The 144,179-nt window shown below is 42.2% G+C and overlaps 2 protein-coding genes across 4 annotated transcripts; one reads left to right on the forward strand and one right to left on the reverse strand.

Moving 5' to 3' along the window:
- Nucleotides 1-40,549: 40,549 nt before the first annotated feature.
- LOC147458875 (uncharacterized) lies at nucleotides 40,550-89,081 on the forward strand. Of its 3 annotated transcripts, none has more exons than XM_086510290.1 (7): nucleotides 40,550-40,722; nucleotides 40,891-41,374; nucleotides 41,455-43,660; nucleotides 43,742-43,816; nucleotides 43,936-43,996; nucleotides 44,170-44,285; nucleotides 88,915-89,081. In XM_086510290.1, the coding sequence occupies exons 2-3, from the start codon at nucleotides 41,058-41,060 to the stop codon at nucleotides 43,373-43,375; spliced, it is 2,238 nt and encodes a 745-aa protein (XP_086366416.1). In that variant the 5' UTR covers nucleotides 40,550-40,722; nucleotides 40,891-41,057; the 3' UTR covers nucleotides 43,376-43,660; nucleotides 43,742-43,816; nucleotides 43,936-43,996; nucleotides 44,170-44,285; nucleotides 88,915-89,081. The 3 variants fall into 3 exon arrangements, with proteins under 3 accessions (XP_086366416.1, XP_086366415.1, XP_086366417.1); XM_086510289.1 differs by having other exon boundaries at nucleotides 44,215-44,285; XM_086510291.1 differs by lacking the exon at nucleotides 44,170-44,285.
- A 3,490-nt stretch (nucleotides 89,082-92,571) lies between these two features.
- On the reverse strand, nucleotides 92,572-96,817 carry LOC147458876 (pentatricopeptide repeat-containing protein At4g18520, chloroplastic-like). The gene has a single exon (XM_086510292.1). It carries the CDS (start codon nucleotides 96,601-96,603, stop codon nucleotides 94,399-94,401), a length of 2,205 nt encoding a protein of 734 aa, XP_086366418.1. The 5' UTR covers nucleotides 96,604-96,817; the 3' UTR covers nucleotides 92,572-94,398.
- Nucleotides 96,818-144,179: the final 47,362 nt, after the last annotated feature.

Raw genomic sequence — 144,179 nt, forward strand, 5'->3', positions numbered from 1 at the left:
ACGCTCAAAGGACTCATCAAAAATGAAAGATATTATGGATCTCACATGCCAACTGTTGGTGAAGATTTCCAAGATGCTAATCGCATACATGACCACATTTGAGGATATTGAAGCAACAGAACACCCTTGGAAGGTCTTCCTAGAAGGAACCAGAGGTTTGTGCTAGAATCTAGAGACAAAGATTCCTAGCAGAAATGTGATCATGGGGTTGTATGCTTGTGTCATGTTTTTGCCATCTCACTACATGAAAACCTTCAAAGAGGCATTCATGACCGGGTTCTTTGAAGTTGATTTATCTATATTCAACCCCATGACAAAGAACCTCCTTGCCAGACATATAGCCTTTCAAAGCACGTTGAGCAACAACCCTTTCAGAGAGCTGACTATAAAGGTGGAGATTGAAGCCCGACCTGAAAAGTTTACTCTGCTCACTCGTACACTAGAAAAGCGGGGATTGGACTATTAAGGCAACATACATCAACTCCATCCAACGGTTGCCAAATCAAAGCAAAGCCGTTGACAAGCGAACAAAGATACTTTGCACAAGGGCGTGCAAAGACTAGGAAGGGGGGAATGTTGGCAATCAAGCCAAGACAGGCGCCCTGTGAGTCAAGCCCTTCTTCCATGAGCCCAACATTTTGATATATCTTCATTATTTTTTTGAAAAGCCTTGTAATTATTTGGAGTCTCTGATTATAGATGGACAAGCTCTGAGATGCTAAGTTGTGAAGTGTGCAAAAAGTTTTACTCTTGTAAAGTCGGCCATTGGCCAAGAGAACCCTAAGTATAAAGCCTATTTTTGTAGAGTGGGAAAAGGACACCTTATCATTATCAAGTTTTGAAGTATTGAGTGTACAACTGAGAGTGACAACTCTTTGGAAACTTGTAATCATCATATCTTGAGCTCTGGTAATGACATTTCAATTTTGAAACTTGCATTGTGTTCCTTGTTTAATGCTCTTTCAGTCAAGAACATTCATTGTTAATTTTGTTGTGATTTGTGACTACATGTTATAGCCTAAATCTACTAATTTGAGAGCGTTAATGACTATTTTTTGACATTTCGACCATAGGAGAGTGTTCCCAGACCCTAAAGGTGACCTTTCTAGTATGTTCAATTGTAGTTTTTGAGACCTTGATTATGATGGATTGTGATTTTGATACCTCCTTGGAATACGACCAAACTTGGTAGGTTAGTGCCCCTAAGTGTCTTGGACATCATTCTAAAGTTTTGTAGCATTTGGATTCCTTTTGAGTGCCAAAATAGGTTGATGATGACTGAGTGCGGTGACATAGGACATAGGTAGATTGCTAGATCTAAGAGAGATAGATTTGCATGTGCCAGAGATAGTGTTATTCCGTTGGTTCACTTCTTGAGGTTGACACCCTCAATGAGTCTCTGTGCCCCATCCGAGTCGCTTCCCTAAGTATTGACATTATGTTAGTGCTAGATTGCTATGCTACAGACGTCCGTCATGACGACCCACTAACAAGAAGGCTCACCACTATCTGTCAGAAACACAAAATCCATGCTAGGAACATACAGCTCTTCTAAATGTGAGGCTCTATGAGATCTCGTTGACTAACTAGTACTAGCCTACTTAGTAGCATAGGACCATACATTAAGGAATGGGAGCTTTCTAATTCAACCTCTTTTGTTGGCTATCTATGCATCTTAGTCTCATTAAAGACAACATCATTGCTACAGATAACAGATCGACTCTCTAGATCCCACAAAATGATAACCAAACTGACCATCCACCAATAAAGATGCATTTTCAATATTTTGTATCTAGCTTAGCATGAAGCTGCTTAGGTACATGTGCATAAGTTTCACAGCCAATTGTCGTGACTTTGTCATATGATAACTTATGTCTTGATTTTGTCATATGATAACTTATGTCCTGACCATAACTCCTGAGGCACACAAAACTGCAATGATGCATGTGGTGATCTATTGATCAAATAAGCCATTGTGTAAAGCGCTTCTACCCAAAAACCTTGTGTTATTCTTGTGCATGATAGGATAGACATGATTCTATCTTGAATCGTCATGTTCATTCTCTTGAAGCTTCTTACCAAATTGAGTTTAAACAGTTGACAAGAATCTCTTAGAGCAAGAGAACATCTCATCCTTTGACTTTAATGAGTAAGCCCAACTTTGCATGTTGCAACATCTATGAACATCACAAAATAAGATGCACCACCAAGAGAGTGAGTCGGCATGGGGTTGCATACATCATTATGTACAAACTCTAGGGATGTCTCTCTTTCTCATACGAAACATTATGAGAAGCATTTGTTTGCTTCTATTACTGAATGACAGTGGTCAAAGAATAGAAATTCAAAAAAAAGATAAAGCTCGCAAATAACCCAAATGAGAAAGAGTTTCCATTCCTTTCTTGGACATATATCCCAGTCAGCTATGCCCCAAAGCAACATTTGGTAGCTCAGTTACCGGAAGAACACGGTTAATGAACTTCTTTTGAAAGAAGAGAACTAGTGATATCATTGTAGACTAGCATACCATTTGATGCAGAATTACTAATAGGAGTACAAAATGTATCCCACGATGGTGGCAATGAGCAAAGCAAGTGAATAGCTTTCATCTCATCATCTATTTTCATTTGCTAAGCACAAATCTAGGCAAACAAAAGAGTCAAACTCATTGATATGGCTAGCAACACACTAGCTGACTCTTTCCTACAAAGATTATATAGCTTTTGCATCAAGAAAATCTTGTTGCTAGTAGAGTTTTCTCATATGTGTTACATAACTTCAGCCATACTCGATGTGCCATAGCACACTCCAAAATAGTCACATTTGGCCAGGCAAGATGCAATCTAATCGTAGATTTGCAAAGCACGTCTAACTCTTCCCATTGAAATTGAGGCATGTTCATCTCCTCAATATGTGCAGCATATTAAATGGGAAGTTTCTGTTTCTTTTACACTAAAACATAAACATCCTTATCCTTAGAATTCGCCATAAGAGCAAGATTTATAGCACAAAATATTGAAAAAATTTGGTAGAGTACTGCTTGAATTTATGAGAAAACCTCAACCAAAATGACTGTCAAAGTGCAATATGCATAGACCAAACACTCATAGAAATGCTATTTGAGCAATAGGCATAGACTAGAGAATAGCATATTGTTTGTGCACAATGTCAAAGTGATAAGTGACTACCAACACAGCATCAAAGAACCTAGTCCTCTTTATACATGGCCTATGATGAGGATACAATATGGGGATCTCAAAAAACCTACTCCATCTTGCACTGGGTAACCCGGCCCCCAATGTTCGGCTTCCAAAAAGCCTCATCCATGACCCTCACAAAGGCTAAGCAATGACACGACTATAGTCAAGTCTCAAAAATGCGAACCGAGTCTAGAAATGGTCGGGACTATCGTACTAGCCAAGATGGCTCCACAAATGTGCACAAAATAGTATTTGCAACAAACATACATATGCTCATGTTTGCAATAAGCAAGATATACACTCAAACAGGCACCAATCACAGTGCAAGAAATAGCTACTATTTGCACCAAAAATGCAATCTGAGAGTAGACCATAAGTTGGTCCACACCTGCTACCTACTCTCAATGATAAGTTGACCACAGTGTCAAAAATAAATGCCAAATGCATAGGGCATATCATAAATAAATCTAAAGGAAAAGTCTTTCGACGGAAGAAAATTGCTTCTCTCATAGACAGGGCAAACGAGTGTGCAAACAAGAGAGAGTGAGCATATAAGATTGCATGGCTATAGCTCAAAACAAGAAGACCTTTGTCATTTAGATTTAGTGACCTTATAGAGGTTTTACAACCAATTTACACCATCTTGGTCGCCCAAGTTTGGGTTGACTCTAACAATCACCCCTTCAGCCAAACTTGACACGATTATCATCATCATAATCATACGCCCCCTTGAACATAGTTCTACACTCCCATAACACCACGAGTTTTTGGTATACTCACTAACCATGAGTTTTAGGTTTTCTCACAACCTCCTGCTACTACCGAGCTACCATCATGCGGGGTTTTTGGTTTACACCCAAACCTTGAGTTTAGGTTTACCCATTAACCTTATGAGAGTGGATTTCAAAACAAGTTGGGGCTTTTCATAATTTGTAAGGGAAGGTCTTACCGCTGACATCGTTATACTCGTCGGGGTAGTGTTTACTCCCATTACAACGTAATCTCATTGAGAGACATCTAAATGGAAATTACATCATAATCATGCAGATGGCTGTTGTGAGGAAGCTATGGATCCGTGAGTGCAAGAGGGGAAAGGAGAGAAAGGGGTAGGAGATGCAAACACAATAGAGTTTGGGTTAGTGGAGTAGGAAGTGAAAGTTGGGTCAACTCTCACTTTCTCTCCCTATATTCATTAGAGAGAAAAAGTAAATATGGGGTGGTTCCCATGGCCACCTGGCCTACACCCCAACAACCTCCCACTTGAAGCTCAGGGTGGCCAATAGTGGTGTCAGTATAGTTAGCCTATACAAAGTCGATGAAGCATCACCTAGGCTTCATCCTACACCCATAAGCTCTATGCAGTGTGTAAATCGCTTCGAGGCTAGGCTATTTGTGAGAGCATCTGCGGGGTTGTTGTCAGTGTGAACCTTAACAAGCTCAATGCGCTTGCTAGTCAATACATCTCGCACGACATGGTATTTGACCTCTATGTGTTTCGACTTTGAGTGAAACACCAGATTCCTTACCAAAGCAATGGAACTCTATCACAATGCAGTATTGGAACCTCGTGAATGCCCAAATCTCCCACTAAACGAGCTAACCATATGGCTTCCTTGCTGGCATCAACAGACGTAGTGACGTACTCTACCTCATTGGTAGATGAAGACATGAAATCTTGGAGACACGATCTCCAAGAGATAGCCTCTCTAGCATACATGAACACATAGCCAGATGTGGATCTTCTATATCTACACAACCCGCATAATCTGCATGTGTGTAACCCACAATAGATGCATCATTGTTCTTGAAGCGTAAACACTTGCTAGTTGCATAGCCTGCTCTCACTTAACGCTAGCATCAAGCTTTACAGCTTCTTTGTAGAGGTTGTCTCTCCAACATCAATGACCAAAATGTGGTGTATACCCGACTCAAACCACTCGGGTGCATGTTGTGGTGCCGCTTTGTGGGTAGGTGAAAGACATGAATCTGTATGAATTTTCAAGGTTTTGCCAAACTTATGATTTATGTCAAAAGCTGTTATGACATCAAGATGATGGAATGTATGCTAATTGTGGGTTTTGGGGCCAAGAAATGAAGGTGTTGTTTGCAAGTCGAGTTGCAATGCTGTCAAAATTCCGTGTTATAGATTAGAACTGTAGTGCTTGAAGTGTTGTACAGGTCTATCTTTATGGCTCGTAAATTGGAGCTACGGTAAGGAAGTTATGGCAGTTTGAAATCAAGATGGTTTGCATACCTGTACCAAGTTGGGCAATTGTTGATGAAGGGTAAAAATTGGTATGAGTGCATAGGCCTAAGGTGCTCATCATATAGTGCACATCGGTCCTTTCATATAAAAATCGGAGTTGTGGTTGCCAAGATATTGCCCATTGAAGTTTCATTGGGAACTGATTCCGTACCAATTTGGTTGTCCTGGCCACTGTTCCATCTGGGTTTTTTTTTGCTTCAGCCAAGTTCTAGAATATGGTGCATTTAATAGAGTAATAAGTGCTCGAGGAGCATCTTGTCTAGAATGTCATCTCTTACAGTGCATTGATTGTTGGGTTTGTTGGTGGACTTGTGCTCGACACTACCGTGGTCAAGATATATGCATAATGTAGTGATTTAGAAATGCCCAACATGGCAGTGTGAAGGTGGTTAGGATGTGGTAGGCAATTCTTTGGCTGATATGTCGTGCCTAGTAGTACTTTGGTCAAGTATGCATGCCATTAAAGGTTTTTGGGAGGAAGCTATGTTTTAGTGCATGGTCGACATATACGGAAAATGTGGTGCCTTTACGAAAGCTGGTTAAGTTTTTGATGAGCTTTGTGCCTCAAATGTGGTGCAAAGCGCTTTGGTCGATGTGCATGCCTGATATGGTGTACCTAAAGGGTGGTCGCCCATTGGCAAGCAATGACTGCCCATGTGATAACAACATAAGGGCTTATGTGTGTAAAAGGGGGGGGAGAGAGAGAGAGAGAGAGAGAGAGGGGGGGGGGGGGGCAAACAATGGCACTATCTTTGCCCCTCTATCCTGAAAAGCTTCTTTTTAAGGTATGAGACAATAAAAAAAGAAGAAAGAGAAAGAAAATAAAGGAGGGGAAGGAGCGCCGTCTTGAGAGAGGGGGGAAAAAAAAGGAGGAGGAAGGAAATAAGAAGCAAAAGAAAGGAAGGAGGACAAAGAAAAAGGAGAAGAAGGGGAAAGAAAGGAAGGAAAAGAAAGAAGAAGAAGAAAGGAAAGAAAAAAAATGAAGGAGGGTTTTGGGGGGAAGGCACGAGGAGAAGAAGCATGGCTAGGAGGTGTGAAAGAGGAGATTTGAAGCCAAGGAAGCAAACATTGATTGCGGAAAGGACAAAGCTTGTTTGAGCTTGCAAAGAAAAAGGGTGGAGTGTCTCTCTCACTCACTCGACATCAACGAGCTTTCTCTCTTGCACTTGGAACCCATCGGCAGAGGAAGCAAAGAAAGAGAGGAGATTCTCTCTTGATGAAGCTTTAAGACCTCGAGGTGATCCATAACCGCAAAAATCAAGCAATATTGATATCCCTCGACAAATCAGGTCAAGTAAGAAGGGTTAGGGCTCTCTCATAATCCACATCAGACATTGGTATAAGTCGGAAGATCTTGATATTCCTTGATGGCTTGGTTTATCGTGCAAGGAAAACAATTGTTTTTTTCTACTGCAAAGCAAGATAGGAGAGGGTATTGAGTCCAATCAAGAAGGGTGGGATGTGTTCTGTAAGATAGAGAGATGCAAAAATTTGACCAAGCAAAGGGCGGAAGGGAAAATTTTGGGAACAAAGGAGCAAGGAACTGTACATAGTGAAGTTTGCTTGACGATTACAAATTGCTTCCATCAGGTTGGAGATTTTTTACTAGGGGTTTGCAAATCAATAGGCATACCGACGATGGTGTATGCAACCAATTTGTACGAGGGCTTTCAAAGATAAAAAATTGAAAGCATTTGTTGATTGCCAACGCCAATTAAGTGTTGATATCTTGTCTCAATTTGTTTTTAGCCATTAATTTTGTTTTAATCTATGGTATTCTTGCACATTGCTCTTTAAGTGTCACTATATACTCTTACTAACACTAAAACCACTCCTAGTTGTACGCATTTTGCTTGGTTTGTGCATCGGATGATTATCCATCTACAGTCAGAAGCATAACACTCTCCCAATCAACCCTGGAGAGCCGTGCACTCCGGCGATTTGGTGAACTCGACACGAAACTTGGCCGATGTAGACGAAGCCAACCATGTCGACAAACCAAGAGGAAGAGATGCAGCAGATTATGGGGTCAATGGCTATATTTTGCAGCAAGAATATTTAAATCAAGTATAGAATATGAATCAAAATTTGAAGACAGAGAACCGAGAATTGCAGTAGTCTCCAAAAGGTGAACTAAGTGGATTTTAAAAGCAGATGAACACAAAAAAAATTCAAGTATCAGAGTCAACAATGGGAAAGAGGGAATCCGAAGCACCAGATGATTGGAAACAAGAAATGTTACTGTAGTTGGCCCTTGAAAATGCCAAACGCTCACTTTTTATTTAGCAGAGGATGTTTTATGGTTATGATTCAATAGGATACTTGGATTGCTATGAAGAGGAGCTGAAGCTGCATGGGGTGCTAAAAGAGAATAAGATTCTAGATTTGATAGGTTTGTGATCCCACATTTTATTGAGAGAGTCCAGGAGCTTCAACAACAAAATTTGCATAGCTAGAGCAAGTTTAAAGCTACTGTCATTTGAGAACAATGGGATCCAATCATGTATGAGGATGATGAGTATTGTGTTAATATGCCTACCTATGCGGAGGTTTGCAAGCATATTGGGGATAAGCTAGAAACGGCTAAGGATGATAGGCTATTACAGGATAAAGAAAATGAAGAGGTTGTCCAAGTTGTTTATGCAAAGCTTGGAATTGCAGATTCCATGCTAATGGCTGAAGTTGAAGACTTACAGTGTCGAGAAAAGCATGAGGATTCAGAGGGTCTGTACACACATGAGGGCTCACAGGGTGTGGATGTACATGAGCATTTACAGGACTTGTGTTTATCACATTTACAGGGTTTGGATACACCAAATTTTAAGGGCTTGGATGAGCAAGGGTAGATCTGCATGGTGATGATTTAGAGGGGGTGCAAACTCCTTCTTTATCAAGAATTTGTGATGCAGAGCTCTCAATATGGCAAAGTGATTGTGTGATTGTGAACTTGATGATGCTTATCCAGAGGGGGTGCACAATGATTGCAATCTTTTGGTGCTGCATATGATTGGATTCATTGTGCCGATGATATGGACAGGGACGCAGATGCAATTTTCAATATGCATGATGAGCGTTGTGCTATAGAAGCTCAAAGATATTTGGATGGGGGGGAGAAACTTGATGAGCAGTCTACAACAGATGTGGCTAGTATGCATACCATATATGGAATGCCTAGTTTGCAGCCTGAGATATGCACGGTGGAAGATTCTTTTGAAGTGGCGGACCTAGAGCTTATGTGCTTATTAGATGAAGCTTTGGAAGGCTTTTCAATTACGGATGCAAAGGGTACCGAGAAATTTGGTTTCATGCATAAGCATGTTTATCCAGATGTGGTTGATGATGACCTTATGTAGTTGGGCTATTTGGTTTTGGGCATATACAAACTAGCGGAATGTTTTCTAATGCATCTCGGGAGTCCGATGAGGAGGATTTTTCCAGATATTTGATGTATCCAGATATGCATGATTGGAATTCCAATACTAGAGGGGGTGAAACTGCATTGCAATTGCTCCTACCTGTGATAGATGATCAACAATAAGATGAACCGATGCACCAGGGAGATGGCAATATCGAATGATACATGATGCTATATGGGATTTGATGTTACCCTATGATGTAGGGGATTTTCTCCTAGCTTTTGATCCAGGAGGGGATGGTTTTATGTACGGTCTGGGCATGTGATTGATGTACCATTTGATCTGGGTGGAGATGGAAATGTTCATGGTCTAGGACTATTGACTTATATGCTATTCTAGGTGGGGTTAATGATGGTTTATGGGTTTATTCGTGCTTATGCTCTATTGCTGGAAAATTCTTACGTTTTCCTTACGATCTAAGAGGAGGATATATTCTAATAAGGCCACAAGTTGGAAAATTTTTCAGAGCATGCTCACAATGCGGCGATGCTTATAAGTTTACAAGTTTTTGCTTGCAGTTTGGAATAATGATTGGCACAGACCGGAGGCTATGCAGGTTTAGAGGGAGTGGATGTCGTGCCACTTTGCAGGCACATGGTGAAAGACATGAATCTGTATGAATTTTCAAGGTATTGCCAAACTTATGATTTATGTCAAAAGCTGTTATGACATCAAGATGATGGAATGTATGCTAATTGTTTGTTTTGGGGCCAAGAAATGAAGGTGTTGTCTGCAAGTCGAGATCAGTGATGCTGTCAAGATGCGGTGTTATAGAATTGTAGTGCTCGAAGTGCTTTATAGGTCTGCCTTTATGGCTCGTCAATTGGAGCTACGATAAGGAAGTTATGGCAGTTTGAAGCCGAGATGGTTTGCATACATGTACCGGGTTGGGCAATTGTTGATGAAGGGTAAAAATTGGTATGAGTGCATAGGCCTAAAGTGCTCATCACATGGTGCACATCGGTCCTTTCAGAGCGAAAATCGAAGTTCTGGTTGCCAAGATATTGCCCATTGAAGTTTCATCAGGGACCGATTCCATACCAATTTGGTCATCCTAGCCAGTGTGCCATCTGTTTTTTTTTTTTACTTCATCCAAGTTTTGGAATATGGTGCATTTAATAGAGTAATAAGTGCTCAAGGAGCATCTTGTCTGGAATGTCATCTCTTACAGTGCATTGATTGTTGGGTTTGTTGGTGGACTTGTGCTCGACACTACCGTGGTCAAGATATATGCGTAATGTAGTCATTTAGAAATGCCCAACATGGCAGTGGCAAGGCGGTTAGGATGTGGTAGGCAATGCTTTGGTTGATATGTTGTTCCTAGTAGTGCTTTGGTCAAGTATGCATGCCATTAAAGCTTTTCGGGAGGAAGCTATGTTTGTAGTGCATGGTCGACGTATACAGCAAATGAGGTGCCTTTATGAAAGCAGGTTAAGTTTTTAATGAGCTTTGTGCCTCAAATGTGGTGCAAAGCGCTTTGGTCGATGTGCATGCCCGATATGATGTACCTAAAGGGTGGTCGCCCATTGGCAAGCAATGACCACCCATAACCATGTCAATGGTTGCCCATTTGATAAAAACGTAAGGCCTTATGTGTTTAAAGGGGGGGGGGGGGGGGGGGGGGGGGGAAGAGAAAGAGAGAGAGAGAGAGAGAGAAACAAGGGGGGAATGACGGTGCCGTCATTGCCCCTCTATCCTATAAAGCCTCTTTTTAAGGCATGAGACAAGAAAAGAAAGGAGGGGAAGGAGCGCCTTCCGGAGAGAAAAAGAAAGAAAGAAGAGAAAAAAGGAGAAAGGAGGAGGAAGGAAAGAAGAAACGAAAGAAAGGAAGGAGGAGAAAGAAGAAGGGGAAAAAAAGGAAGGAAAATAAACAAGAAGAAGAAAGGAAAGAAAAAAAGAAGAAGGAGGGTTTTGGGGGCAAGGCACAAGGAGAAGAAACGTGGCTGCGAGGTGTGAACGAGGAGATTGGAAGTCGGAGAAGCAAAGCTCGATCGGGGAAACGGGGAAAGGACCAAAGTTGATGTCGGAACGGCTCTAATATCGAGAGCCAATGTCAAAGTCTAGCCGATGCCAAGTCGGAGACGATGGCAATGCCTCTATGTCTCTCTCTCTCTCTTGATGCTCAAGAACAATGATGGTGTCAAAATTGTGTTCTCTCTCTCTCTCTCTCTCTCTCTCTCTCTCTCTCTCTCTCTCTCTCTCTCACACACACACACACACACGCACACACACTGAGGAAGTATCTCTCTCCCTCTATCTCTCAAGCTCTCTTACCCTCTCTCTCTCTTTCACTCGTGGTTGTCGAGCCGGCTTATTGAGTACTTGAGCGGACAACTCTTGTGAGAGCGGCCGCTTGCACACATTGAAATATGCAAGTCAAAGCTCACCAAAAAAAAAAAAAAATTGCAAGCCTATCGAAATTTTCTTCACTGCAAGGCTCTGTTGACTTGCGGATCGAACGAGCGAGAGAGGAGGAGTACGAGCAAGGTGGGAGTGTTTGTATGAGCGTTGTTGGCTCTTCTGCTCGCCAATTCGAATTCCCCCAACTCTAGTGCTGCCTATGGCTTCTATTCAATTTCAAGCTCGTTGCAACTCATCAATTTTGCCCGAGTTGCCTTCGATTAGACCCACCGTGCCGAACTACACATCGATTTCCTTTTCCAAAAAAAATTGCTCGGTATTGCTCACTTTATTACCGCAAAGTGTGTGTGTGTGTGTGTGTGTGTGTGTGTACACACACACACACACAAGCGCACACAACCTTCGACTCCTGCTCAAATGCCCCTTTGCTGGCCAACTCTGCTGACCTCCTGCTCCACCCTATTTCAAGCTTGCTTTGCCCTCAATTCCAGGCTGACGGCTTGCTTTGCTTGCTCTTCATTTGGCAGCACTCCCCAAATTGGTCGTCATTCAACCTACTGCTTGATTTGCTACTCTCGGTTCTTGTGCATTCACTTGTAGCTTGCGTTTCAGCTCATGATTCAGCTAGCCTCCATGGCCGACTCAATGTCGCTTTCCTTTCCTTGTGCTTTGCACTCGTTCTATCCAAGGCTCACAACATTGATTGCATGATGCTCGGCAATGGATACCGGCTTCAAATTCTTGCCCAATTTCGATGTAGATCCCGGTTTTGTGTGTGTGTGTGTGTGCGCGCACGCACCACACACAATCACAAGCTCTACTCAAAGCTTGAGCTTCCTTCAAAGCTTGAGCAAGCTCTACAGATATTTTGATTGTTTCTCAAAGCTTTCAAAGTTTTCCCCAAGAGGGGCTGCGCGCATCAGGGTAGCCGAGGTGTGTGGAGCTCTATCTCCTTGCTGAGCTCTAGCTCTGATACCATTTGTTGTGAGGAAGCTATGGATCTGTGAGTGCAAGAGGGGGAAGGAGAGAAAGGGGGGTAGTAGATGCAGACACAACAGAGTTTGGGTTAGTGGAGTAGGAAATGAGAGTTGGGTCAACTCTCATTTTCTCTCCCTATATTCATTGGAGAGAAAAAGAAAATATGGCTTGGTATCCATGGCCACCTAGCCTACACCCCAACAATTGCTAGAGTTTTATCCAAATCATTTGACATGTGATGTATACAACATTCTCAAACGTTATTTGTGCATAATAGTGTGAACGCCCTCTAAACATAAAACAAGGCATCAAAATTTTGATAGTAAAAAAGGTTCAATAAACCCAAAAAAAGCCAATTCTAATGTTGCGATGTCAGCCATGTGTGGTGTGGAATAGCTTTGAACCTTGTCCTTATCCACATTTATGCTTTCGGCACAAGCAACACCATCAAAGGATTTTCAACTTGCACTTGCATCACTTACACCTCCTCTCAAACTAGCTAGATTCTTCTCCTCATTCTTGTATCCATGGGCCCTAAGATTTTCCAAATCCTTCTCATCACTATCATAACCATTGATTCTGTCATGATCTCTGGTTGTCGCATGATCATGAACATTGTATGGTAAGTATGTAGGACTATATCGACCTCCTCAATCACCGTCATAGTCATTATGCCCTCTTGTTCTCTCTGTAAGATTGATCTTGAGCATCATTACAATGATGAGCAGACGAGGGACGGTGATAAGAGTGACAACTTATACTTCTACTTCGGCTCTAGCTTCGACTTCAAAACTCGTTGTACTGTAGAAAATTCAAAGACTATTTGAAACTCACCTCAGCTCACTACCTCCAAGACCTTGCCCGAAAGCTCTGATACCACTTTGTTGAGTTTGCAATGGAAGCAAATTGCTTCTCTCACAGACATGTCAAAGGAGTGTGTAGATAAGATTGCACGATTGTAGCTCAAAACAAGAAGACCATTTTCTCATTGAGATTTAGTGACCTTATAGAGGCTTGTTAGCCCTTACAGACACCCTATCACCTTCGATGGATGCCTTATTATTTATTTGAGTCATGGACTGAGCTTGTCGGTCCAATAGGTGTGCTAATTGTGGGTTTTGGGGCCAAGAAAGGAATGTGTTGTCTGCAAGTCGAGTTGCAGTGATGTTGTCAAAATGCGATGTTATAGATTAGAATTGTAGTGCTCAAAGTGCTCTATAGGTCTGCCTTTACAGCTCGTCAATTGGAGCTATGATAAGGAAGTTATGGCAGTTTGAAGCCGAGATGGTTTGCATACATCTACCATGTTCGGCAATTGTTGATAAAGGGTAAAAATTGGTGTGAGTGCATAGGCCTAAAGTGCTCATCATATGGTGTACATCGGTCCTTTCAAATTGAAAATCAAAGTTCTGGTTGCCAAGATATTGCCCATTGAAGTTTCATCGGGGATCGATTCCATACCAATTTGGTCATCCTAGCCAATCTGCCATCTTTTTTTTTTTTTACTTCATCCAAATTTTGGAATATGGTGCATTTAATAGAGTAATAAGTGCGCAAGGAGCATCTTGTCTCGAATGTCATCTCTTATAGTGCATTGATTGTTGGGTTTGTTGGTGGACTTGTGCTCGACACTACCGTGGTCAAGATATATGCGTAATGTAGTGATTTAGAAATGCCCAACATGGCAGTGGCAAGGCGGTTAGGATGTGGTAGGCAATGCTTTGGTTGATATGTCATGCCTAGTAGTGCTTTGGTCAAGTATGCATGCCATTAATGTTTTTCAAGCGGAAGCTATGTTTGTAGTGCATGGTTGACGTATACGGCAAATGTGGTGCCTTTACAAAAGCAGGTTAAGTTTTTTATGAGCTTTGTGCCTCAAATGCGGTGCAAAGTGCTTTGGTCGATGTGCATGCCCGATATAATGTACCTAAAGGGTGGTCGCCCATTGGCAAGCAATGACCACCCATAACCATGTCAACGGTTTCCCATTTGATAAAAACATAAGGGCTTATGTGTTTAAAGAAGGGAGAGAGAGAGAGAGAGAGAGAGAGAGAGAGAGAGAGAGAAAGATAGAGAAGGGGGCAACGACGGCGCCATCATTGCCCCGTTATCCTATAAAGTCTCTTTTTAAGGCATGAGACAAGAAAATAAAGGAGAGGAAGGGAAAACACTTCAAGACTTTCGGAACCATATCCAGTAAAGAAGTTTCACTAGACGAGCCGAGTCCGTGTTGAAAGCTTTTGACTGCTTCTAGAGCAGTGTCATCCCTACAAAAGAGGCCTTTTAAAGCCTTAGCAGGATCAAAAGATTTAGTGGTAGCAAAACAAGAAGCAAGGCCACAAAGTTTCCTGATAAAGTTAGAAAGGTCGGCTCCTTTAGCCGAGAACTGTAGAAGATCTAACTTATGACTCATTTCAGTGGCAGCAAGGTTAGAAGCCAACTTTTGAAGGTGAAGTATTTCTTCTTTCGACTCAGCAACCAGATTGGCGAGGATAAGTACCCAGTCATTAAAGGTTAACAGATTCATGATATAGTCATGGGTTTCTGTAACCTTTGAAAATTGGTTTAGAAGAGAAATTGCCAAAGGGTCCTGGATAAGTTTAATCACGAGCAAGGATGCCGGGGAGAAGGGTAGGGTGGATAGTCAAGAGCAGCAGAGAGAGGGACAATCTGAAGTCAAAAATATCAATATCAGTAAAATCTAAAAGAGGAGCTGGTAGGTATTCCATCCTAAAAACCAACCAAGACAAAGGTCATAACAGTTGTGTGGGATACCCCCTACCCTAGAAAATCCGTTCACAAGTCACATCTCCTAAGGATATAAATCCTGCAAACTAGGTCCTGGTGCCATAGGTAAAATTCAAAGGCACCCATGTGCTTAAGGAGAGAGAGTTTAAACTATTATCAATATACATAACAGATGAGAAAAACTACAAAGACCAAGGTCTACAGTTCAAAGTATCAAATCATGTATTCCTTTCGACTCAAAATCCAAACAAATACATCTCAGTATCATGCCATAATAGGGTAAGAAGGTCCTGATTAGTGTGACAGTATAAGTGAACAACATTCCAACTTCTCAAACAGCAGCCAAGGAAAGGACACCCTTACCTGCATCCACAGTAAGATAACAAACTATTCGTTAATTTTAAACCGCATAACACGTAACTAGGGTGACCTAGTTGTCATCCATGTCACCTTGATACTAACTTAAGAAGAAAACTATGTTGTTTAAATGAAAATGATGTGTAATAGCCTTCTTAATCTTAACACTAGTTCTGTAATTGGACACTTAAGTGTCCTGAGACACTAAAGTGTCTTGTTTTTATGCCATGTTTGGCAATTTATTTGTCCAGCTAGAAAGAAGTTTTTCACACCTTGCTTCTACCATAGATTGGTTATGAGGGTAAGAAAACAGTGGATTTTTCTCCATATCAAAATACAATCTGTATGGAGAGAGTTCTCGTAAGTTCTAAGACATAAATTTTAGCAAGCTAATTTGCCAAAAAAATCATAAGATTACTATATCTTTTTGTAGAGATGGCCTTTTTTATGTTTATAAAAGCCAAGTGTTAGCATTTAGTGTTACAAAACAATGGAATGCACTTCAAAGAGAAGTTTTCAAGTCACATGTAAGCTATAGACCTAATTTCATACTTGAGCACGTGCTGAATAAGAGCATAATTTTGGTCTTCCAAAGGTCCCCTCATGAAATTGGTACTATTCTAGTGCAATTTGACAACTATACATGACTTTATATGTTTAAACCAAGAAGCTACGTATTTTTTGGGCTCCCTAACTCGAGTAAATCTTGTTGCTTGAACTCTATCTTGAATTCTTTATCGTGCAAAAACTCAAAACACTCTTGAGTTCTCCATAATAACATTGAAACCAAGGTTTTAGGCACCCCAATTGTGTATGTACCACATACTTTGATACGTTTAGTTGATCTACATGGAAATTTTGATATTATTTGAGGTTTTGAATGCTTATGTCTCAAGAATGAAAATATGAAAGTTTTCTCTTATGCAGTTTTGAATATTTAAAATGATCCAATACTTGTTGCATACCAAAGCGCTTCTTCTTGACACCTTGAGTGCTCAATGGAAAGGGCAAGCAATGTATCACTTTCTAAAACTCACAAATACATCAGAGACATATTTTTCTTTGTATACAACGATATGCTTGAAACGACCATATCAAACACATGGAACTTTCCATTATTTTATATACTCCAAAGTCAATTTTTTAACACATGAAACTTTCAATTATCTATAGAAAAATTGTGGAAGAGTCACCTAAAATTTTCTATAGGGTCGCTTCATTTTTTTCTTGAGCTTATAAAGGCGATTTCTTCAAAGCGTCAATCGCAGTCTTACGAGGGTCAACTTGATGAGTATAGTATTTGATCATGATAGATTCTAAAATGCAAGGTTATATTTTTAAAAGATCCTATAGCTAACATATTTAAGCATATCAAGAGGGTTTTCTTAAATAAACCGTCTAATGCAAGTAGTATTTAATTTAAATTTGTTAAAGGACACTTAAAGTGTCATGTTTTGGTACCAAACTAGTGTTAAAGGCCGTGATTTCTAGAAACAAATCATCAAAGTGTTAGGTTAAATCTTTTGAAATGTACAGTGTTCGTTCCAATTCAAAGTTTAATACCAAAATTCAAATGTGAAATAGAGCCTAAAAATTTCCTTAATTGACATACATAATCAGCTAAAAGAAGCTCATACTTCCTTAATCCCATCAGTTTCCAGAAGACTTTCTTTAGAAAATTAATTCAATGTATTTATTGAAGTCAAAGTTCTATGTAAACCTTTCTTTGTTCTGCAGAATATAAGAGTTTTTTAGTTATATCTTCCTACAGGTAATTACCACCGAATAGCCAATTGGGTTAAATTTATGTGAGATCCAAGTCTAGGCCAATAAAGGAGCCCATACAACCCAGATGAAGAGCGAACATAAAAGCAAACGGAATTTAGATAATATTTCAAGGACAAGCACTAGAAGAGATACTTTTCCAATGAATAGTGTGAGCCCATTACCCACCTGTTCTGCAAACACCATTAGAACCAATCACTCATTATTCCATACCAGATAAACCAATGGAAAGCCCATCAGCTTCTCAACCATATCCAAGTAGATAAAAGGTTTATACAAACTATACAGAGAAGTGGAAAGCCAGTTAATACCAACAAAAAAGACCAGATATAAGGTCAAACCACACTATATCATGGGCTGAATACTTTACAATAGTCCTATATACCATACAGAGGATAAGAGAAAGCCCATAGGTGGTTTATACCAACACATAATGACTGGATATATGGTCACACCCAAACAAATTCAAGGCCTGAAAACTGTATATCAGTCCCCGAACTGTAATACTCAACTCCAAGCCAGAAGTATTTTCCTAAATAGTCCAGTTTGTAGTCAAACTTGGCATGGCCGAAAAAGTCAAAACTAGAGGAGCGTCAGTAAGAGATTCCCGCTGGTATCTAGAAACGGCAAGGCAAGCCTCGACCAAATGTATACATGCAACGTAACTATTTTTCTCAACAAAAAAGTAGTAAAAGAAATTATATCTCCATTAACCATACCTAAGACCGAGATGAATATAATACAATAGTCCCAGTTGTAGCATCATCCGCATATGAAGCACCAGCTGGATAGTTTAGTTGCTGGTAAACCAAGCAGTAGGTAAGAGTAATTGCAATAAACAACTCCCACTCAAACAATTACATTATATATACAATATAAAGGAGAAGTAAGTGTGAAGCAGAATCAGTAACAACAGCTCCTATATGCCATAAAGAGGAGAAGAGACTGCACATAGGCAATTAATAGCCTCCCAAAATGATTGGTTATATGGTCGAACCCGACCAAAATTTAGGCCGAATACTATAGCACAGTCCCAGATGCAGCATTATTTTCAAATGAAGCTCCAGCTAAAAATGTTTGATTCTGGTAAAAAGAGCAGCAACTGTAAGAAACCATCACGTACAAACAGTTTCCCATATTCCATTGCCCTATATTCATACCAAAAATCCACCTTGATCCGGGTCAATAATTGGTGCCACCAATTGGAACCAATGTTTTGAAATGCAAACATGTGTTTATATGAAACATCTAGCTAAAAATCTATCTATAGCCAGGCCAAAAAAATCTACCCCCAATATTCTCGCTTGTAAAATACACTTATGAGCAAGTATAGTATCATGTTTACTGATCCCAGCAAAGATGGTGGGGGAAAAACACCACCATATCAAGAGATATGCAAGCAATCCGATTTGAAAAAAGTACTTCAATTCTGAAAGCTAAGTGCCACTCGAGACCAGCAAATACACTTACCTTCCAAAGGCCGAAAAAGACGAGAACTAGTACTTGTTCACATATGTAACATCTATCCTATACATCCATAGCCACGCAAAAAAGGCCTAACCTCAATACTCCAGTTCATAAAATCTTCTCCAAAGTAGGTATAGTATTATGTTTTCATCTTTCCAGCAAAGAAGGTGGGGGAGACTACCCCATTAAGATACAGGCAAGCCAAATGGTTCAAAAATAATAATTATATTATGCAAGCTAGCTGCCGCCAGAGACCAGCTAGTATACTTACCTTCAGATGTCTGAGAAGACCAATACCAGAAGAGCATTATTAAGAGTTTTCAATGCCTTGATCAACAAGTCAAGCCTTAACTAAAACCTCAAAAACAGGAGCAGTAAGAGAAGCTATTGCCGATCATTACTACCATTTTGTCATTAATACCAACGGCTTCGGCTATCTTAATACATCCAGAACTACCTGTATATATAGTATGCAATCATAACACCTGTATGCATAACAATCATAACACATGTATACATACCACCTGTATATATAGTATACAAGCTAGCATATACTAAAGGCAATCATAACACCTGTATACATAGTATGCAAGCTAGCGAATACTAACTCTTAGTATCATCCGAGACCAACAAAAACTTCCCTACATAGTAAAGCAGTAGCCAATTATCTATGCAAATAGTAGTTGGTACCAGATCGGTTGGCAAGGCAAAACCCCAACCAAACGAATCCATGCAACACTTTTTATCAGAAAAGAATCCAAAGAGCAGTAGTACAAGAATAACCCCCTCAATTCCTAAACTTACAAGCTTCATTAAATTCATTTTCAATACCACCAGCACTTGCTATAGCAATAAGTCCGAATTCCCTCCCCTTGGGAGAACATATCATGCCTTACCCAAAACAGTATAAAAAACGTTTGAAGCAAAAAAAAAAAATCCTCCTTACCTCAATAGTATCCACCACATTTTTCTTGCTAGGGGCCATGCTTTGTAGACCCTCAAGTGTAGCTTTGTACGATGAACAAACCAATATAGCGTATACACACGATGAGAGAACACACACGCACACTTGCAGAATGAAAACCAAGTGAGCTTGTAGCTCACCTTATATAGCACCGCAATCTCCTCGAATCCTGCTTAGCCACGCCTATATCTGGGAAAGAATCACACGGCAACAACACTGTCTTTAATCACCACCGATTCCCCCAAGTACAGAGTGGCATCCATGCTTCCACCATCCCAAAAAAGAGCGCGTCAGAAAGGGGGGAAAAGAAAATGCATCCACCCACGTCCAGATCGTCAGAATAATCAAGGCACTCATGTCAACCAAAGCCGGCTTGTTGAGTACTTGAGCCGACAACTCTTGTGAGAGTGGTCGACTTGCACACATTGAAATATGCAAGTCAAAGCTCACCAAAAAAATTAAAAAATTAAAAAAATTGCAGGTCTATCGAAATCTACTCCACTGTAAGGCTCTGTTGATTAGCGGATCGGACGAGCGAGAGAGGAGGAGTACGAGCAAGGTGGGAGTGTGTGTATGAGCGTTGTTGGCTCTTATGATCGCCAATTCGACTTCCCCCAACTCTAGTCCTGCCTATGGCTTCTATTCAGTTTCAAGCTCGTTGCAACTCATCAATTTTGCCCAAGTTGCCTTCGATTAGACCCACTATGCCAACCTACACATTGATTCCCTTTTCCCCAAAAAATTGCTCGATATTGCTCGCTTTATCACTGCAAAGTTGTGTGTGTGTGTGTGTGTGTGTGTGTGTGTGTGTGTGTGTGTGTGTGTGTGTGTGTGTGTGTGTACACACAAGCGCACCCAACCTTCGACTCTTGCTCAATTGCCTCTTTGCTGGCCAACTCTGCTGACCTCCTGCTCCACCCTATTTCAAGCTTGCTTTGCCCTCAATTCCAGCTTGACGTCTTGCTTTGCTTGCTCTTCATTTGCGAGCACTCCCCAAATTGGTAATCATTCAACCTACTGCGTGATTTGCTACTCTTGGTTCTTGTGCATTCACTTGTAGCTTGCGTTTCAGCTCATGATTGAGCTAGCCTTCTACCCTTGCTGCATGGCCGAGTCAATCTCTCTTTCTTTTCCTTCTGCATTGCATTCGTTCTATGCAAGGCACACAAGCTTGATTGCATGATGCTCGGCAATCGCTACCGGCTTCAAATATTTGCCCGATTTCGATGTAGATCCCGGTTTTGTGTGTGTGTGTGTGTGCACGCGCGTGCACCACACACAATCACAAGCTCTACTCAAAGCTTGAGCTTCCCTCAAAGCTTTCTCAAGCTCTATAGATATTTCGATTGTTGCTCAAAGCTTTCAAAGTTTTCCCCAAGAGGGGCTGCACGCATCAGGGTAACCGAGGTGTGTCAAGCTCTATCTCCTTGCTGAGCTCTAGCTCTGATACCAGTTGTTGTGAGGAAGCTATGGATCCGTGAGTGCAAGAGGGGGAAGGAGAGAAAGGGGGTAGTAGATGCAGACACAACAGAGTTTGGGTTAGTGGAGTAGGAAATGAGAGTTGGATCAACTCTCATTTTCTCTCCCTATATTCATTAGAGAGAAAAAGAAAATATGGCTTGGTATCCATGGCCACCTAGCCTACACCCCAACAATTTCTAGAGTTTTATCCAAATCATTTGACATGTGATGTATACAACATTCTCAAACGTTATTAGTGCATAATAGTGTGAATGCCCTCTAAACATAAAACAAGGCATCAAAATTTTGACAGAAGCCAATTCTAATGTTGCGATGTCAGCCATGTGTGGTGTGGAATAGCTTTGAACCTTGTCCTTATCCACATTTATGCTTTCGGCACAAGCAACACCATCATAGGATTTTCAACTTGCACTTGCATCACTTACACCTCCTCTCAAACCAGCTAGATTCTTTTCCTCAGTCTTGTATCCACGGGCCCTAAGATTTTCCAAATCCTTCTCATCACTGTCATAACCATTGATTCTGTCATGATCTCTAGTTGTCACATGATCATGAACATTGTATGGTAAGTATGTAGGACTATATCGACCTCCTCAATCACCTTCGTAGTCATCATGCCCTCTTGTTCTCTCCGTAAGATTGATCTTGAGCATCATTACGATGATGAGCAGACGAGGGACGGTGATAAGAGTGACAACTTATACTTCTACTTTGGCTTAGGCTTCGGCTTTAGCTTCAACTTCAAAACTCACTGTACTGTAGAAAATTCAAAGACTATTTTAAACTCGCCTCAGCTCACTACCTCCAAGACCTTGCCCGAAAGCTATGATACCACTTGTTGAGTTCGCAATGGAAGCGAATTGCTTCTCTCACAGACATGGCAAAGGAGTGTGGAGATAATATTGATCGATTGTAGCTCAAAAAAAGAAGACCTTTTTCTCGTTGAGATTTAATGACCTTATAGAGGCTTGTTAACCCTTACGGACACCCTATCACCTTCGACGGACGCCTTATTATTTATTTGAGTCATGCACCGAGCTTGTCGGTCCAATAGGTGTGTAGGTGATCGTCGATGAGAGGCGCACCACTTTATCTTGTTTGTACAATATTTTTGCAACGATCGGCCACTGTGGGCACCCATGTGTGAATGGATGAGACTCCTATAAATGGTCTATTTTGACCTAAAATCCTCGTTCTTTGAGGTGCAAGCTAAGAAGTGCTCTTGCTCTACCTATGTCTTCTCCTCCTTCGTGTGCTCGCGTGTGTATGTGTGTGTGTGTGTGTATGCTTGAGAGAGAGAGAGAGAGAGAGAGAGAGAGATTGAGCATTGCGGCGACAAGGTGGCTCCTTCTTCTTCGTGGCACAGGATCCTTCATGACGGAAGCATTGAGTGGTGAGTGACACATCATTGCCCCTTTGAGCTTGCTAGGACTGTCTAATTGTGTGCTTTCAGCCATTCGTGGCTTGCACACGGTGTTTTGGCAAGTTCCTAGCCTCCGACACGTGCGGCAAAGCGCACATTTTGGGCGCTGCTGTCGGGGACTGCCTTGCACTAAGCGTGAGGAGCACTTAGTGCTACCTAAGGAAGCCATTCACTTCTACCATTTCTGGTTTTTTGCCGAGTTATGTTAGTTCTGCCAAGTGGCTGCAATGTGCAGGTTTTAGCAGGTTTTTGTTAGCTCTGTTAAGTGCTATAATGTACATGTTTTTTAGATCTGGTAAGTTCTGTAATGTGAAGTGTTAGCAGATTTGTCAATTAGTGTAGATCTGTAATGTGCACTGGATAGTGAGAAGTAGACAATGAGAAGGTTGACTGTTCTGTGAGTGTGCAGTGTTAATTAGTTTTGTTTAGCTGTAGAAAGCTTAAACAGAGCTGTCAGAGGTGGAATAGCATACGCACTTGAGACAGGCTCTGTGCGTGAGCTCGGCGCCATGCAGTTGAACATTCTCAATAGAAAAGTTTTTTTGTGGAAAAAAAAGCTCAAAAAATCTAAGACCAAAATAGAAAATTAAAAAACAAAAGGAAAAAAGAAAAAATCTTGTTTTAAAAGGAAGGATCGGAATCATTCCCCGAGCTCAAGACCCGAGCCCGAGCCTGAGCCAAGGCCCACGCCTCAGTTGTTACCATATACATGTGGTAGTGATGTGTGTGAACACACTTAGGACCACCGTGGCATTTTTCCCCTCACTAGGAGGTTTTTTCCCCCGTGCATTGTATATATGCCCATCATTCTAGGGCTATCCATCTTTCAAGTAATACACTCTCTACTGTGTGCCTTGAGCTTCCTTCATCTTCTCCAAGTTGTGTGTGTTTTCTGCAACCCTAGTTCCAACAATTGGTATCATAGAAGGTTGCATCCTCCCGGGCAGCAGCTCCAACATACGCCTGCTCACTTTCTCCAATTTTAGTGAGATTTGGCAAGCGTTCGCAGGTCGACAAAATTTTGGGCAAGCTTGTAGAGCTCTTTTTGCTCATATTTCTGATTTGGGCTCATTTCGGCCTCCGTTTCCACTACAGGCAGTATTGCACATGCTATTTAGTCATTTTATCTATAATTTTTTATCAATTTTGTTTTTTGCATAACATGTCCCTACAGTCTTCTACGGTTTGTGCTCTATAGCACGTGTTGTTTTCATTTTGTTTCTCCTCTTTTCGAGCAGTTTTCACATCAGGTGCAGCATTTACCATGGCTGACAGCAACACAAATGTGTTCAAGATGTTTGCTGTTGAGGACAGATTGCATGGGGACAATTACCCTCTATGGGCTTACATGATGCAAGATGTTCTTGTGTCAAAGGGAATATGGAATATTGTGCAAGGCATTGTACATCCTGGCTGCTGTTAGAGTTGTTTTGCCTTCAGTTGAGCAATCTCGTTGGGATGTAAAACATGCACAGGCTCATGCGTTGATTGTGTTGTCTGTGAAGCGCACTATTACTCCCCACATTCGTTCAACGAAATCTGCCAAACAGGCTTGGCATATTCTGGCTGGTCTTTATGCGAGTCGCAATGAGGCTAAAATTGCATTGTTGCGTAAAGAGCTTGAATCGAAGATTATGCATGAGGAAGATGATACGGACACTTTCCTTGCTGGTGTCAATAATATCAATGAGCAACTTATTTTTGCAGGTGAAGTCATTTCAGACAGTTCCCTTGTGCAGACTGTTCTTGATGCCTTGCCAGATTCTTACCAAACTTTTGCTAGTACTCAGAGACTTATAATCCAAGGAAATCCTGAAGTTGTCAAGTTTGATGCATTATGCATATTGTTGTTGCAAGAGTCACTTTTTAGAAAAAATAGGACTAGACATTGTGCAGTTGAACAGGCTTTTATTATTGCTCAAAGAAAGGGTGGTAACAGCAATGCAGCCACTTCTTATGGTTCTTCTACGAGTGGAAAATCACATGTTCCTAATGCTTCTGCTGGTAGCAACTAGTCTGGAAATTATGGTGATAAGGGAAAAAAGAAGATGGGTTGCCATTATTGTAAAGCTACTGATCACTTGATCAAGCAGTGTCCTCAGTTGAAGGCCAAAGAGGCTAAGAATAAAGAGGGTGGTTCCACTGCAAATGCTGGTTCCACTATAAATGCAGCCATTGTTGAGTCTTCTATGAAAGGAGACTATGATGTTGATGTTGATGTAGAATGGGCTTTAGTGCAGAGTGCACTTACAATCCTGTTGTCCATGATGCATGCATGTCGGTTACAGCAGATTCACATGTGTGGTGTCTTGGCAGTGGTGCTACAAAGCACATTACCTCAGATCGTGAATTGTTTACCTCTCTCAAGTTTGTCCCTCATGGGAATTAAGTCACTTGTGCCAACAATGCCTCTTATCCGGTTCAAGGAAATGGAAGGATTGTGCTTATTGCTGCAAATGGCAGTTCTTTCACACTTGTTGATGCACTTTATGTACCTGGGATCAAGAACAATGTTTTGTTTGTATCTGCACTTGCTAGACTTGGACTTGTAGTCAAGTTTGGGGGATGACAGATGTACAATTCATGATCTCAATTTTGGTGATGAAATTGTTGCATCTGGCATATTATGTCATGGGCTATATAAGCTCACTTTGTATGACAAGTGTGGCCAGAATTTTCCAAATGCAGTTGTGGATTCTAAGGCTATTTCACATGCAAAACTTTGCTATGCATGTTTTGGGCATCTGAATATGGTCAATGCTTTGCCGCCTCTTAAGGCACCTATCAAACATGTTTGGGATTCATGCAAAAAGAATAGATTTTATGAATGTTTGGGTGGTTTTTGAAGAGTTTTGAGGCCCACTCAAGGTGAACAGGCCAAGCTGTCGAGAGAGGTATGCAATACATGGTTGAAGTATATGCTTGTAAGTGCCGCAATGAAGTATGTTAGCAGCCAGATATGGAGTTCCATTGAGAGGAACCCTGCTTTACATGGTTGGGAGGGAGGGTCAGAATTGTTGGTCGGTTCAAATGATGTGGTTGCAGAGCCGGATGCATTGGTTGGTTTAAATAATATTCATGCAGGGCCTTTGAGCTTGCTAGGACTGTCTAGTTGTGTGCTTGCAGCCATTTATGGCTTGCACACGGTGTTTTGGCAAGTTCCCGGCCTCTGACACGTGCAGCAAAGCGCACAAGGCTTTACAACCAATTCACGCCATCTTGGCTGCCGAAGTTTGGGTTGACCCTAACACCTATCTATAGTTGGTAAATAGCACATGTACCTATAATCTATTGTGTCATAGTCAATGACTACACTACTCTCACATAGATCATATATAACCCACATAAGAATACATTGAGCCAATGCTCAAAACACCTGTGTTGTGTCTCACTCTATGTGCACAAAACCTATGTCTGTGTGTGAGGATGTTGATGCCATGCATATTGCTACAAAAAAAGTGATCAGAATCAGGTCAAATAGACACGACCACTGTGCTTTCCACATGCCAAAGTCCCCAAAACGACTCCTAGGTTGCACATATTTGAGTTTGAATGAGAAAATTATGGTTGAAAATACATTTTTGGGCCACAAAATGCACCTACAAAAACCTGTTTCTGTAATTCTGCCACACTATGGATTGAATAACCACAAAAAACTGGCCCCAAATCTCAGAAAATTTAGGTCCTAAATGAGCTAAACACAAGCTAAATATCTGAGCTCCACAATCCCATACATGGCCACAAATTTCCTACTTTGAATCTTGTTGTGAGCACACACCAATGCACTCCAACATGTATGCAATCAAAGGGCAGCACTCTGGCTGTATTCTCTCCCCTATAAACACTCAAGAATCGCTAGAAATCATCTTCAAACAGTGTACTAAGCACTACAATGAGGAAGCTCTTTTGTTGGCAACCGATTTGCTCTGATACTAGAATGAAGAGAAGTGGAAGAGAGGAGTCAGATACATGAGAGAGAGAGAGAGAGAGAGAGCAGGACACATGCATATGGGGAGGGAGAGTTAACCCTCTTCTTCATAGTAGAACACAGTAACACATTAGTTTGTGTGTGGCTCATAATTTGTATATCTATACAATTAAAGGTTAGTGGACATAAGGTAGTGATGGACAGTGGACGCCCAACCTACATGGGAACCCAGCATCTCTCTCTCTCTCTCTCTCTCTCTCTCTCTCTCTCTCTCTCTCTCTCTCTCTCTCTCTCTCTCTCTCTCTCTCTCTCCCTCTCTCTCTCTCTCTCTCTCTCTCTCTCTCTCTCTCTCTCTCTCTCTATATATATATATATATATATATATATATATATATATATATACGCATGTGTGTGTGTGTGTGTGGGTGGGTGTTTCTTTCTTTCTCTCTATGCTTTTTCTCTATGCAGAGTGTTCTTTGTCATCCTTATAACCATTAGAACCACTTTGAATTTCACTACATTCTTCAAAATCTCTTCAAAAGTTTTTTTTAACCCTTCAAACCCTCTTGGATCATAGGGCATCATCAAATATACACATATTCTTGAACCCATCAATGGTGGCTTCAGCTTTATTATTAGAAGAATAGCTTCACCGCCTATAGCTTTCTGACCCACAGTGGTAAACCCTAAATTCAATGATACTCGAGAAACATCTTCTTTTGGCACATAATCTTCTAAAATCTCATCCAAAATTTGCCAAAAATCACTATCATTTTCTTATTGCAATTTTGAATCACCTCTCTTAATCAATTTGAGAGAAACCCCTAGTATTGATAACTCGAAACCCTTCTAAAGATTTATTTAGCAGACTCATAAGATTTGCATCTTCTTTCTCTTAGGAACCCTTCTCAACATACAAAAAAATATCACGCGTACTCAAAAATAGCATCTTTTTTTGTTGTGAATTACCCAGGGGAGATGGAGGAAGTGAAGTAGCACAAGCAAGAGAGAGGGAGAGCATATAAATTTGACATGCAAAATAGCTCTTCTTCTCTACTAAAAACGTGAGACTTATAATGGTCATTGTTGCGGGAGCGAATCACACCACCTATAAAGTGCATGCAACACAACCTAGATCAACATAATGTTAATCGAGGACACAGATGACACGATAGGCACACGGAGGAAATCTCTTTAGCTTGTTAGGTTGAGACCATCCTACACATACAACACTCTAGAAGGCCAACTAAACCACAATCTAGAATCTCACTACTCTCAACTAAAATGCTTGCGACACAAAGAAGAAGCTATAGCAACAACCGGAATCAAAATCTGGCTTGAAACTTTGTGCATGTCAAGGATGCAAATTTCAGCTCTCTCACACACACCTGCTATGAGCTCTCCCTCTATTCTTGCGCGAAAATGCTCTGCAACGCTATTGTACTCCAAGATTTACTTCACGTGCTACACAATCTACTGTCAAATGTTAATTTGTTCCACAAAAACCTTAATTTTAATTAGCTCTCAGTGAACCTTAGTCTCTCTAAGAGGGGCTGCACGCATCTGAAAGCGCGGAGGAAGAGCAAATCTCTGATACCACTTGTGAGTATGCAATGCGTGCATGCATGCAAAGAAGGGAGAGAAGGAGAAGCACTTTTGTGTGGGTGGAGAATAGTGAAAATGCTCTTTTGTGGATGCATGTGTGCGAGGTACGGTGCCTGTGTCTACGCAGGGAAGGGAGAAGCAAGATCGTGTTGTGTGGATGGAGCAACCTCTAAGAATTGAGGGGAGCCCATTATTCTTTGGTATATCAAGAATAAGGCTAGTGTATGTACATATAGTGGGCGATCAAACACCAGACGTCTAGCCCCAAGCAAAGGTGCAACACCTTTATCCCAACAAACTTCCACTTAAAGACGATGCGTCGATAAGTGAGTGCTACTAGATAAACTACTAGTATGTACAAGAAAACTAGTGAGAGACTCTCTCAATTTCTGCACACTAGCTCGCTCAATTGGTCTGCATGCAGTCATATTGGCTCTAGTGATAGGTGAGCGTGTGTATCCATGCTAGAGCCTGCATGTAAATCTTGCAGACAACTTTGTATGGTCTGCAAAGCTCTACGATGCATGATGCTAGTGTCAATCACCGTACAACTGACAATCCCTACTGCAAATGCTCCCACTACAACTGTTAGGTCGGGCATCGTCACTAGTAGGCCATACCTGAGACACCCGAACGCTGGCAAAATCTCCATAAACCTGGCTGTCCTAGCCTCTCTAGTGCTATCTGCATGCACTACATCATTAGGACTCCTCATCGCAAATGGATGTGTCATCACGAACACTGGGATGGCTACGTCCCTCTTACCCATAGGCGAAACTGTGTGTCCTGGCATCAACTCATCGGCCTCTAGCATGAACATATCAAAGAACTCCATGTCCGTCATCTTTGCTTGTGTATCTATGGAGTTGACCCACTCTAATTATGCATGCACAAACTTTGACAACACCAGCTGTGTCTCACTAGACAATTGCCGCTCTACCTCTATCTCTACAAAGTCTACTGGAACATCCTGTAGAGCTAAATGCTTTATCTTGTGAGCATGGTGGAGCTCACCCATGAAGGAGATACGTCTCGTCTTTCGCTCAATGCATGCCAACAACAAAACCGAGACTATGTCATCGAATCTCAGATACATGCATATAATATACCAAGCCATTGCGGGATCCCCTGGCAATCACTAACGATCCGCAATGCATTTGGAAAGACTGCTCTCTAAGCAGTGTCTGATACCCATAATTTTCTAAATGTCTCACCGAGATCAAGCTTTCTATCAGTTGAGGAACATAGCGCACATGTCATAGCTTATATTGCACCACTGGGCAATGATAAGCAAACATCTCCTACACCTGCAATGTCAAATTCCAAACCATCGGTCGAGTGTAGACAACCAAATCTCCCACTAGAGAAAGTCCTCAACCACTCATGATGTGCTGTGACATGGAGAACTGCATCCTCATCTAGTAACCAACGAGGAGAAGTGTCACCTCTTGAAGACATGTAAGCAGGAGGAACGCTAGAGGCAAACATGACATCATCGTCACTGGCATATGAAGCCACTGCTCTAGCATGCATCAAAACCTCATGTGCATCACGCATAGATCTTTGATGCTGCCTCATACGTCTAAAACAATGGCGCCTAATGTGCCTTGTGTGACCACAATGCCAACATTGCATATATCGACAACTACAAGACCGTCGTCTCTCATGACTCATCTCTATTGACTCTAAAGTGTCACACATGTCTGCTATATGGATGCCAAGAAACTATGGTGAGAAATCTTGCAAGAAATCTGGAAAAATCTCCCCTGCAAATTGAGCAAAAAACTCAAGTGAAATCTCAACCATAAACCATGCCAAACTAGCAAACAAAGTGGGAGATCACTCGACCACTAAACAATCACAAAAATCATGATCAATCGCATCAAAATTGATGCTCATATATGCATAAAACAACTCCACAATTTATCTGTAAGCATACAATCTGGGACAAAGAGCTCAACCGAGCGTAAAGCGCATAACAATATATGCAAGTAGTGAGCAAACACACTCGAAATTCATCCCACAAGAAAATTGTCAGCAAAGATCTCCAAAAGAATTGTAAAGCTTGTGACTACGTATAATCTGTAGCCACAAGCATATGATGTTGCTCTCGCTTGATCGTCCCTTGCTAGGTCAAGTCGAGAAGCCGGGGGTGCCGTCAAAGTCAAACCACTCCGGAATGAGCGTGGGAGGGGATTCAATGGTGAGAGGAGAGCCATAGGCTGGTCTCTCTTGCTCTCGCTCGAGAAGGTCGGGAAAATGCTCGATGCCACCTTTCGACATCAGATGGAAGTCGCTAGCCGAATCGCCGATGCCGAGCCAAGAAGAGCATTGAAGACACAATGGTCAAAGCCGTATGTGCCAAGTCACCGAGAAGAATGCCAAAATTGCAATCCGAGAGATGATGCTATCGATGTTGCCGAGGTCAAGAGCACCCAAAAAAAAGTGTATGTGTATACACACCCAAGAGCATATGCTGTCTCTCCATATATGCTCGTTGTCGATGAAGATTGTGTGTGAACACACCCTGAAAGAATTAAAATTTGACTCAATTTAAATCCTCTTCTTCTCTGTTAAATAATCTTCTACTCGAATTGTGAATGTGTGTGGATCACACAGACCACTCCCAAATACTGCTCACTTTTGATCACAACAAGCTCTTCGATGCTCTGAGATGTTGATTATCCTCTGTTAATTGCTTGGTTGCATTTCCAAGCTCCACCAAATAACATGAGCTAAAGAGCTCGCACATGGGGAATTGGGTTTCACCCACATAATCAATTCCCTTGCTTTGCTCTTTAACTTGCTTCTGCCCTTTGCTCACTCTGTAGATTTGCCCAGTGCTTCTCGATTGCCTAATTGCTTAAAGCCTTATCAGTGTTCCATTGCCATAGAATTGCTCAATTTCTCCCAAACTTGGTCGATTCTGAGCTATGATTGCCCCGTTTGCCTTTGACTCCCAAGCCTTACTCCTTTGATTATCTGCCTACAATTGTGCGGCTCTGCTCATTTGTTCATTCTTTCTCCAGGTTGATCTGTGTGTGTGTGTGTGTGTGTGTGTAACACACACAACTACAACACACAATGTGCGCTACCTATTTCCCTTGTTGCGGATCTGACTCCCTGCAGTGCTACTCCTAAGCTGATTTCCAAGATTGCTTGATTTGCGATTCTGCAACTTGATTCTTAGCTTAATATGCTCTATATTTTTTCAATTGAAAGCTTGTTTCATCTAGTAAGCTTGTTCCCTCAAGCTCTCGGTTGTCTGCTCACTATTTTGGCTATCTGCAGTAGATTTGATTCCTGTAGAGAGATACCCTCAAGATTCCCTCTCGAGTACAAGGAGTTGTGCACATCGGGGAGAAGTTGAGCTCCACGATCTGCCGATCTACCTTCCCGTTACTAAATCCAAGGCAAGCTACCTTTGATTGGACGTCGCCAAGCATCGACATCCGTCGCCGCTAAGGAACAAGCCTCGTCGATTTTCGTGGCTCCGATACCAATTGAAAGTGCGCTTGTGTGGATGCATGTGTGCGGGTAATGGGAGAAGCAGGAATATGGTGTGTGGATGGAGCAATATCCAAGAATTGAGAGGAGCCCCTTATTCTTCGGTATATCAAGAATAAGGTTAGCATATGTACATGTGGGAAATAACTACGGAGAGTGCAAGAGAGGGAAGGAGAGAAGGGGAGGGGGATAGAGCAAACACAGGATGTGGTGGAGCATTACAGAGTTCTTGACCCTCTTCTCCTTATTGACCTTATGAACAAAAGAATATAATGAGATGGGCGCGCTCGGCCACAACCGAGCCCCCACGGGGCCTGAAACCTAACAATCTCCCACTTGAAGGCCAACGTGGCCCAAGTGGCTAAAGAATGTAGGGGCTATTATGTACAACTGTAAAATGTGAAGCATGAATGTAGCTTCATCCTACATCCATCATCTCTATGCAATGTGCAAACTGCTCTGAGGTTAAGCTCTTACTTAGAGCATCCGCTGGGTTTTCGTCTGTGTGAACTTTGACTAACTTAATACGTTTGCTAGCCAAAATATCCCGTACCACATGATACTTGACCTCTATGTGTTTTGACTTGGAGTGAAACACGGGCTTCTTTGCTAACACAATCACACTCTGACTGTCACAATGTAGCACTGGAGTGTGGTGTATACCAAGGTCTCCCACTATACGAGATAACCACACAACTTCTTTATTGGAACTAGAAATCGCAACATACTCTGCCTCAATTGTGGAAGACAAAGTGCAATTATGGATACATGATCTCCAAGAAACTGTCGCTCCAGCAAACAAGAAAACGAACCAAATGTGGATCGCCTAATGTTCACAAAACCCGCATAATTCAAATCAGTGTATCCAACTATGGGTGCATCACTGTTCCCAAAGCATAAGCACTTTGCTAGTTGAGCCCTTGACGTATCTCAAGATGTGCTTCATTGCTTCCCAATGCTTCTACCTGGATTTGTCATAAACTTGCTGACCACTCCCACTGCATATGCAATGTTTGTCTGTGTGCTAACCATGGCGAACATAAGACTGCCAACTGCCGAAGAGTACGACACCTTTGACATCTCTACCTTTTCAACATTTTATTTGGGACAATCGTGCTTGCTAAGTTTTTTGTATGCAACCATTGGGGTACTCAATGCTTTCCCCCATGCATATTAAAACGTTGCAAGACATTGTGAATATACTCTTCCTGTGAAAGAGTATACAACCTTTGTGATCTCTCTTGATACACATACCAAGAAAGTGATGTGCATCGCTCAAATCTTTCATAGCAAACTGTTTGCTTAAGGCATCCTTGAGAAGTGCAATCTCATCTTTTGACTTTCCGGCTATGAGCATATCATCCACGTACAAAATCAAAATCATGAGGGAACCGTTGTTCATCCTCTTGGCTCCGTACGTAACCCTGGGATTGAATGTACTTATCAAACTTGGTGTACCATTGCCTTGAGCCTTGCTTTAACCCATACAAAGCTTTCTTGAGTCTACACACCAATTCTGCCCATGTTGGCTTCTCAGACTTTACTGCAAAACCTTCTGGCTGTTTCATGTAGACATCCTCTTCAAGATCCCCATGAAGAAACGTTGTCTTCACATCTATTTGGACCAATTCCATGTCCTCGATGGCTACTAGACCAAGCATAAGATGCAATGTAGTCATTTTGACCACTGGAGAAAAGATTTCATCAAAATCCACGCCTTTCATTTGCTTGAACCCTTTTGCAACCAATCTTGCCTTATACTTAGGCTTAAGATCATCTGGGATATACTTCTTCTTGTATACCCATTTGCATAGCAATGCCTGTTTACCCGCAGGTAACTCTATCAATTTTCGAGTTTCATTTGTCAATATCGAGTCATAATCAGATTGCATAGCCTCTTCCCACTTCGTGCTATCATCCATTTGAATGGCCTCTTTGTAGCAAGTGGGTTCACCGCAATCAATGACTGGTAAATAGTCCAATCCTGGCTCAAAACGCTTAGGTGCACAAGATGTACGAGTAGATCTCCAAAGTGCCTGATTGTTGGAGTCCACTCTCTTTGGAACAACATGTGTGTGTGTACTAGTGGAAGGTGCATAGCACGTCCAACATTCTGTGTAACTAGCGGATCGTGAGGAAACATACTCAAACTGTACTCTGTAATACTCAATGTCTTTCATGGGTTTTCTATGCATCTTAGACTCGTTGAATATCACCAGTGAGATGCCTATAACCTTCTTAGATTTTGGGTGCCAAAGATGATATCCCATCTCTCCGTCCATACCATATCCAATGAAGATGCACTTGTGTGATTTGGGGTCGAGCTTTTGTTTAAGTGTTTCTGGCACAATTGAGAATGCCTCACACCCAAATACACGTAACCTGTCATAATTGGGCTCTTTGCTCGTCCACATCTCCTGTGGAACCTTGTACTTTAGTGGTGTCCTAGGTGACCGATTGACCAAGTAAGCAGCCGTCATAACAGCTTTTTCCCAAAATTCTTGAGGTAAATTGATCGTAGACAACATAGAAGTGACCCGTTCCTAAATGGTTCTATTTATTCTCTCAGTCACACCCTTTTGGGCGGGTGTGTAAGGCGTGGTATACTGTCTTTTGATGCCTCTTTTACTGCAAAAGTCCTTGAACTCGGAGGAGATGTACTCGCCTCCATTGTCAATGTGAAAAGCTTTAAGCTTTCTACCCGATTGGTTCTTTACCAATGCTAAGAAATTCTGAAAGACATGATGTCGCTCTTCTGTTTCAAGAGATAAATCCACACCTTTCTAGTAGAGTCATCTATGAATGTCAGGAAGTATAATGCTCCCCCCCAGAGACTTGACTGGCATAGGTCCGTACAAGTCGCTACTACGAACAAGATCTAGAGGACCCCCTAACTCCTTGTCCAAAGGCGCTGATGTCAACCTAATCTATTTGCCATAGATACAATGCTCATATAAAGAGAAGTTAGAGTAATCCAACACATGGATATAACCAAAATGCTGTAATCCCTTTTGACTCATATGTACTAGTTGGCTATGCCACAACTCTGTAGACGGCAACTCGGCTACGCAAATAGAATTCTCTTTCACGGAAGAGATATAAAGTTAGTACAACGAGCTAGAGTTATGGCCTTTAAGCATGACTAGATTTTCCTTGATAATCCAAGAACCATGAACAGATATGGTAGTGTAACCCAAATCATGCAGCCGTCCAACGGACATCAAACTCTTTGTCAATTTAGATACATGTATGACATTGTGTAGCATAAACTCAATGCCATTATGCATAGAAAACTTGATGTTGCCCACACCGCATATATCAAGATCATTAGAATTAGCTTCACCATGCCATGTGTGGCATTGTATGTAGAAAACCACTACTTGTGAGGCGTCACGTGAAAGCTAGCATCTGAGTCCACAATCCAATTCTGCACATAACACCCGTCAAGAGCTAACAATGCGTCAGGACTAAAATCCGATGTGAAAATCAATTGGCACGTCAGAAACTGTCTCAATGGCTGGATACTCAACCACATTAAGCTCTTCAATCTTCGTGCTGCTTTTAGGTTTGTCAGACTTTGCTTTCTCTTTGCCTTTATCATGCTGCATTGTGCGGCAATCTTTCTTGAAGTGTCCCTTTTTATGGCAGGAGTAACACTCAATTTTTTTGATGTCTGCCATGACTCTTGCTACGACCTTGCAGCCTGCGGTCTTGTGAACGACTGCGACTACGACCACCTGCCTTTTCTTGTCATGATTGCCACTAGACACAAATGAATCACCATGCCCACTTGCATCAAGAGATTGATGTCGAATCTCCTCAGTGAGAAACACACTAGCAACATTGCTAAAAACTATGCGTGTAGAATTACTTATGGCTGCGTTGAAGGTATCCCATGACGATGGTACTGAACATAGCAAGAAAATGGCCTTCATTTTATCATCGAAATTGAGACCTTTTTAAATAAGTTGTGAATACACATTGTTGAACTTGTTCAAGTGAGAACTAACATTACTGCCTTCTTTCATGTTCATGCACATCAATTTCTTTATCAAGAAAACCTTGTTCGAGGCATTGTTCCCATCCCAAGCCTGACATAGAGCATCCCACAAATCTTTGGCATTGGTCTTATCCATTATGGTAAAGTAAATGGATTCACGAAGGTGCAAGAGAATGGTCGCCATAGCACGCTCATTTAAGTCATCGCACTCATCATTAGTGTATGCATTCTCTCTTCTTACACTCAAGGGTGCTATCATGCCATTGTTGATCAAAACATCTAGCATACGCTGCCGCCAAATGACAAAGTTGAGCCATCAAACTTTTTGATGTAGTACTCTTCTCTTTCGGAAGCACTACTCGCAGCCATGACTCAAGAGAATGTAGCCAAAAACTTTATGGTGAATTTCCTGAGATAATTTTGGCAGAGTTTTACCTAGAATAGGAGCGAAAACTCAAACCAAAAGTAGTAAAGTCATTGTGTAAGAACAACTAGAAGTGCCAAGAACATATAAAATGGACTCGCAGGAAAAATCCGGCAGAGTTTTCTTTGTATGAGGAGTCAAAACTCAATTTTAAAAAACACATAAACTGCTCAAAAGAACCATTGGGCATCAACTGCTCAAACCACTGCTGTTTGACCGCCAACTTGGCATCAAAAGCACAAGAAATCACCCAGATACATATCCTATGGCAAGGGTATCGTAAGAGGGGAACTCCAACTACCTATATCACCGAAGGTATCTCAACATTCGAGAATATCCCAGCTCAAAGAAAACCTCACACTATCGACCCTCCAAAGGCTAAAGCAGACATAAAAGGACTAGCCAAAGCCACAAAAAGGGCTCTTTCGAAACCAAGTCTCAGAAACGGCTGGGAAAACTGCCAAAATAGCCAAAAAATGGCTCCACATGAAGTACAATAGGCAATGTCCGCAACTCAACGTACATGAGTGCAAACAAGTACCAAAATCTATTGCATGCAATAAAAGTGATGCATGCGGGGGTATGTGCTCTCAAAAGAGCTCAATAGCACTACGGTGTGCTAAAGTAAACATGCATCTGTCAACACATCTGTCTGTAAAGAAACTGCTATCAAAATGACTGCTAAAATTGCATGTGAAAGCACCGTGTCTGTAAGCATCTGAAAACCTAGAGAATCTGTGTGTAAACGGGCTCAAAAGCCCCATGTAACCTATGTGCCAATTTCCACCGTCGGACAAAAATGAGCTAGTCAAATAGCCACCAAGAGTGTCGTAGCCGAAAATCGTGCCGTAAAGTCCGATCGGCGTGCTCGATCGAAATCCGCCCATAAGAATAGGTATCGGTGTGTCGAAACACAAGGATGGTAGTGAAAGTGATGTGTCGTATCGTCAAGGAAAGCCGAGAAAATCGAGAAATCGCCTAGTTGGTGTTGAAATCGATGCGATGTCGGTGCCGATGCGGTGCGGCGAGTTGTCGAGGTTTGGTGCGGAGCGACAAGTCGTCAATCTCGAGGCCGTCAACGTCAAGGTCGTAAAGAGTGTCGCCGAAAACCTGCTCGCTCACTCTCCCTCTGACTCGCTCGATCTTTCACAACTTTGCTCTATTTCACTCGCTTTCTCTCACTCACTACTCGCTTAGAAGGTCTCTCTCTCTCTCTCTCTCTCTCTCTCTCTCTCTCGGGCTTGTGTGAGGAGCGGGGGTGGCCCGGGCTTGTTGAGGGCCGGGATGGGAGCAAGCCTTGTGTGAGGCTCAATTAAAAAGAAAACAAATTTCTTATCACTGATCGAAACCTGCAGAAACTGACGAGCATCGAGATTGGGTGTGTGTGTGTGCAAGATGAGGATGCTCTCTCACTTGCTTTCTCGATCTCCTTTGTGTGGCGCTGTCTTAGTTCTACTGTTGCACCCGATTGCAACTGCTCGCAATGCTTCTTCTACTCGAACCTGTTGCTTGGTTCTGCTCAACAATTGAGTGTGTGTAATTGCCTTGCAGCTACTCGGTGCTACAACCCAAATTTGCTCGATTCCAAGCTCTTCAATATGCACTGTTGCTCGTTATGTCCACTCCTCGTTTCTCTTTCCCAAGCAAAACGGCTTACTTTGCTTGCTTTCACCAGCGCTTCAATCTGCATTGATTCTCTGCAGATCCACCCCAAGCTCTTAAGATTCCTCTTATGCTTGGACTTGCTGCACACACGAGTAGGGGAGGGGAGATGCAGGGCTCGGGATCCTGCTCTTGGGCTTTGATACCACTTGTGGGAAATGGCTATGGAGAGTGCAAGAGAGAGAATGAGAGAAGAGGAAGGGGATAGAGCAGACACAGGGTGTGGTGGAGCATTAAAGAGTTCTTGACCCTCTTCTCTTTATTGACCTTATGAACAAAAGAATATAATGAGATGGGTGGGCGCCCGGCCACAACGCTAGCCACGAGGCCTAAACCTAACATAGTGGGCGATCGCAAACATCGGACATCCGGTCCGATGTACATGGGTGCAACGCCTTTACCCCAACAAAAATAGAGTTGTAAGCGTTATCTCTTTATTCTTTGTATACAAAAGAAAAAGATAAGTTAACAGTTAGTGAGTCAATGGATGGTCGGACATTGGATGTCCGGCTTAGGACGATGCACACTGCCTTTACCTCAAAAAGTATCATGTTTAAAAGAAAATAGTAAACTCATCTAAAAATTAACAAACCACTTTCAAAAAATTAAAAAGTGACTTAATAATAGTGTGTAAACATCTTTTTGATGGATTGCTTTAAGTTTTTGTTGTTTCACCTATACAAAATTCATGTAGACGCCTGTAAGTACCACATCCAACAGGCTCAAGATATCTTTGCATTTGAGTCCTTTTCAAAGGCTCACATTCAAAGTCATTTGCATGCCTTTTTAAATGAATTTGGTATAGACTGCATTGGACTAGTCAAATGACCACGATGACTCATTTACTATGATCAGACTGGCAACTGCATCCCAACCATGACCTGCAACCCAATCACAACACAAGGCTTAGAAGAATACAAGCTTGAAAGGCATAAGAAGAGCCAAAATTCCAATGCGCTAATACAAAATCCAATGCTAGTTAGCATTTTTTTCCAGATTCCTAGTGCAAGATGGAAATGCAAAGCAAAAGACATGGTTGGTCAAACCGTGTACATTGCTTTTGGCACATATAACCAACACCCACTAAATTTTGAAAGGTTAATGAACAATTGAGGTAGTGACAAGCACCACAAAGATAGCTAGTTGACACTGAGACAGATGGTAAACTCTGCAATAGACTCGAATCACAGAAGAAAATGCAAACCCAAACTGAAATTAAATCTCTAAAGAGTTCAACGCATAGGTGAGAAAATTTTATTGGGAGAGTATAGATCCCAAAATTGGCGCCCCTTGCAATGTTTCTCAAAACAACACCAAAAGTTCAAACACGACAATCGTGGGAGCATACTGGCCACAAAATTGGCTCCCCTTATAGTATTTTCTACATCTTTGTTAATCAAAACAACATTGGAGTGCAAAAAAAAAAAAACTCATAGATATATGCGCCTCTATCACACAGAAGGAGTTCCATATATAAGATGTCGATCCCCGCAATCAAGATGTTCATCCTAAACTAGTCTTGCTTGGTAGGTGTTGCTATAGAATGTTGTTGGGAACATTATGGCTACCAATAATGTATTTTAGAGAGTTTGATTATTTAACAAAAATTGAAATACGATTTAATAGACATGAAATGAAAATATAGAAAGTATTAACGAACTCTAAAAGTCGAAGTACACTACCAACGTGGTAATCATGTTTGGGTGTCACTTGAGTGTGGAAGGAAGAGGATGTTGCTTGTGTTAAGCTACATGAAAACAATGGAGATAGTTGAACATTTTATCATGCAATGAGGCATTGAGTGAAAAATGCAAAGCATATAGTGCATGATGCCTGCCATACAAAAATATGGTGGGAGAGTTGGCACTGTGTCTCCCCAAAAATTATACGAACGGAAGCCATGCCTTGCCTTGTAGTCTTTATGTGTTGTCCAATCAAACACATAGGCATGTAGATTTGGATGCAGATTACGAACCTGTAGTTTTGCCAAGGTGGTAATACTTGTCAATTTGAAGCATCCTTTGATATGAATATATTATATGCTTCTTGTGGCACAATACACAAGAGTCATAACAAATGTACAAGAAGATAATTTTTTCTCTAATATCCTCCATGTGCACATGAGATTGTTGCCTCCAGTCTTGCAGTCCAACATGAGAAGGAAAGGCTCTGCTCATTTCTCAAATGTCTCTCATGATGCCATAAACATCACATTTCTAAAAAACAATGCATAATCTTCCCATGCAAGAAGCTCTAAACTATGGATTCTGATGTCATTCCTCCGCAAACCGGCCCATAGCGTTCCTAGGGACTGGAATGTAAACATCTCCGCGTTATTGAATGTAAGCATCTCCACCTTAGTATACGACTTCACTTCGACCTTGGGACCTATTTGGAATTCCATGTGTACCCATACAAAATTACAAGGCTTTCACAAAAAACTTGGTAGGGATCCCTTCGATATGCTCACATCCTTATTGGCACTGCTTGCTTGCAGGTAGTGATATAGGCGTGGTGCCTACCAAATTGTGTACACATTTTTTAGGCATTCTTTTAGGCTTACTAATAAAAATAAATTGCAGGTGGTGATATAGGCGTGGTGCCTACCAAATTGCGGCTATTTTTTAAGGCTTACTAATAAAACTAGCGTATCTTTCTCTTTAACTCTCTCTCATCTGCATTGCCAAAGCAAGATCTCTCTCTCTCTCTCTCTCTCTCTCTGTGCCGATCAAAGTAGTCAAGAGCAGCGTTCTCCAGGTGCAAGCTGCAGCCCCTCTCTCTCTCTCTCTCTCTCTCTCTCTCTCTCTCTCTAACAAACAGGCAGTGTTGCTGTCTGCGCGTTAGAGTCGGCTTGTTTTTATTGCATAGCTCACTTTAGTGCTAAAAACGATAAGTAAATGTCTCATGCTATTAATGGAACTCATACATTATGGCATTTATGCATTTGTGTAAGCGTCTCCACCGAGTTCCCATATCCCCTGCTTTGACAAAAAAAGTCATATAATTCGGCAGCCAATTAGATTTTGACTCGAGGTACTGGAGCTTTCTTCCTGTGTATTCTTGTTTTGCAGAGATTAGGGGTTTCTGACGTTGGAACAGCAGCTCTCCTTTCTCACGCAACCTGTAGCGGTTGCCTTGTTCTGGTGAAGGTATAGCGTCTATTTCTGTGTTTTTCTCGCCGTGATCGGTCGGAGTACTTCTTCGATTCTGTTGTGTGTCGAGAGAGAGAGAGAGAGAGAGAGAGAGAGAGAGAGAGAGAGAGAGGTTTTTGGTGCAAGCTTTAGCCCTCATTTCTCTATTTTTCGTTCCGTATGCAGGTGTGGTCATGGAAGTTTATAACAATGTCTAGATACCTCAAACTTAACCTTGCTATGCTCTGTTCGTGAAGATATTGAGTGAATGGAAGGATTTACATAACTAGCGTGGGATCCTTGAGTGAGTTCCTTGAGTGAGTTTTGAGAGGTCAGGCATCAATTGTTCAAGCATGGATTCTTCAAACCCATTACCCACAGTGCAGACCACCAGCCCAAGTTTGTCAACAGCACAACCCTCATCCGTGCAACCGGGCCTAAGCACGTTAGCTTCAATCCAATCTCCTGCGGTGTCCGCCATGATGCATCTTCAGCAGCTCAATATCCAGCAGTCCCTTTTGCTGCAACAGTATGCACTTTCCCAACAAACACTATCCAATACAGTCAAGACGCCTGCTGAAATTGCTGCTGCTCGTGCGGCAGAAATTAGCAAGCAGTTGGAGGGATTTGGTGCATCGGAAAAGAAAACATCTGAGAGGAGTAAGAGCAGGTGCTGTATTGACCTTGCTGCATGCAATACTGACTGTAAGGGCATGGGTACTATTAGGCTTTTCTTTGTGATGCATGCAGGTCCTTGTCAAAGTCACCATCACGTTCTCCTTCACGGTCAAAATCAAAGTCACGGTCTCCTTCACGGTCTCCAATCAAACGTCGACGTGGGCATTCTCGATCATTGTCCCCTATACGGTACAAGCGTGACTATTACCCGTCTTATCGTTCCAGGGACAATTATGGATACAGGGGTCGTAATTATAGGAGCTACTATAGAGGAGGCTACAATGACTATTCGCGGTACCGGTATGGCAGAGATTATGATTATCATTATCGCAGGCGAAGTAGAAGCAGAGAATGGAGGCGGTCGAGAACAAGGTCAAGGTCTCCAAAAAGGGATAGGAGCAGGGCTAGGAGGCGATCCCCAACCCCTTCTCCCCCTTTGAGCAAACGGTCTCAGACAGGATCTCCAACAGATTCAAGGAAAGGAAGTGTCTCTCCACCTGTGAAACGTTACAGACCAAGATCACGACCTACCTCTGAGCAATCTTTGTCCAGAGAAGCAACAAGGAGCCGTTCTGTCATCAGTGGGAGTGCTAATGTAAGCCCTGCAAGAAGCAGCAGCAGCAGTGAGAGCCAGGAAAAATCTTCAAGCGACCATATAGTAGAGAAATCTCCTCTTACGGAGTTAAGCGAAGAAACAGGCAGGAATCAAACTGCTTTCCGTCTCAAGAGGACAAATGAAGGATCGAGTGCTGCACGACAGGGAGGAAGAGCGTCATCTAGCTCTCCCTCAAGGTCTCGTTCAGTCTCAGTTGATGATGACAAGTATACAAATGCTTCGAAAAAAGCCAGTGTCAAGGAGCGTCATGAAATCCCTGAAGCGGGTTCCTCAGAGAATCATGATGACATACTGGCTTTACCTGGGAAGAATTTTGCGTCAGAAGCAGAAGATTCTGAGTTTAGGAAAAATTATTCTGGTCATGGACGCAGGCTCAGAAAGCAGACACGAAGCTCTGATGCCATCTCTGGTGATGATAGCCAAAGTGAGGAATCGATGGATGACTGGCGACATGATCTGAAGAAGGTGGTGAGAGGAAAAGCCATGTCTGGTAAAGAGGGAGATTATAATAGCTTTGAAGAGAGGGCAAAGTCGAAGTTCTCTGAGACTCAATTTACTGAAAGGAGCTGTTCTTTGACAATTAATGCAAATGATTGTGACCTTAAGGAGGAGGTGGTTGTGCACAGTGCTAGCTTTGTTGAACATGATGATTTTCCTATGGTTGCAGGAGAGCTCCATGCTGTGTCAGATAAAGGCCATGAAAATGCTGTAGTATGTGATGATAAGTCTCTTGAGCAAGTTGCTATATCGGAAGAGCCAAAGGAAGTGACTGATGGAGATAATGACCTCATTTTTGAGGGTCCACAGCCTGCAAATGTAGTTCATGATGAAAGGAAGGAAGAAGGTTTGAACTCTGATGCCCAATTTGTAGATGTGGATGCCAGGAAGGGGCATAATCTCATTCCTGATCATAAGAAAGCAAAAGAAATGAACACTGCTGAAGATGATGACTATCATGTGGGTAATCCTGATGGTCAGATTTGTAGCTATGAGGATAAAGCTAGGGAGAGGTCAAGGTCTAGGGACAGCAAGAAACAGGCAGCTGGATTAACTAAGAACGAGAGCCGTAAGAGTAAACATAGAAGGCACAAAAACAGACACAAACATGAGAGTGTGGATGAAGACAGTGAGGTGCCCAGGAAGAGGCACAAGAGAAAGCACAGGCGAGGAAGCGAACATGGTCTCAAGGAAAGGAAGAAAAGAAGACACAAACGTAGAAGCAGATCAACTTCTACAGAGGACAGTTCTTCAGAGGGTGAAATTGAAGTGCGAAATAGCAGTGGAAAGAGAAGGAAGAGCTCCAAGAAGCGCAAGGCCTCAAAGCGAGATCTTTCAAAGTCATTCACTTCAAGTGCTTCTATGGGTTCACGGATCTGATCTCTGTTGCTAGGGAGCTCATTAGAGCCTCTATAAGCAGCTAAACTTCAGTTGACTAAGTCCATGTTTTGTGGCATTTTTACTTGTGTTTATGAAGTAGAAGAGTAGTTGTAACTTGTTCTCCTTTATCTGCTTGAGCATGTTGTATCTGTGCCTTCAGGTCTAGGCTGCAGGCTTGCAGAGAGGAGGGTGTACATTTAAATGAGGAACACGGTTAATTTCATTTGACCAATGGTTCAGTCTGAAGATGTTTGCAGTAGTTTTTTCATTCAGTATATTGTGGAGGTTGTTCTGCTTTTCAGGAATTGGACTGATTTGCGTTTTTTGGTTTTCTGGTCTTTTAAATGGCTATTTGTTGGTTGGCAGTCTCTGCTGGCTTTATGGTTATGGGAGGCTTGCCACTCACTGGATGAACGGTTTGTGAAAACCACTAGTTTTATGGTAGGAAAAAAGTCCTCCTAGTGTCTGAAACTTTAGGGATCGTACTAGATTGATGAATTTTTCTTTTATTTGTGTTCTTAACTTGTGCTTGTGCAACTTCACTGTGGGTTGGTTGGCAGCCACATTTTGAAGGGATTTGGAATGCCAGGCAGGCTTAGAGTGATAGTGCTGATCTTACAGGTAAAGCATTTGTTAGTACCGAAATAAGTTGATTGATTGTTGAAGTTTGATGTTGTGGAGAATTGCACAAGCCTTGAACCCTTTTTGTTTGTGGAAAAAAAAAAAAAGCATGACCATTTGATCAAATTTATCTTGCTCGAGAATAGTCACTTTTTCCTGGTTTTCTTCATTAGTTGCCATATTATTCAACGATATTATGCACATCTCCTTCTTGGCAGTACATAATGAAGAAGTTTGCAAAGTGTGAGGCATCCTTCACAAATGATACAACATTTTAGGTTTTGAAAAGGTAAGTGTGCATGCTTTTTTCATTACATCATTACTTTGAATGGTTGATTGTTTTCTGTTGCTTTGTTGTGGACATAGAGTTGAGTTGCTTATGGATCTAAATAAAGAGGCGTGGAGTATGAGTAGTCTTATGTTTCTTATACTGAGTGGACCGTAAGAGTGTTGTTTTGTAATCTTGGAGTTCTCATTGCAAGAATATGAGGCATGGAGTACGAGTGTTCCCATGTTTGGAGTCTTTGCAAGAATATGAGGCATGGAGTACGAGTGCTCTTATGTTTGGAGTCTTTTGTTACTTTTGTATTAAAAGAATGTTTTATAAAAAAATATATTGGGCTGCCCTTTTTTTGCTGATTCTAGCTAAATTTATCTAGCTAAAATGAGTTGACAAAAAGTCTTGCGACATAACATATTTATAACATTCTTATTTATATTTTGGACTGCCCTTTTTTTGCCGATTGTATATTATATAGTTAAAATGAATTGACGAAAAGTCCTGAGACGAGTTGACGAAAACCATCTTTATAGTGTGGGCCATTGGAGTTGAAACTATTTATTTTATGTAAATGTTTCATAAGCATATGCACACATATATTTCTAAAGTATATGTGTGCGTTTGTGCAAAATTTACTAGAGGCATATGAGTGGCATAGAGGGGGTGGTGCTCTCAGTATATGATCTGGATCTGTGTGTTGGAGTTGAACTCATCGATGTTCAATGCACATTGCATTTGGCATGATGACAAATACAAACTACAATGGATACACTATAGAGTCCATGCATAGTTTTTTTCAAACTCGTATGATTCGTCATGCAAATGATGCGACCGTTGGCGTATGGAGGAGTATGAAATCACATTTTCATACTTTTAAGCTTGAAAAATTAAGCCCCGTGTAAAATTGATGCCGAAATTGCAATTTTGGACTTTGAAGTTTGGGATTTGCAATCTTGTAGTTTAACGCCTAGGCCTTAGAAGTTTGGAGGTTGGCATTTACAAGTTTGAAGTGTGCACTTGCACTCTAGCCTCTTAAGTTCTAACCTCTAGGCTCTTTCTATATTCCAAAGTCTTATTGTTTGAAGATTATAGAAATTTCATGCACCTTGGTATCTCACCCTCTGTTTTAACTTTTTTTAATTACGTATGATATCTGTCGACATATGTTATTTCTAGACTCTTACATGGTGGTGTTGGTTTGTGGTTGTGCTCGGCTGTATCTGAGGTAGACGTACCTTTTCTTGGCGGTGCATTCCACGGTGTTGCCCACCCGGTAGACTGGCTTGAGGCGGGACTTGTTCCTAGGGTTTCCCGGGGTCACAGTCTCAAGTGTTTTGCAATTGTGCTACCATGTGTCACAGGTCACTTTAGTGAGTTTACATATTCGTTAGCAGTTTATTAGCCATTTATGGGTTTGTGGGGTTTTGAGGCTGGGTAAGGCATTTGCCTGTATAGGCAACCTCTCCTTGTACTTTATGGCATATGTTCAGTGTAGAGTTCCAACGTTTAGGGCCATTGTCACAAAAATACGGAAGTGTAAACTGACGTTTAATTGCACTTCAAATACTCAAGAGAATTAGAGGAAGAGAGAAAACTTGACACTCCATTGGGGACCAGAAGATGGGCTGGTCCCCCCCCCATAAAGAGAATATCTTTATTACTAAGGGAGAATCTTTACAAGCACAGGAACAGGGCGTACGCCCGTCCTCTATTCTTTCTTCTGTTCTGTTCTGACTACTGACTGAGAAAGTGTTTCCACTTTCTTTCTGCTTAGGGGATTTCCCATCTTCTGCGAGACTGTTTGGAAGCTCTCAAAAAGAGAGTCTATCTTCCGAAACAGCTCATCGGAAGCTCTCACAGAGGAGAGTCCATCTTCCGTTATGTGTTGCCTTCATGCTCATTCATTCATGCATCGAACACAAAAGAGAAACAAGCAAAATGCACACGCACATGCTTGCTGTAATTTTCTGCACATAACCTGAAATTCTTACCTGTGTACACCCCTATGCCGAAACAGAGGTCTTCGTGATGGAATCGCGCCAAACTTGATGTAGACTTAGGATAAGGAGAGAGAAGAGAATTTCTATGGCTGGTCTGTTGAAAACAGCCCTAATCGAGGTGATTAGGGGTTGAAAACAGAGAATTACAGCAGCCGCACTCTACTAAGAGAGCGTCTACGGCAGCTTCTCGCGATGAAACTTCACCAGAAGGTGTCTATGACTGTGAGATCCCTTGTTCTTGACAATGGGAGCACAAGGCTACCACATATGTCGCAAGGGGCTGCTCTCAAGCTTCAATGGAGGGCTCCACCGCGTAGAGCACGCTCACATTAGGGGGGGTAGGTGCACTGCCAGCCCTGAAAATGGGGGAGGGGGGGCTCCTAAATAGCCATCAAGGAGAGGGGGCGCTAGGAAGAGAGAGAGGGTAAGAGTGAGAGTGAGAGAGTTAGTTTGCATTGGTAAGTGTGCCACTTGGCACACTTACTTTAAAAACTTAAAAACCATTCAACTTTTGACTTTAAAAACTTCTAGCTCATTAATTAAAAAAATGTGCAACTAACTAACAACTGCTACAAATGATTCTTTTATGAGAACACCAAAGGTCTGCCGGCGCAATGCCGCACGGGCACTGCATCGCCTTTACCTGTTCACACTTGTCCGGCCGCCCGCCCGGGCACGGACCGTTAAATTTAATTTCACGAAACTTACCCTAAGGCTTTATTAGCTTTATTAGCCTTAGGGTCACTGTTCTAAGGACCCCATCTCATTCATGTGCTTGTACTGACGCGCGTATTTTTCCTGAGCCTAAAATCTGAGGCTATTGCTTACCCCTTTCTGAAGACCCGATTTCCCAATCACTAGGGCTTCAGGGTAATTTCTGCTAAGGTCCCTCTGAGGTGTTCTAGCCCGCATTTAGGCTCACCTGAGGCCTTAGAACTGCTAGGTCTATTCTGGTGTGCACACAACTAATTAGATAATTCTTTTCTCGTAAATAAATTAATTATTTACAAAGTCTGACTTAGTTACATCCCTCTTGGTTCTAAACAGTTGACCTCAACTGTAGAGCGTCAACATAACTGTGCAAGATGTCAGGGTAGTCCTTGAGATCGGACTCAGTCATCCACTTTGCATCTAAAGGAGTGTAATTCTTGAACTTGACTAAATACTTTCGATGTAGACTCCCCGACTTGAGTTGTCTCTCCGAGTGGTGTATTATCTGTTCAGGTTGAAGGATTTCCTCAGTCTCTTCGACTTCTGGAGGATCTTCTTGTACGGGCGCCACTGGAGGAGGTCCAACATATGGTCGGAGGAGACTGACATGAAAAGCATTGTGGATGCGCCAGTTAGAAGGCAAATCCAATCTGAAAGTCACATCATTGACTTTATCTGTAATTTTGAAAGGGCCGTAAAATCTATGGGAAAGTTTGACAACTTTCCCTTTGCCGACCCGCTTTTTCAATCTAGCTTTCTCAAACCGAAGTAGGACATATTGTCCTTTTTCAAGATTGAGATTCCTTCTGTGCTTGTCTGCTTTTCGCTTCTGTTGCTCTTGAGTACGAAGAATCGCTTGCCTTACTTGTTGATGGGCAATATCAATATTGCGCACAAATTCATCTGCGGCGAAGATGTTTTCTTTGGTCACCATAATAGGAAGTAAGAGTGGCTTTCCGTAAATAATTTCGAAGGGGGCTTTACCAGTTGAGGAATGTATGGTATTGTTATACGCAAACTCAACTATTGGTAAGTACTGTTCCCATTCGGATTGTCATTCCGAAACATAGCACTTGAGGAGATCTAAAACAGTGGCATTAGCGATTTCGCTTTGACCATCTGTTTGAGGGTGATAAGCTGATGAAAAATCAAGCTTAGTTCCCAAGTTTTCAAACAATGCCTGCCAAAATAGACTAGTCATGCGGGGATCTCTATCGCTGACAATAGTCTTTGGCAATCCACGGTGTTTAAAAATCTGAGCTAGAAATATTCTAGCCATGTGATCAGCTTTGATCGTCTTTTTTACTGGATGAAAATGTGCTTGCTTACTGAACCTGTCTACTATAGTCCAGATTGCATCATTTCCATTCTTGGATCTAGGAAGATCCGTAATAAAATCCATGGCAATACTTTCCCATGGCGTGTTAGGCACAGGGAGCGGCTGAAGCTTGCCATAAACTTTATGTCTGTCATATTTCACTTTTTGGCATACTAAACACTCACGTACATGTTTTTCAATGTCCGCACGGAGTGTTGGCCAAAAGAAATACCTTTCGAGGGCACTAGTGGTGGAAGCAATTCCCCGATGCCCAGCATAAGGAGAATTATGTGCTTCATCCATCACCTTTTGTCGTAAGGGCTGAGCTATGCATATTGCTTGTTGACGATAGAGTGTATTATCCCTGATAGAATACGGTGGCTTTGAGTGACCAGCTTGAAGATCTGCCCAAATTGTGGCAAAGTCTGGGTCTTGAGGATACATCTCGCTGAGAGATTCTAGTTCCTCATGATAAATTGTTGTTAGTGCAGTGATCTTTGGACGCCTGGAGAGAGCATCTGCAACTGCATTCTTCGTTCCAGAAGTGTGTAAAATCTGAAAATGAAACATTGAAAGAAAGTTGGCCCATCTCATCTGCTTTTCTGATAACTTTCTTTGTGTGAGGAAGTAGCGAAGACTTTGATGATCTGTCTTGATAATAAAATCAGCTCCTAATAGATAGTGTTTCCAAATGGAAAGAGCATGAATTACTGCCATTAGCTCTTTCTCGTATATGGAGACATGCAACTCTGCATCTTTAAGGCGCCGACTTTCATAGGCTATCGCGTGACCCTCTTGGTTCAAAACTGCTCCTACACAATCTCCAGATGCATCGCAGTATACCTCGAAAGGTTTGCGAAGATCAGGGACGGTAAGAACGGGTCCGTGACTGAGTAGATACTTAAGCTTTTCGAAAGCTTGTTTTTGTCCAGACCCCCAATGGAATGGAATCCGCTTCTTTGTCAGGTCACGGAGGGGACCTGCTATCGCGGCAAAAGCTCGAATGAAACGTCGATAATAAGAACAGAGGCCAAGGAAACTTCGTACATCATGTACTGTAGTTGGCGTAGGCCATTCTACAACTGCTTGAATCTTATCAGGGTCCATTCTCACCTGGTTGTGAGATACTATATGGCCCAAATAGTGGATTTCTTTTAGAAAGAACTCACTCTGCTTAGCATTCACAAATAATTTGTGTTTGCGTAATTCTTCAAACACTAAGGCGAGATGCTTATAGTGTTCGTCTTCCGTCTCTGAGAAGATGAAGACGTCATCAAAGAAAACGCCTGTAAAGCTTCTGTATGAGTGGAAGATTCTATCCATCATTCTGTTGAATGTAGCTGGTGCATTAGTGAGCCCAAAAGGCATCACTATAAATTCATACAACCCGAAGGTTGTTCTAAATGAAGTCTTATGCACATCCTGAGGAGCTATGCGGATTTGATGATAATCGCTCTTCAAGTCTATACGACTAAAGACACTGGCTCCTTGTAACTTATCAAGAATGTCGTCAATCCGAGGGATTGGGAATCGATTCTTGATTGTGATCTTGTTTAGAGATCTATAGTCTATGCACATGCAGAATGTGCCATCCTTTTTCTGTACTAGCAAGACAGGTGAACAATATGGAGAAGTACTAGGCCTTATTAAGCCCTTCTCCAAAAGTTCGTTAACCTGCTTGAGAATTTCCTCTTGCTGCATTAGACTAACTCGATAAGGGGGCTGATTTGGAGGAGAACTTCCTGGGATCAAATCAATTGTATGATCCTCAGGTCGCGAAGGTGGGAGTTCATTTGGAAGTTCATCTGCAAAACAATCTTTATATCTTTCTATTAACTTAAGTCTTTTTTGCTCTAAAGAGGAAGAAAGTTGTGAAACAGACACATCTCTCTCTCTTGCAAAAATCAAGTACGTTGAAACACACTTTTTCATTTCTTTCTTGATGGCAATGTGGTTGGCGATAGGAATACGCCAATCACCTGCATCTGCAAGTACAAGATACTCCTTTCCTTTATGAGCAAAAGATAATGTTTTCTGAACATAGTCAGGAATGGGATGCATCTTGTAGTGCAAAGGCATTCCCAAGATAACATCGCATCCTTCAAGTGAAGCTAGTAAGAAAGACTCTTGATCCTTGTAGTCGTCGACCTTTAGATTCAACTTCCCTATGATTGGAGTAGAGTTTGAGTTCTGCCCTTTGAAAGCAGATTGCGCTTGAATAGAGACTCCGAAATGATTGGGCTGCAGGTTCAGGTCGTCAGCTAGCTTGGTAGAGATGAAGTTGTCTGTGCTACCAGGGTCAAACAAAATAAGAGCCCGCTGGTTGTTGATACTACCCCATGCTTTGAGAAGAGCTCTTTCTTTTCCATCCTTGGTTGTATTTCCCTGTACATCTGGGACTGCATTGGAAGAGGGTGGTTGTGGAGGTTTGGTAGGACAGTCACCCTTCATATGACCAACTTGTCCGCACTTGAAGCATCTTCCTTCACTAATGTATGTTCGCAACTCAGCAGGAGAGAGATATCTCCCTTTCTTGGGCTGATTTGGCTTTGCTTCTGCTTCGGAGGCGGTTCTTTTCTTCTTTTGAGAAGAAGTAGAAGAGGTAGGCTGCTCATGGAGAGCCTTCTGCTTAGCATGGTAAGTGCTTTGCTCCATCTTCCTGGGAGTACCCTTGTCATGTATTCCATCAGCTATGCGGGCTGATTCCATAAGTATTTGCAAATTACCTCGAGGGTAAAGCTTCATAGCCTTTTGCAAGGCTTCATGCAAACCTGCTTCAAACTTGCGCATCTTCTCCGAATCGTCAATCTTCTTGAATGGAGTGACTTTCAAGAGAACGTCCCAAAACCTATCCACATAGCGTGGAACAGTTTCGTTCTCTGACTGTGAAAGACGATCCCATTCTTTCTTTACCTCTTCCTCATAGTCTGGAGGAAGGAACTGTGCGTAGAACTCCTTCTTGAAAGCGGTCCAATCTTGGGGTTTGCGATCTTCCAGGATAAGGGTTAACCACCAATTGCTGGCGGTGCCTTTCAGGTACAAACTGACATGGCGAAGCTTGGATCTTTCTTTAAAATTCCCTTCAGCAAATGCAACTTCAAATTGGCGGATGAAAGCCAAAGCTTTGTCATTATCACGCCGTCCATTGTAGGTGTCGAATTTCACATCTTTATCTCCTGACTTGAATGTTTTCTGCCTGTGGTGCTTCTTCTTATGGTGCTCCTTCTTTCGATGCTTAGACTCCTTGGGGACAGGAGTCCTTTCCCTTGAATGTACTTCTTGCTGCGACGGATCGTCGAGAAACATGTCTTCCGAAGAAACTATGTCTTCCAGATCCTTCATGAAAGAGAACTGAGGGGAATCAGGGGGGTCCTGCTCTTGAACTTTTGGATTAAACCGCACATGACGTTCTGGAGATTTCTTCTGCCTCTCATGCATGCGGGAAGTTCCAATCAAAGGATCTTTTCTTGGTTGTGGGGCCTTTTGGTTCTGCGGGATTTCTCCCGACCCCATCAGCATTTTCTCCTTCCCTTTTTCAAGAGTATGGAGAATCTTTTGGACTTCTGGATGGGAGAGAGCTTTCTGCAATTCTTCCACCTGTTGTTGAAGGAGAGATAACTCTATCTCGCGTCCTCCCATTTCTACAGTCTGCCAAGAGTCGTCAATCCCTTCAGGAAGAGAGAGAGGACCTTGCTCTGATACCACTGTCACAAAAATACGGAAGCGTAAACTGACGTTTAATTGCACTTCAAATACTCAAGAGAATTAGAGGAAGAGAGAAAACTTGACACTCCATTGGGGACCAGAAGATGGGCTGGTCCCCCCCCATAAAGAGAATATCTTTATTACTAAGGGAGAATCTTTACAAGCACAGGAACGGGGCGTACGCCCGTCCTCTATTCTTTCTTCTGTTCTGTTCTGACTACTGACTGAGAAAGTGTTTCCACTTTCTTTCTGCTTAGGGGATTTCCCATCTTTTGCGAGACTGTTTGGAAGCTCTCAAAAAGAGAGTCTATCTTCCAAAACAGCTCATCGGAAGCTCTCACAGAGGAGAGTCCATCTTCCGTTATGTGTTGCCTTCATGCTCATTCATTCATGCATCGAACACAAAAGAGAAACAAGCAAAATGCACACGCACATGCTTGCTGTAATTTTCTGCAAATAACCTGAAATTCTTACCTGTGCACACCCCTATGCCGAAACAGAGGTCTTCTTTGCGATGGAATCGCGCCAAACTTGATGTAGACTTAGGATAAGGAGAGAGAAGAGAATTTCTATGGTTGGTCTGTTGAAAACAGCCCTAATCGAGGTGATTAGGGGCTGAAAACAGAGAATTACAGCAGCTGCACTCTACTAAGAGAGTGTCTACGGCAGCTTCTCGCGATGAAACTTCACCAGAAGGTGTCTATGACTGTGAGATCCCTTGTTCTTGACAATGGGAGCACAAGGCTACCACATATGTCGCAAGGGGCTGCTCTCAAGCTTCAATGGAGGGCTCCACCGCGTAGAGCACGCTCACATTAGGGGGGGTAGGTGCACTGCCAGCCCTGAAAATGGGGGAGGGGGGGCTCCTAAATAGCCATCAAGGAGAGGGGGCGCTAGGAAGAGAGAGAGGGTAAGAGTGAGAGTGAGAGAGTTAGTTTGCATTGGTAAGTGTGCCACTTGGCACACTTACTTTAAAAACTTAAAAACCATTCAACTTTTGACTTTGAAAACTTCTAGCTCATTAATTAAAAAAATGTGCAACTAACTAACAACTGCTATCAATGATTCTTTTATGAGAACACCAAAGGTCTGCCGGCGCAATGCCGCACGGGCACTGCACCGCCTTTACCTGTTCACACTTGTCCGGCCGCCCGCCCGGGCACGGACCGTTAAATTTAATTTCACGAAACTTACCCTAAGGCTTTATTAGCTTTATTAGCCTTAGGGTCACTGTTCTAAGGACCCCATCTCATTCATGTGCTTGTACTGACGCGCGTATTTTTCCTGAGCCTAAAATCTGAGGCTACTGCTTACCCCTTTCTGAAGACCCGATTTCCCAATCACTAGGGCTTCAGGGTAATTTCTGCTAAGGTCCCTCTGAGGTGTTCTAGCCCGCATTTAGGCTCACCTGAGGCCTTAGAACTGTTAGGTCTATTCTGGTGTGCACACAACTAATTAGATAATTCTTTTCTCGTAAATAAATTAATTATTTACAAAGTCTGACTTAGTTACAGCCATCTTCTCTTGTAACAGACTTGGACACTCCACGTCGAGATTCTACCGCAACACCACAAGAATTCACTTCAAAACAGTTCACAATTCACAATTGATTCGACACTGGCCCGGCGGAGTTCCGTGCCTAGAGATATTGTGAACTGTGAACTGTTTTGAAGTGAATTCTTGTGGTGTCGCAGTAGAATCTCGACCAGTGTCTAAGTGTGTTATAGTGGTATCAGACGGTTGTTGGTTAAATTCAAGAATTATCTACATTGGATGTGAAGTGGATGGAGGAGGAGGACTTAGCAGATACTCCTTAGATTGTGAAACTTTACCTTGAAGCTTTTTTTAGCATAGTCTATTCCCAATGGAACCACGAATTCAACTTGGCCGGATATCTGGTATGCACAAGAGGGGAGTTACTCCGCTCCTTTGTCAACAGATGCCTCGATTTTTGATACTAGTCACTGATGTCTCTTTGAGCTTTAGGAATATTGAGAGCTGACAGTATTCTGTTGTATGACTTTATGAACTGGACTTCTCGATAATATGATTTTGATTTGTTCTTGACTTGTTTAAGTGCAGGAACTGATAGACGAAATGATTGCTGCATTTTGGTCTGAATGAACTCGATAGACATGGTTGCAATAGGGATTAGTCAATCGGGCATCTCTCAGGTCGTGAGTGGATCTAGATGCGATTGCTAATTGCATTGCTGATAAATCATGGTCTGAGATTTGAATGAATGTTGAATGTGATTTGTCATGTGATGTTAAGTGATGTCGTGTGATGTGACTGTCAAGTGACGTGGTTGCTCTGCACACACACACAACCTCTCTTGGCATGGAACAATCCCTGGCGGGCAGGAATGATGACGTGGCTACCCTGTATGGCTCTTTGGGATTCACGACGGAATTTGCGGCGCACTTTGTGGAGAATCAGCCACGTGGCATGTTGTACGGATGCCCGCTTTTTGCGGCGCTGATTACAGCAGAGCAGGGCATAGATTTTTGCGGCAGTTTTCACCTGCTTTTGGCTATGCAATTGTTGAGAGAGAGAGCTTTTAGATGATTTGCTTTATTTTAAGAAACCTTTGCTTTTGAAGCTTTTGGGCTCTGCTTTTAGCATCCCTTGTAAACCTATTTAATAGTGGCTTGGGCTTTCACTTCTCAGAGCATCTGGACGCAGAGTCTGAGAGTGAGTCCTAACCACTCCCTTGTACTTTGAGTTGAAAAGAAATACCGAAAGGGGCGCCGGTCTTTGAATACATCCGAAAAATCCGGATCTGTGGCGTACTAATCAACTATGTCCTTGAAGCTTCTATGATGTATCGCGGAAATAGCCAAGACTATAGGCTTCAAAGCATCTGCCACCAAGTTTTTCTGTTCCTGAACATGGACAATCTTGGAGTGAACTGTGACAAGATGTTAGCTCAACGCATCTGCTTTTTTGAAAGCTGCTTCTGTGACAAGAAGTAGCGCAAACTCTGGTGATCAGTGAAGACTGTAACTATGTTAGACTTTGTAAATAATTAATTTATTTACGAGAAAAGAATTATCTAATTAGTTGTGTGCACATCAGAATAGATCTAGCTGTTCTGGGGCCTCAGGTGCGTCCAAGTTTGGGCTATAGCACCTCAAGGAGACCCTAGCAGAATATCTCTGAAGCCCTAGTGATTGGGAAATCGGGTCTTCAATGAAGGGGTAGATAGTAGCCTCAGATTTCAGGCTCAGAAAATTACGCGCGCTAGTGCAAGCAAAGCAATGAGATGGGGTCCTTAGAACAACAGTAACCCTAAGGCTTGAATTATTTTTAGGGCCTTAGGATAAGTCAATTAAATTATTGTAAATGGTTTGTGCCGGACCAAATGGCCCGACAAAGGCGAACAGGTAATGCAAGAGCAATGTCGGTATGGCATTGTGCTGGAGAGCAACTAACATTTCATTAGTAGCATCCGTGTGTGCAATTGTGAGTTAATTTGCACATTTCATTAATAGCCTAGGGACTTTTAAATGTGAAAGTTTAATGGTTTTAAAGTTATTAAGTGTTATTAAGTAAGTGTGCCACTTGGCACACTTACCAATGCAAAACTAGCTCTCTTACTCCCACTCTCACCCTCTCTCTCTTCCTAGCGTTCCCTCTTCCTCTTGGCTTGATAAGAGCACCCCCTCCCCCATTTTTTAGTGTTGGCAGTGCTCCTACCCCCCTATCGTGAGTATGCTCTACGCATTGGAGCTCTCCATGGAAGCTTGAGAGTAGCCCCTTGCGACATATGTGGTGGCCTCGTGCTCCCATTGTCTAGAACAAGGGTTCTCATAGCCATAGCTAGCTTTTGGTGAAGTTTCATCGCGAGAAGCTGCAGTAGGCACTCTCTTTGTAGAGTGTGGTTGCTGTAAATTCTCAGTTTTCAGCCCTTAATCATCTCTTTTAGGGTGAATTTCAGCAAAATACACATAGAATCCAGTTCTTCTCTACCTACACTACGCGTATACAAAGTTTGGTGCGATTCCATTGCGTAAAAGGTCTCTATTTCGGCTTTGGAAGGTGCTCAGGTAACATTTTCAGGTTATGTGACAGAAAATTACAGCAAGCATGTGTGCGTGCATTTTGCGTGTTTGTCCCTTGTTTTTGTTGCAAGAATGATTATGCATAAAGGGACACAGTTAGCGGAAGGCAGACTCTCATTTTCGAGAGCTTCCGTTAAGTTTTGTGGAAGATAGACTCTCGCTTCCCAAAATCTCATAGCAGAGGGAAAATCCTCTCAGTATTCATAGAGTAGCTTTCGCACTCTCTCAGTCAGAAGCAGAAAAGAAAGAATAGAGGACGGGCTATTGCCCCGTTCCTGTGCTTGTAAAGATTCTCCCTTAGTAATAAAGATAATCTCTCTATGGGGGGGGGGGGGGGGGGGGGGGGGGGGGGGCACCCCATCTTTTGGTCCCCAATGAAGTCTCAAGCTCTCTCTCTCTCTCTCTCTCTCTCTCTCTCTCTCTCTCTCTGTAATTCTCTTGAGTGTTTGAAATACAATTAAAAGTCAGTTTACGCTTCCGTATTTTTGTGACAGAAGACCTTGAAATCGACTTCAAGTAGGTAATGTCGCCATTGAATAAGAGCATGGATCACTACCAAAAGCTCTCTCATAAATCTGTGCTGTCAATTCCGGCCTTGAAAACAATCGGCTCTCATAGGCAATGATATGGCCTTCTTACATTGAGACCGCTCCCGCTCCCAGACTACGACCACAAGCATCACAATACACTTCAAATAACTTCTGCAAATCCGACAAAGTCAATACTGGTCCAGTGGTCAATTTCTCTTTCAGTGTCTGAAAGGCAGACACCTCTATGGGTCCCCACGAGAAAGGGACTCCTTTCTGTGTAAGAATGTGCAAAGGGGAAGCCACCTCTGCAAACTTTCGAATGGACTGCCGGTAGTAAGAACACAAGTCCAAGAAGCTTTTAACTTCATGAACATTCTTCAAATCGGGCAAGTCATGTATAGTTCCAATATTGGCCGGGTCCATCTGTACCTCTGCCGTTGAGACGATGTGTCCCAAGAAGTGTATCTCTGGCAAGAAAGATTTACTCTTTTTGATGTTGATAACTAACTGGTGATCTCGTAATGCTAGAAAGACCTGTAGTAGATGGTGTCTATGTTTTGCTTCATCCTTGGGAGAAGACTATAATGTCATCAAAGAAAGTGCCGACAAATGATCTATACTCTCTGAAAATCCTATCCAATATGCGGTTGAAAGTCGTTGGAGCATTGGTAAGGCCAAAAGGCATCACCAAAAATTCATACAAACTGAAGCTCGTCCAAAAGGCTGTCTTGTAGACATCTCCCGGCGTGATTCGGATTTGATGATATTCGCTTTTCAAATCAATCATGCTGAAACAAGAGGATTCCTGAAGTAGTCAAGAATATCATCGATCGTTGGAATCGGAAATTTGTTCTTGATTGTGATTTTATTGAGAGCTCTATAATCAATGCACATTCTCCGAGATCCATCTTTCTTTAAAACCAACAACACCGGAGAGCAGTAGTGTGAAGTACTCGGCTGGATAAGACCCTTTTCCAAAAGGTCTTTCACTTGGTTCATGATCTCTTTATTCTGGGCTGGCTAACACGGTAAGGGGGCTGGTTCGATGGTGTGCTTCTAGGAATTAGATCTCTAATTAGATCAATGGTGTGTGTGAGGATTCTAGGTACTAATCCTTTATTAAGTACTTAAACTTATGATTAAGACTTAAGAAACTGAACTGAACTCAAAGAAAGACTCAGAAGACTCTGTGTTTGATTGATTGATGACTTATTGAAACGGAGTACAATAGGCTCCTTATATAGGGGACGAAGAGACACAAATGAAAAGACATGTCTCTTGGTGAAGAGACACGACTTTAGACGAAAAGACATCCTTTCGGCGAAGAGCTACAACCATTGGCCGAATAGTCGCACCCATAGAGCGAAGGGGTGTGATCAATCGTCTAAGGAGTGTGGCTTTTGGCGAAGAGGCACGTCTCTTGGGTGAAGGGGTGTGACCATCCAAGCGTAGGGGTCCTCCTTGGAATGGCACTTCGCGTATCTGCAACTAGGAGTGTATGTAATATTGCAACATAGTCACAATCGTGACATTCACTCCCTCTTTAAACCGAGGGTAGTTGAAGAAACTCTGGGAGATGGAAATGTATTGTTGTTGTGCTTCTGTATCCAAAGCTGTTTCTGTTAAGTCCCACGTCATGGCACTGTTATTGACCATGACTATTTTGCCAAACTATTCAGCATTTCTGCCGCCTTTTCCGGAACTGCCTCCGAGTGAGAGTGTATGTATCTGCTATGTCACCATGCCACGTCACCAGTTTGTGACATACCCCCCTCTTGAAAGCATTGTAATCGCCCTCGATTATGCTTGCAAAATAGATAGAGGCCATGAACTGTCTTAGCAGACACTGACTATTAGTACCGACGTACTAGGAATACACATCTAGCACATGTACCAATCGACGGTCACATCACAGGACATCACTTGCATCACAGGAGATCACACGACCCATCACATTTAAAAATGCATTCGGATCTCAGACCATGATTAATCGGTAACGTATTTAGCAATCGCATCTAGATCCACTCAAGACCTCATAGATGCCCGATTAACTAATCCTTATTGCAATCACGTCTATCAAGATCTTTCAGACCGAAATGCTGCAGCCATTTCGTTTATCAGTTCCTGCACTTAGACAAGTCAAGAACAAATCAGTATCATATTATCGGGAATTCCTGTTCATAAAGTCATACAGCAGAATACTGTCAGCTCACAGTCTCCCTGAAACTCAAAAGAGACATCACTGACTTTAGTATCTAAAATCGGGGCAATCTGTTGACAAAGGAGTGGAGGGACTCCCCTCTTATGCATATCCGTTGCACCAAATTCCGCCCAGTTGAGTTCGGGGTTCAATTTGGAATAGACTATGCTAAACCAAATGCCTTAAGGTAAAGGTTCACAATTTGAGGAGTATCTGCCAAGTCCTCCTGCTCCATCCACTTCGCATCCAATGCGGGATAGTTCTTGAATTTAACCAAGAACCGCCTTATCATTTTACCTTTTACCTTTTACCTTTCTATCTTTATGTGCCAAAATCTGTTTTGGAACGAGTATCTCCTCTTTTTCGTCCACTTCGGGATGCTCATCTAGCTCCCCATCATCGGGCACATCGCCTTTAAAAGGCTTCAAGAGACTCACATGAAAAGCATTGTGAATCCTCCACGTATCGGGCAGCTTCAGTCTAAAGGAGATATCATTTATCTTTTTGAAAATCTGGAAAGGTCCATAGTATCTCATGCTAAGCCTTGGAAAAAGTTGCTCCTTTCCCTGTTTCTTTCTCAGGTGTGCCTTCTCAAAACGTAAGAGCACCCAATCGTTCTCCTTTAATTTCAAATCGCGACGATGTCGATCTGCGGCCTTTTTGTGTCTTGCTTGAGATTTATGCAAAGCCTCGCGGACCTTGGCAAAAGCAGTGATTCGACACGGCCCGACGGAGTTCGTGTGTACTCGTCGGCTTCAAAAATCTTATCTTTCGTGCTTAGGAATGTTGGAACCTTCGTAGCATCCTTAATAATCTCAAATGGCGCCTTCCCTGTCGAAGAGTGTATTGTGTTATTGTAGGAAAATTCTAGCAAGGGCAAATACTTTTCCCATTGAGTCTTTTGATCCGAGATGTAAGACTTCAATAAATCCAATACCATTGAATTTGCAATCTCAGATTGCCCATCTGTCTGCGGATGGAACGATGACGAGAACTGCAAGCGGTGTGCCAATGTTCTCCCAAATAGCCTTCCAAAACAAACTCGTGAATCGAGGATCTCTGTTAGAGACAATTGTCTCAGGCATGCCATGTAATCTGAATATCTGGGCAATGAACAGTCTCCCTAAGTGATCCGCTTGAGTGTTTCCTTCACTGGAATGAAATGAGCTTACTTGCTAAATCTGTCAATAATAGTCCACATACCATCGTGCCTACTTTGTGTCTTCGGAAGATAAAAAATGAAATCCATTGCAATACTTTCCCAGAGACGGGTGGGTATGGGTAAAGGCTGTAACAATCCCTGTGCTTTATTCCTGTCAAACTTGACCTTCTGGAATACCAAGCAACTGCGTTCAAAATCGTCCACGTCCTTCTTGAGTCTTGGCCAAAAGAAGTATCTCTCCACACCTTTCAAGGTGGTAGCAATGTCGGTGACCCGTAAATGGTGGACAGTGGCATTGGGTTAAAACCTTTTCCCTCAACGGTTGTGTAACGCACAACATCGTTTTCTTCGTCAAGTAGCCATCTTGAATGGAATATCCCGCTACTACCTCCCCATTCCGTATCCAAGTGAAAATATTTGCAAAATCTGTATCTATGGCATACTGATCGACCATATCCTTGAAGCTCCTTTGATGTATCGCAGAAATAGCCCGAACCAACGGCTTCCGGGACAAAGCATCCGCCACCAAGTTCTTCTGTTGCTTCACATGGACAATTTGGAAGTGAAATTGTGACAAGACGTTCGCCCACCACATCTGCTTTTCCGATAGCTGCTTCTGTGACAAGAAGTAGCGTAAACTTTGGTGATTTGTGAAGACCGTAAAATCGGCTCTGGTAGGTAATGTCGCCACTGACCAAAAGCTCTCTCTCATATATTTGTGGTGTCAATTCCGGCCTTGAGAACAATTGGGTCTCGTAGGCAATGACATAGCCTTCTTGCATTAAGACTGCACCCAGACTACAACCACAAGCATCACAATATATTTCGAATGACTTCTGCAAATCCGACAAAGTCAAAACGGGTCCTGTAGTCAATTTCTCTTTCAATGCCTGAAAGACAGTCACCTCTGTGGGTCTCCATGAGAAAGGGACTCCTTTCTTTGTCAACATATGCAAAGGGGAAGCAATCTCTACAAATTTTCTGATGAACCGCCGGTAGTAAGAACATAAGCCCAAGAAGCTTCTAACTTCATGGACATTCTTCAAATCGGGCCAATCACGGATAGTCTCTATCTTGGCTGGGTCCATCTACACACCTGCTGCTGAGACAATGTGTCCCCAAAAGTATATCTCTGGTAGGAAAAATTCACTTTTCTTCGCATTAATCACCAACTTGTGATCTTGTAATGCGTGAAAGACCTGAAGCCCCGTCATGATCTCATTTGTGGGGTAAGTCAAACTGCCTTAATGTATGGGAAAGCCCCATTTCGCATGACTCATCAGTTCTTGAATAGAATCTGACTTTTGCTCTAAGCAGTGATCTCGGATCTCCGTAGGAAGGCCCACGGTAAACCGCTCAATCTGTTCTTAAAACGAGATCTTCTTAAATGAAGAAGCGGGTAGAAAAGAGCTCCAAAATCTCTCGCAATATGCGTCCAAGGTATCTTTCTTGGTCATTCGGAGATGGTTCCATGCAGTTCGTATATTGCGTTCGTACTCCCGAGTCAACCAAGAAGAAATAAAAAGCCTTTTAAATTTCAGCCATTTATTTGGCGCTTTCTTGTTCAATATAAGAGTGGACCACCATGTTCGAGCATTTCCCTTGAAGTAAGAGGTAGCCCTCTGAATCTTGGAGTGCTCTGAGTAATGTCCTCTAGTGAAAGCTATATCAAACTGTTGTATGAAGGCCAAAGCCCTCCAAACATCTCGGAATCCAGAAAAAGTGTCAAATTTAATTGACTGTCCACCTTCTTTAAATTCTCGAACTTTTCTGCTTTTATCCTCCAGAAAGTCATATTGGTTGGCTTTATAGAAATTCTTCTTCTTTGCATAAAATCTATGATCATCGGAGTCTGAACTATATGAAGACGAGTCCTCTGTAGAACTGTCACAAACTGGGCGAAACTTAGGCTTCTTTGCCTTTTTCTTGCCCTTTCTGAAGCTTTGCTTTTTGCTTCGCTTTTTCCCTTTCTTGTCTTCTTCGCTCGAGTCAAAAGAGCTAGAAGAACTCAGAAGAAAAAGAAGAAGAAGAAGAATTTGATACTCCCTCAAATCTAACATGCTTCTTTTGTTTTCTTACCGAGGCAAAAGCAGATTGACGACCCAAATAACCCGGGAAGTCAGTTCCTTTCTTCTGCTTTTTGTCGTGCTTTTTGGCTTCGTTGGTTGCTTCAAAAAGTTGGGTAATCCGTGTATCAACCACCTCTTCTAATTCTTGCTCTGTAAACATCCTCAGATTAGGAGGTTTCTTGAGTGCCGGTTCGAGGGTTGATTCATTGGCCTCCACCACTGAGAGTGCACTTCGTCGAAGGATGTCTGTGTCAAAAATTTTGCAAATTTGGGATCCTTCGCAATGTTTCTCATCATCTTTGTCGCATCGTCAACCAATTGTCGACGCTTCATCTCTTCAATCTCCGTCTGAGTAGGCCGAGGCGAGCCATACTCCTCGTGAGAATCTTCTTCGTTATCTCTTCCTGCATCCCCAGATGCAGAGGAAGTCGACTGATTTCTGTTTGAATCCATAAGTGTCGCAAGAAAAGGATCGGATTTTCCGGTAGTAGAGAAATTGGCAGCGCTGTGATACCACTATAACAAACTTGGTCAAGATTCTACCGCGACAGAGCAGAGATTCACTTCAAAAACAATTCACAGCTCAATTGATTCGACACGGCCCGACGGAGTTCCGTGCCTAGAGATATTGGCCCCAAAGACTGGCGTCCCTTTCGGTATTTCTTTTTGTATTAATCTGCAACTTAAAGTAGAAGGAGTTGGAGGGGTCTCACTCTCGGACTCTGCGTCCAGATGCTCCGCAGAGTGGGAGCCCAAACACGTATTTAAAGGTTTACATGGGATGCCAAAAGCAGAGCCCCAAAAAGCTGCCATCTTTTTGACATAGGCTTAAAATAAAGCAAGTCTCCAAAAAGCTTTTCAAATTATTGCTCAGTATTTTCATTGCTTTTTCAGAACGCAAAAGCTGAGATTTTCTTACAGCTGCCGTAATTTGCGTCGCGATTTGCAGAGATTGCCGTACATCCTGCCACGTCATCAGCTTGCAGAAAAATCGGGAATTTCTTGCCACATGCCTAGGGCCATGCCACGTCACCTAGTTTGTGACTAAAAGCACCAAACCCCAAAAGCTCTGGGCTTCAAAAGCTAGCGTTGGAATCTACAATATTTGCCAGCGTAATTTATGAAAATTAGTATAGCCTGCCACGTCAGCACATGAGCGTGATTTTCAGAATTCTGTACAGCCTTGCCACGTCAACTATTTGTACAACCCTGCCACGTCAGCAGTCAGAGCGTTTTATGGGCATGTCCACCAAACTTCAAGCTTCTGCCTTTTAGGGCGTTGGGCCCGATGGCCGGTGCTTCATAAGTTCTTCAAGTTAGTCCGTTCAGTTTCTCTTATCCACTTGGCCATTTCTCTTCCAGTTGGTCAAGCCACGTCATCACTTTGTGACGATCTGTACAGGTAGGGAAGTGATTCTAGTTCTTGTTTTACACAGAAGTGATTGCATTCACCCTTGGCCGTCTAGACAATGCGTTTGCAACCAAATTCTTACTTCTAGCCGTATGAAGGATTTGCATGGAGAAGAAGTTTGCTTCTCTCATCTGATGCTCATGTAATTTCTGTTGTGTAAGGAAATTCTGAAGACTCTGATGATCGGTTTTGATCACAAAATCTGCCTTAAGAAGATAATGCTTCTAGGGAGACAAGGCGTGAATATAGCCATAAGTTCCTTTCGTAGATTGAGGCATGCAATTCTGCATCCTTGAGCCGTCTACTCTCATAAGCCACTGCATGGGCTTCTTGGTTAAGCACTACACCGATGCAATCATTTGAAGCATCGTAGTGAACCTCAGGTTTCCTCAAGTGTGGCACTATCATTATAGGACCATGACTCAATAGGTACTTAGCCTGTCAAAAAAAGCTTCTTGTCTCGTTCCCCATTTAAAAGGGATCTTCTTCCTTGTTAGGTCATGGGGTGGTCTTGCTCCACGAGCAAAGCCAGGGATGAATCTTTGATAATATGAACACAATCCTAGACATAGTTTTTCCATACGTCAACCACAAGTCGGACGCACATGGGTACGAAAGTACGGAATAGTACGGATTGGACTACTCGAAAATTCCACACGTCAGATAGCCTACTACATAGGATGCTTAAAAGCCTACATACTACACCACCATGTTTAAAACTTTATACACAAGCACAAAACCATAGAAACTTCAAAAATTAGAATTTAGAGACTAGCTTGTGGGTGCGGGAGAAGCCTGAAGGTGAGGAAGAGAAAGCGAGAGGATGGGCTGGCTGCTGATTCGTAGCGCGCAGCTTGCTGATGTGCCCAAATCTCACGCTCCTTGCAATGCTTGCATAACAAAGTCAGTAGCCCAACTTGCACAACAAAAAAACTGCAGGCGAAAATTTTTTGCCCCAAATTTTCGATCGGGTACGGAATCACTTTCTGTACGCTCCCGTACTTGGTCGAATATGGAAGTATGGCTTGGCAACCACACGTGTACAAAAACTATGATCCCAGAAAGTTACGTGCATCATGTACAAAAGTGGGAGTTGCCCAGTCTTGTGCAACTTGGATCTTTACTGGATCCATATTCAGCGTATTGTGAGAGACTACATGGCCTAAGTGGTGAATTTTCATGAGAAAGAACTCACTTTTCTTTGCATTGATATGCAACTAATGCTTATGCAGTTCTTGAAATACTATATTCAAGTGCTTTTGATGTTCCTCTTTTTGATTTGAGAGAAGTTTAGTATGTCATTGAAGAATACTCCCGTAAAGGCTCTGTATGGACTGAAGGTACGAATCGATTGGAGAATTGGTTAAGCGGAAATGCATGACCAAAATTCCTAAAGTTCTAAATTTGTGCGGAAAGCAGTCTTATAGACATCCTCAGCGGGTATGTATATCTGATGATACACGCTCTTTAAGTCTATGTGACTAGAGTTGCTTGTTCCTTGTAACTTATCGAGAATGTCATCAATCGAAGGAATTGAAAAGCGATTCCTGATTCAGAATGTGCCACCTTTCTTGTGCACCAGTAGAACTGCAGAGAAGTAGGGCAAAGTACTTGGCCATAGTAGATCTCTCTCTAGAAGCTCGTCTCTCGTCGAGCAAGACTTACTGTGTAGGGGGGTTGGTTAGGCGTTGATCTTCCGAACGTTCTGGAGGTAGCTTATTAGGAAGAGTTTCAGTGAAACAATCCTTGTACCTTTCTATAAAATTGAAAACGCTTTATATCAAGACTCAAGAGCAAGCTCTCTTCAGACTTATCCCTTGTTGCTAATTGGACTATTCTCTTTTTTTTTTTTTTAATGATTAATTTCTTTATCAAGGATATTTTATTGTGTACACTAAGAACTGTTAAAAGATTGTAGCTACAGGGAGTGCCATCAAGAACGGACAACTTTGATGTGTCATTTGATGGGTGATGGTAAACATCGCAAAGGAGTTTCCAGAAGTTCGGTGGAAAGGGCCGGGTTACGAGTGCCCCTGATGCGTCACATGATGGGTGACGGGTGCATCAGAAAGGGGGCATTCTGTAGGCTAAGGAGGAAATCCGAACTGAGTAAGAAAATACGCGTAAGAACGCAAGCACAAGAATAAAGATGGGCAGGAACAGTCGTGGGAGGGTAGATGCTTTCCCATGAGGAGTCTGTGTCTGCATTGCATCTGTGTCGTGTCCAACACCTGGGGACGCCTGGAATGTGTTCGTGTAGCATTGTTTTCACTAACTGAGTGAGTTTTTAAAGTTTGAACAGGTTCACACTTTATTTTATAAAGTGGCCGGTCACTTTTAAGTGACGAGCCCTTTTATTAATAAAATAAAGCAAGCAAGGCTCTTAAAAAAAAAGCCAGCGCTAAAAGCTAACGCAGGGGGCTGAAATTGCGATCTCTCTCTCTCTCTCCTCTCTCTAGGAACGCCAGGCTCTGCTTTTTGGGCCTCTATTCCCGGGTGCCAGACCCTATAAAAGGGTAAGCCAGCGTTCCAGTTTTCAACATGCCGGAAGCAGCAGGAAGTGCTAGCGCTGGGATTCTGGAGTAGAGGCTGGCTACGGAAATTGCAAGTGCTCGCATGACGACTGAGTACGGAGGTCGATTCCCCGAGAAAGGAGCGACGGGTATAAGGTGTTGATACGCATTGAGAATTGTTGCTTTGTGTGGTTTGTTTTGCAGGAATCTCCCGTCTTACGGGAAGGCCCTTAACGGGAAGTACGGCTTCACACCTAAGTCCCTTACGGGAAAGTACGGCTTCGCGCCTAAGTCCCTTACGGGAAGGCACGGCCTTGTGCCCAAGCCCTTTACGGGAAAGCACGACCTTCGGGTCTAAGATTACAGAACGGAGGGGTTTCCTCGGGTTCTCGTGCTTGTATAAGAATTCTCCCTGAATAAAAGAATACTCTTAATGGGGGGGGACCAGCCCATCTTCTGGTCCCCAATACTGTGTCGATCTTCTCCCTTCTCTCATGTTTGCAAAGTATTATAATTTTCAGATTTTTTAAGTGCTCGTGTATGCTCCCGTTTTGTGACAGTGGTATGAGAGCTCGGACTCCTCTCTTTTTCTACAAAGAAGGACGATTCCGGGAAGAACGGGAAGAACCATGTCAGGCCAAGGGAGAAGCGTTGAAGAGGAGCTTCAACAAGTGCAAGCTCAGCTTGCGGATTTGCAACAAATCATACTGTTGCCAGATGTCCAAAAGCTCTTGGGCGGAATGAAGAAAACGAATGGAATTGATGCAGCCAAGCATCCAGACAACACTGTTGGCGTGAGACCCCAAGAGGCAAGAGAAGAAGAACGTGCCGAGGTGCACAAAGGATCTTCGGATCGGAATGAACGGCGTATTTCACGGAAAGGCCAGGAAAAAGCGCTCTCGCTGCTAGATGAGAGCAAGGACATCTCTATCTCATCTCCATCCCACTCTCCTGATTATACTTCTACTTCTCGATCATCTCGTCAGAAGAAGGAAGCCGCTACTACTGCCACTACCCTACATCAACCTAAAGATAAGCCTGGATTCAAGAAGCATGGTCGCAAGTCTCAACATCGCATGAGAGTCTTCAAATCGGGCGACAAGGACATCAAGTTCGAAACCTACAACGGACGGAGAGACATCTCCAAAGCACTGTCCTTCATCAGACAGTTTGAAGTTGCCTTTACCAATGGGCACTTCACAGAAAGATCCAAATTACGCCATGTGGGGATGCACCTCAAGGAAACGGCAAGTAATTGGTGGTTAGCCAAGATTCTGGAAGGTTCTCAGGCCAGAACTTGGGAGAGCTTCAAATATGAATTTTATGAACAATTTCTTCCACCTGACTTCGAGCAGGACATACGGAAGGAATGGGACTGGCTTGCCCAGAAGGAACATGAAAGAGTAACGACTTATGTGGACAAGTATTGGTCGCTTCTTCTGAAGGTCATTGCCTCCATGAAGATTGCCGACGAGGAAAAGAAACGAAAGTTCGAAGCGGGTCTCCAACCACAGCTTCGAAAGAGTGTGAAGGTGTATCCGCATGATACTCTTAAGAGGATGATGGAGTCAGCAATCATTGCTGAGGATTTGCACTCAACTGGGACGCCCAGAAAGATGGAGCATAGCACTTACCGTGCAAGACTAAGAGAGGTCTACGATGACCAAGGGGGCCACGGAAGAAAAAGTCCTCCATCTAGGGACGATGATCATTCTAAGAAGCCAGAGGGCACTGTCAAGCGAACTAAGTATCTTTCTCCTACTCAACTTCAAACTTTCAGAGAGGAAGGAAGATGCTTCTACTGTGGAGAGAAAGGACATATGAAACCGGATTGCTCGCTAAAGCAGCAACGGCAAGAACAAGGCTCTACGAGGCAAGAGAAAGCAAGGAAGGAACCCGCACCGCCAAGCTCGAACTCAATCCCAGATGTTCAAGGAAACAGAGAAATGGAGAGAGAGAAGCGTCAACTTCTGAAGGGCTGGGGGTCTTTGAACAACCAACGAGTACTGATTCTTTATGATCCAGGATCCACGGATAACTTCATCTCCCTGGATACTGCAGAACGTTTGTGCCTCACATCGGCTCAGCTTGGCACACCGGTTACATCCGGATCGGCATTCGAGGGGTTGACAACCAATGCAACTCCCGTGCAAGGACAGCTCAATCTTCTGATCGGCGAGTACAAGGACCGCGAATCATTTTTGATGGCACCCATCGAGGGATGTGATATCATCTTGGGTATGCCATGGCACTTCCACACGACACCTATTCCCGATTATGTGGAAAAGACCCTCACTTTTGATCATGGGGGTAAGAAAATAAGGATTCATGCTGATGCAGGAGATTGGCAGTTCCCAATTGTAAGCCATATCTCCATTAAGAAAGAAATGAAGAAGTGTGTTTCTGCTTGCTTGATTTTTGCACGTGAAAAGGATAAAACCAGTAGGGACTCTCTCTCTAGTCTGGAAATTAAGCGTCTTCAATTTATTGAAAGTACAAAGATTGTTTCACGGAAACACTCCTTGATGAACTCCCTCCGGTACGCCCGGAAGATCACTGCATAGATCTCATACCGGGTAGCTCGCCTCCCAATCAACCCCCTTATCAGGTAAGTCTTGCTCAGCAAGAGGAAATTTTGAAGCAAGTCAACGAGCTTCTAGAGAAAGGGTTAGTACGGCCAAGTGCTTCACCCTACTGCTCTCCAGTTCTACTGGTGCAGAAGAAAGATGGCATGTTTCGAATGTGCATAGACTATAGGTCTTTAAACAAGATCACAATCAAGAATCGCTTTCCGATCCCTCGGATTGATGATATACTTGATAAGTTGCAGGGTGCAAGCGTCTTTAGTCGCATAGACTTAAAGAGTGGGTATCATCAGATACGGATCGCCCCTGAGGATGTCCATAAGACTGCGTTCCGCACAACCTTTGGACTATATGAATTTTTGGTAATGCCTTTCGGCTTGACCAATGCTCCTGCGACCTTCAATCGCATGATGGACCGCATTTTCAGCCCGTATTGAGCTTTTACGGAAGTATTCTTTGACGACATACTCATCTTCTCTAAGTCAGAAAAGGAACATCGGAAGCACTTGGACTTAGTGTTTCAAGAATTGCGAAAGCATGAGTTGCATGTGAATGCAAAGAAGAGCGAGTTCTTTCTCTCAGAGATACACTATCTCGGCCATATAGTCTCTCACAATCAAGTGAGTATGGATCCTGCCAAGATCCGAGTGGTAGAAGATTGGCCTATTCCCACTACGGTACATGATGTACGTAGCTTTGTGGGATTATGTTCATATTATCGAAGGTTTGTCCGAGGATTTGCTCATGTAGCAGGACCACTTCATGATTTGACAAAGAAGAAGATTCCTTTCAGATGGGGATCGAGACAACAAGGAGCTTTTGATCGGCTCAAGTACTTGCTAAGCCATGGACCTATTTTGATAGTGCCTGACTTAAGGAAACCATTTGAGGTTCACTGCGATGCTTTAGGCGATTGCATCGGAGCAGTGTTAAATCAAGAAGGCCATGCAATGGCTTATGAAAGCAGACGGCTTAAGGACGCAGAGTTGCATGCATCAATCTACGAAAAGGAACTCACGGCGGTGATTCACGCCTTATCCAACTGGAAGCACTATCTTCTAGGAGCGGATTTTGTGATCAAGTCTGATCACCAGAGTTTGCGGTATTTTCTTACGCAAAGGAAACTATCTGAGAAGCAGATGAGATGGGCAAACTTTTTGTCTATGTTTCACTTCCAGATCCTTCACACGGCTGGGAGCAAGAATGTGGTCGCAGACGCATTGTCTAGGCGGCCAAGGGTGAACGCTATCACTTCGGTGTATCACCAAGAATTAGAAGCACTACCGGATTTGTATCCGAATGATCCAGACTTCTCCACCATTTGGGGAAAGCTACATCGTGGAGAGAATGAGTTTCCCTATTCCATTCGGGACGGTTATCTCTACCACCATCAGGCCATATGTGTAGCGGAACCATTAAGAAAGAAGATCATGGATGAAGCACACGCTTCGCCTTATGCGGGTCATCGGGGTATTCTCCTTATGACCTTAGCACTGGAAAGATATTTCTCTTGGCCTAGGCTTAAAGCAGACATTGATAAGTATGTCAGGGAATGCTTGGTTTGCGAAAAAGTGAAGTATGATCTGCATAAGACGCCTGGGTTGCTACAACCTTTGCCTGTGCCTAATGAACCTTGGGAAAGTATTGCCATGGACTTTATCATGGACCTCCCTAGAACTCAGACTGGAAATGACGCGATATGGACCATTGTGGACAGGTTTACCAAGCAAGCACACTTTATACCAGTCAAGAAAACGATCAAAGCAGATCATATGGCTAGGGTCTTTCTGGTACAGATCTTTAAGCATCATGGAATGCCTAAGTCTATTGTGAGTGATCGAGATCCTCGCATGACAGGAAATTTTTGGCGTGCCTTGATGGATAATCTTGGTACGAAGCTGAATTTTTCATCTGCCTACCATCCTCAAACGGACGGGAAAAGTGAGATAGCCAATTCCACAGTATTGGATATGTTAAAAGCTTATGTGTCAGACCGGCAATCTAACTGGGAGAAATATTTGCCTCTTGTCGAGTATGCGTATAACAATACCATACACTCATCGATGGGGAAAGCACCTTTTGAGATTCTCTATGGTAAGTCTTTGCTTCCACCCATCCTTTTAACTAAGGATAAGATCTTTGCAGTAGATGAATTTGTCCGGGATTGGGACACAGCCTACGGGCAAGTTAGGAGAGCTATTCAACGCTCTTAGGAAAAGCATAAGAAAGCTGCAGACAAGCACAGAAGGAATCTAGACTTAACAGTCGGATAGTTAGTCTCACTCAAGTTTGAGAAGGCAAGACTTAAGAAACAAGCGTCTCATAAGGGGAAGGTGGTAAAACTTTCTACCCGCTACTACGGGCCGTTTAAGATCACTGAGCGAGTGAATGATGTCACTTTCCGATTAGAGCTACCGCCTAATTGGAAGATCCATAATGCTTTCCATGTCAGTTTACTCCGGCCGTATGTGGGACCGCCTCCAAGCCAGCCTAGTGCTGAGGAACCTTCTGAGGTTGAGGGAACAGAAGAAATACTCCAACCGGAGCAGATAGTAAGTCATCAGGAGCGGTCTCTCAAATCCGGAAAGATAACACGGAAGTATTTGGTTAAGTTTAAGAACTATTCGAATCTAGATGCTTAGTGGATGACGCAGGAGGAATTAGCAGCTTATCTCGAGATACTGGAGGTATATGTCCAAGCACTATAGTTGAGGTCAACTGTTTAGAAGCGAGAGGGATGTTGCTAATTGGACTATTCTCTTTTTTTTTTTTAATGATTAATTTCTTTATCAAGGATATTTTATTGTGTACACTAAGAACTGTTAAAAGATTGTAGCTACAGGGAGTGCCATCAAGAACGGATAACTCTGATGTGTCATTTGATGGGTGACGGTAAACATCGCAAAGGAGTTTCCGTAAGTTGAGTGGAAAGGGCCGGGTTACGAGTACCCCTGATGCGTCACATGATGGGTGACGGGTGCATCAAAAAGGGGGCATTCTGTAGGCTAAGGAGGAAATCTGAACTGAGTAAGAAAATACGCGTAAGAACGCAAGCACAAGAATAAAGATGGGCAGGAACAGTCACGGGAGCGCAAATGCTTTCCCGCGAGGAGTCTGTGTCTGCATTGCATCTGTGTCGTGTCCTGCACCTGGGGACGCCTGGAATGTGTTCGTGTAGCATTGTTTTCACTAACTGAGTGAGTTTTTAAAGTTTGAACAGGTTCACACTTTATTTTATAAAGTGGTCGGTCACTTTTAAGTGACCAGTCCTTTTATTAATAAAATAAAGCAAGCAAGGCTCTTAAAAAAAAAGCCAGCGCTAAAAGCTAACGCAGGGGGTTGAAATTGCGATCTCTCTCTCTCTCTCTCTCTCTCCTCTCTCTAGGAGCGCCAGGCTCTGCTTTTTGGGCCTCTATTCCCGCCGGGTGCTAGACCCTATAAAAGGGTAAGCCAGCGTTCGAGTTTTCAACATGTCGGAAGCAGCAGGAAGTGCTAGCGCTGGGATTCTGGAGTAGAGGCTGGCGACGGAAATTGCAAGTGCTCGCGTGACGACTGAGTATGGAGGTCGATTCCTCGAGCAAGGAGCGACAGGTATAAGGTGTTGATACGCATTGAGAATTGTTGCTTTGTGTGGTTTGTTTTGCAAGAATCTCCCGTCTTACGGGAAGGCCCTTAACGGGAAGTACGGCTTCACGCCTAAGTCCCTTACGGGAAAGTACGGCTTCGGGCCTATGTCCCTTACGGGAAGGAACGGCCTTGTGCCCAAGCCCTTTACGGGAAAGCACGACCTTCGGGTCTAAGATTACAGAACGGAGGGGTTTCCTCGGGTTCTCGTGCTTGTATAAGAATTCTCCCTGAATAAAAGAATACTCTTAACGGGGGGGACCAGCCCATCTTCTGGTCCCCAATACTGTGTCGATCTTCTCCCTTCTCTCATGTTTGCAAAGTATTATAATTTTCAGATTTTCTAAGTGCTCGTGTACGTTGCCGTTTTGTGACATCCCTCGTGCAAAAATCAAGTAAGCAAAAACGCACTACTTCATTTCCTTTAATAGAGATATGGCTTACAATAGGGAATGGCCAATCCCCAGCATTAGTAAAAACTTTTAACTTTCTTGCCCTCAAATCGAAAGTGCGGGACTTTTCTGTCACGTGACACATCCAACTCTATGTGTCTGTGGACAAGCTACAACATGATCACGGTTCAGTCAGTCTAGTCAGTCTAGATTTAGAAGTAGTCAGTCTAGATTTAGAAGTGTTCTGGCAATTTTGTGAGTCTGTTCGTAGACCGTGCATGCCTAGATTACTTAGTATAGATGCATATCCTCTGGTTGCACACATCATGATCATAAGCATTCCCATCAGAATCCATCAAAATTAGTCAGGGGAATTTTCCAGTGATTTTAGCCTATTTTCCCTATTTTCGACATTTTTCACTTATTATTTTTAAGTGACTTTTGTTGGAAGTAGGTAGGGCAAATTGAGTAAGTTTGTATATAAGCAAACCTAGAGTAGCACTATTTGGCAGAAGAGGCAATATGAGCCAAGCTTAGCTGGCAACTTCTCAACAAGACCCCTTGGTAGACTCCCTTACAGCAAGACCCAAATCTAGCGTTTTCTTCAGCAAGCATCGTCGCCAGGCAGTTCCAGCCATTAGCGTTTCTGCATCTAAATACCTCGCCACAGTACCCCCATTAGCTAGCGTTTTTGAAGACCTTCTCTAGCGTTTTTGGAAACACATCAACCTAGGGTTTTTGCATGTCCCAACGTTTGCAGATTTCAGCATTTATGACCTCAGCCTGCAGTGTTTTTCAGCCATGAAGTACCTGCAAGTTCAGCCCTAAGAAAGTAGCAGATTCAGCCCGGAAGAAAACTCAGTTTTCAGCCCTAAACCTGCAGATTTTCAGCATTAAAGACCTACGAAAACAATCCCAGAATCAGCGTTTTTGGACTAGTCGCAGATTTCAGCCCATAGCGTTTTTGGACAACAGATAAAAGATTGCAGATTTCAGCTCTAGTGTCGGCCTCGTCATTGTCGACATAGCCTAGACTTGCATCAGTCTCATGCATACCATTTGTACTAGATTGTGCAATCGTAAGTAGACCACTCTCGCTGACGAGAGTGGGGCCTTCGGAGGAGGGTTTTACAACGTCTCTGGTGTCGTATCTCTCTTCTCTCTCTATCTCTCAATCTCACACACTTGCTCGCGCAATGTCCATTCACTTTGTTTGTGATCATAGCACTTTCTCATTAAGAATGGAAGGCTCTCCCTTCCATAAGAACAAAAGGAACCTTGAGCACAGTTCGGAGCACTCATCTTGAGCAAAGCGCAAACATTCATTCTGTTGCACCTAACATTTTCCACATAATCTGGGACTGGTTGGATATGGAAGGTCCATTGTACACCGAGAATAATGTCACATTCTTCGATTGGTGCCATAAAAAATGATTCTCAGTCCATGTACTCACCAATCTAGAGATTGAGCTGTCCTTGTACAGGAGTTGCATTGGTAGTCAACCCTTCAAATGCAGATACGGATGTGATCGGAGTGCCTAGGTGAGGAGGTGTGAGGCTCAGGCACTCTGCAGTATCAAGAGAGATGATGTAACAGACTTGGACACTCCAAGTCAAGATTCTACCGCGACACGACAAGAATTCACTTCAAAACAGCTCACAGTTCACAATTGATTCGACACTGGCCCGATGGAGTTCCGTGATTGGCCCCAAAGACTGGCGCCCCCTTTCGGTATTTCTTTTTGTATTCATCTGCAACTCAAAGTGCAAGGGAGTGGTTGGGACTCACTCTCAGACTTTGTGTCCAGATGCTCTCAAAAGTGAGAGCCCAAACACTTATAAAGAGATTACAAGGGATGCCAAAAGCAGAGCCCCAAAAGCTGTCCCAAAAGCTTTATCAAAATAATGCATCTCCTCTCCCTTGCTTAGTGGAAATAAAGCAAGTCCCAAAAAGCTCCAACGTAGAAAGTTTTCAGCCCTTGCGTAGAGAAAAAGCAGGAATTTTCCGTACGTTGTTGCCACGCTAGCATTCCGCAAAACGCGCCGCAAATTCCGGGCTAGTCTGTACGCTGCTTGCCATGTCAGCATTTTCAGCGAAAGTTCGTACGCTACAATTCAGCAGGTTGTTTTCAGTAGTAGGGCAGGTGTGTGTGTACTGGGTAGCCACATCACTAGTTTGTGACATACTCCCCTCTTGAAAGCATTGTAATCGCCCTCGATTACGCCTGCAAAACAGACAGAGGCCATAAACTGTGTTAGTAGACACTGACTGTTAGTATCGACGCACTAGGAAACACACATCTAGCACATGTACCAATCGACAGTCACATCACACGACATCACTGGATATCACTTGACATCACAGGACATCACATGACAAATGACATTCAACATTCATTCGGATCTTAGACCATGTTTATCGGCAATGCAATTAGCAATCGCATCTAGATCCACTCAGGACCTCATAGATGCCCGATTGACTAATCCCTATTGCAACCATGTCTATCGAGATCATTTAGATCTAAATGCTGCACTCATTTCGCTATGAGTTCCTGCACTTAAACAAGTCAAGAACAAATCAGTATCATATTATTGGGAATTCCAGTTTATAAAGTCTTCAGCTCTCAGTATCCCTGAAGCTCAAAGAGACATCAGTGACTCTAGCATCAAAAATTGAGACATCTGTTGACAAAGGAGCGGAGTAACTCCCCTCTTGTGCATACTTGCTGCACCAGATTTCCGGCCAAGCTGCGTTCGAGGTTCCAATTGGAATAGACTATGCTAAACCAAAAGCTTCAAGGTAAAGATTCACAATCTGAGGAGTATCTGCTAGGTCCTCCTCCTCCATCCAGTTCGGATCCAATGCAAGATAGTTCTTGAATTTAACCAAGAATCGCCTTATCACTTTACCCTTAATCTTTCCGTCTTTATGTGTCAATATCTGTTCGGGAACAAGGATGTCCTCGTTTTTCCACTTCGGGTTGCTCATCAGGCTCCCCATTTTCGGGCTCATTGCCTTTAAAAGGCTTCAGGAGATTCACATGAAAAGCATTGTGAATTCTTCAAGTATCGGTCAACTTCAGTCGGAAGGAGACATCATTTATCTTTTTGGAGATCTGGAAAGGTTCGTAGTATCGCATACTAAGAATCGGAAAAAGCCTCTTCTTTTCCCTTTTTCTTTCTTAGGCGTGCCTTCTCAAAACGTAAGAGCACCCAATCATTCTCCTTCAATTTCAAATCGCGACGATGGCGATCTGCTGCCTTTTTCTGTCTTTCTTGAGATTTCTGCAAAGCCTTGCGGACCTTGGCAAAAACCGTGTCCAAGTCACGCGTGTATGAATCGGCTTCTAAAATCTTATCGTTCGTGCTTAGGAAGGGTGGAACCTTCGTAAGCACCTTCAATAATCTCAAATGGCGCCTTCTCTGTTGACGAGCGTATCGTGTTATTGTATGCAAATTCCACCAAAGGTGAATACTTTTCCCATTGAGTCTTCTTATCTGAGATGTAAGGCTTCAATAAATCTAGTACCATTGAATTGGCAATCTCAGATTGCCTGTCAGTCTGCGAAGATGACAAGAACTGCAACTGCGTGCCAATGTTCTTCCAAATAGCATTCCAAAACAAACTCGTGATTCTGGGGTCCTTGTCGGAGACAATTGTCTTGGGCATGCCATGTAATCTGAAGATGTGGGCCACAAACAGTCTCGCTAAGTGATCCTGCTGACTGTTTTCTTCACTGGAATAAAATGAGCTTGCTTGCTAAATCTGTCAATAACAGTCCAGATACCATCGTGACCACTCTATGTTCTTGGGAGATAAAAAAATGAAATCCATTGCAATACTTTCCCAAGGGCGGATGGTATGGGTAAAGGCTGTAACAATCCCTGTGCTTTATGCCTGTCAAACTTGACCTTCTGGCATACCAAGCACTGCGCACAAACTTGTCCACATCCTTCTTGAGTCTCGGCCAAAAGAAGTATCTCTCTACTCCTTTCAAGGTAGTAGCAATGCCGCGGTGACGTGTAAGTGGACAGTGGCATTCGGTCATAACCTTTTCCCTCAACGGCTGTGTAACGCACAACATGGTTTCCTTCATCAAGTAGCCATCCTGAATGGAATATCCCGCTACAAAATATGTATCTGTGGCATACTGATCGACCATATCCTCGAAGCTCCTATGATGTATCGCGGAAATAGCCAAAACCAACGCCTTCCGAGACAAAGCATCTGCCACCACATTCTTCTGTCCTTGCACATGGACAATCTGAAAGTGAAACTGTGACAAGATGTTCGCCCATTGCATCTGCTTTTCCGATAGCTGCTTCTGTGACAAGAAGTAGCGTAGACTCTGATGTTTGTGAAGACAGTAAAATTTGCTCCGAGTAGGTAATGTCGCCACTGAGTAAGAGCATGAATAACGGCCAAAAGCTCTTTCTCATAAATTTGTGCTGTCAATTCCGGCCTTGAGAACAATCGGCTCTCGTAGGCAATAACATGGCCTTCTTGCATTAAGACCGCACCCAGACTACGACCACCAAGCATCACAATATACTTCACATGACTTTTGCAATTCCGGCAAAGTCAAAACTGGTCGTGTAGTCAATTTCTCTTTCAATGTCTGAAATGCAGTCACCTCTATGGGTCCCCACGAGAAAGGGACTCCTATCTGTGTCAAAATATGCAAAGGGGAAGCAACCTCTGCAAACTTTATAATGAACCGCTTGTATCCCAAGAAGCTTCTAACTTCATGGACATTCTTCAAATTGGGCCAATCACTGATAGTCTCTATCTTGGCTGGGTCCATCTACACACCTGCTGCTGAGACAATGTGTCCCAAAAAGTGCATCTCTGGTAGGAAAAATTCACTTTTCTTCGCATTAATCACCAACTTGTGATCTCGTAATGCCTGAAAGACCTGAAGTAGATGTTCTCTACGTTCCGCCTCATCCTTGGAGAAAACAATGATGTCGTCAAAGAAAGTGCCAACAAATAGTCTGTATTCTCGAAAAATTCTGTCCATCATCCGGTTAAATGTTGCAGGAGCATTGATCAGGTCAAAAGGCAACACCAAAAACTCAAATAACGCAAAAGTCGTCCGAAAAGTTGTCTTGTAGACATCTCTTGGCGCGATTCGGATTTGATGATATCCACTTTTCAAGTCGATCCTGCTAAAGCACGAGGATCCCTGTAGTCGGTCAAGAATATCATCGATTCTAGGAATCGGGAATCTGTTCTTGATGGTGATTTTGTTGAGAGCTCTTTAATCAATGCACATACTCCAAGATCCGTCTTTCTTCAAAATCAACAACACTGGAGAGCAATACAGATAAGTACTAGGTTGGATAAGACCCTTTTCCAAGAGGTCTTTCACTTGGTTCATAATTTCTTCGTTTTGGGCTCGGCTCACACGGTAAGGTGGCCAGTTTGGTGGTGTGCTTCAGTATCAGATCAATGGGATGATCCCCAGTCTGGTAGGCCCTGTGAAAAGCAAAATGATTAGACATGTTTGTCCTATGATCATCATTCAACTCTTTCAAAAAGATCGAGTAAACAAAGAGACTAGATTTCATTAATTTTGAAACGGCCGAAGCCGATACAAAAGGGACAGCTCGCCCTTAAGTTTTACATCAAGTACAACGGTTCTGCCCTTCTCTGTAGTCAAAGTCACTTTTCTCGCCCGATAGTCGACCACAGCGTCGTTCTTGTGGTATCGGGGAATTCCCAAGAAGACATCACAACCTTCCAATGGCATTATGTATAAGTCCTCATGCCCCAAATACCCCTGACAATGCAACCGAAGTTTGCCAATGACAGGTGTAATGGCTATGTGCCTGTCGGGTGCAGCTAGAACTGCCTTTGCTAATGGTCCCATCCGATCAAGTGTGATCTCGAGCCGCGCCGCCATTTAGGGAAATGAAGTTGGCCTTGGCTCCGCTATCAAAGAAAATCAGGGCTTCTTGGTCTTTCACTTTGCCCTAAGCTCGACAAAGTTCTGTACTCTCATCAATCGTGCTTGGGTTAGTACCCATGCAATCTGGAACTAGTCCTGCTTTCATCTTGCCTTTTCGTCCATGTTCCTCAGCTGCTTTCGAACCCTCTGGCGTGTCTCATCCTTGTCGTTCTGTTCTTTCGGTGCCTTTTTAGAGCACTTCGTGGAGATATGCCCAGTTTCCCCGCATCCAAAGCACTTCCCCTCTTTGATGTAAAGAGCTCTCTCTTGAGGAGTGAGTTTGGGTCGTGCATTCTTTTCTTTCTTTTCTGGGTTGCTCTTTCTCTTTCTACTTTCATTGTTCGAAGTCTGTTCGGTCCTTTGTGTCATGATTTCATCTGTGGGGTAGGTCAAATTGCGTGACTGAATGGCAAAACCCCGTTTCTCATGACTCATCAGTTCCTGAATGGATTCTGACTTTTGTTATAAGCAGTGATCTCGGATCTCTGTGGGAAGTCCCAAGGTAAACCGCTGAATGTGTTCTTTGAACAAGATCTTCTTAAATGAAGAGGCTGGGAGAAAAGAGCTCCGAAATCTCTCGCAATATGCGTCCAATGTATCCTTCTTGCTCATCCGAAGATGGTTCCAAGCAGTTCGTATGTCGCGTTCGTACTCTCGAGTCAGCCAAGAAGAAATAAAAAGAGTTTTGAATTTCAGCCATTTAACTGGCGCCGTCTTGTTTAATAGAAGCGTGGACCATCAAGTTTGAGCATTTCCCTTGAAGTAAGAGGTAGCCCTCCGAATCTTGGAGTGCTTTGAGTAACGCTCTCCAAAGAAAGCTATATCAAACTGCTGTATGAAGGCCAAAGCCTTTGAAGCATCTCTATAACCAGAAAACGTGTCAAATTTAATTGACTGTCCACCTTTCTTAAACTCTCGGACTTTCTTGCTTTTATCTTCCAGAAGTCATATTGGATGGCTTTATAAAAATTCTTCTTCTTTTGCATAAAAGCTGCTATCATCAGAGTCCGAACTGTCCGAAGACGAGTCCTCTGTAGAATTGTCAACCACTGGGCGAGATTTAGGCTACTTTGCCTTTTTCTTGCCCTTTCCGAAGCTTTGAATTTTGCTTCGCTTTTTGCCTTTTCTGCCTTCGCTCGAGTCAGAGGAGCTAGATTAACTCGAAAAAGAAGAAGAAGAAGAAGAACTGGGTACTCCTTCAAATCGAACACGCTTCTTCTACTTTCTTGCTGATGCAAATGTAGACTGACGACCTAAATAACCCGGGAAGTCAGTTCCTTTCTTCTGCTTTTTGTCGTGCTTTTTTGCTTTGTTTTGCGCGTCAAAAAGCTGAGAAATCCGTGCATCAACCACCTCTTCTAATTCTTGCTCTGTATACATTCTAGGAGTAGGAGGTTTCTTAGAGTGCCGGTTTGAGGGGTGGCTCTGTGGTTTGCCGCCACTATGAGTGCACCTCGTCGAAGGAGGTCTAGCTCATAAATTTTGCAAATTTCGGGTCCTTCGCAAAATTTAGCATCATCTTTGTTGCATCGTCGATCAATTGTCGACGCTCCATCTCTTGAAGCTCCGCCTGAGTAGGCCGAGGTGGGCCGTACTTCTCGCGTGAATCTTCTTCGTGATCTCTTCTCACATCTCCGGATGGAGAGGAAGTCGACTGATCTCTGTTTGAATCCATAAGTGCCGCGTAAAAAGGATTGGATTTCCCGGTAGAAGAGAAATCGGCTGCGCTTTGATATTACTGTAACAGACTTGGATACTCCAAGTCAAGATTCTACCACGACACGACAAGAATTCACTTCAAGACAGTTCACAGTTCACAATTGATTCGACACTGGCCCGACGGAGTTCTGTGCCTAGAGATATTGGCTCCAAAGACTGGCGTTCCTTTCGGTATTTCTTTTTGTATTAATCTGCAACTCAAAGTACAGGGGAGTGGTTGGGACTCACTCTTAGACTCTGCGTCCAGATGCTCTCAGAAGTGAGAGCCCAACAACACTCATAAAGAGATTGATTACAAGGGATGCCAAAAGCAGAGCCCCAAAAGCTGTCCCAAAAGCATTATCAAAATAAAGCATCTTCTCTCACTTGCTTAGTGAAAATAAAGCAAGTCCCAGAAAGCTCCAACGTAGAAAGTTTTCAGCCCTTGCGTAGAGAAAAAGTAGGAATTTTCCGTACTCTGCTGCCACATCAGCATTCCGCAAAACGCGCCGCATATTCTGGGCAAGTCCGTACGTTGCCTGTCCCGTCAGCATTTGTCACAATCTGATGACATGGCTGCCCGGTGCACACACACCTCCCGCAACCTCCCGCATGGACAGCCCCTGGAGACCCGAATTGTTGACGTGGTAGGTTCCGTACAGACAAGCCGGAAATTGCGGTGCATTTCACGGAATTCCGTACATGCTGACGTGGCACTGTTTACGGCGCAGCTTTTGGGCAGTTTTTGCTTTATTTTGCTACCGAAATAGAGACAGAAGCTCTTGCTTTATTTTTGGCGAGCGCGAGAGAGAGAGAGAGAGAGAGAGAGAGAGAGAGAGAGAGAGAGAGAGAGAGAGAGAGAGAGAGAGAGAGAGAGAGAGAGAGAGAGAGAGAGAGAGAGAGAGAGAGAGCTCTTTTGCTTTATTTTAAAAGCTTTTGATTTTCAGCTTTTGGGCTCTGCTTTTAGCATCCCTTGTAATCTTTAAATATGTTGGCAGGGCCTCACAACTGAGAGCATCTAGACGCAGAGTCTGAGAGTGAGCGCCTGCATACACTCTTGTACTTTGAACACAGATTAATACAAAAAGAAATACCGAAAGGGGCGCCAATCTTTGGGGCCAATATCTCTAGGCACGGAACTCCGCCGGGTCAGTGTCGACTCAATTGTGAACTGTAATCTGTTTTGAAGTGATTATTTGTGCTGTCGCACTAGATTCTCGACTTGGAGTGTCCAAGTCTGTTACAGTGGTATCAGAGCACGACCGATTTCTCTTCTACGCGAAATCCGAATCCCTTTTACGCGGCACTTATGGCTTCAGGCAAAGATCAGTCCACTTCCTCTGCATCTGGAGGTGCGGGAAGAGATCACAACGAAGATTCACGCGAGGAGTACGGCCCGCCTCGGCCTACTCAGGCGAAGCTCGAAGAGATGGAGTGTCGATGATTGATCGGCGATGCGACAAAGATGATGCTTATTTTTGCGAAGGACCCAAAATTTGCAAAATATATGAGTGAGACCTCTTTCGATGAGGTGCATGCGCAGTGGCGAAAGACCACAGTGCCACCCCTCAAACCGGCCATGAAGGAACCTCCTACTCTGAGGATGTACACAGAGCAAGAATTAGAAGAGGTGGTTGATGCACAAATTGCTTAGCTTTTTGACGCGCAGAACAAAGCTAAAAAGCACGACAAAAAACAGAAGAAAGGCGCTGACTTCCCGGGTTATTCGGGTCGTTAGTCTACATTTGAAAAGGCAAGAAAGCAAAAGAAGCGTGTTCGATTTGAAGGAGTACCCAATTCTTTTTCTTCTTCTTCTTCTTCTTTTGACAGTTCTTCTAGCTCATATGACTCGAGCAAAGAAGACCGAAAAGGCAAAAAGCGAAGCAAAATTCAAAGCTTCGGAAAGGGCAAGAAAAAGGCAAAGAAGTCTAAATCTTGCCCCATGGTTGACAGTTCTACAGAGGACTCGTCTTGAGATAGTTCAGACTGTGACGACAGCAGCTTGTATGCAAAGAAGAAGAATTTTTATAAAGCCAACCAGTATGACTTTCTGGAAGACAAAAGGAAGAAAGTCCGAGAGTTTAAGGAAGGTGGACAATCAATTAAATTTGACACATTTTCTTGTTATAGAGATGCTTCGAAGGCTTTGTCTTTTATACAGGAGTTTGACATAGCTTTCTTAGGAGGGCGTTACTCAGAGCACTCTAAGATTCGGAGAGCTGCCTCTTATTTTAAGGGGAATGCTCGAACTTGGTGGTCTCGCTTCTCTTAAACAATACAGTGCCAATTAAATGGCTGAAATTCAAGAGGCTTTTTATTTCTTCATGGCTGACTCGAGAGTATGAATGCGACATACGAACTGCTTGGAACCATCTTCGGATGACCAAGATGGATACAGTGGGCGCTTATTGCGAGAGATTTTGGAGTTCTTTTCTACCCGCTTCTTCATTTAAGAAGATCTCGTTCAAGGAACAGATTGAGCGGTTTACCTTGGGTCTTCCTATAGAGATCCGAGATCTGTGCTTAGAACAAAAGTCAGCTTCCATTCAGGAGTGATGAGTTGTGCGAAACGGGGTTTTGCCATCCACTTAGGTAGTTTGACCTACCCCACAGATGAGAGCATGACGCAAAGAGCCGAACAAACTTCGACAAATGAAAGTAGAAAGAGGAAGATCAACCCAGAAAAGAAAGAGAAGGATGCACGAACCAAACTCACTCCTCAAGAGAGGGCTCGCTACATCAAGGAGGGGAAGTGCTTTGGATGCGGGGAAACTGGGCATATCTCCGCGAAGTGCCCTAAAAAGGCACAGAAAGAATAGAACGACAAGGACGACGAAAGGCCTGAGAGTTCGGGAGCAGCTGAGGATCGTGGAAGAAAAGGCAAGATGAAACCAGGACTGGTTCTAGATTGCGTGGATACTGATCCGAGCACGATGGACGAGAGTACAAAACTTTGTTGAGCTTGGGGCAAAGTGAAAGACCAAGAAGCCCTGATCTTCTTTGATGGAGGAGCCAATGCCAACGTCATTTCACCAGAATTGGCGGCGCAGCATGAGATCACTCCCGATCGGATGGGACCACTTGCAGAGGCAGTTTTAGCGGCACCCGGCAGGGACGTAGCCATTACACCTGTCATTGGCAAACTTCGGTTGCATTGTCAGGGGTATTTGGGGCATGAGGACTTTTACATAATGCCTCTGGAAGGTTGTGATGTTCTCTTGGGACTTCCCTGGTACCACAAGAACAACGCCGTGGTCGACTATTGAGCGAGGAAAGTGACTTTGACCACAGAGAAGGCAGAACCATTGTACTTGATGCGAAACTTAAGGGCGAGTCTTCCCCTATTGTATCAGCTTCGGCCATTTCTAAATTAACGAAATCCAGTCTGTTTGTTTACTCGATCTTTTTGAAAGAGTTGAGTGATGAGGATAGGGCAAATATGTCTGAACTTGATAAAGAACGCCAAGATTTTCTCCATACTCATGCCGATTGCTTCTCAGAGGGCTTGCCAGGCGAGTTATCACCGGCTTGTCCTGAAGATCATACCATTGATCTGATACCTGGAAGCACACCATGGAACCGGCCACCTTACCGTGTGAACTGAGCCCAGAACGAAGAGATTATGAACAAGTGAAAGACCTCTTGGAAAAGGGTCTTCTCCAGCCTAGTACTTCACCGTACTACTCTCCAGTGTTGCTCCGTATTACTCTCCAGTGTTGCTGGTCTTGAAGAAAGACGAATCTTGGAGAACGTGCATCGATTATAGAGCTCTCAACAAAATCACCATCAAGAACAGATTTCCGATTCCTAGAATCGATGATATACTTGACTGACTTTAGGGATCATCGTGCTTTAGCAGGATCGACTTGAAAAGTGGATATCATTAGATCCGAATCGCGCAGGGAGACATCTACAAGACGGCCTTTCGGACGACTTTTGGGCTATTTGAGTTTTGGTGATGCCTTTTGGCTTAACCAATGCTCCTGTGACATTTAAGCGGATGATGGACAGGATTTTTCGGAAGTATAGACTATTTGTTGGCACTTTCTTTGACGACATCATTGTGAGAACATTTGCTTCAGGTTGGATGTGGACGAGTTTGTGCGCAGTTGCTTGGTATGCCAGAAGGTCAAGTTTGACAGGCATAAAGCACAGGGATTGTTACAACCTTTACCCATACCCACCCGCCCATGGGAAAGTATTGCAATGGATTTTATTTTTGATCTCTTGAGAACACATAGTGGTCACGATGGTATTTGGACTGTTATTGACAGATTTTAGCAAGCAAGCTCATTTCATTCTTGTGAAGAAAACAATAAAGCCGGATCATTTAGCAAGACTGTTTATGGCCCATATTTTTAGATTACATGGCATGCCCGAGACGATTGTCTCCGGCAAGGACCGGAGATTCACGAGTTTGTTTTGGAAGGCGATCTGGGAGAACATTGACACGCGGTTGCAGTTCTCCTCATCTTTCCACCCGCAGACTGACGGGCAATCTGAGATTGCCAATTAAGTGGTTTTAGATTTATTGAAGTCTTATATCTCGAATCAAAAGATTCAATGGGAAAAGTATCTACCTTTGGTGGAATTTGCCTACAACAACATGATACACTCTTCGATTGGGAAGGCGCCATTTGAGATTATTGAAGGTGCTGTGAAGGTTCCACCCTTCCTAAGCACGAAAGATAAGATTTTTGAAGCTGATGAATATACGCGCGACTTAGACACGGCTTTCGCCAAGGTCCGTGCTGCTTTGCAGAAATCTCAGGAAAGACAGAAAAAGGCAGCACATCGCCATCGTTGCGATTTGAAATTGAAGAAGAATGATTGGGTGCTCTTACGTTTTGAGAAGGCATGCCTCAGAAAGGAAAAGGGAAAGGAGATGCTTTTTCCAAAGCTTAGTATGCGGTACTACGGACTTTTCCAGATCTCTGAAAAGATAAATAATGTCTCCTTCCGACTGAAACTGCCGGACACTTGGAGGATTTACAATGCATTTCATGTGAGTCCCTTGAAACCTTTTAAAGGGGATGTGCTCGAAGATGGGGAGCCTGATGAGCAACCCGAAGTGGAAGAAAACGAGGAGATCCTTGTTCCTGAACAAATTTTGACACATAAGGACAGAAAGAATAAGGATAAAGTGAGAAGGCGGTTCTTGGTTAAATTCAAGAACTATCCTGCATTGGATGGGAGTGGATGGAGGCGGAGGACCTAGCAGATACTCCTAAAATTGTGAAACTTTACCTTGAAGCTTTTGGTTTAGCATAGTCTACTCCAAATGAACCTCGAATTCAGCTTGGCCAGAGATCCGATGCAGTGGGTTGCACAAGAGGGGAGTTACTCCACTCCTTTGTCAATAGATGCCTTGATTTTTGAATACTAGAGTCACTGATGTCTCTTTGAGCTTCAAGGATACTAAGAGCTGACAGTATTCTGCTGTATGACTTTATGAAATGGAATTCCCGAATATGAAATTGATTTGTTCTTGACTTGTTTTGAGTGTAGGAACTGATAGACGAAATGACTTGCAACATTTTGGTCTGAATGATCTCGAATAGACATGGTTGCAATAGGGGTTAGTCAATTGGGCATCTATGAGGTCCTGAGTGGATCTAGATGCGATTGCTAACTGCATTGTTGATAAATCATGGTCCAAGATCCGAATCAATGTTAAATGTAATTTGTCATGTGATGTCCTGTGATGTCGTGTGATGTGACTGTCGATTGACACATGTGCTAGATGTGTGTTCCTAGTGTGTCAATACTAACAGTCAGTGTCTGCTAAGCCAGTTTATGGCCTCTGTGTGTTTTGCAGACGTAATGGATGGCGATTACAATGCTTTCAAGAGGGGGGTATGTCACAATTTGGTGACGAGGCTGTCCAGTACACACATTGCTCCCGCATAGACAGCCCTCGGAGACCCGAATTGCTGACGTGGTAGATTCCGTACGGACAGGCCGGAAATTGCGGCGCATTTTACGGAATTCCGTACATGCTGACGTGGCACTGTTACGGCGCAGCTTTTGTTTAGTTCTTGCTTTATTTTGTTACGGACCCAGAGAGAGAAGCTCTTGCTTTATTTTTGGCGAGAGAGAGAGAGAGAGAGAGAGAGAGAGAGAGAGAGAGAGAGAGAGAGAGAGCTCTTCTACTTTATTTCAAAAGCTTTTGATTTTCAGCTTTTTGGCTTTGCTTTTAGCATCGCTTGTAATCTTTAAATATGTGGGCAGGGCCTCACAACTGAGAGCATCTCGACGCAGAGTGTGAGAGTGAGCGCCTGCCTAGACTCTTGTACTTTGAACATAGATTAATACAAAAAGAAATACCGAAAGGGGCGCCAGTCTTTGCGGCCAATATCTCTAGGCTCGAAACTCCACCGGGCCAATGTCGAATCAATTGTGAACTGTTCTGAAGTGATTATTTGTGCTGTCGCGGTAGATTCTCGACTTTGAGTGTCCAAGTCTGCTACAACATTTTCAACGGGAGTTCGTACAGTGCAATTCAGCGGGCTGTTTTCAGCAGTAGGGTGTGTGTGTGTGTGTGTGTGTGTACTGGGCAGCCACGTCACCAGTTTGTGATAGATGAAGTTGTCTGTAGATCTCGGATCATAGAGTAACAATACTCGTGTGTTGTTAAGAGATCCCCAGCTTTTTGGGAGCTGACGCTTCCCTTTCTCCATTTTCGTATTCCCTTGTACATCAGGAATAAAGTTTCAGCTCGGTGGACTGGGTTCATTCTTCGTTTGTTCGTTCTTCGAAGATTCTTGTTCCTTTTGTTGTTGCTGAACAGGCAGTCAAGCTTCATATGTCCTTTCTCTCCCTTGTAGAAACATCTTCCTTCTTCCTTGAATGCTTGTATGTGGTCGGGCAAAAGATATTTAAGCCACTTATTGGTGCCCTCTGGCTTCTTAGACTGATCAACCTTGGTTGCCATGATCGTCATATACCACTCTTTTTCTTGCACGGTAGTTTTAGTAGAGTGTAGGTCTTACACAATGATTGGTGACTCCATGATCCATTGAAGGGTATCATGAAGATACACCTTCATGCTCTTATGAAGTTGTGGTTGTAGGCGTGGTTCAAACTTTCACATCTTTTCCTCGTCGGAAATTTTAATGAAAGGGGTGACTTTTAGAAGAACCGACCAATATTTGTCTACATAGGCCGTGAATTTTTGATGTTCGTTCAGGTCGAGCCACTCCCATTTCTTCCAGATATCCTTCTCGAAGCTGGGCGGAAGGAATTGTTCATAAAATTCAGCCTTGAACCGAGTCCATGTTTTGGCTTGAGTACCTTCCAGAATCTTTGTCAACCACCAATTGCTTGCCGTCTCCGTGAGATACATCCCAACATGATGCAACTTGAATTTTTCGCTAAAGTTTCTATTTGCAAAAGCAACTCCAAACTGTTTGATAAAGGACAGTGCCTTGGAGATCTCTCTGTCCAGGTTAACTGTCAAACTTGGGGTCCTTGTCGCCAGATTTGAAAACTCGCATCCTATGATGACAAATTTGGGCTTCCCTTTAGTGTTATGTAAAGTAATAGTAGGAGCTTTCCTCTTAGAAGAGGGTTTAGATACTGTAGAGGTACTGTAGTCAAGAGAGTATGATGGGGAAGAGATATAGACATCTTCTGTGTCATTGAACAGAGTGAGTTCTTTTTCTTGGCCTTTGCCCCAGCACCTCTTTCTGCGTTTTTCTCGTGTGGGTTGTTACCACTAGTAGTGTTTTCTTAACGCTCATCGGCGCCTATTAATACCTTGCGGTTTCTTGACTCCCTCCAAAACCTTCTGGACATCTGGCAGCATAAGGAGCTGCTGCAATTTTGCAAGTTGAGCTTGTACTTGCTGAAGCTCTTCTTCAACGATTCTCCCTTGGCTCGTCATGGTTCTTCCCGTTCCTTCTGAGAATCGTCCTGCTTTAAATAGAACTTGACAGAGACATAGAAAGGAGAAGATCGACATAGTGTTGGGGACCAGCAGATGGAGTGGTTAGATGGGCATGCCTTGTGAGCTCACATTGGATGAGATAAAGCATCTCTCTCTCTCTCTCTCTCTCTCTCTCTCTCTCTCTCTCTCTCTCTCTCTCTAATGTGGTTGCTGTGCCCACTAACAATAAACACCTGCCTTTGGTTCGTGCATAGCATTGCTGGCAATGTCTTCTTGAAGGTCGCCTTCCCCCAAGCTGCTGTTAGAGCTGTTTGTTAAGATGAAGAGACCTAAACAAACTTTTGGATTCTGTCTAGTAGCGCAAGAACATACATTAAACATATTGATATGCTTTTTAACAATCGTTGCTCCGTTGGTGAGCATCCCACACGGCAGAGCTGGGTGGCAGCTGGTGCCAGCTTATGTGAATCTGGGCTCATCCTCGATTCATCTAGGTATTTTATATATAAGGTGTCTATTACTTCCTCTGCTAATATATTCCTTGAAGCATTCCAGATATAGGAAATTGTAAAAGCGAATGCCGCATTAGTCCCTTTCGGCAAAGAATTGGCTGCATCTCAAGACATCAAAATCCTTGTTGTGACCGACAGATTATTATGTTTTGATTTAGAAGAGAGATTAGTTTGTAGAAAGCCTTGATTGATTTGTTACAACATTTGTTTAACATTTTTTTTTTTTCATGAAGCTCTGGTTGACATAATGTCTTTTCGTTTTCAATTCATGGTACTATATATCTTCTAATGGCTTACATGTGTAGGAACTGAACGTGAAGCAGGACAAAACGCTAAGGAAATTTTTTAAGGACAAAACACTAAGGAAACTCTAAATGAGGAGAAAAGACTATGGGAATGACTGCACATCCTTTTTATAGAAAGTGCAAAACTTTTTGACCTTCCAATTTCATAAGACTTTTAGTTTTCCTCACCACCGACTATCATTTTTCTTTTAGTTTTGGATGTTTTGAAGGGAATGGGTAGGACCTAATGGGGTGAGTAGAATAATTCGTCTGCAGATCAATTTTTATTTGTCCCATTTTGAACCATGTAATGGCATTGCAGTTACGTTGACCAGCTTGATGGCTTGAAGTGATGTGGTGTTAATGTGAGTCCGAGTTTCTCTTTAATGGTCGAAGTGTATACCGAGCAGTGGCAAATGAACTAAATAAACCAGGCTAAGACAGCCCATATAGGCTTAGCAAGGAAGGGTTTTCAAAAAATTTCAATTAAAGTGGGGACCATCTGCGTGGGCAGAACCCGAAGCACAACCTGGTTTGTCTTGGGCTCGCAGATTGTCAAGGCAATGTGGCCATGCATACGTGGTGAGAGTAAGAAAGCCCAACACAAGGTTTTGACATGAAAGGGATTGCCAAGAAGATTGTGTTGGTAGTAGTTAATACATTTGGAGTGCAGCCACTTCGCAAAAATTTGTGTTTTGTTTGTTTGGACGCTGAATTCTCCTTCAAGAAGGTAACCATGCGGTTTATTTGCGAATTTGACCTTTGATTGATAGGTAGATTTCATTATCGCCCTTGAAGGTCAAACATGACCTATGTTCAAGAATTGTGGAAATGAGCTTCGCAATGTATTAAACACATTAGTAATTTCAAATCAACAAAATCTAGCATCATGTTTTTCATAATCATCAATGTATTGGACATGCAAACACTATCACAAAGCTGTCATGTGTAGAAGAATTTTGCTAGGTTTTAGATATGTGCACTATTAATGGCAGATAATTAGCATACGAATCCGTTGCCCTATAATTAGTAGATATGTTGGGGATAACCATTTCCATGATTTGAAGTGCTCATTGCGAGCTCATGAAAGGTATTCCTTCCGCTCGCACGCTTTACCCTTGTTTATCTTTGTAAGAGCTTTGGTCCAAGTGGGATTGCTCTCAGAAGATGCATAATCAACCACACCCCTTGTGCAATGAAGCATCTACCCTCTTAACATCCTGTCCATTTGAGGAATTGTGGCCTTTTTCAATGTAGTCTCATGTCTTTATTGCAAAGTCAGAAATTTTTGGTTTTTTGTACCACTGTTCATTCAAGTGTATGCATTGTCTAATTGGGAAAGGAAAATTCTCTCTTTTGGGATTTGGTAAGCTTCGAGGTCTTGTTGATAGTGAACCTACTGGCCTTATCGTGTCATTTGATGTGTCATACACATAAATTCAACCACACCCCATTTTCTTGATTGACTATGACACATAGTCACGTAAGTTTTGTGTAAATATTTTCTCTACCTTAGAAAGAGTCTTCTCCTTTTTTCCATTGTAGACATCTTGCAACTTTGCATTTTCTATGCTCTCTTCATATGTGATTTTCTCTCTTGCTATGGTAAAGCTATCGTGTAATTTGGAAAGTTCAAAGGAAATAAAAAAAAGATTTTTTTGGCTTCATCATTGTGAAAGTAGGGAAGTGCAATATACCTTCCATATCAGTTGGCAAAAAGTGTGAAGGGATGCACACCATTGCAATAATCTTTCCCTAGCTCTTGCTCTTCATATGTTTTTGTGCCCATTCTTGTAGCCTGGATTCTAATCCTATGACAATAGAGGTGGGTTTGGTAATCCTAGCCAAATGTGTAACAAAAATGTCGCTCGCCGGTGTAAGAGGAATACTTACTTTGGTCTCTTTATCAACCATAAATGCATAGGGACAAAAGTATCATTATATGATTAAATCATTGTGAAGTACAAGCTGTACAGGCAGTAAAGACAACGTATTTGTTGGTTGCTTGTAAGATCACCCCATTTGTTGGTTGCTTGTAAGATCACCCATAAGCCTACCATTTTTGAAGGTTTGAGTTTGATTACACAATAAATTTGTAGACCCTCTTCTTCTTTCTTGTAGGCATTGTTCAACAAATATATTCAAGCCTTTACTTGATGGTTTTCATCTCACACTACAAAGAAGTCATTCGCCATGTGTGACCACCTTGGGTGAGAGCAAAGCTTCTCGTTATGCTTGCCAACTTCCTTGAGCGCCCCATGCACAATATATATCTCTTCTCATTAGGCTCTTGTCTAGGCAAGGACTCTTAACACGAAGAACTCTCCCAACCTTGGCTAATAGTAGCCTGAGTTCGATCCTACCCAAAAGTAGGGTATTTTCACCATCAATTGCATCTCCTTTGGCTACGAAGGATGAGAAAACTTTACTGATATTTGTCATAGACGAACTCTTTGCTGATGAGTGTTCTAGTGCACATGAATCTTGGGATGTGTTGGAGAAAATTTTGGAGCCAAAACTAAACAAAGCAAAGTGAGCGTAAAGAAACAACTATACAAACTAACTATGGAGGGTGGTGAGGACATTGAAGCCTTATCAACAAGGTTAGTAGCATTGTCACAAGATGACTTATATAAAATGTAATGTGTCTTTCTTCTAAGTTTGGCTTCTAGCTTGGCTTTGATTGAATTGCAAAGATTGCACTTGGAGAACTCACTTGTCTTGCTCAAGAGACATGTGGGTCCTCTTTATTCCAAATGCTACCAAAAGGAGACTGTTGCTTTTCATAATCCCTTTGGTTCAATGCTATGTTGATTTCACTTAAAATATCTATTTGATTTTGTATTGATGGAATTACAAATTGAGTTTTCCTTGAGGGATGCATCTAGCATTGTTCTACTTCTATGTGGGATTTTCATGGAGTTTTATCCACAAATTCATGGAGTAGGGCTCTTGTCAGACTAGTATGTTGAAGCCCTCTTCGTAATGTAAATGTGTCTTGATGCAAACCATTCTCAAACTTTTCCTCATAATAATAAAATGACGTCTTTTGTATTCCATGAAACTCATACCATGCTCTACAACATACAATTTAGCTCCATTTAGTTGCATCATCTGAATTGTTCAAATTCAAGCAAGAAAACTTTGAATTCAGTAGGCAAGGTAGTTTGAATCCAAGAGGAAAAAATTAAATTAAAGAAAATTAGAAGCTAAATGGGCTAATCTAAATTGACTCAAATTGCACCACCCTACCTTGGACAAGTGCTTGGAGAAGCAATAGAGCATAGGTCGTTAACAACCTTGTATCAATGTCCCAAGCTTAGCTTGCACAAATGTTTGACCTTGCTTCTATTGATGTTTCCCCTTCTCCACCCTTAACAAACCTAAGGCTCATCAAATCCCTCCTCCATTGAATCCTCTCTTTGAGTGACCCCTTATAGCCCCTATCCTCTTTTCGCCCTTTGTTTTCTTTCTCCTTGGCAAGTGAAACAAAAACCCTCAACAAAACACCTCATAGGACGCTTTACAAATGCCTGATGCTAAGAAAAGCTACCTGGTCTAAGCTATTGGAGGGTGGTTAGAGAAAAAATATAACCTAGTTAACTTGAGGTTGACACGAAGCAAAATAGAGAGGCCAAGCCAATATACTCTAGGACAAGAAAACACAAGCAGATCCATCAGCATCATAATTGGGTGCACTTCTATTATCATGTCTACCACCACCACGCCTTCTGTGTTGTTCCTCCTCTTACAACTTAGCCTCGTGCTCAAGCTCCTTTTGCAGATCTTTGATTCTCCCTCTGTCATGACGAAGTACTCAAACAGCTCAGCGCCATTCTCTTTGGGGCTTTCAGCAGATGTTTCCTGCTTCTGACTCTTCTGGGTGATGTCAATAATGAATTCTGCTAACACTTTGCTAGAACCACCGATGTTGGCTTCCAGCTCTGTGCAGACCTTCAAAAGGAGGGACAAGTACTCTATTAAATCTTTCAAACCATTGTCACCATTTTGCATGCCAAAAAGCATGTGTGAGCAGAGACTGTTGAAAGGTGCAAGATGGCAAGCCTTAGACTCTTGGCCATGCAATTTGGCTCAAGGGCAATGGCCTAGATCATGCCAAGCAGCCATGTCCGGAGGCCTGAATGCTGAAAAGGCCTTAAGCCAACCAAGTAAAGCAGCGTGGGTTTACATCAAGGGATATGGTATTGTGGTTTGAGACTACATGGTTGACAAGCTAGTTTGTGCTTGCAGGTGCCATTATCAAATCAGGACGTACCGATTTAGGAGGTGCATGAAGTGCTACTGACACAAAAGGAGAGCGCTAATAGAAAAGAAAAGGAGCCCAAAGGCCCTGGGTGGAGATTTGGGGGTTCAAAAGAGGACAAGCAGAAATGAACAGCAACCAATGGAGCAAGCATGTAGCTATCTTGTTTTATCCACCCCCTTCATATCAAGCCATCTCTATGCTTAGAGAAAAATACTCAGGTTGACATGCGGATCCCTACCAGGTTTATGTTGGGCTCCCTGAGTTGTCTGCACTGGGAGGCAGTGACAGAATTGCATGCTCACAAACCAGGCAAGGAGAAAGAGATAGCTTTGATGAAGAAGTTGCCAATAACCAAGACCTCTCTACAAGACTAGGTTGTTCCCTGGATTTACATGTGCTACTATGTTTGCGTTATGACACATGCATGCATGGGTACTCCTTTGCTTGTAGGTACTCAAAATGAAGCAAGCATGTATCCATGGTGGTTAAGGTCATGGAGAGAGAAGGAATATGAGTTATCTGCTCTCTCTCGCGGGGTTGAAAAAGGCCTCTCTTGGAATTGTTGCTACAACATTAAAAACTTCTCCTCTCTCCTTCTTCTTATGGCCTTCACTGACTCCTATCCCATATTGCCTGCTGTCTGTCTGCGTAGTGACTGAGAAGGTCTAGCTTTCTGCCGCCCAGCCCGTCTCCTCAATGCCTTGGCGTTATCTTTGACTTGATGACCCATAGCATGGCATCTTAGACACTGATTAGGCCCGGGAGGGACCTCAATCCTTAGTATTCTTACAACACTCATCGACTCAAATGAAACAGACTCAAAAAAACTCGTATAGAGGGAAACTGCCACCTTTACACAGGGGACATGTGACTGCTGCAACAGGGATACACTGTTCTATCTATGCATATGAGTGCAAGAGAGAGAGAGAGAGAGAGAGAGAGAGAGAGAGTCTAGATAAAAATAGGGCATAGATGCTGTGCAAACTACTTCTCTCTCCATTTCTTTTTTCTCCACAATCTACGCTCCACATCTCAAAACATTCCAAAATTCTGTTTTTTGCATTCCCAATAACTTTCAGGAACTCCTGACAAAGAATCTCATTGTGAATTTTTTGGCCCATATCAGCGTCTTGTGTAATGCCACATCTTTCGAAATGTAAACAAGCTTTCGAGACCAAAGCATAGGCAAGGCTTCATCTCTTTGCCCATGTCAACGTCTTGCATAATGCCATATCCCTTCACGATGTAAGCATAGCCTTCAAGAGCAAAGCATAGGTAATTTCATCTGGAGAGACGCCCTCACTTTGCATTTGATGAAAACAGCGCAGAGCTTTGTGGCCCTGCCCCTGTTCGGCATATCCTGCAATCAGTGCATTCCAAGAGACAACAATCCGAATGGGAAGTTCCTCAAGCACTTTTTGTGCTTTCTGAAGCACACCACATTTGGCATACATGTCGACCAAGGCAATGCCAAGCACGACATCTTTTTTCAACAGCCCCTGACTAACAATATCATCATGAAATCTTTTGCCCGTATCAGCATCTTGAGAAGTGCCACATGCTTTCAAGATGCAAGCATATGTGATTGCATTTGGAAAGACACCCTTGCTTCGCATCTGCTGAAAACAGCCCAGCGCTTCTTGGCCCTGCCCCTGTTGAGCATATCCCGCAATCAGTGCATTCCAAGAGACAGCGTCCCAGACAGGAAGCTCCTCAAGCACTTTCTGTGCTTTCTGAAGTAAACCACATTTGGCATACATGTCAACCAAGGCATTGCCAAGCGCGACGTCTTTTTTCAGCATCCCCTGACTAACTATATTATCGTGAATTCTTCTGCCCATATCAGCGTCTTGTGTAGTGCCACATGCCTTCAAGATGCAAGCGTAGGTGATTGTATCTGGAGAGATGCCCTCCCTTTGCATCCGCTGAAAACAGCCCAGTGCTTCCTGCCCCTGCCCCTGTTGGGCATACCCTGCAATCAGTGCATTCCAAGAGACAACGTCCCGGACAGGAAGCCCCTCAAGCACTTTTTGTGCTTTCTGAAGTACACCACATTTGGCATACATGTCGACCAAGGCATTGCCAAGCACGACGTCTTTTCTCAATAGCCCTTGACCAACAATATCAACGTGAATTCTTTTCCCCATATCAGCACCTTGCGTAGTGCCACATGCCTTCAAGATGCAAGTGTAGGTGATTGCATCTGGAGAGATGCCCTCACTCCGCATCCGTTGAAAACAGTCCAGTGCTTCCTGGCCCTGCCCCTGTTGGGCATATCCCGCGATCAGTGCACTCCAAGAGACAACATTCCGGATAGCCATCTCCTCAAGCACTTTTTGTGCTTTCTGAAGCACACCACATTTGGCATACATGTCGACCAAGGCAGTGCCAAGCTGGACGGTTTTTTTCAACAGCCCCTGACTAACAATATCATTGTGGATTCTTTCGCCCATATCAGCGTCTTGTGCAGTGCCACATGCCTTCAAGATGCAAGTGTAGGTGATTGCATCTGGAGAGATGCCCTCGCTTTGCATCTGCTGAAAACAGCCCAGAGCTTCCTCACCCTGCCCCTGTTGTGCATATCCCGCAATCAATGCACTCCAAGAGATGACATTCCGGACAGGTAGCTCCTCAAGCAGTTTTTGTGCTTTCTGAAGTACACCACATTTAACATACATGTCGACCAAGGCATTGCCAAGCTCTACATTTTTTTTCAACAGCCCCTGACTAGAAATTTCATCGTGAATTCTTTTGCCCATATCAGCGTCCCGTGTTATGCCACATGCCTTCAATGTGCAAATGTAGGTGACTGCATTTGGAGAGATGCCCTCTCTTTGCATCTTCTGAAAACAGTCCAGTGCTTCCTGGCCGTGCCCCTGTTGGGCATATCCCCCAATCAGTGCATTCCAAGTGACGACGTTTCGAGCGGGAAGCTCATGAAGCATTTTGTGTGATTTCTGAAGTACACCACATTTGGCATACATGTCGACCAAGGCAGTGCCAAGCACGACATTTTCTTTCAACAGCCCTTGACTAACAATTTCATCGTGGATCCTCTTGCCTGTTTCAGCGTCTTGTGTAATGCCACACGCCTTCAAGATGCAAGTGTAGGTGATTGCATTTGGATAGATGCCCTCTCTTTGCATCTGCCGAAAACAGGCCAGCGCTTCCTGGCCCTGCCCCTGTTGGGCATATCCTGCAATCAATGCACTCCAGGAGACGACATTCCGGACAGGAAGCTCGTCAAGGACTTGTTGTGCTCTGACAAGTTCACCGCACTTGACATACATACTGAGTAATGTGTTGCCTAAGTATGTGTTCTTTTCAAGTAACCCACTATAGCGAATATCAGCATGTATCCTACTGCCTTGGTACAAATCCTTCTTCTTAGCACAGTCTTTGAGCGAGTTTACAAAAGAAATACTCATTCTCTTCCTCTCCATGTTTGCTTGTGCAGCGGATACTGCTGCTTTCTTGGCGCTGCTCTGTGGACACGAAACTGGTGGTGCTTCTAGTGAAAACGAATCGAATGTGCGTGCAAGTGCAGAGGTTCTTACCTTCGGCACATCGTTCCATCATTGTCGATTTTTGTTGAGACTTTTGCATCAGCAAGCGTTTGAGACGTTCCATTTGAAATGGTGGAGACCTTTAGCGTGATAGCACAATGTGCATTTGGCAAAACCATAGAAAGTAATGGTGGAGACCTTACGCTTGATAGCACAAAGTGCATTATGTTTACGAGTGCGTGATCCGTTATTCGGACGAGAGAGAGAGAGAGAGAGAGAGAGAGAGAGAGAGAGAGAGAGAGACGTTCCAGACGGTGAGCTCCTAGCCAAAAGATGGATCAATGTTCGACGTTTAGTATATAGAGAGAAGCGTGTCTCGGCCACACAAACAAACAACTGCATGGGTGGCCTTCATGTGGGGGTGAAGGCCCATGTGCTCAGTCTAGTCATGTCTGGCCACTCACGTTGACCTCACTCACCCACTAACTTGACCATATTATTATCTCATCGCAATAGATAATAAGGAGATCTCTCTGTCTCTCTGTCTCTGTCTCTCTCTCTCTCTCTCTCTCTCACACACACACACACACACACACACACACACACACACACACACACACACACACACAGTAGATTGGCTATGGTAGCTCCACTCACATTGTGCCTTGCTTTCCTTTCCACACACATGCAGGTTGTGGACTTCAACTAGTGTCACTGATTGGATTGGCTTGGGGAATTTGGAGCAATTTGGAGATGTAGGCATTTAGGTGTGGGAAATTACATGTCAGGTTTGTAGAAGGTTTTCTCTTAACAGAAAATGATTTTGAATCCTACACCTCAATTTGCATCCTTGTGGACGTGGTCTACAACTTTGTTGAAGAAAGTTTTGTCAAAATTGTCATCGATTTTGAGATCTTGTGCGTAAGCTGCTTGTAGGTTTTTTGGCTTACAATTTTTTTTCTTGCAACAAAAATATCTCTATTTAAAAGTCAGGTTTCGGCTCGATTCCCATAGGAGATACTTGTTTTGATCTTATCTACATTTTTGCAGAATACCTGTTTTGATCTTATCTACATTTTTGTAGAATACCTTATACTAGCTAGCCAAATGCTTAAGCTTCAAGTGCTTTGGTGATGCGATGGATCAAAGTGAGGATAGAATCACTTACAAACATGAGAATGACACATAAGAATCCACATTTATTCTCTTCCTTGCATGCAAGAGGTCTTTGAGTTAAATTTATTGGGCCATTGTTGCAATGGGCTAGGGCCTATGCCATTTGATCCCAAAATTGTATCCATCAATTCGTAGTAGTCAACAATTGGAGATTTTGAATTTTTGTAAGGTGTGTTAGTAGTGCCATGGATGAATGCACAATAGTCCTGGGGGATTCACTATGTAGGTCCGTACGATATCACGTGAGTGTAATGAAGGGGGGGTTTTGAATAGGGGTTGCATAAGTGTATATAATAGGGGTAACCCTCTTAAATACCTATCAGATTTGACAAAAGTCCATGTGACTTAGATGATGTAGAAACCATTTTTCTTTGAAGCATTCAAGAGATGTTTTGTTGTGTTTGTAAAAAGTTACCGAGGAGGTATGTCAACTATATAAACTCCCTAGAAAGGGGGGTATATGATTGATTTAGCATTTGTAGATAGAGGTTGGGTTAGTGCTATAGGGTCTATAAATAGGGGTTTTTTCCTATATGATTGCATGCATGTGACATCCCCCATAAGTCTAAGTAAATCCTTTAGGACAATGATGTTGCACCCATAATAGCCACATTTGAAGAGAATGCCATTGCTTAACAACAAAGGAAAATTTGTAGGCAATATTAAGTATTATTACACAATCTTAACTAGAGACACCCCTCACTTTAATGCCACTTTAACTAGGTGCACCCCTCACTTTGATACCATGTAAGATGCCGAGGAGTTGCAGATGAAGCACACATTTACCACAACCATGGTGGATGTTGTCAAGGCTTGGTTCTACTAAAGTATACAAGTACACACCACTTCTAGTTACTCAACTTCCTTAGTGTTGTGAGATATATCCATAGAAATGATTTGCAATAAAGGTTTGAAGAGACAATGGCTCGACAATGGACACGTAGTGGATGCACATTGTTGGCAAGGGATCAAACAACGATAGTCTTTGCACTTGTATTGAGTGGTGTTGAAACTTGGATACACACTCACACTAAACCATTGTATAGCTAATGTTGTAGATCTCATTAGCCTTGTTTTCTGGTTTGGGGATTAGCCTCTATTAGGTGATTTTACTCTCTATCATACCTTATCACCCATGGAGTGTTCATCTTGGATGTAATATTCAAAGCTAATTGTTCTTAATTGTCTTATAGTGCTTTCATTTGTTAGCTTTGGTGGCCTCATTAGTATCTTTGTGAGTAATGATATCATACTTACATACCATTTTGATGCCAATATTAAATAAATTCAAACCAATTACATACCACTCTCATAGTGGCAACATACACAAACACCCAACCTTTTTAAATTGCATCACAACTGTGTTTGCAAGTGCAAACACATACAAAATATTCTTCTTGATCGGAGGTACATACAAAGCGTGTAAAAGTGTAAAAGAGCTACCACTTGCAATAGTAAGCACGATCTTTCAATTCCATGAACGGCATTGTTCGCACACATGATAGTATTCCTATTAGGGATAGTCTCAAGAGAAGTGAACAAATCACATTTAGACATAATGTTCTTAGTTTTACTACTATGAAAGTACCACACATGATTTAGAGGTTTTGAAATATGTGCTTCTGAATAGATGGGTCATAATAATGACATTGCACTCTAAAAACCCATTTTGTATCCGGCACATCAGTCAAATCTGCATTGGAAGAAGCATCTACAATGGTTGCATTTGCCTCTTTCTTCTTTAGCATTAAACTTAGGGCATTGCTTGATGAGATGATCATTTTCCTTACAGTGATAACATTTCAGTTTCTTTTCCCTCTACCACCAGACTTCTCAAACTGATCGCTATTTGTAGGGTGAGGGCTACTACCTATAGAAGCATTAAAAGTGGCAACAACGGCATTCTTCTTTTGCTATGTAGCCGCATGTTCAAAAGTGCACTGCTTAGCCCCCCTTTTTTCTATATCGGGCCTCTTGTAGTCATATAGAGACAATACCATTAAACTTTACATCAACTTTACCCTTTGTCTCATGCCTAACCGTGGTTACAAAAGTTTGATAAGAATATGGATTCCTCAGGATTAACCTCACTGATGTAAATTAACTGATCATTGAGATCTTTGATCCCCATAAGAAATACATTCATGTCATCCTCCTCATGCCTAACCTTGACTCTAGCTCCTTACGCAAGTAAGCACCTTTTGCTGAATTCATACCCGCATACAAAGAAGCTAGCTAATCTCATGCCTATTTTGATGTTTTTGATAAGCAAACATGTGGATTAATGAAATGATAGATGGAAAGCACAATCAATGCATTAGGCTACGCATCCTTAACATCCCAACATGCCTACCCAGCAGTAGGCCAGACAACTCTAGCATCAGAAGTTCTAGAACCTACACAATCACCCCCAGCACTTGGTCATATACAATGTTCCAAATTCCCTTTGCAACAAGGACATGTTGCATCATGTATGCCCAAAGCGGGTAGTTGTCCCCATTGGGTTTTTCCTCAAAGCAAATAACATGTGAAAAACATCATTATTATCAGCCATGGCCGGTCATTGTGCTTGAGGCAAGAACTGCCTTTATTGAAGAAAAACTGCACAAAACCAACCTGTAGTATATAACACAAACCACAATAGACTACAAAGTGCCTGTTTTGCAAAATTGCACTATTAAAAACCCTGCCAGTAGTGGACATAGCAAAGATGGAGAAGATGAAAGAGAAGCTCAAGAGCACACAACACATGAAATTGTATGAGTAATTTTGTCAACATAAAGATAAGACTTGCCCTCTAGAAAGTGACGGGTGTTTATACAAACCAGGGGGAAAAATTTTGCTAAAGAGGGAAAAAAGCGCCGTGAAGGTCTTAAGCTGTTCACACACATCACTGTCCAAGGTGCAATGAAAAAGGGCAAATCAGGTGATGATCTTGTCTACAACCACGACCAAACCTCTTATCGAGATCGGGTAGCCAATGGATTTCAAATCTATCGCGATAGATCTCCTTGTACTCAAGCTCCTAGTGCAAATCACCCATCGTACAGGCATGGGAACCACCAACAGGCAATGACTTGAAGTGTAGGGTGTCTAGACGGTAGGGAGAGGGAGCGATAGCAAGAAGGAGACGGATCCCTAAGAAAAAACACTAAAGAGAGAGTGATCAATGGTGATGAAAAATGCTAGAGAGAGAGGCCGCACACACAAAAATGCTAGCAAGTGCAAAATGCTAGAGAGAGAGAGAGTGTGCCCAAAACACTAGACTTTGCATTGAACAACATGCTAAAGAGTACAAGGGGGTTTGCATATATAGGCGATTCCCATAATTGCCCTACCTACTTAGAAACCCCATGATCTCCTAAAATGCTAATAAATATGTACTCATTGAAAGTGACGCGAGACACATATTTAGTAGCATAACTGCAAAAGAATCGAGACTCTAACCCCAGGAAACCCTAGGAATGGGGGTCTCGCATCATGCTGACCTATCGAGTGGGCAACACCATGGAGTGCATCACCGAGGAAAGGTACGTCTACCTTAGATATGATCATGCATAGCCACACAATAGCCCTCACTCCCTAATCTATTCCTGGGAGATACTCGAGCCAACGCCGAACATGAAATTGAACTCTAACACCCCCTCTCAGCTCTTGGACATGAAACAAGTCCAAGGGAGCTAGCATGAGAGGATTATGTCACCTGTGGAAGAGGTTTGGTGAAGAATTTACATGGTTATCTTACGTTGGAATGTACTCTAGTCAAATAGAGCCATCCTCGATCTTCTCACAAACAAAATAGTATTGTATCTGTATATGCTTGGTCCGAGCATGGAACAACAGAGTCCTTGCAATTGCTATAAAACTCTGGTTGTTAGAGTACATCATGGTCATCTATTGGGGAAATCCCATCTTTGAAATTAGCCTCCGTAACCACACTGACTCGCATGTAGCATTGAAAACAGCTTTGTACTCCGCCTCTGTGGAAGATAAGGCAATTGTTGGCTATAAAACTCTGGTTGTTAGAGTACATCATGGTCATCTATTGGGGAAATCCCATCTTTGAAATTAGCCTCCGTAACCACACTGACTCGCATGTAGCATTGAAAACAGCTTTGTACTCCGCCTCTGTGGAAGATAAGGCAATTGTTGGCTATTACTTGCGGCTCCATGAAATTGCTCTGAACCAAAAGAAAAGGTGTAACTTGTAATTGACCATAGTCCATCTTGATCGTCACCCCGATCTGAACCACTCATGCTTGTAGAATACTCTTGGAGTTTGTACCTCCAATTGCATAGTAAATGCCTAATGACTGGGTCGCCTTTAAATACGAGTTCGAAGAACTTTCTCTAAATGTGACTTGGCGGGTATGTACATGAAATAACTAAGAAGTCCCACTGGGAAATTGACCTCAAACCAGGTGTTGAGAACCCAAATAAGAGAACCAGTTTCCGATACTTTGTAGCATCTACTACATTTGAGGGGTCATACTATTGTAACTTTTGATTGGGATCCATAGGGGTTGATATAGGTTTACACAGTCATATCAAATGCTTCCAAGGTTTACATAGTCATACCAAATGCTTCCAAAAACTCCTAGATAAATTGCTCAGGAGAGGGAAAGATGCACCCCTCTATCTATCATATCTCCAATCAAAGAAAGTAGTGAAACAAGCCCAGATCTGCCATCTCAAGCTCCTTAACCAAGGTCTCCATAGTACTGTGGATGTGCTCAACATGGCTATCTATGATCACAAGATCGTGCACATAGAGGAGAACAAGAGTCACCAATCCTCCCTCACTATAGATGTATAAATCTAGGTTTGCAAAAGAAAGTCAAAAGGAGTGTTCTACGAAGAAAGAGTCTATCTTTTGGTCCGACACTTGACTTGATTCAGGCCATATAGAGCCTTTAGCAACCTACAAACCATGCTTTGAAAACTGGATCCTTGAACCTTGGAGGTTGCTCCACATACACCTCCTTTTATAAGTCTTTGTTGAGATACTACATCCACCTGGGCCACCTGAAAAAGGTAGCAAGTGAAAAAACTATCTGAATGGTTGCCATCCTTGCAGTCGGTGAAAATGTATCATCATAGTCCACACCCTGTCTTTGAGAATCCCTTGGCAACAAGTTGTGCCTTGTGTTTGTCCAAAGAACCATGAGATTTGTACTTGGTGTTGAAGTTCCTTTTGATGCCAATCACCTTTCGCTTTGTAGGCCGTGGAACCAACTGCCAAGTGTTGTTCTTCTTGATGGAATCAAGTTTTTTCTACATGGCCAACTTCCACTTTGGTTGCGAAAGGGCCTCGTCAACTCTCAAAGGATCTCTGTCCTTGATCACTGTCAACATCAAAGCATAGTTCATCTGTAATAAAGTGCCATCTATATCAGCAAATCAAACTCACTGAGGTTATCATGTAGTCCCGACACCATGACAATCTGGTGGAAAATTTGAAGTCGCTGCATTTCCCAAGTTCTCCAATAGACACTTTGCACTATGGTGATAACCACTACCACCTGTATCATCTGCAATGGGTGCTTCCTCCTTCGTAGCTTGAAGGATAGGAGTTAGAGAAGAGGGTTCATCAAGAAGAAAATCATAACATGGGTCTCCTAGTATCAGCAAATTTGGGGTCGTCATGAAATAATTGGGAGTAGAAGCCCCCTCTGAAGGTTGAAACTCATCAAAGACAACATCATGGTTGAGCACAACATCCTTCTTTTCTAGGTCATAAAGTCAATATTCTCCAAAAAGAGAATTGTAGACGACAAAAAACATTCTCTTGTACTTGGGGTCAAACTTCCCCTTTGCTCCTTTGATACATGGATGCATGCATCGCTCCCAAATATCCAAAAATGAGAGACATTAGGCTTTCTACCAACGTAAGCCTTGAACAGAGTCTTGCCTAGAATTGAAGAGGTTGGAGATCAGTTTATGGTATAAACTATCATTGCAACTGCCTCCTCCCATTGAGATTTCAACATGTCTCAATGCTCAAACATAGTCCGTTCCATCTCAACCACTATCAGATTCTTTTTCTGCACAACTCCATTCTCCAAAGCCAATTTGGTATTTGTAAGCTCATGGTTGATGCCATTATTGACACAAAACCAAGTGAATGCTTTGGAGGTAAAATTCTGACCTTTGACCGATCAAATAGTCTTCAGCCTTTATCGCTCTCCTTCTCCACAAGGGCGTGCCAATTCTTGAAGAGGCCAAATGTCTCGGTCTTGTACTATAGAAAATATGCCCAAGTAAATCGAAGGAGATCGTCCACCATCAACATGAAATAGAGAGCCTTGCTAAGGGAAAGAGTCTGCATAGGTCCACAAAGGTTGGTGTGAACCAACTTCAAAATGACAATAGCTCGTTAGCAAGTCTCTGAATAGTATCGTGATGTTGCTTCCCATGAATGCAAGTAATGCATTTCCCCTACTTACTCCCAACATATGGTAAGTGTAAGCATCTGCTCATGAAAAGCAAGCTGAAGAGCATCATTGTTCAAATGAACAAATCTGTAATGGCAAAGATCACTTATAGGTATCTTGATTGCTGAAGAGAGAGCATGGAGCCTGGTGCATAGACATCAAAGATGAAATCCCATTTTTGGATCATAAAGTACCTTGGAGACATGCATACCCCTTTTCCCATCAAAAATCAACTCCATAGATCCCTTGTTGTGAATAGGAATTTTAGATTTTTTGCCAATGAAAATAGTACGAAAATGTCCCCATTTGTTGGACAAAAGATATTTTGAAGGTGTCATGTGCCATGAGGCACCACTATCTAGAATCCAATCACAACCATTTCAAACCACTATCTAGAATCCAATCACAACCACTATCTAGAATCCAATCACAACCATTTCAAACCACAAGAGTCAATGCAACCTCCATGTCCCTAGGGAGTCCTCTGAGGGTAGAATCTCCAAATGAACAAATGCTAGTGATTGCATCACCATCGTCAAAGAAGTTGAAGCATCTCCAACTCACTTTGTACATTTCTACCAATAATGGCTCTTGCCCCCACAATGATTGCAATGCCAAGCTGCCTTCAAGGCTTCTCTTTTAGCATCACTCTTATTTTCTTTGTTGTTGTTGTTGCTTCTCTTCTTACCCTTGTGCTCCTTGTTGTTGTTGGAAGAATTGGTCAAGGCTTTGGAGCCTCACTTCTTTCTCCTATTGAACCGCTCCTCCAGGTCCAACATAGTTGGAACAATCTTGTCCCAAGAAATAGTATTCAACTATCCACTAGTAATCAACAAAGAATATAAATTTTTATATCAAGGAGGTAACTGGGCCAAAAGATTGATGGCCATGTCCTCTGAACTGATAAAATTTTCCATATGAAGTACCTCCTACTGAAGTTCGTACATCTTGTTGATGTGATCCCTCATGGATGAGTTTTTCACATCTAGGGTTCTCAAGTAGACCTCTAAGGCTACCTCCTTCATTGGAGAATCTTGAACATAAGCGAAGAAAGTTGATCCCAAATCAACTTCACGTCCTTCATCAATCGGATGTGACTAATGACTGATGAGGATTATGAAAGACAGGATTTGAGCATTGACACGCTCCCATAACTTCACTTCTACAGGATCCTTTGACTTTTGAAAGCTACTTTGAAACAAAGCATCCAAGCTCATAAGAGTTGAAGACCACCATCATGGTCGCTTTCCAAATGGCATAGTTCTCACCATTCAATTACCAATCTGAGGGAAAGGTAGGGAGAGTAGGTATCTTGATTGGTTGATCACCTATGCAGAAGTAGAATTGGAGTGGGCAGATTAGTCTTAGTTTGACTTTCAAACTATATGTTCGATCAACTTGCACTCTGGCTACTCGTCCAATTTTGACCCATCCAAAGCTGGTGTAAATCAACCCTTGACTTGCTCCAAATTAGCCCTTATGTATGAGCGGCTTGATGCAAAATTTGATGTGTGACCTTTTTGAAAATTCATCGGAGTTATAGTGCACACTGATAACCAATCGTTACAAGTAATCAACCCCCCCCCCCCAAATATGATACCCCCCTCCCTTGCACTTACGTGGTGCGATAAGTTTTCCATGGTGAATTCCCCGGGGAAATTTAGCACCAAAAACTCGCACAGATCACCAATTTGATACGAGAGCATGTCGTGGCTTTGATACCATGTCAAAGCTACAACAAAAAAGGGTAAATCGGGTGATGATATCATTTGTAACCATGAGAAAACCTCGACGATTGGAACCATGAGATCACTGGGGGAACCACTGGATCTCGGATCTATTGCGATACATCTCCTTGTACTCAAGCTCCTAGCACAAACTGCTCATTGTATGGGCACGAGAACCACATGCAGGCAATGACATAACATGTAGGGTGTCTAGATCGCAAGGAGAGGGAGTGCTAGCAAGAGGTAGATGGATTGCTGAGCAAAAACTCTAGAGGTAAAGGTAGAGGTAGAGGGATCGTTGAGTAAAAACGCCAGAGAGGGAGTGATCGGTGGTGATGAAAAATGATAGAGTGAGAGAAAGGCCACACACATAGAAAATGCTAGCAAGTGCAAAATGCTAGAGAGTGAGTGTGCTCAAAATGCTAGAACTTTGCACTAAACAACATGCCAAAAAGTACACGGGGTAGTTTGCATATTGAGGCAATTCATAGAACTGCCCTACCTACTTAGAAGCCCCACGATCCTCACACATGGCCTTTAATGCTAATAAATATATAAACTCAGTAAAAGTGACCCGAGACACATATTTAGTAGCATAAATATAGAAGACGTGATACTTTGACCCCAGGAAACCCTACGAATGGGGGTCCCACTTCATGCCAACCTACCAACTGGGCAACATCATGAAGTGCATTATCGAGAAAAGTTATGCTTACCTAAGATACAGCGAGGCGCTGCCACAAAACAATCCTCACTCCCTAAGTTGCTCTTGCAAGATACTGGATCCACCACTAGATAGGAATTTGAATACTAACAATCACTACCATAATATGGTAACACAATCCACTTGGATTTACGTCCTTTCCCATATTTCTATTGTGCAAACCATTTGATGCTCTCATGATAAAAACAATCTCAAATTGAGCACCATATAAATAAGTTCACCATTGCTTCAAAGCATGAATGATGGCATAAAGCTCTCTTATAAGCATAATAATTTTGCTGAGCAAGAATCCTACTTTTTGATTTCAAAGGCTACACGCCTTTAGCATTTCTCCAATAGATTTGTTATTTGAATCCATCTCAAGAAAAAATGGATTGAGAGGATCAACAATAACTAGACAAAGTGCCATAGCTAAAGTTTCCTTAAGCTTATATAAACTATGTTGCTTCTGCCTAAGTAAATGTTTTTCGTTGATCCTTTAATTTGGTATGTCATAGGAACTACAATTTTAGCATTGTCTTTGATGAATTTATGATAATATCTTGCCACACATAAGAAAATATGAAGTTCTTCTAGATTAGTAGGATGAGACCATAGTAAGATTACATCTACTACCCAACTATCCATGAAGAGGCCCAAAGTGTCAAGTTTGTGGTGGTAATTGCAAACTAGGATCATATTGAATGATTATGACATGGTGGTATACGATGGACAAGGTAAAGGTGAGCTCCCTTGGGGGTCAATGGAAAGGGGTGGGAGTGCACGACAAGCACTTGAATAGGAGGCGGCCCACAAGGTAAGCTCCCTTGGGGGCCAATGGAAAGGGGTAGGAGCGCACGACAAGCACTTGAATAGAGGGAGGCAACCAAATGATTCAAGAGATCTATCACCCACTACCTAAAATTGGAGATGTTTTATTAAGGCCCTTTGAGAGAGAAATATCCAACAAACTCAACAATAAAGGATTAACAATTTGAGGACAAAAGTAACCTAAACTAGAAAGAAGTTGTCCAATGGTCTATCCAATTTGACCTCAATAGAAATGAAACCCTATTGATCTCTCAAATGGTTGAACATCTGAGTAATGTTATGACGCCTATCAATGAGGTTGAGCTAGATTATAAAGTCTTCCATTGGCCCATGAACAATGAAGTTTCTCTTTTAAAAGCAAAGGCAACTTACACCAGAACCTCCTACACGGCATATGGTTGTTGAAAAAACAGTGGCAAATGTAGTGTCCTGAGGCAAAGTCAATAATAGTAATATGTAACATCTGGGATCCTCCATGACTAGCATACTGAAGTTCTCCACCTAGAAGATCTAATAACATGTTACATAAAAGATAACATGGCCTAACTAATTAATTTTTGTTTTCAAGAAATCACATTTTCTTAGATTTGCATAAAATTTGTGCTCTCTTAGAGATTTAAACACCAACTTGAGGTGTTATAAGTGCTCTTCTTCAGCAGCATTGTAGACGCATGCACATAGATCTGTCCATTTTCTTGACCAAGAGATTTGGTGCCACCCACTTGCTAATTCTAGAGTTTTATCATAGTCTTAGTAAGAATAAACTGACACATCTTATTAAGTTGGTACCACTATCCAAATGGAGTCATTCCCACATATAGTAGTTGGAAATCCCAATATGAAATCCATAGAGATACTTTCCCATTGACAATAGTCTCAAGCATAAATGGTTTGACAGGACCAACGATAATCAAAATGGGTGTCACACCTTAAACTTATCCAAAATATGGTGTTACTCTTTGCCTTAAGCTTATAAAAAATGTGGTGTTACTCTTTGCCCCAATTAAAGGTTTTGCCTTGAGTCTTTAATTGGTCTTTCATAGGAGTTGTAGTCTTAGCATAGTCTTTGATGAATTTATTATAAGAGCTTGCCATTCTTAAGAAAACATGAGGTTGTTATAGATTAGTAGGATGAGACCATCTTAAGATTACATCTACCTCAATTGGATTCATTTGACATAAATCATTAGCTACAACATTGTAATGATAATTTTGATACTTTAACGTGCAACATACTCTTGAAGAATTTCAGTCCACCTAGCCTTGTGTCCCTTCAAATATTTTTGTTGTGCAAACCATTCGATGCTTTTGTTACCATATAGATGTGGTAATGATGTATGTGTGCAAACACACTAGGACCGCCGGGGCATTTTTTCCCTCTTTAGGAGGTTTTTTCCTCGTGCATTATATATACGCCCATCACTCTAGGGCTATCTATCTTTTCCATTGCACACTAAGTAATACACTCTCTATAGTGTGCCTTGAGCTTCCTTCTTCTTCTCCAAAATGTGTGTGTTTTCCTGCAACCCTAATTCCAACAATTGGTATCAAAGCAATTTTCGTCCTCGCGGGCTTAGTCGCCAGCAGCTCCAACACACGCCTGCTCGCTTTCTCCGATTTCAATGAGCTTTGGAGAGCGTTTCTAGGTCGACAAAATTTTTGGGAAGACTCGTGGATCTTAGTCTGCTTAGATTTCTGATTCGGGCTCATTTTGGCCTCCGTTTCCACTACAGACAGGTTTGCACAGGCAATTTTGTCATTTAGTGCAAAATTTTTGTCAGTGCCGTTTTCTGCATAACAGGCCCTATATAGTCTATTGTGGGTTGTGCTATATAGCATGTACTGGTCTCACTCAGTTTCTCCTCATTTTGGGCAGTTTTCACATCAGGTGCAGACATTTTCCATGGCTGACAACAACACAGATGTATTCACAATGTTTGCTGCTAAGGACAGGTTGGATGGGACAATTACCCTATGTGGGCTTACATGATGCAACATGTTCTTGTGTCAAAGGGCGTCTAGAATATTGTGCAGGGCATTGATGTACGTCCTGGTTCTAAGGATGTAGGTGATTATGAGGATGTTGTAGGTCTTGGTGGAAGGATTGCTGCTATTGTTGTTTTGCCTACGACAGAACAAGCTCGTTGGGATGTAAAGGATGCGTAGGCTCATGCATTGATTGCATTGTTTGTAAAGCACCGCATTACTCCTCACATTCGTTCAGCGAAATCTGCAAAACAGGCTTGGGATATTCTGGCTGGTCTTTACGCAAGCCGCAATGAGACAAAAATTGCTTTGTTGCGTAAAGAGCTGGAATTGAAGATTATGCATGAGGAAGATGATATGGACACTTTCCTTGCTGGTGTCAAGGATATCAATGAGCAACTTATGTTTGCAGGTGAAGTCATTTCAGACAGTTCCTTTGTGTAGACTGTTCTTAATGCCTTGCCTGATTCTTACCAGACTTTTGCTAGTACTTGGAGACTTATGACCCAAGGAAATCCTGAAGTTGTCAAGTTTGATGCATTGTGCAGATTGCTATTGCAAGAGTCACTTTCCAGAAAGAACATGACTAGACAATGTGTAGTTGAACATGCTTTTATTGCTTCTCAACAAAAGAGCGGTAACAGCAATGCAGCCACTTCTTATGGTTCTGCTGCGAGTGGCAAAACTTATGTTCCCAATGCTTCTGCTGGCAGCACTTCGTCTGGCAATTCTGGTGATAAGGACAAAAGGAAGATGTGTTGCCATTATTGTAAAGCTAATGATCACTTGATCAAGCAGTGTCCTAAGTTGAAGGCCAAAGAGGCTAAGAAGAAAGAGGGCGGTTTCACTATAAATGTTGGTTCCACTATAAATGCAGCCATTGTTTTGAGTCTTCTGTGAAAGGAGACTGTGATGCTAATGTTGATGCAGAATGGGCTTTTAGTGTAGAGTGCACTTACAATTTTGCTGTGCATATGCATGCACGTCAATTGCTGCAGATTCACATGTGTGGTATTTCGACAGTGGTGCTACAAAGCACATCACCTCACATAATGAATTGTTCACCTCTCTCGAGTGAGTCTATCCCTCATAGGAACTCAGTCACTTATGCCAACAATGCCTCATATCCGGTTTAGAAAGTTGGAAAGATTGTGCTTACTACTGCAAATGGTAGTTCTTTCACACTTGCTGATGCACTTTATGTACTTGGAATCAAGAAGAATATTTTGTCTGTATCTGCACTTGCTAGACTTGGACTTGTAGTCAAATTTGTGGATGATAGTTGTACAATTCATGAGCTTAGTTTTGGTGATGAAATTGTTGCATCTGGCCTTTTGTGCAGTGGGCTGTATAAGCTCACTTTGTATGACAAGTGTGGACAAAATTTTGCAAATGCAGTTGTAGATTCAAGGGTTGTTTCAGATGCAAAACTATGCCATGCACGTTTTGGGCATCTAAATTTTTCTAGTTTGCTGCGCTTGCAGAAATGTGATATGGTTGCTCCTTTGCCGCCTCTTGAAGCACCTATCAAACATGTTAGTGAAGGCTGTATTTTGGGTAAAATGTAGCGTTCTAAGTTTCCAAAGGATGGTTCAGTTAGGTCCACATGCAGGTTGCAGCTTGTGCATGGTGATATTTGTGGGCCCATGCAAACTCCGTCCTTGGGAAATTACCTGTACTTCGTGACTTTGATTGATGATTACTCCATGCATGCATGGGTATTTCCAGTTAAAGCGAAGTCCGAAGTCTCTAGACACCCTTCGTTCCGATCGAGGGAGGGAGTATATGTCTCATGAATTTAATGCATTTTTGGCTAGTCATGGGATAAAACACCGATGTACAATGCCCTATACACCTCATTAAAATGGTGTTACTGAGAGGAAAAACATGTCACTTACGGAAATGGCATGATGCATGGTCAAACGTCAAGCTTTGCCGCATTCTTTTTAGCTTTTGCCCTTAATTACTTATTGCACTTCCACCCCTCCTAGATGGCGTACTCCGGGATGAGTGTCTGCTTTAGTTCTCTTCGATCCCCGGCAGTAGCGGTGCCAAATGTGGGATGGGTGTCTAACCTCACTCCCATCTTATTGCAGATTTAGCGAGAACCACGATTAAATTGTCAATTCATGGGACGAAGCTGACTCGACTAATGTATAGAGGCTACAAGAGGTTTTCAATCTCTCAAAAAACAACAAACAACTCGCATCTAACTCAAGCTACACTCAAGTGACTGAAATCACCAAAAGCCAATCACTCATCCGCAAACAAATCACATCCGTTACAGCATCAAATGACATGCAAACGTAATGAAACTTCTAGGACATGTTTATAAGACCTAAGCACTCATGCTTGTGGTCTCAAATCCCATTTTCAATCAAGTGCAAAAATTACGATTATTAACAGCAATGGATTTTTGACCTAGTCGTTTTCGACCGAGAATGCATCTAAATGCTTAGCAATGATGTCCCAATACCCCGCCTATACTTAGTTTTTGATTTTGAAGTGTAAATTTCTAGTTATGATGAAATTAGGCGGCGGGTTGACAACGCCAAAATCTACGAAATATCGTGAAATGCTTACGTCAATTACCTGCGATTGCAATGCAACAGACGCGACTACAATGTGACAACCGGAGAGGGAGTAGGAAGCGCAAGAAGGAGAGAGGTGAGCACCGTTAGCTCACACTGTGTATTTCATTATCCAAAACTTTCTAATATCTTACAAAAATTGGCTTTTATACCTTAGCCAAGGTTTTTGGTGGTCAAAACTAATAATATGGGAGCTCTAACTAAAGATGGATAAAGACAGGTTGATACAATCTGGAAGCTTGTAGCCCTGGCTCATCAATTACAAAGTTTATCCGTAAAATAAGAGTTACAATATTCTCGATTTATCAAAATAATAAGTGTTTTTACAATGAGAGCTCCAAAAAATGATATCCGAGTTAGCTTGCTGCTAAACAAGACTTGGAAAAGTCTTATTACATGGCCATGAATGCATATTTTAGAGACACACAACATGCTGGCTCTCAAGATAAGGCAAACAAATTAAAAGAGTTGTTTCAGTGGTTTTATTGCAAAATCCTTCATTGGCTACATCAAAAACATGTATTGGACTACTCGGCAAGACCACAAGCAATTAGGCATTTGCAACAAAGGAAAAGGAAACGAGTAGATGCATTCGACAACTCCAGTGCTCGTGAAGGCCAAAGAAAGTGGAGGGAGACAATAAAATATGTTAGCCATAAGTGGATCAAGAGTTTTTTCTTTTAGGTCACAACATGTACAAGAGATACCTAATGATATAATAGATACAGTACAAGTCAAAGTCTCTCAACTTGATGACAGATAGTGGATAGATATCTTTTGGCACATTTCCTTGTATTGTATCATTAAAGTTTTGCCATAATTTAAGAGTTCATTTGGGTTTTGTCTCCCCAAAGTGAGTGCCATTTCTGTGTATCTGTAATAATAAGCTGCACGACCATCAATGTACCCCGGATAGATATCTAGTGGATATATATCTTCTGGCACATTTCCTTGTATTGTATCATTAAATTTTTGCCATAATTTAAGAGTTCATTTGGGTTTTGTCTCCCAAAAGTGAGTGCCATTGCTGTGTATGTGTAATAATAAGCTGCACGACAATATCCAAAACATTCTGTAGAAAAAACTTTGTCAACGAGGATAACTTTGTCTACATTTTGTGGTAGAAGTGGTCCACCTAGAAAGCATGAGAGCATCTTGAGGGCGAACGTTGCAGTACTTCCCTCTTGGGACATTCCATTGTGAAAGACTAGTGTGGGTGCCTCATAGAGGCTTGCAAGCTATTGTCCTAGTGTTGCATCCCTTTCACGATACTCACTATCTGAAGGCAAAGGAAGTCATCCTTTTCAGTAATCCATGACTCTACACAAAAGGATGAGTTAGATAAAGACAATGACAGCTATATTTTTTGGGTTGGGAGAGAGGGGGGGGGGGGGGGGGGCACTACCATGTAGCTCTCATCTTGCATATAAAAGTCATCCTTTCTACGCGTCTATCGCACGTGTCAAAGCAAGGGACTTGCCGTACACTGTGTGCGAGCCACAAATGGCTGCAAGCACACAACCAGATTAATCTAGCAAGCTCAAGAGAGCAAGGGTGTGTCACTCACCGCCCTACGCTCGCCTTCGTGGAGGATTCCTCGCCTCGAAGAAGAGGGAGCTACTATCGTGCCGCGCTCAACCGCCTCGCCTGCCGTGCTGTCGCAATGCTCGATCACTCTCTCTCTCTCTCTCTCTCTCTCTCAGGCTCTCAGGCATACACACACACACAAGGAGATGAAGAAGAAGATGGAGATAGAGCAAGAGCACTCTTCAATTGCACAAATGAAAGAATGAGTGATTTTTAGGTTTAGGTGACTTTTATATGAGCTCGCCCATTCACGCTTGGGTGCCCATGCTTAGCCAACTAACCCTTGAATGTTCCAGTTAGACCGCGCCTCTCATCGGCGATCACTCTTACCCTTTTCCTATTGGACCGACAAGCCCGGCCCATGACTACTAGAAGTGGACGGTGGTGGCTAACATGCCCCCCTTCCTGATGTAGATTCCACCCTTGGAATATAACAGTGCAGCATCGGGATCCACGATAGGAGTACCTATAGTAGAAGAAAAACAACATTGTGAAAGCTCAAAGGCAGCATGTGCAGGCGTGCAATAAGTGAGATGCATACATGATATTCTAGGAGATGCAAAAAAAAATTCATGAATTATAACATTGCCAACTAAACAAGCATAGCACCTGAATAAAATGCAGTTGAGTTAAGGTTTATTAGGTTGACTCTAAGAAAATTACACAAGAGCTAGGGCTAAAGTAAGTACTAGATTGACCAACGTTAATTAAAAAATGTCGACTATAGAGTAGGTAACCCTAAAAATGCTCGTCAGGTTCTAAAGACTAGTGATCTTGTCACTTATACCACTTAAGTGTGATCAACATAAAATACAAGGAACTTTGTGCTATTTGCTTTCTGTTTTTTTTTTCTGTCATAGTTTCTACAAGTAGCTGGGGGACTCGAGGTCTCAAATACCAGCAGCTGGGAGGCTCGAGGTCTCAAATACCAGCTTGAGCATAAACTAGCCGATGGACTTGAGGTCTCAAATACTAGCTTAACACATGGACTTCCACAACACAAGTCACACTTAGGTGGAATAAGCTAGAGAGAACTACATCCTCATAGCCTAAAACATTACTAAAGTTACTACAATTAATAGACTATTTAGGAATTACAGTCAGTAGTTAAGTGGCCTAGTTTAGCCTAAGATCCTGATACCTACTTAAAAAGCCAACTAATAGACCAACTCAAAGAGAGAACAAGGTACTAGAAGTTTGAAAAAATTATAGCATCTAAATTGGCAATGTCACAACTTCATAAATTTTATGCATTGTTAGAAACTCAAATGACAAGATGCAAACATGTAACTGTGGAAAGCATAGATAAAAGGAAGTAGTACACCTGATATAATGGAGAACATCTTTTGTAACATGTAAACATCCATTGTTGTTGTCCTTCGAAGGCATCCTTATGTAGTCACAAACTGCACAATAGACACCACCAAACTGCACAATAGGCATCCTTATGTAGTCACAAACTGCACAATAGACACCACCAAACATCCACCTTCTAGAGGCACATCAGTGGAAAAAAAGAACTTTACTGATCACTAAACTCTAAAATAGAAACACTCCTATCATACTAATCCTACCTACCCTTCATCACTCAAGTGATAAGGATCAATGTAAGTGGAGGTTGAAGAGCTCGATTGGTAGCTCTAAGGCTAAACCGCCATCCTCACCATCAAGGTAGGTGTACTCCTCTTCACTAAGGCCGTGTGTCTCATCTGTCCAATCACCATTATCGTCCTCTTCCGTGAGGAATAGTATTAGGAATGTCATGAGGCGTGCATACTCAGCTTGGGAAAAAGGTTAAACTTAGGCAATTGGGAAAACTTCCTTGATAGAATAGGGATCCATCGTAGTCAAGAGGCAGACCAGCCACTCTAACTCCTCAACATTTCTCTCACAAGCGAGTGTTTCAACTGACTCCCATTCAGAGAAATATGAGGATAACATACATGCATTACTTGGGACATGTAAAAAGAATATCGTAAGAATCAGCCATATTTGTGAACACAAATAGAGGTTGGTTAGGTGTTTGATGACATAGGTTTCTGTTTCAGTGTACCTGATGTGACATGTGTAGATCTGGGTCAATGATTTTGACTAGTATTGTGCACACTCGTTTGCTAATTGCTCTTGCTCTTTACTATTTTTTTTAAAAATTTGTTTTTTGTTTTAAACTAGGGTGGTTAGTTACTATATCTCTATATATATAAATCCCTAAAATCAAAAAGCTCAAGGGTCAAAGAAAGAAGGGTAAAAGGGAAGTAATTCAATAGGTGACGTGAATGAAGACTCCCCCCTTCCTTGGGTAGATCATACTTTAAAAGGATGTCATCACCTTTTGGAACCAGTTATTCCAATTGGTAATAGGTGAGGATTTTAGCCAATAGTTCTCTATTACCTTGGGTGCCTCATCGAGTTGCAAGGGTGGTAAGGTACTCTCCCATGAGCGAACTTGAAGTAGTGCATCAGGTAATGATTGAACAATGGGTAGGCCATGAGTTGGTTTCTGCATCGTGATACTCACGGTATCCCAATCAATATTACATTTGACTGCAGACATCCATTTGTGCCCCAGGTTTATATTACCCTCCATAGTACCAACAGGCATGACCAAAAATCTTTGAACCACGGTTCCATTGTCATAAATAGCAGGAGTGTGTAGGATTCCAAAAACAGTGGTCTTCTTCTTATTGACACCCTTGACTTGGATAGTGCGTGTGGATAGGGGCGGTTTTCCTAGCTGACACCAAACTCCATAGGATAACAAATTATGTTGAGCTCTTGTATGCAATAATGCGTTATATGGTACTCTCCCATAGAGGCTATTTAGTTCAATTGGATATCATAGAGGTGGCTCAGATTCCAATGAATCATCATCAGTGTCTTCAAAAAATGCTTCCGTGATTCACAGATTAGCCTCTCGTTGGCATCTAAAACGTTGTTGTCTTTATCGAGCCTCAACTCTTGCTTGGATCTTTTTAAGCTCTACCTATTCTTTGACTGCTTTCTTTTCATTTATTTTAGCATGCACATTTGATCGATATTGTCGCCTCTTATATCTCTTACTCTTCTTGTCTAATTTTTGATTATAGCCAATCTCTAGTGAAGAGTCACTAGATGAATCGCTACTTGTGTCTTTTGCTCCCTTGGATAGATTGTCATCTAGGGTAGCACTAGGATTGAATGTCCTCAGAGTCAATTTCAATTGATAATTCTGACCCCAAATTGTGTGGGCTATAGTCTTGTGAGACACTACTGGTTCCAATGCCAGTCAAACCTTCATCTTGTAGGTCATCAGAAGCTATATGCATGCTTCTAGCATATTTAAGGGTACGAGTGGTGGCATTTCATCCCCCTCAAGTGTTACCCAGGTTGTCCCCCTGTTTCCCCAAGTGTCTATGGTTACAACTAAATGGACCCAATCCACATTGTCCGACTCAATCATCCCAGGTAGTACATCATATAAGGAGAATCTTCCCCAACATCAGTGTCCATTTTACATGTGTGACAATACTCAATGGGGCCGAGTGAATTGTGCAGTGAGATCCATGATCAATTATAAATCTGTTTCTTAGAGGATGTGCTTGACTAGTTACAAGATCCACTCGAATGACAAAACCTTAGAACTGCAAGTAGACATGGTTTTTAGACCAGTCATGCACCATTTTTGCTTCCCTCATGAAAGGAAGTCCTAAGATCATCTCAGATGCCATAGTGTTCTTGGAGAAATCCATAACAATGAAGGTTTTTCTTATTTTATGTCCACAGGCCTTGATCTTAAGATATTCTAGCATCCCAATAGGTTTAACAATAGACCCATTGGCCATCTTTACTACTATGGTTGTGGTCCCAAGGTGAGGTCTTCCCATAGTTTTCCAACAATTTTTAGTCACAATGCTAACCCTAGTGCCACCATCAAGGATTCCCTTCATAGTTAATCCCTTGGTAGTGATTGGTATGGTTGCAGTGGATCCATCACCCTCAAAGTATTGTCCCAACTTGTTAGTTGGTATTCCTACAACAGGGTTCTCATCTAGGTTGGGTTGTGGATCTAAGTGTTCCTCCTCTATTGGCATCTCCCTAGCTCCATCCATATGTGCAAATTGTGGTAGCCCAACCTTCAGTTCTCCATTGAGGAAAGCTCCAAGAGTTAAGAATAGCTCATGGTCTCCATATAGTTTGGACATGATGGTGGTTCTAACTTCTGAAGCCATGAAATCCATCAATCTGGAAATAATTAACGTCACCTTTTGGGCTTCAATCCCTTGACATGGGGAAGATCGGATCTCCATTTCTTTAATAGGGTCAGGTAGTCCCTTTGTAAACATTCTTTCCAACAAGAAGTGAGTACGCCCACTTTCCTATGACTTTGTCACTTTCTTCTTGGATGGCACTAGGTATGGCTAGGGGTCTATGGACTTTGTGAGGTTGTTGTTGCATAGGGAACAATGTGTCTGTAATCTGCATCTGCCTAGGTGCTGGCTCTAGATCCCTTTGGATATCTTCTACCAAACTCCTTAATTGCTTGACTCGCTCGATCTCCTCTATAGGGTTTGGGTAAGTTCCTATCTTCTTCTTGGGTCCTAGCCATTGTGGCTCATGGCGATCTTCCTTGTTGGTTTCTTTCTTAGTGGTCATTTTGATCTCCATGGTTTCACCTGCATCAGAATCCTCTTCAACGTCGTTCATATATACGGGGTCATCAACAGTCCCTATGTTGGTCTTTGAATTGGAGTCTGCCTTCGTTGCTTTTTGTGATCTCTTTCTTCATATTTTCTTCTTGTTTTGAGATTGGGCAATCGATGTCGTGTCTCTTTCTTCAAGAATATAATTTTGTTTCTGGAGCATTGATCGTATGAGTACGTTTACTGGTACCAAATGTGTACTTTGTGATGGCTCCTCGGTAACCTCAATCAAGTTTACTGGCATGATCTTTGGTGCATTTGGATTATTTGGACATTGGGCAATCAAATGATCTATGCCACATCAATTACACATGAGTATTGGCATTGTAGACATGCTCGCTTGATTGGTTTGCATTAGTGTGGTGTTCTTTTATAGCCTAATAGGACACTCGGCCACACGATGTGGACCTCCACACTCATAGCATTGAAGAGGTGGTCTCTTGGCATTGTAATTGATATTTTGGCCTCTTGCAGCAAGAGCAGCTACTTGATAGACATGTTTGACTTGTTCCCAATAGTCCTCCATGTAGTATTGTGGAATTTCTTCAAGCACATCAATCCCATAGGCAATATTAAGGTCTATATCTTCCTCACAACCTTCCAAACAAGCAATAGATGACTCACAACCCACTTGCGGTCCTAAGCATTGGAGGCGGTAAGGTGTTTGAACAACATTCTGGACCCTAGGGACCATGTGATGTGACGTTTGTTCAAGAGGTGGGGCCAACATCAATGAAGGCACTCGAGGTGTGTCTGTCCATGCTAAGGTTGGTCTATTGGCCATCGTGCACCCAAATACTATGCAATCCTTAGCTTGATGACCATACCTCCCGCAGGCATTGCAATTCCCATTGAATTTTACTCTAAAAGTAGGGCATTCACTGGTACTATGCGGACCATAGCATACTGTGATTGTTTTGCGGGGTACGATTGTCTCTAAGACTCTCTTGAATGGCCTTGGTGAGGTTTGCTAAAGTCATCTTAGATATCTTTGGCTCCTTAGCAATAGGCTTTAGGATCATTGGTTGATGCCCCAATGCTTGCGAGCTAGTAGATTTAGGCTCAGTAGACACTCTTTCTCCTTGAATCATTAGATTATCCTCCAATTGGATCGTATTGGTGGTGACTGCTTCCCAAGTGGTGATACCTCTAATGACTAGGCCATTGTAGATATCCTCATGTAGTAATCCCCTAATGAATCTATCAAGCAATTGATTATTATTGGAGCGCTCATTTGGATTACAACGAGAATTCAAATGCTTCAAGCAACTAATAAAGTCTTTCACTGACTCTCCTTCCTCTTGTTGGGCTTTCTGGACCTGAGAGGCTACACCCCAAAGCACTCCCTCTCGTATGTATTCTTTCAAGAACAGTCTCCTACGAGTTAGGTAAATCGTTTTTTCTTCCACCCTTAGGATTCTATACCAATCCCTAGCCTTCCCACTTAAGGTTAGGCTTGAAGCATTACTCTTACGCAGGTCATTGTGTTCTCCTAGAGAATCACATATTTTTTCAAACACTTCGATATGATTTCTCACATCCCCGTCTCCACTAAATTTTGTGTGATCTTGTCTATTTGTACTGCCTTACTTCTAGGCTCTCTATGAGGCGTGCTACACATATTCTCAACAATAGATTGATCGATGGTTTAAGCAAATGCTGCCAAATCTCCTAAATAAGCAAGTCAGTGGCCCCGCAGGTGCAGGCGCTCCTGGTACTACATGTGGGATGGGAGTTAGCCTTGGCCTTGGCATACGTGTGGCCCTCAGGGCCCATACCTCATATGGTGTTGTGCCATGTGATGGGCCAAAGTTCATATGTATGGCCCTAGGCATATCAGACGTCGGATGTGACATGCTAATGCTAGCCGGTATATTCCCATTGAAATACGAGCTTGGGTGTTGCAGTTGTGGAGCATAGGAGGGGTAGGGGCTACATGAGTACGAGGACCCATAGGTGTATACGATTGGTACACACTTGTAGGTACTGTTGCAGGCATTGAGCTACCATGTAGCGGTGCTTTATGAACAAATGAGGTCCATGGCATGTTTCTTGGCATGCCCATCAGTGGGGTAGGCATGGTAGCCGTGGTGTCATAAAGAGAAAGATGAGCTAGTTTTGGAAAAGTAAAACTACTACTTGTGGGTTCAGACTGTACCAAAACTCCAGGCGACACAATATATGAAGGGTCCATTGGACTCACTAAAGGAGTTTCCATCTGTGATAGTGGCGGTTGTCTGGCCTTGCCGTATCTAAGAATCTCATAAGGCCCATTGAAGGAATGTTAATCCCTCGGTTTTGCCTCTCCGATTGGATGATGCTATGGATGACATTGTAGACCATCTGTTGCTACTCCTCTAGACTTGTGGCACTAGAAGTAGATTGTACAACTTCTAACCAACCTATATGGTATGTGTAGCCTGTGTACAGATCAATCAAGGTTTTAGTTTGTAGGTCATATTCCCAATTTCCATTGAGAAATAACCCTTCTAGGCCCAATGTACTGGAGGTTTCCCTTGAGGTGGAAGCATTGTTGTTCCCCACAGTTTGAACCTCATTGCCTACTAACTCAGGAGCACCCAACTGATTGATTGCTATGCCTGTTGTCCCAAGGGTCTTTCTCTTTATGGCTCGGTGTTGTTCTAGGAAACTCTCCATTTCCCTCTCCCTAGCCGCTTGCGTATAGCACTCAACTTCTTGCACCTTGGCAAGACTCCTACCATCGCGTAGTAGAACTTCGGGGAGTGATTGCTTTGCAGGGTTTTCCATGAAAGCAGGGGTCAGGATATCAACGTGAACACTCTTGGGGAGTATAGGCTCTCCCTGAGATACCAAAGGAGAATCTACCTCTCCCTCACCTTCATTAACTTCACTAGCCGCAGGTCCAGAGCGAGTAGCTCTACCAAAGGTTTCTATAAAGTGACTAAACACACTAGATCCAGGCTGTGGGGCCCAGACATGTACATTTTGTTTACTTGCTCGGGGTTTGGTGTAGAATGCCCTTCCATAATATCGTAGTCAGATGAAGAGTCACTAGCCGCTATGTTTGGGTCTGGGGTTGTACTACCTTGGGTCCCCACCGAGGGCCTGGAACCTAAGGTAGGTGGGTATTGAGAACCCGCATAAGTCGAAGTGCTCACTAGTTTCTTGGCCTCTAGCACACAACCAGAGTGCAAATGCATGTGCCTTTGGCACCCTACAAGCGTTGGCAAATACCCTTGAAGGTTAACCGCTTGATTTTTTAGGCGTTTTGCACCCCGTTTTCACTCATTTTTTGATGTTTTTTAATGTCTTTTTGCGATCGGTTTTTGGATTAGAGCGTGTGATAGCTGGAAACAAGCGTATTGCTTAGGGGGTTGTGGTGTGCTTTATAGCACAACGTTGGGTTATCCGAAGCTCCGATGGTCCTCAAAAGGGTCGATTTTTACTTAGGTGGGAGGCTAAAATAAGTAATTCCAAAGGGTGTGATTGAGGCCTAAGCCTGGGCTTGGGCTTAGGCTTGGACTTGGAGAATGTTCCCGGCCCCGGTCCTTCCTTTTAAATATTTTTTTTAATTTTTTTTTTAATTTTTTGGATAAGGTCGTCGCGGTCACGCCGCACGTGCGCGCACACACACACCTAACCTACCTACTAGCAACTAATAGAGCTACTGTTACACAGTGTTTAACACAGTACTACAATAACTAATCAACTAACATATCTACTTACTGCACTTTACAGATCTAACATTATAGATTTAATACCTTAAATTTAACACCTTATCAACAGAAAATAGTACATTGCAACACCTTATTAACAAAAAACAGTACACCGCAATAGAAACATAGTTCAAAAATCCTTCTCAACCGCCACACACCTTCTTTTTCTACCTTTCCTACATCTCAAATTGCACCAAAAAGCAACATAAAGTTCTATTCGAGCTTAGTGCAAGGCGTCTCCCCAGTAGCAGCGCCAAAAATATGCGTGTCTGTCATACGTGTCAAAGCATGGGACTTGTTGTACACTGTGTGCGAGCCACAAATGGCTGCAAGAACACAACCAGATTAATCTAGCAAGCTCAAGGGAGCAAGGGTGTGTCACTCACCACCCTACGCTCGCCTTCATGGAGGATTCCTCGCCACGAAGAAGAGGGAGCTACCATCGTGCCGCGCTCAACCGCCTCGCCGCTGCCATGCTGTCGCAATGCTCGATCAAACTCTCTCTCTCTCTCTCTCTCTCTCTCTCTCTCTCTCTCTCTTTCTCACTCCCTCACACATACACACACACACACAAGGAGATGAAGAAGAAGATGGAGATGGAGCAAGAGCACTCTTCAATTGGACAAATGAAAGAATGAGTGATATTTAGGTTTAGATGACTTTTATATGAGCTCGCCCATTCACACTTGGGTACCCATGATTAGCCAAGTAACCCTTGAATGTTCCAGTTAGAGTGCACCTCTGATTGGCGATCACTCTTATCCTTTTCCTATTGGACCGACAAGCCCGGCCCATGACTACTAGAAGTGAACGCCGGTGGTTAACATCCCCCCATAGGTCCATTGACCTCATGGACCCTTATGCGGGATGCGTAAACTAGTCCTCTACTTCTTGAGTACTGGTTGATGGCATGAGGTTGTTTCTGATAGCTTGGAAGGTAGCCTCATCTGTGACTGTCTCTCTATACTTTTTTTCCTTGTCAAAGCAGAGTTTGAGGCACTCCATTGGGTTAGTGGAGCTTTCCATCACCTAATCATCACTGCTGTCATCGGATACAAATCCACTCCTACCCTCTTGAAATATGGAGATGATGGCAAGTGCAAAGTCCTCCCTTAAAATACCTTGAATGTCATGGAGGAAAATGTATGATCTCTCACCAAATTTGAACTCTGGTAGTCCAGGAAGCATCAATGTGGCTTGCTTCTCAAAGCTAGACACATCTAAAGGTAGTTTGATTTCAGATGTTTTAACTAAAAGTATTTTGCTTCGATGCACCTCTTTAACCTCTGCCTCAAGATAAATATCCTCCTCAATCTCGGGAACCTCATTGGACTCTATGTCCTTATCATCTTGTTCATCGGGTGGTAGATCCTCCTCCTCCATTACCTCTGAAGGATCTTTTAAGAGACTAGAAAATAGAGAATTTAAGAATAGAAGGAACCAAAAGTGTAACATTTAATGCACTAGTAACTTGTGTGTAGCAAAAATTAGTAACATAGAGAGAATTTCATTAAGAATAAGTTCCTAATGAGCATAGAGAGAGTACTTAATTTGCGAAAGCAACATAGAAATTTACACCTAGCTAATTTGGCATTGACAATACTTGAAAAGAGAGAAAAATAGAGCAATTGACAACAGTTGAGGATCGGATTTACATGGAGCCCCCCCCCCCCTTCATAAAGGCTTTGTATTATAGCTTCTCCCATCAAATGAGACTTTTGTACAATGCAATTCTTGTGTTCCTTGACATAACTCATTGGTGCAATGAAGATGGAAGCTTCATGCACCAAATTATGCTTGAAAAACACACCTAGTATCCCTAGCCTTAGTCCCAAGACCTCACACACCTTCAAAAATGGTGAGAGCTAGCAGGGAATGAGGATAGATTGAGAGGAAGAAGAGGTATCTTACGAGAAATAAGTATTCTCCTCACATAATCACTCTAATAGCATAGATTAGCTTAGTAATTATCATGGTAGAGGAGATGAGCATGCCATTGAAGCTTGGCTCTTACTTCTCAATGCTTGGAGAAGGAGATGGAGTTCTTCTTGCACACATGAGTTGTGTGTGTGTGTGTGGCAATGAGTTGGAGTAAAATGCATCCTTTTTCCTCATCTTGGTTGACCCGGATTTCTATTTTCTCATGCTGGCATCCTTTTGGCTCCTGCAAAGCTTAGCCATTGACAATTTAGAAGCATAGTTGCTAGCCTTGTGACATGTGTCCCCCTCTCCCCTTTTCTGAGAGCTTCAAGAAATTAGATAATTCAATTAAACTCTCATTGGACCTCTTAGTCTTTTGGCCAATAGGAATCAGGCAAGCCATTGGTCTGCTGAATGCTCATTGGACCCCTTGGTAGACTATCCAATAGTCTTCTAGGGAGCTTAATTTATATTGGTTCTTTTATTAAGCATTTTAAATTGATTAAACTAATTTTACTCTAGCCTAATTCTCATTGGTCCACCTCTATGGCCATCCAATAGGATTTGAGGGGAGGTTGGGGGAAACTAGCCTAGGAGCCTGACGTGTGTTCAATATTCCCTTTGTGTAAAGGGGGAGCCTTGGAGTGTGTGTGTGTGTGTGTGTGTTTCTCTCTCATCCCTACAATAAGGGCTCGCCCCCTCGATGTGGGAATACTTTTTAGTCTTCCCATGTGTAGGGATGCATTGTAGCACGACCTAATCGCAACCCACACAAAATTATCAAATCCGTGGATCCGGCAACCTGGCTAGGGCATGGAAGCACGAGCCTAAGATGAATGGAATAGAGGGTTCAAGAGATCACCTCTCCATTGCAAGTAGAGATTAGCCATGGTAAGACTGACTCTAAACCTACTCTAATCACTAATCAATTAATCTCCTACACACATCAAGCCCACCGAAGTTCGACTCGCCATAGACTAGAAACTCCAACACACTAATGATAAGCACACACTAATTACCACACGTCAATTAAGGCACTTCATCAATAGCTTACACACACGAGGTGAATGGTGCTAGAGCTCCATAAAACCTATCTACACACACAAGCAAAGAATAGTGCACACACACAAATTAGAATATTAAGACCCAACTTAATCACCCTAATTTATGATGCTAAATATCACAAATCAATTGCTCGTAGAGAGATAAGAGTGGTTACTAGCAAGAAGTACATACATCTCTCAGATCTAGAATAATGAAAGTGTAATACCATTTCATGACAAGATGAAATGTAGAGAAGAAGAGACTAATGAGAAAATAAGAATTAGATTAATCAAGAAGAGCTTACATTAATTACAATGGTTAGCACTAGCCTCTCAAGCATAGACATTAAGCTCAAGGCTAGGCCAAAGAGTGAAGACTCTAAAGAGAGGGAGCTCTCAAAAGTGGATCCTCAAGAGTGGATACTCAAGAATGAAGCCTCCTTACACAAAGGCTTCCTTTTAAGGGCTTTCACCACTTTCCCTTCTACTATGGGTTTAAGCTTGAGCCCTCAAACTATCATATACAACTTTGGAACTCCAAGTGAGCCCAAGACTTATACAAAGTGAGTGGAAATATTATGCACAACCATAGATATCTCCCACTTGATGCATATTTGGTGTAGCCTGTGTTAGCCGTTGCTAACATTCCCCCCTTCCTAAGTTGGCGCACGTCCATGGAAGAAATGTTGAGCTACAAAACATAAGAACAAAGAATGAGCATCAAAGGCCACCAAGAATGAATAAAACATGAAGCACAAATGAACAATCATGCAAAGTGATTTTTTGCTTCTAAAAGATGGGTCAATCATAGTCAAAAAATAGACAACATAAAGCAAAAAAACACCTAAACTATTGTGAAGATTAAACCACTTGAAATTTCAGTTTTATGCATGAAACACAAGCAATCGATTATGACCCTAGGCTAATGCAAGTTCATAAACCTACTAGCCTAAAAACTATGTGACCAATATTAATAAATCATTCAAGTCTATCATGTCTACGGGCTATAAAAAAGCTCGTAATCTATTAGTACATTGTCACAGCTTTTTGAAGCTCATGGAAGTTTTGGTTTTGTCATTCATTGAAAACATTAAAGCACAATCACAAGGCTACCACCCCAAGGCAAGTCTAGGTGCGACTCTCGGCTTCTTGAACCCTCAAGAAGGTGTTCCAAAAGCCTACTAGCCTACCAAGGTGACGGCTAACCCCTATCAACCCAGAGCATCGGTTTAGGGCCTTGAACAAGTGAGCTAAGGTGATTCCCCTCGCGTGCCAAGTGCCAATAAGGCGCTAGGCCTCACAAAGACACACTATAACATAGGATTTTATTTGCATGTATCTAGTAGCATTTTTGATACTTTTTCTTGACACTTTTTTGCTTCATTGATTCATTTTTTTGCACTTTTGTATTGCTTGCTTTATAAGATGCTAATGGCATTTGGACTAAAAAGACTAAAGCCTAATCATAGGTCTAGGTCATGTTAAAAATGAATGGAGTATTAAAACTATCACTAAGAGTCTAGGACTAATGAGAAATGAACCTAAATTTACCTAAGGTCAAGGCCAATTACCTATGATTAGCACACATAAAACCTAATTTTTTGATGAGTTAATTTTCACAAAGCAAAGTGTTGAAACTTGAAAATGTCTAGCTTTAGAATATGAAAAAACCATAGCTTAGAAGCAGATTCACTTAAGCCAAGCAAGAGAATGAAGAGATGAAAAAGAGAAAAATCATGGAAGGATTACACCTATTCATGCTCTTTGTGCATCCTTGAGCGAGCATCCCCTTTGTAGAGAAGCCTCTTGATCCTTTTATTTGCAAAAGAAGCTGATTTGAAGACAAGTGTGACCACAAGCTCAAAAAGCCAATTATTGAAAGCCAATAGCCCACAAAAACATTTATGAAAACCTAAAGCCAGCGTATGCCAACTTCGGCATGATGGTCATTCAAAAGAGCTAAAAGACATGAATAGGTTTTTTTTTCTCTTTTTCTTTTTCTTATTCGAGGGGAGGAGGGTGAGAACCCCCTTTTCAATTTTTTTTTTGTGCAATTTTTAATGGTCTGTCTTTTTTCTTTTTTTTTCTAATGGCGGCGGCCTATAGCTGTGCGGGACCGTGAGATAAATGGGAGCAGGCCCAACGGGGAAGGGATAGTGTAGGCCCTAGGGGTGTGGGTGTTTTGAGGATGCAAGCTGCAGACTTGACGAGCAAGGCGAGCAAGGTGAGACCCCTGGACATGGCAACAAAAAAGGTGTAGAGCCAGGTTTGTGTGTCGGGTAGTGAGAGGCAGCGGACTCTACGTAGAGCAAAGGTCAGCATCCACTAGCAGCCACATCTACGAGCCAATAGAGAATTGTGTGTGCGCGTGTGTGATGCACCACCAAGCCAGGGGGTTGCGACTGCACCTTTTGAGGCTTGGAAGCTACCTGAGTGTGTGTGGAGTTGACGTGTAGCACGGCGCCATAAACGGCAAGATGGCAGAATTGGCAGGGGCTGGAGCTATGCAGGACAGCTGTCAACGCTTCTTGACGAGCGTGACTGTGTGGGGTGTGAGCCAATGGGTGGGGTCGACATGAGGTTAGAGAGCCCTTTCCTGGTTCTCCAAGCAACCGAATTAGCGGTCGCAGGGATATGCGGTGCGAGTCTGAGGTGGGCTAGAGATCGTGAGATACTGGTGTGTGTGTGTGTGTGTGTGTGTGTGAGAGAGAGAGAGAGAGAGAGAGAGAGAGAGAGAGAGAGAGAGAGAGAGAGAGAGAGAGAGAGAGAGAGAGAGAGAGAGAGAGAGAGAGAGAGAGAGAGAGAGAGAGAGAGAGTGAGAGAGTCAAGCCGACTCGGGCGGGGAAATAGCAAGTGGGGCTGCTACACTGTGAGCAATCATGCGGTGGGTCTGAAAACTCCAAATTTTGTGAAAAAATGTGAATCAATATCATTGCAAGGGCGCCAAGTGATGGGCCTTCAATACATGCAGCAAGTGGGCTAAGAAACATGTGTAATGTGAGGCTTGAGCTTGTGCAACTGAGTTGTTGTGTGTGTTTGTGCTTTAAATTTTCCACCCCAAGAGCCTTGTTCACATGGACGTATACAACTATTGTGGTAAGGGGAAGAGATAGCGAGGAAATTTGGACCAAACCTGCAAGCTCGGCCATGTTCATTAATGAAAATTGAGCGCACATAAACATCTAACTTGAAGGATCAAGCATCATTTTACTCTTCCACAAATCGTTCTCATCGATGACAAACATACAATGCCACTCAATTGTGTATTGGTAATAATTAGCGTTTTGTGTTTATGTTGGTTTTAACTTTCCAAATTTTCACATTGTGCACATGATAACTTAAGCTCTTATTTGATTTGCTTCAATCACCTGCGTGCTCAGACACATGCTTCTAAATCAGTTTCATGTAGGCACAAAAGATCAAGTTTCAAGTCAAAATTGATGCAATATGCTAGTTACTCAGGCACGCGCTTAATGCATATGTTCCCTCATTGGTCAATATGAGCCCAATTAGCAATTATTGCAAAATTAATTGCTCATAACTCTATGTCCTAATCATCCAAACCCAAGTGGATTTATCATCTTGGTTTGTATGTCTACACATAATTGATTATAGCATTTGCAAAGACAAAATTCAATGAAATCTTTACCAATTCCCATCAAATTGTCATACACGACATTGGTCATTATCCAATCATTTTCAATTGAGTATCAATCGAATCATCATAAATCACTTAATCATACATAAACCAATCTTTTAGGCCTTTCAATCATCATAATTGGTAATTGCTACCAATTATTCATCCCTAATTTGGATATCCAATGCCATCGAGTAGGCACACACACTCAAATTTAGGCCAAAATTTAATGCAAAAATTACATCAATTGCCCCTTGCAATGCTCAAATTGCAAGCTCGATCAAGCATAATTGGATGCACGCATGCTTAATTTCTAAAAATTAACACTATTTTGACCCAATCAAGCAATGCACACATCCAAAAATTAAGCACAAATGATCGAATTTTTCGTAATTGGAAATGAATTTAGGCTTATACCTAATGATGGCACATACTTTTCATGAACCTTTCACAATCAAAAACCATTTAGGTGTCCCAATTGACCATCAATCAATCAAGTGGTCATGGATGGGCACACACACTCAATTTTTGCCCAATTTTTTTGGCAATTAAGCTTATCCAATGCTTGAATTAGCTTAACATACACATCATTTACATGATTGCATACTCATGTATCATCAATTACATCACTTTTTATGCATGCACACACTAAAAATTAGATGCACACACACTTTAAATTTTTGACAGTTTTTTCCCTCTTTGGTGTGTGCACATACACAATGATTTTTATGTACACACAAGAATTCTTGAGATGAGAATTAAGCATTATTTGGATACACACAAAGTTCATTAGTCACAATTTGACTATCAATTTCATTCAAAGTGTATCAAGTTAGGTGCAAAGTGTAGGTCAATTTGTGTTACACACCTAATTTTAGAAAATAATTAGCAAATGGAATAAGGTTGATCATTAAAAAATTGACATAACAAGTGAGTGCACTTACATCGTAATTACACTCCAAGCTATTCCTTTGCTCCACGCAAAGTCGCATCATTGCACACACAAGTGTGTGCACCATCAATTCGGCTCCAAAATTGACCATTTGTAGGTCAAAAAATCACACACTCAAATCATCAAATTAGGCATAAATTAGCACAATTAACTTGATTGAAGTGATGATTCCACCTCTTGCAAGGGGATGTCACATACTTTACACTTCAAATGTTAGTGGTTAGGTTAGCATGGTTAGTCAAAATTAGTAGAAATTGGCATACAATTAGTGAAATTGGAGGTTTGGGGTATTCATAACTTAACATTAGCATCAATTTCTTTCACAATCATCATCAAATCACACCAAAATTAAGTTACACAAACTCAAAAACCGACAAGATTAGTAGTGAAATTACTCTATTCTACACATCCTAAACTCACTAACTTAGGTTATCGATCCCCGGCAACGGCGCCAAATGTAGGGATGCGTTGTAGCACGACCTAATCGCAACCCACACAAAATTATTAAATCCGTGGATCCGGCAACCCGGATAGGGCATGGAAGCACGAGCCTAAGATGAATGGAATAGAGGATTCAAGAGATCACCCCTCCATTGCAAGTAGAGATTAGCCATGGCAAGACTAACTCTAAACCTACTCTAATCACTAATCAATTAATCTCCTACACACATCAAGCCCACCGAAGGCCGACTTGCCATAGAATAGAAACTCCAAATACACTAATGATAAGCACACACTAATTACCACACGTCAATCAAGGCACTTCATCAATAGCTTACACACACGAGGTGAATGGTGCTAGAGCTCCATAAAACCTATCTAAATATCACAAATCAATTGCTCATAGAGAGATAAGAGTGGTTACTAGCAAGAAGTACATACATCTCTTAGATCTAGAATAATGAAAGTATAATACTACTTCATGACAAGATGAAATGTAGAAGAAGAGACTAATGAGAAGATAAGAATTATATTAATCAAGAAGAGCTTACACTAATTACAATGGTTAGCACTAGCCTCTCAAGCATAGGCATTAAGCTCAAGGCTAGGCCAAAGAGTGAACACTCTAGAGAGAGGGAGCTCTCAAAAGTGGATCCTCAAGAGTGGATACTCAAAAATGAAGCCTCCTTACACAAAGGCTTCCTTTTAAGGTCTTTCACCACTTTCCCTTCTACTATGGGTTTAAGCTTGAGCCATCAAACTATCATATACAACTTTGGAACTCCAAGTGAGCCCAAGACTTATACAAAGTGAGTGGAAATATTATGCACAACCATAGATATCTCCCGCTTGATGCATGTTTGGTGTAGCCTGTGTTAGCTGCTGCTAACACCATGACCATCCAATTTTCCCCTTGCTTTGGCCATTGGATAAAAGAGTTATTTTTTGGAACCTTAGCCTATGGAAGTCTTAATGGAGCTGAACCTTAGGTCTTTTAAGCCCCATTGTAGCACATTGCTCTTTTGTAGGCTGTTTCCATTTCAATCCCTATTTTCCCTCCTTTGGATCCTTCTGGTAGCCTTACCAATATTCTAGCTTTTACTCCCCTGGTACTTCCCCATATTAAATTATCACTTTAACATAAGAAGATCATTTCGGAGTATTAGATATTAGTTTTTATGACATTAGCTCTCTCTTGATATCATAGTTGTCCTCGACTATGGGGTAGAGAAGATAAAGCCTAGTTTATTAGTCTATTTGCTAGCGGATAGAGGATCCCTATTGTACCCTACGACACCATTCCAGAATAGATGACTAGTCCATTTGGTGGTTGAGAGCCTTGGCTACCACAAGCATGTATGCACTTTTGTTTGTATTAATCTTCAATAGTAGAGTGACAAACTCCACTTGGTGTTCAAGAGACGTCCTCCCCTCAAACATGATCCTAAGCATGCATATTTATTAACATGTGTGCACAATAAAGAAAAAGAGAGTCTTATAAGACAAATACTTTGTTCATTTATATATATTTACATTTTCTTACTCTAGGGAATCATTGTAAGCATTGACAAAGTTTAGGTTATCCTTTTGGAGAATGGACTCGGGCTACAATACGTCTTCTTGGTCTCTGGTGGGTCTTCAATAATTGACTCTTGAGGTGCCTCTCCTTTGTAAGGCTTTGATAGGCTCCCGTGGAAAGCATTGTGCATGAGCCAATGGTTGGGCAACTTGAGTTGATAGGTCATCTCATTGATTGGCCTAAGAATCTGAAAGGGGCCATAGTATCTTTTTCCTAATTTAGCATAGTACTTTTGGTGTCCCGTAGGATTCTTGCTCGTAGTGTGCCTTAATCAAGCCTTGGGAAACTTGAGCAAGACCCAATCATTTTGTTTAAAGGCTAGGGATCTTCTATGCTTATCAGCAACATCCTTTTGCCAGTTTGCTAAGAGATGGATATAGCAAACTTTTGGAAAGATTCTTGTAGGTCTCATCTATATTCATCAACATCAAAGATCTTCCCATGTACCTTGAGTAGCAGGGGACTTTTTGATCTTCTCTCTATCACCTCAAAATGTGCTTTTCCCGTGGAAGTATGTACAATGTTATTATAGGTATACTCCACTAAGGGTAAGTACTTCTCTCATTGCGACTTTTGATCTACTTCTGTGACATAATATTTTAGTAGATCAAGAATGATTAGGTTAGCTATTCACTTTGGCAATCCGTTTGGGGATGATAGGCCAAAGAGAAGTTTAGCCTTGTACCTAAATTCTTGAAGAGACCCTTCCAAAAATTACTGGTCATTCTAGGATCTCTATCCGGCACTATAGACATTGGCAAGCCATGGTATTTGAAGATTTGTGATATAAAGGGGGTTGCCATTTGATGGGCCTTGATAGTCGTTTTGACAGGTATGAAATGGGCTTGTTTGCTAAACCTGTCTACTATTTTCCATATTCTCGTATTCCCATGGATAGCCTTGGGTAGTCCAAAGATATAATCCATGGATATGCTCTCCCATGGTGAATTAGGGATTGGCAATGGTTGAAGCAATCCAGGTTTCTTCCCTCTATTCTAGTAAACTTTGTCTTTTGGCATACCACACATTTTGAAACATACTCTTGTATGTTTGCTTTCATGGCAGGCCAACAGAAATGTGTTTCTATCCCTTTTAGGGTAGACTGAATCCCTCTATGACCCACATAAGGAGGAGCATGATATTCATACATTACTTTCTCACGTAGTGAGTTAGTAACGCATAGTCTATTGCCATAGAGAAGATAACCATCTTGTAGGGTAAATGGTTCTTCGTTCTTCCCTAGTGCAAGAGCTGAAATCAAATCTCTAAAATTGGGATTGATAGCATACTCACCTATCATAGAAGATAGATCATTGTGAGTTGCTAGGGATACCGCATTCACTCTTGGTCGTCTTGAGAGTGCATCGGCTACTTGGTTATGCTTGCTAGCAATGTGAGCAATATGAAAATTAAATTGCAAAAGAAAATTTGCCCAGCTCATTTTTTTGTCGGAGAGCTTGGTGTACGTCATGAATTACTTAAGGGTTTGGTAATCCTTTCGCAGAATAAAAGGAGTCCCCAGTAAATAGTGCTTCCACAAATCTAGAGCATGTAGAACTACTAAGAGTTTCATCTCATATATGCCTAGAGCTTGCTCAATAGGGTCGAGCCTTCGACTTTCATAGGCTATGGCGTGCCCTTCTTGGAGCAAAACAGCTCCAAGGCAATCACCACAAGCGTCACATTGGACCTCAAATGGCTTTGAGAGATCTGGTAGTGGAAGCACAGGTTGAGAGATAAGCTTTTCTTTAAGCCTTTTGAAAGCATTATTCTCCTTGGTGGACCATATATACTTAATGTTTTTCTTTGTTAGGTCATGTAATGGTCCTGGGATTTGTGAGAAATTTTCTATGAAGCATCTATAGTATGCACACATACCTATAAAGCTTCTCAGTTCATGCAGATTCCTTGGATTAGGCCATCCTTTTATCACCTCAAGCTTTGATGGATCCATTTGGATGCCATCTTGAGAGATAATGTGACCTAAATACTAAATCTCTTGTAAGAAAAATTGACTTTTCTTTCAATTAATATAAAGTTTATTCTCTCCTAAAACTTGAAATATTACCTAGATGTGTTGCTTGTGTTCGTCTAATGGATTAGAGTAGATGATTATAACATCAAAGAACACCCCAATAAAGGTTCGGCGAGGCCTGCATAGCTTCTCCATCAAGCGCTTAAATGTGGCTGGTGCATTAGTCAAGCCAAAAGGCATGACAATGTACTCGTAAAGACCAAACATAGTGCGAAATGTGGTCTTTACAATGTCTTGATCAACTATCCTTATTTGATGGTAGCCACGTTTTAGGTCAATTCTACTAAAGTAGGTTGACCCTTGTAGCTTATCAAATAGGTCTTCTACCCGTGGAACACGAAACCTATTCTTGGTGTGATCCTATTTAGTGCTCTATAGTCGACACACATACAATATGTGCCGTCTTTCTTTTGTACTAATAACACTGGTGAACAAAATGGAGACGATCTAGGCCTAACCATGCCTTTCTCAACTAACTTATGCACTTGTTGCATAATCTCCTCATATTGAGCTTGGGAAACTCTATAAGGAGGTCTATTAGGTAGTGAACTTCCTGGAAGAAGTTCAATCTCATGGTCGTCATTGCCTCGTTTGGGAGGTAGTTCACAAGGGATATCATCAATAAAAGCATCTTGGAATCCCTTGAGGAAATTGGATAACTCTAATTCCTTTTGACTGTTTATATTTTCTTTTGCTAAAGCATTAGGTTCATTTTGAGAAATTTTTAACAAAAATCATGTACATGGAAATAGAGCTCTCTATTGACTTATAAAAAGCTTGCTTATGTACAAGAGGTATGGTATTGCCCAACTCCTTAGCATCTATGTACATATCTTTTTTCCTGAACCTAAAGTAAATTTTCCTTTTAGGGAATTTAACATTGGCAGCCATGCAATCAAACCATGGTGCCCCTAGGATTACATCCTCGTGCTTGAGAGGAGAGATAAAGAAATCCTCCTTGTACACATAGCTTTAATCATGGAGCCTCAATTTCCCAATTAAGGGAGTGACTGAGGCTTCTTGCACCTTGAAAGCACCATCGACAGGTAGGACATCTTCCATCTCATAGGCTTTGGTGGACAACTTTGTGGATATGAAATTGGAAGTAGAACTAGGGTCAAAGAGAATAAAAGCATCATCTTCTCTTACCTTTCCCCAAGCATGGCATACAGGAGATCCTTTGTGATGAGCATCCACTTCTTGAGTTTTGACCACGGTAGCTCTAGGAGGCTCATTATGTGTATTTTTGTGGGGGCAAGCAGGATAGGTATACCCTTGCTCCCCGCACTTGAAACAACAGTTATCTTTTTGATAACACTCAAGCTCTTTAGGAGAGAGTTTATTTTTACCTTTATAAATGCCCTTCTCCTTAGATTTGTTGTTGTTGGCGTTGCCTTTGGGAGACTTTTGGACGTTGTCCTTCCCCTTAGGCTCGTTGTGGTCCTTGTTTTTCGTGGGCTTAAGATTTCGCTTAGCCCCTTGTTGGGAGTTAATTTGTGAAGCCACCATGGTATGGTGTATGACGTAGATATGGTGCGTGGCCTTTGGGAAGTTAACATACTCTTCCAGATCCTCAGTTAAACCTGCACAAAATTATTGTTTTTTCTCTCCAAAATCCATGTTTTTGAAGACAGTGGCTTTGAGATGTAAATCCCAAAACTTGTCTACATATTTGTGAATGGATTTGTAGGGAGAGAGCTTCAAGCTTCACCATTCAGTGAGTACTTTGTCTTTGGCATTGATAGCCAAAAATTGCTTCATGATGGAAGCTCTTAAAGCTTTCCATGTTCGTGGAGATTCACCTTTTTCCAATAGGCTAGACCACCATTGCCTGGCGGACTTTTGAAAATGCATGGCTACATGACGTAGCTTAGAGGACTCCATGAATCCCTCATCTCCAAACGCCGCATCGAATTGTTGAATAAAGGCCAAGACTTTGTCCAGGAACTAAAAGTGCCATTGTAGGTAAGGAAAGAGATGTTCTTTCCTCCCTCTTTGAACTTTTTGATCTTGGAAGACCTCTGCAAGGTGGCATAGGATTTCCTATGGCCTTTTCTTTTAGGTGGTTCAAGAGGTGCACCATCACTTTCTTTAGAAGAGGAAGAGTATGAGGAGGATGGAGAAGATGGTCACCTCTCTCTTGCCTTTTTCTTCCCTTGTTCCTCCTTGTCTACACCGGCACTTTTTTTAGAAGAGGAAGAGGATGAAGAAGATGGAGAAGAGGGTGACCTCTTTCTTGCCTTTTTCTTTTCTTGTTCTCTCTCGTCCCTCTTTGAATTATGGTGTAGAGAAGTATGCGATGGTCTTCTCCGTTTAGGGGGTGTTGGAGAGCGCTTTGCCTACCGTCTTCGTCCACCTCCATTGAGGTAGTAGGAGACTCACTTCTTTCTCGTTATTTCGGTGGGGGCTCTACCATTGAAACTTGGGTTCTCCTTTGGGAAGGAGATACGTCATCAAGTAGTAGATTTTTGAGCCTTTCATACGGATCCTCTTCTTCTTCCCTTATTGGAGAGAGTGCTCTTTTGGAAGCCTCACTAGGAGGCTTCCTAGGTACTCTCTCTTCTTGGTGGGGAGTTTGGAGAATACCATGAGTGCGCACTTGTTGTAGCACTTCACCTTGGAGGGATGGGTTGCTTAGGGCTTGTTGAATCCTAGAAACAAGATACTTTACAAGCATAGGGGCATCATTAGTTGCTCTTTCATTAGCAAAATCAAAGCTATCAACATTTGTTTCAATCTCTTTTACTTTGTCAACCATACTAGCAAATTTTAGGTGTAAACTTTTACTTCTACTTTGGCACTTGAAGCCCTATTTGCTACTCCTATCTACCTTCAAAGATAAGCACTCAAGCATCTATACCCGTGGATCCAATATTATTAATTGCAAGGAATAGAAGAGAGGGTTCAGCAGAGCCAAGATAGCACCGGTTCCTGTTAAGCTTCTAATAGCTCAATAATGGTTAAGACATAGGCAAGCCTATGGGTAAGCCATAGGTAAACCCCATATGACTCCATTATTAAGACCATAGCTCTCAACGGTATCCCCATTAACTGCATAAAGCAGGCGTGTTTCAAGGTTGAAAAATCCCTATTCTACTTACTCTTTTGCAAATTAATAACACCAATCATTTGTAGCAAGCTTGAGGACCTCTCTTCTTGAGCATGAAAAAAGAAACCAATAGCTCTGATACCAATGTAACATTCAATGCACTAGTAACTTGTGTGTAGTGGAAAATGATAACATAGTGAGCATTTCATTAAGAATAAGTTCCTAATGAGCATAGAGAGAGTACTTAATTTGAGAAAGCAACATAGCAATTTACACCTAGCTAATTTGGCATTAACAATACTTGAAAAGAGAGAGAAATAGAACAAGTAACAATAGGTGAGGACCGGATTTATATGGAGTCATTTCCCCTTCCATAAAGGCTTTGTATTATAGCTTCTCCCATCAAAGAAGACTTTTGTACAATACAATTCTTGTGTTCCTTGACAAAACTCATTGGTGATGAAGATGGAAGCTTCATGCACCAAATTATGCTTGAAAAACACACCTAGTGTCCCTAGCCTGTCCCAAGACCTCACACATCTTCAAAAATGGTGAGAGCTAGCAGGGAATGAGGATAGATTGAGAGGAAGAAGAGGTATCTTACAAGAAGTAAGTATTCTTCTCACATAATCACTCTAATAGTGTAGTTTAGCTTAGTAATTAGCATGGTAGAGGAGATGAGCATGCCATTGAAGCTTGGCTCTTGGTTGGATTTGCATTCCATACCCAAGAGTTGTTGGTGAAGGCCCCTACTTCTCAATGCTTGGAGAAGTAGATGGAGTTCTTCTTGCACACATTAGTTGTGTGTGTGTGTGGCAATGAGTTGGAGTAAAATGCAGCCTTTTCCCTCATCTTGGTCGACCCCTCTTGCTATTTGCTCATGTTGGCATCCTATTGGCTCCTGCAAAGCTTAGCCAATGACAATTTAGAAGCATAGTTGCTAGCCTTGTGACATGTGTCCCCTTTTCCCCTTTTGTGAGAGATTTAGGTAATTAAATAATTCAATTAAACTCTCATTGGACCTCTTAATCTTCTGGCCAATAGGAATCAGGCAAGCCATAGCTGTTGAATGCTCATTGGACCCCTTGGTAGATTGTCCAATAGTCTTCTAGAGAGCTTAATTTCTATCGGTTATTTTATCAAGCATTTTTAAATTGATTAGACTAATTTTACTCTAGCCTAATTCTCATTGGTCCACCTCTATGGCCATCCAATAGGATTCGAGGGGAGGTTGGGGGCAACTGGCCTAGGAGCTTGACGTTGTCTAGTATTCCCTTTGTGCAAAGGGGGAGCCTTGGAGTGTGTGTGTGTGTGTGTGTGTGTGTGTGTGTGTGTGTGTGTGTTTCTCTAATCCCTACAATAAGGGCTCGCCCCCTCCTTCCTATGGATTTGGGAAGGCTTTTTAGTCTTCCCATGACCATCCAATATTCCCCTTGCTTTGGCCATTGGATAAAAGAGTTAATTTTTGGAACCTTAGCCTATGGAAGTTTTAATGGAGCTGAACCTTAGGTCTTTTAAGCCCCATTGTAGCACATTTCTCTTTTGCAGGTTGTCCCCCTTTGGATCCCTATTTTCCCTCCTTTAGATCCCTGACAGAGACTGGTCTAGAAGCCTTACAAATATTCTAGCTTTTACTCCCCTGGTACTTCCCCATATTAATTGATCACTTTAACATGAGAAAATCATTTGGGAGTATTAGATATTAGTTTTTATGACAAAAAGGATTCTTCAATTAGCTTGCAATTTTGTTTGTGCATAGGACACCATGAGGGTGTATAGATGATAGGCAGCTGATGGTACTTCTTGTATGACCGTCTTGTGGAATAACAATCTTTTAAGTGGAACACCACCATGTCAGGAAGAACCACCCTTCCCCTTCGGACCTCAAGCTCAAACCTGTCTCTTTTAGACTTGAGGAAATCGTTGTGCTGAGCTATAAGGTCATCAAGAATGAATGGGGCATTGAAGATAGAAGAGACCTTGTCAAACATTTCAGCAGCTCCTGTAGATACTACAAAATCAAACAGTCCTTTCATCCCCTTCCTCCTTACATTTTGTAGCTAGCTCACAAGCAGAAGAAAGATCAATGTCTCTCTTTTTGGTGCTAGTCACTTGAAGATTCAAGATTACAGCCACTTCTTCATGTTCTGATGCTTTTGAGTCATTGGGGGTTTCCTCTGTCCCCATAACATCATCTCCAAGAAATATATCTTTGTCCTGCACAAAGTCCACATCTCTCTTTAAAGAACTAAGGTGGTCTCCCTTCTGCTTCCTGTTCACCTAAGACAATTTCTAAATCGACCCTCTGCCTTTTCATTCTATGAGATCTTAATCCTAAGGAAAACATAATACATGCAATAATAGGTAAGTATTAAGACTAAGAAGCTTCATCCACATACCATAGACACACCAGCAATTGACTTTTTTATCAAATATTATTACACATTTCTCAACTATCACAAAGCTCTCTCTCATGTGTGTGTGTGTGTGTGACAGATTGGTCTCATAGGTCATGTTGGAATTTTAAAGAGGTTAATAGAGAAGCTCAATTTATTTGAGTTCCAACTCCTCTCTCTCCCTGTTTTGCTACACCTTATATGCTCCACAACGTGCGAAGGACAATCGACAGACTAATACTACATATATGCGTGCCATATGACAACAAAAAAGTTTTGATTCTCTCTCTCTCTCTCTTTGAGAGATTGGTCTCATAGGTCATGTTGGCATTTCAAAGAGGTTAGTAGAGTATCTCCTCTTCTTTGAGTGCCTATCCTCCACTCTCCATGATTTGCTACCCATTTTGTGCTCTACGACGTGTGAAGGACAATCAACGAACCAACAACCCCCGTCCGTGCACCATAAGACAAGGAAAAATATCATCTCTCTCTCTCTCTCTCTCTCTCTCTCTCTCAGTATTTAGATCAAACTACGTGTAGAATAAATAAAAAATAGTAGGTGTTACCTTTTCCTGGGCTTGGCATGGCAATCTTTCAGAGATGAAAACCTCATTGGTACCTTGGGCACACTTCAAGCCTTCACTCTCTACTGTCTCACATCATTTTGTACCTCTCCCCCCCCCCCCCCCCCCCCCCCCCCCCTCTCTCTCTCTCTCTCTCTCTTAATATAATCGTCCATATTACCGTTACTGCCATGCACGATAAAGATTAACTACATGCTTTACACGTGTCAAAAAGCTAAAATTAACTAGTGGGAATTTATTGCACTGTATAATTTTGATAGAGAGCTCACTTGCACACTTAATCGATTGTACACCATTTGTTGGCATGCTTATTCTAGCACCTTAGAGAGAGAGAGAGAGAGAGAGAGAGAGAGAGAGAGAGAGAGAGAGAGAGAGAGAGAGAGAGAAGAGAAGAGAAGAGAAGAAGAAGAAGATACAGCCTGGATACTTGAGAGAGAGAGAGAGAGAGAGAAGAAGAAGAAGAAGAAGATACAGCTTGCATACTTCAGAAAGAGAGAGAGACAAAGAGAGAGAAGAGAAGAGAAGAAGAAGAAGATATAGCCTACATACTTCAGAGAGAGAGAGAGAGAGAGAGAGAGAGAGAGAGAGAGAGAGAGAGAGAGAGAGAGAGAGAGTAGAGTTGTGTGTGTGCACGCTAAATTGGAAATGGTATGTTATTGGGACTACTATATAAGCCAAAATGGCCACTGCCCTTAATTTGTCCAGTTTTCACATTGGCGTGCGAATATAATTTTATTATTATCAAAACGTCATACGTGCGCCATAATGCCACTTTCTAACAGATAGATAGACAGATATGGGAATGAAAAAAGGGAGCAAAAGAAGGGCCAGGGTACAGAAAGGAATAGAGAGGTAGAGAGGGAGGGGGAGAGAGAGAGAGAGGGGAGGGGGGGGGGGGGGGGGTATTTGTGTCCCTGTGTGTAATAAAGAAGAAATGAAATTTTATGGCAGTCCAAAATGATATATGACAACAACTTGGACTAGTGTGCACAATGGCATGCGGATATCAATCTATCTTTTTTAAAATTGCACCCGTGTGTCATAATGCCACTTTTGTGCGCGCGCACACACACACACACACACACACACACATAAAGAGAGAGAGAGAGAGAGAGAGAGAGAGAGAGAGAGAGAGAGAGAGAGAGAGAGAGAGAGAGAGAGAGAGAGAGAGAGAGAGAGAGAGAGATTGGATTATAGGTAAATGGAAAAAACAAAGGAGACTGCAAGAAAGGTAGGCAAAGGACCAGGTTTGGCTGCTAAAGCAGGAGGAAGATTTGCTAGCATAAAGAAGAGACTAGGAAAGACCATGAAAATCTTGAAAGCTCCAAGGATAAAGAGGCTACAAAGACACGTCAAGTTGTTCAAAGAAATCAAGAAGGCTCAAAAATGTATTGAGCTTCTAGTACCAAAGCTTCTATTCCAAAGACTAGTTAGGTCAATAGTTGAGGAAGCATGTTTTGGGACCATGAGGTGGAAACCTATTGCACTGCATGCACTACAAGAGGTAGCAGAAGATTTTTTTGCTAGAATATTTCAATGACATAACAATTGTTGCAGCACATGCACAGAGGGTAACGATTATGGACAAGGACAGTGAAACTTTGAAAAGAGTAAGGTGGAGATATGATAAGCTGCTCCAGCCCAATGAATTTATAGACAATAAAATGAGGGAAATTTTTCTTATTCTTTCATCAAGGCTACAGGCAGAGGTGAAGATTGTAGAAGTCACCCATGATGTGAATACCAGGGCTGAGTAGGAAAATAGGCGTGCAAAGGAGATGAATAAACTGAAAGAGAAGGAAAAGGCATCAAATGCTATAGAAGAAGAGATTAACAGCCTACCACATTGGTACACACAAAATCCATGTCAACAACAACAAAATTTTATCATCCATGGAGGAAGGATTCATAATAGATATATAGGTAAAAGATGGTATAAGAAGACTTGCATTAGATTCTATGGATTTCAATATATTGTGGGATCCAGATGCTCAAATCACAAATTCAATTGTCTATATCTTCCTGACGTTAGATGCTTTCACCAGCTCTAGCATATTTTTATTTAGCCTTGAAGCTAGAGACTAACAACTAGTAACTGTCTTGTAGTTTGATCAAGAGCCAGCTACCTGCACAAAGTCATACAAAAATATACATCTTGGATCCCCAATTTTTTATCTTTCTCAGAATGAAAAACACCCCTATTAGCACATTCAAAAAGTGGCTTGCCCATTGTCCAATGCTGCAACTAACAACCATAATTTTTCCTTATGAGAGCAACCACCATTTGAGCCTCGTTTGCATTGAACTTGACAAGCTAGTTGTCTGGACACTTAACACAATTTGAGGAACGCATCTATAATTAAGACTCTGAGTATTGAGAATTATAAATTGGTTTTATTTTGCATAAATTATGAAGATTATTATTGTGATGGGTTTATACCAACTCCTCCTGCTTTGCAGATGCATAAAAATACTGTTGCACACATATGGAAGGATGTGCAAAAATCTAGAGCTGTAGAGCTAAAAAATTAAGGAAGTCATGGTGCCTTTACAGACGGATGCCAACTCGTGTGGATGGAGGTCCCTCCTCCATGCTGAGTATATACCGCAGAGCTTTTTTGCACTAAAGCCATTCATTTCAAAGGTATGCATTTTGCAAAGGATTACTATAACATTGTGAATGTTTGGACAAAAATGTGTCTCAGCTCCTTTTTGTTTTTGTTTTTTCTTTTGCAAAGTGCATTGGAGAAGTACACCATACAATATTTGCACCAATACCGTGCCACCCTAATCAGACATCTACTTTCAATTTCACATCCCGTGGGCATGGATACAGAACAAACACTATTGGATGACCACATTGTAGAGTTAATGATGACTGATGAGGGACATCAGTAAACAGACTTCATAAGGACATCTGAGCAAGGACAGGAGCAAGAGGAGGGAGCAACTTCTAAGAAGATAAATGATGCAGAGGGAGAGTTTGACAAGGAGAAAATTCCAGATGAGGGAAAGCCCACACAAGAGCAAGATCACATAAATCGAGGGGTTGAGGAAGAAATAAATGTTGAAAATCCCTCTATGCTTGAAGGGTTTCAAAAGGAATAAGTTTATGCAGAGGGAGGGGATGAGAAAGAACACCCTAACCCTCAAGCAGAGCGCACCTCTGCCACAATTCCACCTGCTGAGCTTGAAAATCACGAGTCATTTATGCCTGATACACAAACATATCATAGCACAGTAGAAGCTAATTTAGGTGCAATGGAGCCCTCAACGCTGGAGATACAACAGTCTCAAACAACAGAAGAACAAGGGACTAGTGAGAACAAGCTTCACGATGTCAACACTGGACAAGACAACCTCCACGGCAAGCAAACCTAGCATGGACCTTTGCTAGACATTTACATGATTGTTTTGATAATAACCAATGTAGAAGAATATGAAAGTTAACCTATTGTCTAACTACTTATTTGTTTTACAAAATGTTTGCAGAGACTAATTATTTTGGCATCAACAGATTGTTGTTGTTTTGGGAGGCGTATGATCCCCATGCAAAACTCATCAACCTGCACAGCTTCAGCATAGGCAATCGCAAAGCCATTGTGCGTCTGAGAACCATGGAATTTATATAGTTTCTACTTCCAAGGTTCCGGGTTGCGATATGGTCCTCTACATAGCAAATAACATCAATCCCCTTGTAAATATGGTTTGCAACGTCGAGGGAATTGAACTTTTGCAATTTGATGTTTTGTATTCACAGAAGGAGTGTGTTAAGACTATATTAGGTAAAGTGGAAAAATCCCAATTCCTAGGTTGGACAACTTTCAACATATCATGTATAAAGTAATGAGATTTTTGTCAAAGACGTCAATTTGCTTAAGGTCTCATTCAAATTTATGCACACAGATTACACATTGAGAACAAAATTGGACATGAAATTTCTTGGTTTTAGTCAATTGAACCATTAAGATACTAGTGCATTCCAGTTATTATCATTGTGTATGTCTTATTGTCCTACCTATGATTTATCTCAAGGTGAAATTTCAAGGCCCACCACTTATCCAAGCTAAGTTCAAAATGAGTACCAAACTTATTCAAGGTCCACCACTTGTCCAAGCTAGGACCCAAATTGAGGAAAACAACTCACTTTTCTATGACATTCAAACTCATCCAAGCAAAGTTCGCTGCTAGTCTAGGATTTTTTCATTTGAGACATGAAGCATACATGAAACATGTATCATATGATTGGTTGCATCATAAGAGTGTTGATTTCATGGTGCACTTATCTAAGCTAGGCTCCCTTGGAGGAATATAAATCCCACCACTTGTCCAAGCTAGGTTCCCTTAACTTATGGAGGAATACAAAGTCAACCTCTTGTCCAAGCTACACTCAAAGTGGTATGTTAATATGAGTACCTATATATATTTCTAAGTTCTCTATTGAAATAAATAAGGTTTCCAGTGA

The sequence above is a fragment of the Adiantum capillus-veneris genome, chromosome 4 (assembly GCF_014529385.1).
Source record: "Adiantum capillus-veneris isolate H3 chromosome 4, ASM1452938v2, whole genome shotgun sequence".
Taxonomy (NCBI): domain Eukaryota; kingdom Viridiplantae; phylum Streptophyta; class Polypodiopsida; order Polypodiales; family Pteridaceae; genus Adiantum; species Adiantum capillus-veneris.

Bases quoted from the DNA above. Each gene is read 5' to 3' on its own strand.
- LOC147458876 (XM_086510292.1), bottom strand. From the start codon at position 96,603: ATGGAGAGGAAGAGAATGAGTATTTCTTTTGTAAACTCGCTCAAAGAC.
- LOC147458875 (XM_086510290.1), top strand. From the start codon at position 41,058: ATGGATTCTTCAAACCCATTACCCACAGTGCAGACCACCAGCCCAAGT. The intron at 41,375-41,454 runs GTGCTGTATTGA...TGATGCATGCAG, and splicing joins TCTGAGAGGAGTAAGAGCAG to GTCCTTGTCAAAGTCACCAT.